This window comes from Arvicanthis niloticus, chromosome 7, assembly GCF_011762505.2.
Source record: "Arvicanthis niloticus isolate mArvNil1 chromosome 7, mArvNil1.pat.X, whole genome shotgun sequence".
NCBI lineage: Eukaryota > Metazoa > Chordata > Mammalia > Rodentia > Muridae > Arvicanthis > Arvicanthis niloticus.
Window position 1 is genome coordinate 21,534,840 of NC_047664.1, and position 144,179 is coordinate 21,679,018.

The 144,179-nt window shown below is 41.2% G+C and overlaps 1 protein-coding gene and 1 long non-coding RNA gene across 2 annotated transcripts; both read right to left on the reverse strand.

The window, feature by feature from the left end:
• Nucleotides 1-38,252: 38,252 nt before the first annotated feature.
• Nucleotides 38,253-89,025, reverse strand: Peli1 (pellino E3 ubiquitin protein ligase 1). The gene is made up of 7 exons (XM_034508950.2): nucleotides 88,884-89,025; nucleotides 49,676-49,815; nucleotides 46,275-46,404; nucleotides 43,194-43,295; nucleotides 41,385-41,582; nucleotides 41,108-41,296; nucleotides 38,253-40,616 (listed from the first exon to the last, which is right to left on the reverse strand). The coding sequence occupies exons 2-7, from the start codon at nucleotides 49,744-49,746 to the stop codon at nucleotides 40,050-40,052; spliced, it is 1,257 nt and encodes a 418-aa protein (XP_034364841.1). The 5' UTR covers nucleotides 49,747-49,815; nucleotides 88,884-89,025; the 3' UTR covers nucleotides 38,253-40,049.
• Nucleotides 89,026-94,043: 5,018 nt separating this feature from the next.
• On the reverse strand, nucleotides 94,044-98,858 carry LOC143443043 (uncharacterized). Its single transcript, XR_013111733.1, has 4 exons — nucleotides 98,735-98,858; nucleotides 97,620-97,708; nucleotides 94,483-94,512; nucleotides 94,044-94,218 (listed from the first exon to the last, which is right to left on the reverse strand). It is a non-coding gene; the product is annotated as an uncharacterized LOC143443043 (long non-coding RNA).
• Between the last annotated feature and the right edge of the window lie 45,321 nt (nucleotides 98,859-144,179).

A 144,179-nucleotide genomic window follows, 5' to 3' on the forward strand; every position in this document is an offset into this window, starting at 1 on the left:
TTGTGACTCGAGTATTTGAGTCCTCCATCTTAACTCAGAGTTTGAAAATGTTTAATTGTGAAATGATTCAGATAACAGTAAACTGCCGTGTATCTATCAAAAAGCTTCAAAATGACTGCCTACTTCCTGTTTCATCTCCTCCAACCCAGTTGTCTTCCTAAAGCTTTCAGAGGAAAATCTCATACATCATGGCACTTGGCTTATTAATATTTTAGTATGTTTTTCTAACAAATAAGGCAACAGATTTTTTATTGATAAATACATTAATTTTTTGAGCCCTTCTGAATTCAAAAAAAATTGAATGCATGAAAACTATCTGATCAACAAATAGGTAAAGGAATTGAATGGATAATTCTCAATTTTCTTTGAACAAATAGTATCTCAAATAAAAATACAAATAACCAGTACTTTTGTTTTTTAAATACTCAACATCCTTAGGGAAATGAAAACTCAAAAGACATTGAGAACGCATCTCACATCAGTCGGAATGGGTGTCATTAGAAAACAAGTAGAAATTTGCCTGGTAGTCCATGCCTTTGTGAGTTCTAGGTGAGACTACCCACATAGTGAGTTCTAGGCCAGCCAAGGCTACATAGTAAAACCCTGTCTTTCAAAAAGAGAGAGAGAGAAAGAAAGGAAGAAAGGAGGGAAAGAAGGAGGGAGGGAAGGAAGAAAGAGAAATACAAGTAGAAGAGGGTGGTCACATAGCTCAGTGGGTAAAAGCTCTCTGTGCCAAGATGTAATTCTGACATCTGAGTGTAATCCCTGGAACCTGGGAATCCTACAAGTTGTCCTCTGTCCTCAACACATACTGCAGTATGTGTGCCCCCCACACAATCACACAGTCATACATACAGTCCCACACTCACTCACACACACACATTCATACTCCCACATACACTCGTACACATTCATGCTCATTCACACATACACTCACATATACATACTGTCACACACTTATACACATACACACACACACACACACACACACACACACTCCAATGTTATAGATGAGGGATTGAGAAGGTGGCTCAGGGGATAAAACACTTGCTGTACAAGCATGAGGACTGGACTCTAGATCCCAGAAACCCATGTAATGCTCAGTGGGTGAGCTTGGTGGACAACCTGTAATTCCAGAGCTCAGAAGGCAGAAATGGGATCTCTAGAGCAAACCAACTAGCCAGTCTAGTCATCAGCAAGCTCTGGGTTCAATTGAGAGAGCCTGCCTCAAAGAATAAGGTAGAGAGTGACAGAGGCAGACTCTTGGTGTCTTTCCACACACACAGGTGTGTATTTGAATGCACACAGGCACACCAAGAAAGAAAACAAATGTTGGTGAGGAAGTGAACATAGAGAAACCTTATCTATGTGGGTGAGAATATAAACTAACGCAGTCACTATGGAAATCAATTTGGAGCTCCCTTAAAAATCTAAAAATAGAATCACCGCATGATCTAGTTTTACTATTCCTGGGGACCTACCTGACAGAATGTAAGTCAGCATATGGCAGATACAAACCTATTTATGTCTTCTATGTCCTTGTTCAAAATAACTACAATACATCTCCCTCCCCCTCGAAATGTCTTACTTTTAGTGATGGTTCTCAAACAGTTTAACCTCCCTTTTAGCCCACCACCCACCAGAGGTAGTGGAAAAGAAAGGATAGGGGAAAGTGGACCTGTTTAGAAAGGTTCTTTGGAGCAACTCCCATCTGTGTTGTCTGGAAATTGGCAGTTGGGCTCACAGGTCAGCAGCAGCAGGTCGATCCACTCACAAACACTTCACTGTACACCAGCAGTTCAGTTTGGTAGAGTTGAGATAGCAAACACGAATCAGCATCAGTGGCAACACCTAGCAGAGACAGCCGGGCCTCAGTCTCAGCACTCGTCAGCAGGAGGGACCACCAAGAACTCCAAGAGAAGTGCTTGGCTGTGCCTCTCTCCGGGAAGTGAAGATCATTGAAGACTCACAGGTGTTTCCCTGGAGGAAAAGCATCACTTTGACTATGATGGTCTATTCGATTTTGAACTAGAACAAGATTATAACGACTTCGTTCAAAAGGTGAACGAGATCTTGGAAATCACAACATACAATGAAGAACAATTAGCATCATTAGATGCCGAGATTAGGAAAGAAAGCATCACTCTGGATAGTACTCAGAGTGAAGCACATAACTTGGTTAGCCTATTGGGAGCCAACACCTTAATCAATAAAAATTGGAACAAGGAGATAACTAAATGTGGCTTGTAGGATACCATTGGCAGGTTAGCTTGCCTAACCTAGACTTTGTATGCACCCCGGTCTACTCATGGTGACACTGGGTTGAAGAAACATTTTGGTTCCTCATATCTCTGATCATTTTCCTTATGCTATTAAAATTATTTTTAGTATTAGTATTAAAATTAGTTTTAGAAGCAACTATGGAACATATGCCAAAAACAAGGCCCTCACTCCAGAGGTCAAGAGACAACAACTCCAGACGGAGACATGACCTCAGCAGTGTGGCGAAAGCTAATATATTCTTTAAAAAATATATATATTCTTTTCTAATGCATTATCATTTGTAATTTTGATTGATGGATTAACTAGAAATAAGCTATTTGAACTAGGAAATTGCAAATTTGGTTTAAGACCCTATGCTATATGCTTTTTGAGGCCAGATATGGATGATAAATTAATTTGTTTCACCATTGTTGTTATCATAACCCTGCATCCTGGAACATGCAATCATACCCCATCGGAGCAACCCAAAGCTTATTGAGTGGCCCCATAGCCTGCTGTATTAGCAAAGGGAGCCACTCTTTGTACCACACATGTTACAACATGGTGGAGCATGCACCCGACTCCATATACAAAATGTTAGAGGGAGATTGGTAATGGGAATGACCCCACACAATCACACAACCCAGAACTCCTACAGGCTTACTGCCTGAGAATGATATTGAAACCAATCTTAGAAGAGTGCATCTTCCAATGGGATGTATACCATACATGAGAACTTACCACAAAAATAGATTACGCACCGTATATGAACTCCGCTTTGCAAGCCTTGTAGAACTTTCAGGAATACCGTAGGAACTAAATGGAGATATTCAGGTCTCGGTTTGAACTTAGAATTCACTGCCGTGGGACGCATTCCTGGAGGAGTACATTCATTCCTTAGTCAGAGGACATTGCTGGATTAACATTCAGAAGAGGAAAGGAGAGGCTGATTAACATTCCTCAGACCACAGGGAAGGGAACCCACCTGCCAGTGGGGAAGGCCCAGAGCACAGAGACACATTGCAGGAGAGGGGCCCAGGATGGGAGGTGGCCAGGAAACTGAGCCCTTAATGTAATAAACCTGGGCAAATGGAAAACACTCATTGTCATAAAAATAATGTGTGAATCTGAGTCATCTATAGACTGGACCTGAGAAGGTCAGCCTTTGTGGTTGCCCTCGTGAGCTCTGTATAAAAGCTGCCTCCAGCTTTGGCTCGGGGTTCCTCTTGTCTGTGTTTAGGGGAACCCCAGTATACTGGCTAACATCTTATCATCAATAAAGCTCATGTTATTGCAGCAAATCCCGTCTGTGAGTGTCTCTGGGGAGAGCGTCCCCTGGTTTTGGATCACAGAGTCCAACAATACCCAGACCTGTAGCTCTGGTTTCTCCAAGTTTTCAGGGGATGGAATGTGAGGAACAAGATGTAAAACAATATCATGGATGAAAGTAACAATAGAAACCAAGCCTAGATGTGTGTGAGTGTGATAAAATTGAAGTGAAGTAAACGTCAATGAAGTAATGTGTGAACATCTTAATTATGATTGGCTAAGTGTAGCTTAAATACCCTGGTCTGGCCACCACAATTCACTCGCTCCTGCAGTCCCACAAAGATGCCATCATGCTGAGAGATCAAGTCCACCAACCCAGATGCCCTTCATCAAACGAGACAAGCTGGCACTACAGATGGAGCTACAACTGAACTCAAAAGCAGGACACATCTCAAACCTTACCTGCCGTGCTGCCGTCAAGCCAGGCTAAGACATCGGGCCAGACTGGAGGTTAGTAAAGTGTGTTTCTGTGAACGAATGCGATCCCGTTTTGCTGTTTATTGCTATTTATGAATAAATAAGTTGTTATAACCCAAACTCCAAGTCCAAGGCTCCCTTCTCACCTCTATCCTCAATCCAGATTTGCAACAATTACCCTCTCTCTCTACTCCTGTAGTGACTATTTACTTATTTCCCCTATTTTGCGATCAGTCATCAAAAGCAACTCAGATCCCTGACTCTCCTGATGAAGTGGAGGAGGTCCTAGACACTCTCAGTCATCTCCAACTGGCTGGCCTGGAGAGACCCGTCCACATGCAGTATCTAAAGAGACAGCCAGAGCCTGGTATACTCTGGGCTGGGTCTCACCCATGATGCAGCCACATTTTGTCTGGGGAGATTGCCCTTCTGTTTATAAAGACTTTGCATAGGGCTACCTGGCCTCTCGTGAGATCTAAAAGACTTGTTGCAGCCTTGATATTGCAGATCACAGCTTTAGTAGGTGGAATTTCTAGTTTCGCCTATCTGCTACATCCTTGGTTAAAGAGATTCACACAGCATAGATAGATCAGCTATCAAAACTGATAGATCAGTTATCAAAAAATGTGTCAATGATCCAGGAGAGTATTGACAGGGGATTCCAGGACAGGCTTAATGCTTTAAAGGAAACAGTTCTGTTTATGGGAAAGCAAATTCAAAATATTAAGATCAGGCTCTTAGTACAATGCTATTCACTGTTTTGTTGGGTCTGTGCAACCCCCTTGGAGAGTAATACTTTTGAACATAACTGGTCTAAAATTCAGTGTCATTTAAAGGAGCTTTGGAACAATTCTAATTTGGCTTTGGATATGGATTCCCTACATCATGATGTAGAGTGAAAAATTATAAAGGCCATTTTATGAAATATGTGTAGATTTTTTGCCTTAGACCTGAGCAGGAAAAGTGCAGATTCCAGAACTCGGAACTGAAAGTAAGATTTCAGGCCTTCACATTCCAGTGAAGGACATTGTCCCTGAATCAGAGGACACTTGCTGGATTACATTCCTCAAGCCTCAGGCAACGGGCCCACCTGTGTGTGTGTGGGGGGGGTGTCGAAGCAGGAAGACGCATTCCTGACCATAAAAAATACAAGCCGTCTAGGTGGGGCTGTGACTGGAGGAAGTGAGAAATATTTTGTAATGACGGTATAGGGGACAGTGACTTGGTAAGACTACATTTTTGAGAAAAATGATTGTACTGAGTAATTCCCATAGCTATTAACCTTTCAGGGTGGGTTTCTCTAGAATGTTTCGCTATTCTTATGTTATGTATCCTTGGCAACCCCTCATCCCCACCCCACTCCCCTGGTTTGTGGTTTTTCTCTTTAAAACGCTCCACAGACTGGATGTTGGGGTCGGACCTTACTCCTGCGAGAGTACGTGGTCAGACCACTGGCTGCCAGCTCTTTCCCTAATAAACCTCTGCTGATTGCATCCAGGTATGGTTTCTTGTGATTTTTGGGTGGTCGTGATTTCCGGAGACTTGAGGAAGGGTCTCCGGAGTTTGGAGCTCTTCAATGAGATCATGGATATTAGTGACTCTAGAGTGGGATCCATTTCTATTGAAGTGTCTGCAGCCTTTGCCTCTGCTGTGCATGAATTTGAAAGACCCCCAAAACCTGAGATCCCCACTCAAGACTCAGGATGGTGCGTACCCAAGGACTCACGAGAGACCAGCTTGATGCAAACACATGAGGCAGTTTAATATCAGAGCTATGGGTCAGCACATATCTCACATAGGAGACAGAGGAGCTGACCCCGAGGCTCAAAGGATTAGGGCTTTTATAGGCAAGGGGTGGGGGAAGTGGGAGATTTTCACGCGGGTACACATGATTGGTTGCTTTACATTTTTGAATATCAGTAGGCTGTGCAGGCCGAGCGAGCGGGCCCAAAAGGGGGAAGGGTGGAAGAACACCAGATGGCCCATTACTCATTTGGACATATTTCTGTTTTTTTAAGGATGTCCTTGCATACTTTTTATCTTTCATGGCCAGCCAGTTCCTTGGATGATTCAACAGGCCTTTGTCTTGTAACTCCACATCCTCTGTAACTAATTAACTGGGCCCAAACCTGCTGACAGGCATTTTTAACTATTTAGGTTAGGGAAAAGAAATCATAGGGCCCTGCTATTCTTATTAGTTTGGGTCTATTTCAAAATTTTTTTTCAAACTCACTTCTTCATCTTCCTGGGTGATATTGCTGTTAAATGGAAGAAATGCAGTTGGTTATTCTTATTAGTTTTATTTCTCCTTCCAGTCTATATCAAGCACTCAGTAACTGCACTCATAGTCAACATTTGAACTCTTGAGTTAAAACAGAAAGGGGAAGATGGCAAGGCCATGTAAGGATAGAGAGACTTGGTTCCCACCCTGAAACAGAGCCAGCAGGGTGTGGGCCTCCACAGTGTTAGTAAGACTTGTTTGTATAATAATGTACATATTTTCATGTTCCTCCTTCAAGGAATGTCCTCTCTCTGCCAAGGTTAATGACTCCATGATAATCTGAGACAGCTGGAGTCTGGGAGGTGAGTGTGTAGCTAATGTCTCGGCAAAATGGTACATGCTGGGACCTTCTGGGCAGCCCTTAAGACTATGTGAAAGAACTCAGAAAACTTGAGTTCAAAATATATAATTTTTCAACTATGCAAAAATATAAGGATGCAATATGAACTGTATAAGGAGCTTCCCAGATATAAAGGAACAGAGGCAGCTGCATTGTAAGCCAGCTTGTCAGAAAAATACAAAGGCAGGCAGATTTCTAAGTTCAAGGTGAGTCTGGCACAGAGCTAGCTTGGGCCCAGATGTGGTAGGAACCATAATTTTAGGGCAGGGTCCCACCCAGCTAGCTTATTGTGTGTGCTCAACAAAGGCAGGCATATCTCTGAATTATTTTGTAATGTTAAAAAAGTGTGCTTGCTGTCTCTTAAGAATCTAGGGGTTGAGTCTTGGAATGCTGATTCCTGGGATAATCAAAAGGAAACCTGGGATAATTACAGAATTGATATGTAAATAAAAGACTGGACTTTTGATCTGCAAGAGATAAGCTATGCAGAGAGTTTTTAGAATAGCAAGAGGAGTGAGCAGCCTGAAAAGGTGAATGTAGGCCGGCTGTCTGTCAGCTTGTAACCCACAAATTGACTTTGAGTCCTTTGTTTTGCTGCTCCCCAACACCCTTCCTCAGAACCCCTCTCCAAGCCAAGGCTGGTCCTTGGCACATGACAAACTCTAACCTAAGTTTCTTGCTGTCAGAGAAACCCGTTTCATAGAAGCTATTTCAGCTAGTGAAAGGAAGAATTTTAATAGTGTTGAAAACCATTTCTAGAGATTTTATAAATTAGAACTTTCATTTTAAAGACAGAGTCTCATGTCTCCAGGCTGGTCTCAAACCTGGTTTGTAACTGAGAATGGCTTTGAACTCTGATCCCCCTGCCTCCATCTCCTAAGGGTTGGGATTATAGGTGAGGCCACTATGCCTGGTTTCATGCAGTTGAGATGAGCCCTGAAGTTTGTGCATGCTGGGTAAGCACTCTACCAACTATATCCTCAAGCTGCTAGGAAAGTTAAAAAAAAGTCTGCTTGAAAACAGAGATAGCCCTGAGTTGCTATGAGACACTAAGCTTATATTTAAAACATTTCAAAAATGACTCTCTTAGAATCTAGGCTATACTACTGAGAATGTTTTTAATAGAGCAGAACAAATTAAAGTTATGGAAGGGTATTTGCTATCTTTACATCATTTATTATTGTTGTTGATGATTTGTGTGTGTGTACCATGGTGCATAAGGAAGTTAGAGGACAACGTTTAGGAGTCGGTGCTCTTCCTACCGTGGGGCTCTGGGGTCCGGGACTCAGGTCGTTAAGTATATGGCACTTTGATCAGCTGAGCCACCTTGCTGCCTTTGCTTACTATTTTATGTTAGTGCTTTAAATTTTTACACTGGGCTTCATTCCTGGCAATAGCAGTTTTGCTACCTACAGCATTGCTTTTCCAAGTCAATGTGCCCTAAAATTACCTGGAGCATTGATAATATGTAGATTCCGTTTCAGCCAGTCTGAGATGAAGCCCCCAATTCTTTAGGGAACTTCCAGTGAAGCTAGAAGTTCTAGGGACAACTGTTCTAGGGACACCTGAGGAGTTACCTCCTGTAGCATGTATGCTGTATGCTGTAACATGTATGTTCTTTGTCTCTAATTATTCTTACGCTGGAAGGAACTATGTCTTACTTCAGCACTTCAGCCTAAAACTGAAAAATCAAACCTTGGGTGGTTAACTGATCTCCTTATCTGCTCTTCCCTTAAATCTGAAAATTTAAACAGGAGTCAAGTATAGACTTTAAAAACAATCAGAAATGTGACCCACATTTTCCATAGTGACCCAGGCCTTTCATGATCTTTCATTTCAACAACCTTCTCACATCTTGAGCTCTTGTTAATTAGCAAGATTTTAAAATAATGTTATCACTGGAAAAGTTGTGTTATCTTTTGATAGTGCACATAAGTCTCCTTAGAAAGCTTATTTTAGTGATCTATACCAAGAGATATTCAACTTGCTTATACAGGAATTATTTTAATGTTTAACCTATAGCATCACTCTTGATAATTGATTATAAATAACTTGTTTTGTTTAATAGATATTTGTTGAAAGTAACCATGGGCTTTTCACTATAATAGAAAATAAATTACTGAGGGAGAAAGGTGCTTGCTTCAAATAAACAGCTAACAAACGCAGTCTTTAGCATCAGGGAAAGTTTTGACACAATAAAAACATAGCTTGAGGAATTAAAAATGCTGAGTAGATTATGACATTTTGAGTAAAAGAAATGCAGTGAAAAATCACAGGCAGAAAATGAAAGAAGATGTTATGTAATGTTTTGATAAATGAAATATTGATGACTACATATGGTGGTACATGTCTGCAATCCCAATGCCAAGGGGATAGAAGGCAGAGGAAATTTGGAGTTTGAGGTCAGCCTGGACTGTACAACCAGACTCTGTCTCAAAAACAAACAACTGAAATGCACACACACACACACACACTACATACACACACACACACCACACACACACACACACACACACCACACACACCACACACACCACACACACACACACACACACACCACACACACACACACCACACACACACACACACACACACACACACACACACCACACACACACACACACACACACCACACACACACACCACACACACACACCACACACACACACACCACACACACACACACACCACACACACACACACACCACACACACACACCACACACACACACCACACACACACCACACACACACACACCACACACACACACACCACACACACACACACCACACACACACACACACACACACCACACACACACACACACACCACACACACACACACACCACACACACCACACACACCACACACACACACACACACACCACACACACACACACACACCACACACACACACACCACACACACACACACACACACACACACACACACACACACACACACACGATATCCTATAGGGCCAGATCCTCATTTTCCTTCTTTGCTACTGATGCAACACATGAAAGCTTTCTTTACACCGCCCGCCCTTCTTGTCCTTGTCGCCTGTATGGCTAGCTTTACTTCCCGTCTCTGCACCTGCAAGTGGTAGACAGTGGGCAGCAATGTACAGCTGTTTTCAGAGAAGAAACTGACAGAGTTTCCTCCAGAGACTGCCAAATGCTATGCGTAATAAAAGCCATGTTGTTGCTCCAAACTCAGAAATATTAAAACCAGACAGCAGGGCATTTAAAAAAAACATTGTCCTTTTTGTTTTTTAAATTTTAATAATTTAATTATATCATTTGCCCCTTATATCTTTCCATATATATGTGCATATATGTATACATATATATATATATATGTATGTATATTCCCCTTTTTGTGTTCCTTATGCTTTTGTTTTTGTTTGTTTTATTTTGAGACAGGGTCTCACTATGTTGCCCTGGCTGTCCTGAAACTTGCTATGTAGATCAGGCTGGTCTTGAACTCACAATAATCCAACTGTCTCTGACTCCCAAGTGCTGAGATTAAAGGCATGAGCCACCACGCCCAGTTACATACTCTTAAATATAGCCTGCTCGGTCTGCATGTACTTGTTTGTATGTTTCAGGCCTGACCATTTGATTTGGAGAACTCCTCCCACTCTGAGGCTTTCTTTTTAGAGCTATGTTTGTTCTGAAGCTATTTGGTTTTGCTCCTAGTTTTTTTTTTTTTTTTTTTTTTTTTTTTTTTTTTTTTTTAATTGTAAAAATTTCTTAAAGTTTGGTATTTAGTTGTAAATACAAGTTCACTTATATTTAAGTCTACCCAACACTGAAATCACTAAGTAGTTCCTCAGTTTGCCAAGTTCCTAGAACTGCTGGTAAATGAAGAAGAGGCTGGAGTGGGAAATGGCCTGGACAAGACCATGGTGAAACGTTCCTGTTCTTTACATTTGTTGTGTGGCACAGGCCATGGTACCGACCCAGGATAGAGGTGAAGTGTGGAGAACAGACAGGACGCTGGAGTGGGAGCCATCACCCCAATTCTGGCCTTTGTGCGAGGGAGCCCTTTACCTATCTTCCAAGATTTTTTAAAAATGCCTTGCTACCTGGCTTTATTCTTCCTGAGTTTGGGTAACAGCATGGACAGTACTTTTGTCAAATAATCGTACAGTATTTGGAAGCCTCTAGAGGAAACCTGGTGGTTTTCTTCTCTGGAAATACCATATCTGAAGTATCTGATTGGAAGCAGAGTCGCAGGAGGAAAACCATTGCAGTGTATGTATGTTATGGCTGTCAGAGCAAAAGAAAGAGCCAGCAGCTGGCCAATGGAAGGAGACGAGAGAGCAGCAGATAGCCAATGGAAGGAGACGAGAGAGCAGCAGATAGCCAGTGGAAGGAGACAGAGAGCAGCAGATAGCCAGTGGAAGGACACAGAGAGCAGCAGATAGCCAGTGGAAGGAGACAGAGAGCAGCAGATAGCCAGTGGAAGGAGACAGAGAGCAGCAGATAGCCAATGGAAGGAGACAGAGAGCAGCAGATAGCCAATGGAAGGAGACAGAGAGCAGCAGATAGCCAGTGGAAGGACACAGAGAGCAGCAGATAGCCAGTGGAAGGAGACAGAGAGCAGCAGATAGCCAGTGGAAGAAGAGTTTATGCTCCTTCTGAAGATGGACAAGTTTATCTTCCTCCTGAAGATGGACAAGTTAGCAGGGAGTTAGCAGTCTGGTAGAGATGAGGAGACCCTTCCAACAGACGAGAAACTCCCAGGGAGGGACCTACTACCCCTGAGTTCTTTTTAGAAAACCTGTCTTTGGGCAATAAGAAAGTTCAGAAAGAGCCTTTCCCTGCGTTTGCTGATTTTTCAGATTTCACCTTAAGATCATCAACACATCCAAGCAGCAAATTTGGTGGTGCCATGTCCCCCAACTCCTTCACTTTGGTTTTTCTCAGCCATGCAGACTTGCTTCTTTTAGACGTACTGACTGCACCAAGCAGGCTAGCCACGAACAAACCAAATAAAGTATTGATGTGACAAAATAATTGCAGCGCTGGATTCCTGACTCCGGTAGGGAGTCAGAATCGGGCTTAGAGATGCTGTCCTCCGGCCTTCGTTCTCTTTCAGTCTTCTCATCTGTCAGAACCTTGCTAGGGCTGTGGAGAATAAGGATACACAGAACTAGAAAGGCTGAGGCAGTAGAAAGCCCATCAGTACTCGCCTAAGATTACAATGAGCTAATGTGAGCGTCTGCTGCTGAGTGGTGAAAGGCACCCTTGATTCTGGAGATGACAGTTCCTCGTGGGTAACCCTTCATATAGGTGACCTTCCTTTTAACTCTACTCAGTGCCTAGTAGTTTGCATTCCTGCTTCCGTTCCTGGCCCAGGGAATGAATGGCAGGCAGTGAGGTTGCCCACACATTCATTTTGAATGTAAGAAGTGAGTGAGTGAGCAATGACCTTGTTGAAAACCCCAATGCTAATGTGTTACAGCAGGTGGCAGCCTTTCCCTGAGAGAGGGGACGAACCAATGCAGAATTGGCTTTGGTTTCAATAGTTTTGTGTTTGTTGATTTGTTTTCCTCTGATACAAGCACCAGGACTTGAAATGATGGGTATATTACAGAAGGGAGGGGAACAGGATCCTGGACCCTGGCATGGTGATATGTGGGCATCTTCCAGAGATGGCCCCAGAGACACTGTCTCTATGGAGTTAGTTGGATGTCCTAGGAAAGTCTGGCCAAGTCAAGACACCACCAAGCATGGTGGGCACAGGTGTCAGCATGAGGCTCAGAAAGGGACTCTGAGCAGGACATAGGACAACACAGAACTTCCCTAGAGACTTGGAACATAAATCATGGGCTGTGTACTGGAAATGCATCTGATAGCAGAAGTACTCCTTTCATTCCAAATCTGCAAACAGCTAATCTGCTAAATTAGAAAGTACAGTGAGTTATTTGTCACAGATTTGCAAAGTTCTTAGTGAAAAGTCAGACTTGGTGGAGAATCTTGATTCTGGGAACCTGTCTGCTCTGCTTTCTTACTGGCAGGATTGCCGTTTGCGATGGTTACTATTGTCAACCACACAGGATCTAGAATCCCCTAGGAGATAAACTCCGCACATATCTGTGAGGGACTTTCTAGTTTGGGTTAACTTAAGTGGGAAGGCCAGCCAACCCTTTATGTGGTGGCGCCATTCCATGGGCTTGGACCCAATTTAGAATATAAAGGAGAAAGCAAGCCTGAATCCCAGCAATTCTCTCTCCCCTTACCAACCATGGATACAATGTGACTAGCTGCCTCAGACTTCTCTGCTTTGATGGACTGTGTCTTCCAACTGAGAGACAAAACAAACCCTCCCTCCCTCCCTTAGTTGCTTGCATCATGAATTTTGTTACAACAATAAGAAAAGTAATGAGTTTTCTATGTATCAAGAAAATGCTATGGGGCCAGAAAGATGGCTCAGCAGTTCAGAGTGCATAAGAATTTGGTTCTCATCAGCCATGCCAGTTGGCTCACAACTTCCTGTGATTCCAGGGTCCCTCTTCCAGCTTCCATGGCTAGTGCACTCATCTGCATATACCCCCATGCAGACACACACACACATATACCTAATTGAAAGAAAAAAAAATGCTATGTAGAAAAGGATGCTGTTTGAAACACTGTGAATGAGGAGACACATATAGGTGAATGTCCCTATAGATGTCTCTGTAGACCCTATAGATGAATCCACTGTGTCTTAAGGAAGTGTGGTGATTAGACCAGAAACGGGACAGAGCTGGGGACTAGGGCAGATTAGTGAAGTCAGTATGAATTCAAAAAAAGTAAAATTAAAACCTCAGTTCCTCAGTTATACCAGCCACATTTCAAAAGCTCAGTAGCCACATGTATCTGTCACACAACATAGATGACCACTTTTGTCATCACAGAAAATTCTATAGCAATGGCTTAGGATTGAAGACCGGCAAGCATTGCTAAGTCAGTTGTTTAGAATGGCTACTCCTCATTAATGCGGTAAATGCTCCTGAACTTGGCAGCCGATTGAAATAGAGCCTCTCATCAGCCAGCATCACAGTAACATCACAGACACTGCAAACCTTTCTGCCACAGGCCAGGCACTCAGACCTATTGCCACAGCTCACTGGTGTTTGCATGGAACCAACAAGAAGGTGGCAGAGAACGTTTTTGATAATATATCCATGGTTACTTGGTTTACAAGGAACAGCTAAAATACAAACCTACATTGTTCTGGGATATAATAGAAAGAAGGCCCAGCTTGCTTGACTTGTGAGAATTTAACTCTTTCCCTAAGGCAGGCCCGATTCTTGGCTTTTCAGACACACATGTTTCTTGCTGAAGGCTTTTGCCAACACTGTAGAGTAACACCATCTTCTCATAGCCAGGCTGTGAGCCACTTCCTGCCCCCAAGCCAACCGCTGTCTGCACTGCATAGGGGAAGCTGGTTTCTCAGAAGCTTACCTTTGAAGAAACAAGTCTATCGGGGTAAAAATTCAAAAGTAAAATATTCTTAAGAAAATGAAGACAATGTGTATGTGTGTATGCTTTTTCTCTAGGAAGTAAATTTATGAGAAACTTTGTTTGACTACTTTTATAAAAATTTTAAAAATTCAAAGCCATATATCATAAAAATTGTGAACTGGTGTCTGCCATTGGGCTTTTGACAGTACAACAAATGTTTTAACACTGATCTCAAAAATTGCTTTGGGCGCTAAACACGTTAGTCAGCTTTAAGGAGCTATAGAGCTTCATTATAAGACTTAAAGGGGACATTAATTAGAGCTGGGTAGACGGTGGCTAATGTGCACACTACACAAGTGTGAGGACCCTAGTTCTGATCCCCAGCACCTCCCACAAAAAATTCCAGTGTAGCAGTGTATATCTATGGCTCTCTGACCAGCCACTGTGGCCCAAGCAATGACCTCCAGGTCCAGTGAGCTCCCAGCTCAAAAATGAAGGTGGAAAAGCAACTGAGGAAGATATCCTGACATCAGTCCACACACACACACACACACACACACACACACACACACACACACACAGAGAGAGAGAGAGAGAGAGAGAGAGAGAGAGAGAGAGAGAGAGAGAGGAAGAGGGAGACAAAAAGAGACAGAAAGCCAGTGTCTACGAACTTTGGGTTTACCTGCAGATGAAAACTCTGTTTTGTGTCCATGGCCCTATGTCCTGTGTTATGTTGTACAGTTCAAAGATAAAAGATAAAAATCACACAATTGCTTTTATCATCATTAGCACGATGGAGTCTCTAAACACAAATAAACCTGGCATGAAGATAAAGAGGGGGCTGTCTTTGGAGCTATGACACGTGCCTATTCTTTTAAGATGAGAGTCCGTAAGCAGCCGCGCTGCTCTTGAGGGTGCCGGGCATGCGCACAACATGAAGCCTGTTCAGGAATTACATCATGTTTTCTCCTGTGAAATACTAAGATTCTGTGGTAATTTTTGATTAGTAATGGGTCTTCATATGCTTTAAGAAAGTTATGCATTTCAAAGTTTATATGTTTTTATTTTATATTTGAGACCAACTCTCCCAGTATAGCTCATTCTGGCTTTCAACTGTCCATCTTCCTCCTTCAACCTTAGAGTTCTGGGATTACAGGCATGCACGGCTATTCCTAGGTTGTTTTTTAAAGTTTATATACATTTAGTTAGTTTTTCATACTTAAATTTGGTGAACTTCTAAAAGGATGTCTTGATATTCTTTAGTTGAATCCTTCTGTGAGTTCACTATAGTCCAACACATTCTCCAATATCTAAGTACCCCCCAGTTTATAGGACTTTAATGAAAGTGATTTTAAAAGAAAGGGATTTTAAGTACAAAAGGCAGCTAAGAGGCACCAGAGGTAATAGAACTTCAAAGCACCAAGCTCCCCGCCCCCCAGCCCACCTCTTAGACTTCTGTTTAAAACCACCATTTCCTGTTTGGAGTCCTTGTCTCACAGCTGAGAAAAACAAAGGCCACGTGACTTCCGGCAGCATCTGTCCTGCAGATAGGCGGAGGTGAGAAAGACTGAGCAGCAACAGGGCAGGCCCTGGGAGGACTTAGGCCAAGCAGGCCTGAGAAACAAGACAGGCAGTTTTGCGCACGCCCTCCTTTGCTGCAAGAGGACAGTCCTGGCAGCCTCAGAAAGAAAGTTCTGGAACCACACCAGACCCTTGTGCTTGTTCAGCTGAGAACAACTTGAAACAAACCCTAAATCGGTCCACTTAAGAAAACAAGCCAATCTGGAGACCATACACACTGTGAGGCAGTCTCTGTTACCTGAGGGTACCCGCTAACATACCATTGCCAACTCCGCAGATGCCTTGGACCTACCTACGTGTCTTCCGTATTCTTTTTTTCTTCTTTTTTTCATAGTTACTATTATTTTAAGTAACTTGTCTCTTTGCTTGATCAAGAAGTAAGCAAGCTTGGTTTGCTGATGTGAAACAGCACAGCGCCCCCACCCTGTCCATCTGTCCCTGTGTCCTTCCTCCTCTCACTGCATTTCTAGTTTGTTACATATGACCTTTGGTTTACAAGAGTTATCCATTTGTCTTGTATTCCCACTCTGCATCCGTGGATGTGTGTTTTGCTCAAGCGTCTCTGAAACGTAGAAGGACTAGGCTTGGATGAGGCTTGGATCCCACTCTTAAACGTTTTGGTTGCCTCAAAACATAGGCCCCGCATCCCATCCATAGGATGTTAAGTAAATGCTAAGAGAGATAGACGGGGCTGGATCTCCAACTCTTTTAGACTGAGTACTAGATTTGACTTATTTGCTCCTTCTTGAGGATCGTGTCACGTGACATTTCTTGCCCCGGCCTTTTCCTATCTTATTTTGCTTTATCTTCGTCCTTTAGCAGAAGCAGTGTTATCGAACATCAAGGCTGACTCCACATCCAGCATTCTAAAGTATTGAAATATGCTTAAGTGCAGATGTTCCCCTGAATCTATGAGTGTTTATGTCTGTGTGTGCACATATATATGTAATATGCATGTGGAGGGCAGGGGACAACTTGAGGAGCCCTTCTTGTTTTGAGAATAGAGTCTCTCACCTGGGACCTGGTGCTCACCTGTTAGGCTAAGACCACTGTTACTGAGTCCCAGCCTGTAACAGGATACTCCCTCCTCCCCTACATTTTACAAGAAAGATCGGTAATTTGGGAGGAGCTAATGTGGGAGAAGCGAGGAGATGGAGGAGGGAGGAGAGAGATGGAGGAGCCATGGAGAACCATGCATGGGTCCAGAACAGTCCTCGGTAACGATTTATATCTTAAGGTTAGATATTGGGAAACAACTCTAATTGTGTGGGCAAATTGTTAATTGAGCATTTCTAAATATATAAAGCCTTTGGATAATAATTAAGCTTTAGAGCCTCATTTCTACAGGGTACTGTGTGGATGGCGGATATTGTCTGGGGTTCAGCCAAGCTTTGTGGAGACAGCGTGGTGGATTGCCTGATCTAGCATCTCCTGGGTGCCAGGGCCAATACTTCTGGCTGGTTTGAGCCGGGTCAAAGCCGAGCAACCCTGAGAGCGTGCTGCTCTTGGCCTCGGAAACATGACAGCCTCATAAGAACAAGCCAGATGGGGCCATGCCGTTATAAATATTATCCTCAACATCAGTCTACCTGTTGCTATTTCCCCAATATTGGAATTTTAAGTGTGTGTCCCCTTGCCCAGTTTTTAACAGATTCTGGGAATGAACGCAGGTCCTCACTCCTCAGGCTTGTGTACCAAGTGCTTTACTTACTGAACAATCACCCAAGTACTATCTCTGAACTTGTATTTTTTAACAAAATATATAATGTTGTCTTATGAGTATAGATATTAAAATCTACACTGTTCAATGGCTACCACTCTATTTATTATTTATGTATTATTTGTTTATTTGAGATAATGTCTTACTCTGAGGTCAGGCTGGCTTGCATCTAAGTAGTCCATGCTGTCCTCAAACTTATAGTGATCCCCCTGCCTCAGCCTCCTGAGTGCTGAGATTCTAAATATGAGCTACCACACTTGGCCCTGTTTTCTCTCTCTCTCTCTCTCTCTCTCTCTCTCTCTCTCTCTCTCTCTCTCTCTCTCTCTCTTTCTCTCTCCCCCTGTGTGTGCATGCGCACACAGTTTTAAAGTCCTTTCTGTGTTCTCTTATGCCTGTCTAGCTCCTGTCTTCCAGTACAGTTATCTCATTTCCAACTGATGCAGCCCAGACTGCCTCTAACTGCCTTGTACTGATGAAGCCCAGACTGCCTCTAACTGCCCTGTACCAACCACCGACAGCAGGCCTGTGCTAGACATGCTCCTGCCCTTCTCCTCATGGCCCTGTGAAGAGGGGACTTCTGAGTCACAGGTACACCCACACAAATATGCAGCCAGAAAACTCTCTAGAATAGCTGCACGTGTGTACACTCCTAACCCCAGTGAAATTGTTTTTCACATATTTTCTAAGACTATCATGCTTGTCTAGCTTCCCAGGTTTTACAAATCAAAGCAAATTAGGTGGTATCTAGGATTCTTTTAACTGCTTTTTTTGATTACTGAGACTCTGAACTTCTCTTGACTCTTAAGCATTTGTGTTACTGCTTCTGAGAACTGGCCACTTAGACCTTTGACATTTCTGTCTTGTGCCTTGTCTGATTTACCAGAGCTCCTTTGCAAGCTGGGTTTTAGCTCCTTGTTGGTTGTGGCATTACAAGTATCCCTTCCCAGCCGTCCTGCCCAAGCTTGTGACAGTATTCATACACAGATAATCTTATCACTGCTGCAACCAAGCTGGTCAAGCTTTTATTTTATGGCTTGTGCTTTTTTGAATACAGTTAACAAAGTTCCCACCTCAAAGTCCCAAATACATTCACATGTTTCTCTACTAGCTGTTTGATTTCAGACCCCAAGACCAGGGGCTGAGATGCATATTTTACATACAAAGCAGACCTGGCTCCCAGGTTCTCTGGGCATCCCTCAGTCTCTACCTGGCATACCCTGCCCCCAACCGTGAACTTTCTTCCCAAGAGCTGGACTGCCTTTCCCCAGAGGCTCTTCTCTCTATACTCCAGATATTTTGGTTTCCATGCTCTCTCCTCTCTCCTCTTTCCCCTCACCCCCTCCCCATGGTGACTTTTCTGTCTTTGGCCCTTGGGGGCCAGTGAATTTTCCCAAGAGCAAGTTCCCAATAAACCTGCATTTAACATAATCTAATCTGGCTTGAATTGGCTCATTTCACTGGCAGAGAAATAACTTATCACTAGTTTTATCATCTTATGGTTTTATGATAAATAAAATATAAGATTATTATCGCTCAGTGCTTTTAACATTAACACTGTGCTGGCCACATTCTAGGAACTTAGAAAGTAATAAAAAAAAAAAAGTCTCCTTCCATCTTTAGTCTTGCTTCTTTGGTAGTCAAATGAAGAACTTCTCTGCTGGAGGTGGAGGAGGCTCAAAAGGTTCCCTGGTCAAGGGACCAGCAAGAGAACAGCTTCTCTCTGTGCCCTGCTGAGGGACGAGGCAGTTTCCCTAGGCAGACTGACAGGACATGGCATGGCTATAAAGACGATTAACTTCCAAGATGGCTGCCTTCTTCACCCTCTTGACCTGGTACAAAAACCTGTCAGCTTAAAACGAAGGCCTGGTGGGCTTTTTTTCTTACAAGTAAGACTCCCCAATGGTGGATTGGTTTGGCCAGTTCAAAGCCAGACCAGGATGTGTCCAACCTAAGGACCTATCAACCTCCTTGTCTTTGTTCAAACTGGTCAATTCTAAACTGAGGAAAGACCCCTCACAGACCTTAAAAACTTCCGGCCCTCAAGGAGAGCCTCTGGAGTCCCCCATCTGTCCTGCAGAGTGTCTTTTTCTGTGTGCCTTGCTGTGTGAACATTTCCTCTACCAGCTGGTTCTTTTCCCCAAAGTCCCAGCTTCCCCTTACTGCGACCTGCTGTGCTTTGACTGTTTTCTAACTTCTAACTCTTCAACTGGCAGAGAAAACAAACTCTCAGTAGGACAGTAGGCCTACCACTGCCTTGCTCTAAAGCATCAGCTCACACTTCTGTAAGCAATCTCCTTTCTGGCTTTCTGGCTTGAATTCTTCATGTTTTCTTATCCATTCTTAGCCTTGCCAGAGTCATAGGGCTTACAACAGTACAGGCACCTAGAAAATTCCAAAAAGGAAAAAAAAAGTATTATTAAAGAGCAGCAGAGTTCTCTCTCTCTCTCTCTCTCTCTCTCTCTCTCTCTCTCTCTCTCTCTCTGTGTGTGTGTGTGTGTGTGTGTGTATGTGTTATGCATTGCATTGAATTGCACTAGACAAAGGCTGCTCAGAAACTCCTGTTCCAACCTTGGTTTTTAATGAGTCTTTGGAATTACTTGATTTAGATCAGCAACTCTGGCTGGTCATGCTGAACATGACAACCATCTGAGATGCAGGCAGCTGGAGATGGATTCCCACACACCCTATAAAGTGTCCTGGAATTTGTTTTTTTTTTTTTTTTTTTTTTTTTAATTGGCTCCCTGATTTTAACATAATTCCAGTCATTAGTTTTCTTCTTGTCACAGAAGTGTCCTGTACCTGTCCAGGTTGATCCAGAAGCTACGCAACAGAGACTTAGGGTACAGTTCTGAAGTAGAGCACTTGCTGAGACTTAGGGTACAGTTCCGTAGTAGAGCACTTGCTGAAACTTGGGGTACAGTTCTGTAGTAGAGCACTTGCTGAGACTTGGGGTAGAGTTCCGTAGTAGAGCACTTGCTGAGACTTGGGGTACAGTTCTGTAGTAGAGCACTTGTTTAACACAAAGCCCTGGATTTGAGTTTCAGCGTGATGACAAAACCAGACATTTGAACAGGAAAAGCTTCTTGTAGTTGATTTTGAGACGGGGTTTCACTATGCTACTTAGGTTGGCCTTGAACTCCTAGGTCACGTGATCTTCCTGCCTCAGCCTCCCAAGTAGCTTTGAATAGGACAAAGCATGGCAGAATGGGGAACAGCTAAGACATCTAGACCTGTATTCTTCATCTTTTTACAACCTTTGCTTCCTATGAGGACTTTTTAGATATTTCCCCCTTACCAACACCCATCACCCCTTCAACCTTAACTCTGTAGATAGAGACCCTGCGTATCTGTGTGTACTGGAGCCCTTGGTGGAATGACCTAAGAATCTTTCACATTCTTGCCACAACCACCAGTTTTAACCACCACATAGAATGGCCTGCCCTGGGTAGGGCCTCAGCACCCAGTAGATACTGAAAGCTTGCAGAAGCAAGTGTGTGTGTGTGTGGGGGGGGAGGGGGTCGGTGGCTTTCCCTGTCTTGTCAACTGAATGGGGACATCTGCATGCCACAGAACTTCCATTTGTTCTCCCAGATCTGCTTTCAACACTGTTCCACCTTCTTCCCTGCCCTGGGAGGCCAGTGTCTACAAAGGCACCTCTTTCTCTATGGCTCTCAGTTGAATTTAGCCAGTGGAACTCCTGGCTGAAGACCAGAGAAGGGGGAATAATGAGAGTATGGGGACCTTGTTTTTTCTTGCTAAACTGTGTATGTTTGAGTGAAGGCGCTGTTCCTCTCAAGGTGGCCGGCTCCACACGGCACCCTCCCCAGGCTATTCGGTATTACTCCTCTTAACACCATGACAAATGCCTTCCAGGAACAACTTAAACAAGGAAAGCTTTATTTGGGTTTGTTTGCAGACACAGCTGTAGTCCACCATGGCAGGGAGAGCATGGCAGAGCTCATGACTGTGAGTGTGGGAATCTGCCTCTTCATATCACAGTAAATCAGAAAACTGAGTGCAGGGCCTGGCATATCACACTGAAGGGCCAAAAGATCCCACAACCTCTTGGACCAGGGCCACCAGCTGGGAAACACAGGAGTCTGTGGGGACATTTCACATTCCCTTATCTCAGGGCCTAAGGGAATCAAGTGCCTGCTGCCTCTGAGAGCTAGTTCCTAGAGCAACCCCTGAACTTCCAATTCACCCCCGACTCACTCTAAGTAGTTCCTTTGAAAATAGCTTCTGGCCAGGCGGTGGTGGCGCATGCCTTTATTCCCAGCACTCGGGAGGCAGAGGCAGGCGGATTTCTGAGTTCGAGGCCAGCCTGGTCTACAGAGTGAGTTCCAGGACAGCCAGGGCTACACAGAGAAACCCTGTCTTGAAAAACAAACAAACAAAAAAATAATTTCTGTCTAGAGTCCATGGTACTGTGCAGGCACAGAGCTCTGGGTTTGCCAGATCTCTAGCCCAGAAGGAAAAAAAAAAAAAAAAAAAAAAAAAAGACAGGGAAGGAGTGAAGGAGGCAGCCAGGGAGGGAAGGGCTTTTTCTCAAACCACACCTACCTCTTTAGGAACTTAGCCTGAAGAAAAAAATCAATCAAAATTGATGTTACATAATAATACTTTTTGCACTTAAAAAGATTTTTATACTAAGTATTTGTCATCACAAATTCATCCATTAAGCATTCATCCCATGATTCCATCATCCCATGACTTCATCATCCCAATGCTGATCAGTAACTGCTGTACTCTGTTCAGAAAAACTCAGATTTGGTGTTTCTCACCAACCTAGTACTTATCTGCCTGGGCGCTATTACTGGGCATCTTTCCCACAGGGAGGAATAGAGATCTAATTAGCTTCAATGTCCTCTAAATCAGGGTAATCTATTGCCAGGAGTGTTCTCATTGGAAGGAGGACTTTAGGGTAAAGGGTGGAAACATGGGCACCGTGACAGTAGAGATGAAGGGTTTCAACTGTTCTCATTAAAAGCAACATCCAGTTGTTTCCGCCCCTTTGTTCAAAAATGTATCATCACAGAGAACAGTGTGATGGTATGAATGAGACTGGCCCTCAGAGGCTCATTCATAAATTTGCATGCTTAGTCTCCAGGTGATGAGTGTCAAGGAAGGATTAGGAGGTGTGGCCTTGTTGGAGAAGGTGTGTCACTGGGGACTGGCTTTGAGGTTTCAAAAGCCCACAGCAGAACCAGTCTGTCTCTCTTTGTCTTTGTCTCTGTCTGTGTCCCTATGTCTGTCTGTCTCTGTCTGTCTGTCTGTCTGTCTCTATCTCTCTCTCTCTCTCTGCCTGAGGATCAGGATGCAGCTCTCAGCTCCTTCCCCAGTGTTATGCATGTTTCCAAGTTCCTTACCATGATGATAATGGACCAAGCCTCTCAAACTTTAAGCCGGCCCCCAGTTAAATGCTTTTTTAAAATTAGAAGCGTCTTGGAAATAGTGTGTCTTTCACAGCAATAGAATAGTGACTAAGACAGCTGCCTCTCCTTGATACACACCTGTAATCTCAGTACTTGAGGGCAGGAAGATTTTGAGTTTTAGGCCAGCGTGGGTCACACAACGGGGCCCTGTTGCTCTAGACTGCTTCCTGTTGCTGTGATAAAACGGTGAGCAACAGTAACCTGGGGAGGAAAAGTCTTATGTGGCTTACGGGTTATGTCCATCATAGAGAGAAGCCAGGACAGACTTCCCCTGGTTCGCCCAGCTATCTTTTTTATACAGGTGGTCCACCCATATCAATTAACAATCAAGAAAATGCCCTGAAACATGACATGCCCATGGGCCAATCTCATGCAGGCCATTTTTCTGACATGGTTTCCTTTTCCCAAGTATGTCAAGTTGACAACTGTCTAGTTAGGGTTTGGGGAGGAAAGGATTTATTCAGCTTATACTTTCAGATCATAGTTCATCGTTGGAGGAAGTCAGGACAGGAACTCAAGCAGGGCTGGAGCTCATGCAGAGGCCACGGAGGGTGCTGGTAACTGGCTTGCTCATGGCTTGCTCATCCTGCTTTCTTATAGAACCCAGGACCACCAGCCCAGGGATGGCACCACCCACAATGGACTGGGCACCCCTTCACAGATTACTCATTGAGAAAATGCCTCACAGCTGGATCTCATGAAGGCATTTGCTCAACTGAGGATCCTCTCTCTGATAATTTTAGCTTGTGTCAAGTTAACACACAAAACCCACCAGTACAACAATGGAGATTGGCCATCATAGATCCTCTTTTGAAGTACATAAACAAACTGAAAGTCCTTGCTGTAGTCTTGTTGTCATTTGGGACTTTCCAGTGTCATTCAAAATGTTAAATAACATATCAAGGAGAGCTCAGACTTGGAAAAAAAAAAAAAAGAAATAACCAGTGATTGTTATGAGACACTTAAAAATCTCTACGGGTGCCTGTGTTTACTTCTTGCCTCCTCAGCTTTGCTCAGAATGAAAGAAGTGAAGGAATAAGTTTCAGCAATTAGGGAACCTTAAAACAGCAGATTGTCTATAGCAAAGCACACACAAACCATTCAGACTTTACTCCTGCGAAGACAGTTGATCACTGTGATGATCATGTCTACTTGATCTGACCTGGTTATTTTAAGAAGCTGCCTTATAGACAAGTAGTTGTCTCCCAGCCAAGTTCCTTGCCCAATGAGCATACTATCCCCACAATTGCTTTACACAGAGATTAGCGTGTCTGAACAAAGAAATAAAACGCTAGCCATTATTCTTATGGGGATCAAAAAAACCATTGTCTCCAGGTAGGGATAGAACTGGGAGGTGGAATTTTGGCATACACAAGGCACTGGGTTCAATTACCAGGAAAAAAAAAAAAAGCCATCTTTATCTGTTGTTTCCCTTCTATGCTTGAAATTAGTTCCAGTCCAGAGCACTTACTGATGTCCACTATGTGCCAGGCTAGGGATATGGTGTGGAAAAGGCCAAGCAAAGGTTCTAAGAAGGTCGCTTCCCATGCGGGGAAATGAGAGCTGACAAAGGCATCAACCATCAAGGAATGAAGCACCGCAGTTACAGTAACTAAGAGCTGCAGGGGAGATGGCATGGGACAATGGCAGACATCTGAGGAAGTGAGCGAGGGGCTGGCGGTAGAAATGAGCCTCATGTTTGATGACGGGAAGGGCAGTGTGGCTGCAGCAGAGTAATGGGGGGTGGGCTTGGAGGGTGACAGGGAGATGAGGAAATGAGGAGGGACAAGAGACAGAGCCACATCAAAGGAAGATGCAGGATGCAAAGTAGGGAAACTGCAGAGTGGCAGACAGATGCTGAGGAAAGGGGTGGGGCTGGGGGCGGGGCGGGCTACTTTGTATATGGTAGGTCAGACCCGGAAGTAGGAGTCAGGGAGAGCAACTGGGGCGGAGATCCAGGTGATAGATAGGCAGTGTGCCTAGGGTTGTAGTAGCAAGGTTAGTGTGGGCCACAGTGGCTTTGTGAAATCTGAAAGGGCCCTTTAGCAACACTGACAGCTGAGGGTTGGGATGTGAAGCCAAGAGGAACGTAGATGGGTGGAGAGAGGTGAATGGTGGCTACATTCTCATCAGGCTCACGTGGTGCCCACTGACGTTTGCACTCTCGGTGGGTGTGACTGTACCTGAAACCTAAGCGGCAGCTGGCAGTATTGTTGCTGGCTTCCCCTCTGCTGGCACTGGGAATGTGCTGATGCACGGAGATAACACGTGTGACATACTAGGCCAATGTGTTTGCCTTCCCATAAACTCCTGTCCCCATGGTTCCCCAACTCAGTGAGTACAGAGAAAGCCAGCCAAGTGATAAGTCATCACCTCGGTGAATTCCAAAGTAGGACCTTTTATTTTCTTTTAATTCAGGTGATTTTTAATTAAGGTGATTTTAATTCAGGTGATTTGAAATCAAGTGATTTTGATCAACAGAAACCAGCCTGTGGAAACAAAGTACATTCTTATGCTCCAGCAAGGCAGACCGTGAAGGATTTTCCCTGATCACAGAGCCAAGCCAAACACAAAAAGCAATGATGCCTGTACCAATTGCCCCGTGGCTGGAAAGGGACATGGAAATCTGAGTAACAAGCAGGAAGTTGGAAGATTAAAAATGAACACAGAGTTACCCCAGATTGTGGTGAGGGGCTTGATACAAAGAAGTGTGGCCCCTCACTCCCTGACTCCCACCCTCCAGTAGTAGGCAATACTGACTGGATCAGTGAAACTCTGAGAACTAGCAAGCAAAGCTTTGACCATGTTTACAGTTCCTGGGGCCTGTGCTTGTTCTGAGGCCCAGAGGGTGAATAATGGAACCAGGCAGGATACATGGGAGGAGAGCTACAGAAGGCTCACGCTCTACTGTGGAAGGTTGTAACTATGGCCAAAGCAGGAATTGGCTGAATCCATGTGGGTCAAAAGCACAGAGAGAAGCATTTTCTCAGCAAGGTCAGTGAGAGAGACATTTTGGAAATGGGGAATGATTTAAGAAAGGGATAAATAATTCACTAACTTCTTAAGAAAATTAAAAATGAATAATATATATATATATATGTATATATATATATATATATATATATATATATATCCCATTGCTCTCTTCAGACACACCGGAAGAGGGCATCAGACCCCAGTGCAGATGGTTGTGAGCCACCATGTCATTGCTGGGAATTGAACTCAGGACCGCTGGAAGAGCAGAGAGTGCTCTTAACCACTGAGCCATTTCTCCAGCCCAAGAAACTTATATCTTTAACTGGCAAGATCAAGCACTTCCAAGTGCACCAGGAATGGGGCTTTCCCAGAAGGATGGGTGTCTTATGACAATAAAGCCAGTCACTATCTATCCATCTATCTATCTATCCATCATCATCTATTATCTATTTATCATCTGTCTACCCACCTTCTGTCTTTGATCTTTTTAGTGGTATACTTTAATCCTGCTGTATCAGGAAGGCCTGCATTAATATCAAGTGAGGAGAATTCAGCCTGAAGTCCCTCTGCTGTAGCAGTGGGAGAGAAAAGGGTGAGAGAAGGCAGATTCTGTCCTAGCCATTGCCTGGAGAAGGGCAACCTGGGGCAGAGTATGCAGAAGGACACACTTGCCACTGTGCACTCACTGTGTCTTTTGTTCTACATGCATGCTCAAACTATCCAAAAAGCTAAAGACAGAAAAATAAATCTCTGCAATAAAAATAGATTCATGCATAGCAATTGGCATCTGCTGTTTGACAAGAACATGACATTCTTCTCTCTCTAGAATCTTTGTCACTTCTCCGCAGTGGGCCATGTGGTCACCCCTTTCCCCTGTGCTGACAAGGGTTCTGTAAGCTGCCTCTCCTCTGCAGCTAACCATGACCCACCCGTCCACACTTGCTATTCTAATACAACTTTCATACATCCTTCTCTAAGGGAAAACCATCCTGCTGGCCCTTGCCCGCTGCAGTGGAAGAAGGTGTGGGAGGGACTGAAAGGGGGGTGCTTGTTCCCACTCTGGTCATGCACACCCCTTTGATATCACAGAGTAGTGGGGAGGTAGAAGAAAGAACTTGGGCCTAGGAGCCCAAACTCAATAGGGTTGATGTCTGCCAACTACTCACTACAGGGCCTGAGTTTCAGGTTTCGTCCTTTGCACACTGGAGAAATATAAACTCCGCTGAGCTATCTTTGCACAATGATAGAGCTGTTCTGGTCAACCCAGTCCCCCAGTCCAAAAGAACAAAGACTGATTTTTGTGAACTCTTACATCTGGCTAGCTCAGCATCCTTCTTTCCCCTGGTCTTACCCAGGATGCAAGCCTCCTCTTGCAGGACTCAGAGCCTTTCTTTTTTTTTTTTTTTTTTTTTTTTTTTCCCTTTCCTGCAAGGATTTCACTCCTTTGGTCCAACTTTGCTTGTTGAACTGCTTTAAACATTAAAGTGACTTATTAAAGCTTGAGTAAGTGACCCCTTCTGTGGGAGTAGCCACTGGTGTCTCATGGACTCCCTTGGAAAGAGAGGTTAAAAAAACTTACCTGGAAACGTGGATGTCTGCAATAAAGACTGTATTTGCCAGCTTCCCCTGTAGCTAGCTAGTTATGCCACAGGACTAAACTATGGCCAGTGGATTCTAGAAATCACCAAGCCTCTTCTCTGACACTCCATTCTGCTTGCTAGGATGCAAGCAAAATGGATGGAGTCAGAATATCACACCGAACCATGAGGAAACCAAATCCTGAAAACAGCAAAGAAAGAGCAACATGGACTCCAGACACCATGATGCTCTGTCCTGGACTTACATTCCACATAGACCTTGACAGAAGAAAAAAAATCACTTCTCTTCATGTTTAAGCAACTGGTGTTTCCCAACCAGGGGTAGAGTTAAGGGTTGGGTGTGGGGTAGTGGTAGTGGTAGGGGTAAGGGGGGGTAGTTGTAAGTGTTAGGGTTAGGGTCAGTATAAGGATTAGGTTTAGGGTTAGTGTTCTTGTCATTCTTAGGCAAAAATAACTGATTAATCATATTAGACTAACATAATCCACCCCCATTGATGGTCAAAGCACATGATAAAACAGTACCAACACCCAGCTCTCTCTCCATCCCCAGTGGACCTCATTCCTACCAAAGCAGTACTCATCCTCCCGGCAGCTCTTCCTGCATTCTCTCTCAGTACCGTTAATTACAACAGCATCCTCACACCTGCAAGGTTACCACGTCATTGTCTCTCTGCTTCAGCTTTAGTGAACTTAGCCTGAGGTTAATCCCTTCTCTATCTCCTTGGTCCTAGTCATGGACTGTCCTGTGATCCCTGACTCCCCGGCTCCTTCCTTTCAGCCTTCAAATGTCCTATAATAGACCTAATAATGTAAAACACGAATGGCCAGCATCACCGCTCCCACCCTTTCTCCAGCCGCTCATCCCTCCTCTGTTTTCCCTCCGTCTTTTTACTCCCTGCCTCCTTCTTTTTACTCCACAATTTCTTGGTTTCCTGCGGCTCCTTTTCTTCTCTAAGGATCTTCTCAGAACCTCTGGAGACTGGCTTCTGCTTGCCAAGGTCACAGAACTCCATCTAATCCAGTGCACATTTCTCAGTGCTCAACTCTATCTGCTCCATAGTAGGTGGCAGTGGACCACACCTCCTTGTTTTGTTCTTGGCCTCCATACCGAAGATATCGTTTAGTTTTGGTTTTGACCCTTATCTTTTTCCTTCAGTATTTATCGGGGGGGCTCTTTTTTTTTTTTCCCCATACCATGTCACGAATGCCAATGTTCTCAGTCCAGCCATTAGAAAATGGCTCTTAGGAGGTTTTCATACTTGTGGGACCTTAGGCTAGTTGAACCCTTTTCCTAGAGTGTTTTAACTGTCATCCCGACACAGCCTGGAGTCACCCAAGAAAGTCGGGGGGCTGCTGAGATCAGCTTGGCCTGTGGGCTTGTCTATGGGGATTGCCTCATGAATGGATGCAGGAGGGCCCAACCACTGTGGGCAGGATGATTTCACATCAAGAGGCCCTGGATGTGCAAAGAAAGCTAAGCTAAGCATGGGCCCGTGAGCAAGACAGAACATACTGTTTCTTCATGGTCTTTATGCCAAGTTCATGCTTGAGTTCTGGACCTGCCCTGCCCTCAGTGCTGGACCTGGAAGTCTAAGCCAAGTAAACCTTTCCTCCCCTAATTTCTGTTTTGGTAACAGTTTTATCACAGCAACAGAAAGGAAACTAGAACACCCCCAAATCCATATTTCGAGGTGGGATCTCTTTTGGAGGAACTCCAGGCCTGTGTATCTAATAGAGTCACACTCATCCCCTGCTCTCTTCTGTAAACTTCCCGTCAGCTGCCCGAGCCAGCCTCTCCTCTTGCCATCCCCTTCTTTTCTTCTCTACATAACCACATTCAGTTTGTTTCCCAAGTGTGTGGGGTTACTGTGGCTCTAAGCCTCTGTGTGGCTGTGCTGGCGCCTCTCTGGGGTGTGCTCTTTGGTTCTCTTCTTTGCTACCTCTTCCTTCAGGTCCCTGACTCCTGCCATTTCTGTTTGTATCTGCTCTGACTTCCACAGTCTGGTCTAATGCCCAGGTATGCGCTCTGAAGGGTCTTTACCTCGGTCTGGCACTATGCTGTACTGTAACTGCTTATTGGTCCCTCCTACACTGTTAGCACACAGAGGAATTTTACTAATTCTCCTGTCTCCAGTGCCTTTCACTGGCTCAGTGTTATTTTTATTAAATAAATGAATCCAGTGTAGGTGTTCTGTGTTTGATGCATTTTCTCATGCTTCACTAGTCAGGCTATCCAGTGTAGCAACCACTTTCAGGTGAATGAAAGAAGACATCCTCTCTAGATTAGCAATATTTATAAGTTGCTAATTTTCATGGAGCACTATAAATTGTGATATTCATGAAGAGAGTGGACATGAACTCTTGCTTTCTGATTTAAGCTGACAATCTTTCTTGCTTGAGATGTGCCCGAGTCAAGGAGAATGATCTGTCCCAAGTGTTCATGGAGACTGCTTCCTACTTCCTTTTTTCAATTTCTCCTATCTTCTGATCTCAAGGTTGCTATGAAATTAAAAGTAGCTTAACGCATGAAGGATGAAAGGTCCAGTTCTTACCTGTTCAAATATTTGATGAATATTTAACTTCAGGTTGGTTATAAGCAGGACATGGTGGTTCCACTATCCCTTTGTATTCTCTCTCTCTCCTCGTGTGTGTGTGCGTGTGTGTGTTCATGTATGAGGGTGTGCATGTGTCATGGTGCTCTTGTGAAGGTCAGAGGTCAATTTTGGCTGTTAATACTTCCAATTTGAGACAGGTCTCTGTCACTACATATGTAGGGCTAGGGGCCTGTAGCTTTCTGGCGATTTCCCTATCGCTGCCTCCCCATCTGACCATAGGATCTCTGATTACAGCTGCATATTACTGCTCCTAAATTATCAGGGTTCTAGGGATGCAAACTCAGATCCTTGCCCTGTGTTAAGCCTGCTACCCAATGACCCATCACCTGTTTGTTACCCACTGGCCATCACCCTGCTTTATTTTCTTGCACAGACCTCTCCTCAAGAGACAGGCAAACTTTAACTCTCTTGCTAAAGGTTTACAAAGTACAATAAAATCTGACAGTTTCAGTTCTAGCCACACAGGACCAGATCCCATCCCTGAGATTCTAAAAGGGATTTTTCTCTGAGCTGTCACAGTTGTCTGATATCCACAGACACGCAGCAGCACACCATTCCCGACCTCTAGTCCGTCCATGTATCCGAGCCTCTCAAACATGCCTTTGAGAGTGTAGGTCATAGTCTGCTTTTTGCCCATAAAACAATAATTGGCCAAGAAACAAGATCATGTCATGACAGGCCGACTGAACGATTTTCAACTCTATTTGAAAGAGAACCGATCACCTAGAAGTCCATGAAAACATGAGATCATCTTACAAGCATTCAGGGTGAGTTGTTTGCTTAGATATAACACTTGAAAACAGAAAGTACTGGTGTTCAGAACCACCAAGTTAGCTGGAATAAAGGCACGTGAGCAGCCTATAGGAACTGACTTCCTCTCTGCAGCCAGGAAGCTGCTGCTGCTACCTTGTCAGAGCCCTTTAATTACACGTCTCTGTACTCTCTATTGCCAGTCCATAGAGAGAGAAGCTTTTATTTTATTTTGAGACAGGGTTTGGCTCTTATTGCTCAGACTGGTTTAGAACCCATGGCAATCCTCTGTAGGAGCCTCCTGTGTGCTGGGATCACAGGTGTGAGTCACCATGCTCAGCCTCAAAGAGAAATGAAATAGGCTTCTGGCTTGCAGCTGCCCTGCTGTCACTTAAGAGGTGGTAACATCTTGTCCATGTGTAAACCCTCCCTTGTGGGCATTAACTAGTTCAGACTGAGGAAAGTATGTGGGAATCCACGCTCACTGGAGGCTTCACGTGCTGCTTATGCTGAAGTATGACAATGACCAAAGTTGGCTTACTAGAATATTCTAAAGTGCAAATGTACATTCTGCATACTATATTTTAGTTTACTCATGACTTCCATTTCAAAGTATGTTTGCTTGGTACATAGGCTTAATTCAGCACAACAAAGCCATGTACAGAAAGGTAAGAACAATTTTGCTTAAGTGAATTATAAAACCACTTTTTAAAAACAGGAAAAAAAAAAAAAACCCTATTCAAGGACTGGATCCAAGCAACTGGAGATGGGTAGTTGACTTAGGTTTTGGGGTCACTGCTTTGGGCTCTGTCCCCAGCCCCAAACTCTTTTGTACTCTTTCAGAAGTGTTCTGGCTACAGACCATTTCAATTAACTTTTCTGTTATTACAGGATTAAAAGGTTCTATAGACTAAGGATACCATCATAACACTTTTAACATACTCTTTGTTGTATCAAAAAGATGACTGAGCTTCTCAAATAAAAGGCCATCTACTGCACAGTCTCATTCTACACAGATCAGCTCCCAAGACCCAGGAGACCAAGGTAAGACACAGTGAGCATCAGATTATGGCTACCAGAGGGGTGGCTTATTTTCCTACAGGATCAACCCAGGTAATGAGATTCACGTCCAATGACTTGAGGTCAAATGAAGGCTTGGCTTTGTGCCTTGTCTGAAGAATTCCTTGTGGCTGTAGAATCCCACCCAGATATTCTCAATGTTCTTTTTGTAGTTAAAGAGGTAATATAAAATGCTTTCATAAAGATATATTGCCATATCTGAAGTCAGGAGCAATCACAAAGCCATAGACGCTTCTTCAGACACACTCTTGTGAAGTCTGGAGAAGCCCTGAAGCCCTCTCAGCTCTCTGATGTCGTGCTACAAAAGGCCACATCTTTAAAGCACTATCCCTGACTTCCATCAGACAAGTCCTCTGTCATCATTTTATTATGCCACTCCTGCAAACAAAGACCAACTTTGCACAGCAGATTTGACTTAGTGATTCTTAGCAGTTTGGTAAAATCAAGGAAAAAAATATACATCAATATTTGCATTTACAAAGAATGACTAATCCAGAAATGACAATAATAAAACTTGTCAGATTTACACACTCAAATTAATAATTCTTTTTAACTAGACTTTTTTTTTTTTTTTTTTTTTTTTTTTTTTTGGAGACAGGGTTTCTCTGTGTAGCCCTGGCTGTCCTGGAACTCACTCTGTAGACCAGGCTGTCGAACTCAGAAATCCGCCTGCCTCTGCCTCCCAAGTGCTGGGATTAAAGGCGTGTGCCACCACTGCTCGGCCTAACTAGACATTTTAAGAAGCAACACCTAAAATTGGGAGCAGCTATCTGGAACACATACGAATGTGGGTCCTAACTGCGTATCAACACCCACCACGGAGAACTGCTCCCATGACTTTCTCAGCTGCCCTCTGAGCCCAATTTAGCTTTGCATTTTTCCTGGCTGTAGATCTGATAAACTTTCTCTCAACCCTGTATACCCACCTAATTCCTGCATCTCCTTCTCAAGATTTGTTCAGTATGAACTAAGAATCTAATATGAAATATGACCATTGAACCATGGCTATCAAAGCGGTGGGCTACTTTCCCAGTAGAACCCAGGTAATGAGTTTCAAGTCCACAGACAGAGAACTTTGGGCATGACTGCATAGGTCCCTTATCTTGACATTTTCTGACTCCCTTCACTGTGTCTAGTTTACTTAGTGAACAGCTGTCCATTAGTTGGTACTTGCACAGTATCAGCATCTGGCACTCAGATGACCAAGTGATAACTTTTTTACGGGAATTCAATAAAGCATCCAAGTGCAGTCGAGGAGTCTCTGAGTTCACTGCAGCTCTGCAGAAGTGGGATTTGCGAAGTAACTGTTCTAATTTCCTGAGTGGACCAAACAAAGATTGCCTTGCCCCTAGGTGCACACTCATTTACTCAATGACTTACAACTTACACAGAGTACCAATGTGAAACTGGTGAATTGCCCTCCACTCCCCAACTTTGGTGGTTGAGGGAGGGTCGCCCTATAGTTCCCAACCTGAGCACATGTGATCCTATCTCAGCCTACCACATTCCTGGAACCACAGGGTGTCACCAGATCAGGTGGAACCCTGTTTTTTTCTTTCACTTCCAAAACCAAGTAGTTTTTGTTGTTTGAAACAAGATCTTTCTATTCTGTAGCCCTGGCTGTCCTGGAACTCAGTATGTAGCTCAAACTGGCTTTAAACTCAGAGGTCCACCTGCTTGTCTCCAAGTGCTGGGATTAAGAGTGTGCCACCACCACACCCGGCCCCAAAACAGGCCGTTTAATGAAACTAAATCTTTTTTTTTTTTTCTTTTTTTTTCGAGACAGGGTTTCTCTGTGTAGTCCTGGCTGTCCTGGAACTCACTCTGTAGACCAGGCTGGCCTCGAACTCAGAAATCCGCCTGCCTCTGCTTCCCGAGTGCTGGGATTAAAGGCGTGTGCCACCACCACCAGGCATGAAACTAAATCTTATGCGCCCAATCTGTAAATGTGGGAACCTTTGTTCCCAAGTTATTTCCACTCTGTAGATACTCAGAATTTAGAAATAAAAGCTATTAAAGTTAACGTATGACCTACTGTCAACAATTAAAACACAGGACTATTACTAAATCTTAGTGACTCAAATGATAATCAAGTATATTAGGATAAGCTGGACATGGTGGGTCACAGCTCTAATTCCAGCACTCAGAAGGCTAAGGCAGCAGAGCTGCTGAAGTTCGAAGCCAGTCTAGGTTACAGCCTGGTTACACAGTGAGTTATAGGGCAGCGTATGGGCTACAGAGGAGGCCCGGTCTCAACAGATCACTGTTAGAACAGATATAATAGACTGAGGCCCAGTACCAGTATCAGGATGGGTGTTGTACCTGGACTTAGTTTTCTCATCTGCAACTTGATAGCCAGGATCCTTGAAGTTTATATCCAATTTGAAAACTCACTACCTGTACAGTGATGTAGTAAAAGTTCAGGGACATCTCAAATGACATAATCTTAATTTTTCCTACAAGGTCTTCTGTTTAGTCAAGGTAAACACATTTTCTGATGAGAGCCAACAGCTTCTGTAGCCTTTGTTCTTTTGGATATTTTTTTGTTAAGTGTTTCTTACTTACAAATGTGTGACTATAGCTTAATTGGTTTTCTGATGATTGAGAAATAGTTTTTGAACATTTACCTTGGTTGTGTCTTAAATATTCTGTGACCATAATTACTTATCAGCTTGCACTGACAAATAAGAATCTTTTGATGTGATCTTACTAAAATGGGGAAATACATTCACAAATTGAGACGAATACCTGGTGAGTCCTTTTGTCATAAACCATGTGAACCTTGGGTAAATTACATTGTGACAGGTTTCCAAATAATAGTTTCTACCTCATAGGGTGGACCTAAGTAACACTAATATTCTCAATACTGTGTTTGTAATAGGGATTGGCTACAGCAGAAACTCAGTGGCTTACCTCAGACTCATACAGCTGGCTGTACAATCTGACACAGAGACTGCCTTCCCCACCACAACATCTAGACCAGTATTCCCAGGTGCTATGTCAGTTGCTGGAAAAGCTTTTGATTTTACTTACTATGGAGAGTTACCAGAGCGAAAAAAAAAAAATTAAAAATCTAGATTTTAAATTCTAGATTAGTAAAACAAGCCTGAGAGCTCCGCTTTCCAAACATGTGATTTTTTTTTTTTTTTTTTTTTTTTTTTGGAATTAAGGAAAATAAAATGTACTATCATGTCAAAAAGATAAAACACTAATAATTCTTATTATCATCAAAGAAAACTGCATTTAAAAAAAATTTGAAAGTAAATTTTTAAAAGTATACTTGTGTTGGGGGTGTATATGCTACATGACACCCCTGTGGACATGCCTGTGGATCAGAGGACAACTTACAGGAGCTGGCTCTCTGTGTCTACCGTGTGGGTCAACTCAGGTTGGCAAGCTTGGCAGTATACACCTTTACCCAATGATTCCTCTTGCAGACCTCTGAGGACCATTTAAACAAAACAAAACAAAACAACCAAGTTAAAAAAAAAGTTTGAGTGGTAAGATAAATTCTCCAAAACGGGAAGCCATTACCATGTTTCCTCAGAGGGTAGCCAAAGCAGACACACCAAGAGCTGAGCCAACTCTACTTCAACAAAAGGAAGTCCACCATTCATCAAGGGAAATGCTTTTTCTTCTCAGTTTGCTTCTAAGCTAGCACAAGGTGTACCGACAGCACTGATTATAATGGTTGAGAACTTTGTTGGCAATTTAAAAAAAGTGAAAGCTGGGTGTGGCAGCAAGTGCCTGTTAATCCCAACATTCAGGAGAGGTGGGAGGATCATGAGTTCAAGACCAGCCTGGGGTACACAGTGAGCTCCTGATGAGAATACACAACTGGGAATCTAGCTCCACAGAAGAGTGCTTGTCTAGTATGGTCAAGGCTGCACATTCAATTCCCAGCACCATGAACAAAGTGGAAACATCCACCTCTGGCAGAAATCTTGTGTAGTCTTGAGCTAATGTCAATGATTATACTCTGTACTTACCATCAGTATGTCTCTCTTACTATCAGTATCTCTCTCTTACCATCAGTATGTCTCTCTTACTATCAGTATCTCTCTCTTACTATCAGTATGTCTCTGGAACTTAAACAGCAATTCCATTGCTCCAGGTGCTGAGGCCGACAGAAATGTGCAGCGTGCATGTGCTCACATGCATGTGCATGTGCTGGGGACTGAAGCCACCCTTCTACCGCTGAGCAGCTCCTCACTCTGCAGCACTCCTGTCTCCTTTCACTCATGTACACCTCATCTGTCAGCTGTGCCTTCAAAAACACATCCAAGATCCAATCACTTTCCAAGCCATCTTCACTACCACCATCTTGACCCAGACACTGATTTCTCTCTAGGATTATTCCAACCTCCCTGCTCTCCATTTCTATGTCTAGATGGTGTTTAAGGACCAGCATTTTTTTTACTTCTACACTCTTGCTCCTCTCATCCCACACAGAATTAAGAGACCATTCATGACTGAGTTCTAGCCTCCCCCCACCGACTGTCTTGTTTTCCTACCTACTATACTCCCCATGTCATACCATGTCGCCATATTGATCTTCATGAGTATAGAATACCCGAGGCATAGTTTCATTTCGGGGTCACTGATGGCTGGTTTTTTTCTGTTTCTTCTGCACAGTACCAATAGCCTTTAGCTCCTTCTAACCCCACCTTCCTACTCCGGCTTCCTCTGGTCCCAACCTGACATATAACATTCCCTTTTCAGCTTCTCTGTCCCATCGGTATGGCTTACCCTCCACACTGTTGTAGGTTTTACTTTTTCTTGCTCACTTCTATCTTTCCTACCAGATTTATAATCAAGGTAGAAATCCTTGCTACATCATTCAGTACATACGTAGAACACAGCTGGTACGCACCAGATTCAAGTATGTGCTCTAGAGGAATGAGTGTTCAAAGTGGAAAGGGAGGTATCAGAACACACTCAAGAGGAAATCTGACAGGAAGTGGGAGGTATAGAGAAGCATGTGGATATACAGAGCTTGCCTGATCTGGTTTGCTACAAGGTGACTGCTTCCTGTATTGAGACAAAGCAATGCAAAGGATCCAGTTGTCTCTAAAGTTGGCTATACAACACACACTGAGGTGAAGTGCCACAATTCTTTTTTCAAAAGTTGTTTATAAATTTAAAGGGAAACTGAACAGATACCTACTGGTGCTCTCTACCTGTATCAGAAAGGCATTAGCACCCATGGGTCCCAAGACATCCCAAGGGGGGGGGGATACTCAAATGTCAGATATAGTTATTTATTTGCATAATAATTTATTTACCCTGTCCCAGAAAAATTTTCTAGGAGCAAAGCAAGCAATTACAATGTTAGAGGAGTTGGTGAAATACAGCTGAGGAGCGCTTGCCAAGCATGCACCCCGATCTCCAATACCACCTGGTGGGGTGGGGTACAGCCTGGCAAAGATACTGTCTGGAGAGAGGACGGGGTGAAGAACTCTTGGGGGGGGGGGACCAGGAAGGGGGCAATATTTGAAATGTAAATAAAACAATTTATAAAACCAAAAAACCAAATAAATAAACAAAAAAGATACTGTCTGACTACCCTTCATGACCTATAACATGCTACATAAACAGAAACAGAATTCTTGTTAAATTAAGGATTTAAATTTAAATTAAATTGTTAAACAAAGATCACTTTGACATAAGCAGCCTTAAGGATTACCTCCTTGAGAGTTCATTTAGGAAAAGTACATACAACCTTGTTCCCCTGGGCCAAAATGTGGACATTTCTTCGCTTCTTTACATATTTATTTTATGTGCATGTGTGTGCAGGTGCAGGCACTCATAGAAGTCAGAAGAGAGCACTGGATTCCGGGGAGGCAGCCAAAAGTGGTGGAAGCCACAAGAATGGAGCAGAAAGACACTTGTATCATCCGAAAGAGCAGCAAGTGCTCTTAACCACTGAGCCATCTGTCCAGTCCCTGAATGTCTTTAATACAGATGGGTAAACACAGAACTGCCAAGTGCAGAAGCACTATTCAAAGTACTGAACAAGAGCACCCAACTTGTGATTTCTATTTCTCAAGGCTTAAAAACTTAAGTTTCATAGAAAATAAACCATCTTGTGTTTTCTTTTCTAAGCTGATAGGAGATAAAATTCAGGGCTTTTGGGAAGAACACAGAATCTTTATCATCACGAGTATAGCTCAGTAGCTCAGTCACGGATTCTCTAACAGGCCTAACCTCAAAAAGGTTCTATGCTGCTGCTGCTATGATGACTTCTAAGAGAAATGGATATTTACAGTGGTACATTAAAAGGAAACTCCTATACATTTCATAAGACTAAGTCAGAAGATGGGGCATCTCTTTAGTCTGGGGTAGACTTACCACTTCTGGCTTCCCATTCTCAACTGTGCAAAAAGCAACCCACACAGACAAATTCACATATCTATTTTGAAAAGTATTTACTTAGTTTGAATAAATTAATTGCAAATAAAAATTAAGCTACAATATAGAGCCTCAACAGAAATGACAAAACACAACACAGGACTCGGTTTCCTTGCATCAGTCACAAAGTTTGTGACCAGAGAACTTCAAAATCAATTAAATTTCCTTGAAAAAAAGGGTAATAACCAGCAGTTACTGATACATCACAGCTAACTTATAATACAAATCTTGACATGCATTTCCTGAGTGAACCCAAATGATAATTTTCAAAACAAGAAAATTTGACAATCAAATAAAATAAAATAGTTCATGGCTTCTAAGTGACCTTTTTTTTTTTTTTTGTTTTAAATTTTTTAAAAACCAAAATGTTGATGTAGTAAGATAAACTAAAGCTGTACTACTACATACAAAAATTTGACAATAGTCAATTATTATACAATTTTTCAAACTAAAGGAAAAGAAGTCAAAGGATTGGAAGATGATTCCGTCTAATCTACAGTGTACTGGTTTCTACAAGTGTTCAAAGGGTTTGGTGTAGTGCAACTGTCTGTACTTGTGGTGCATTTAAAAAGGCTAGGGTGAGAAGAAACTGTCCTGCACAGCACATATGGAGGAAGAGCACAGCAGCCCCTGCGGTGTGTCCTCGCCTTCATCCACTAAGCAAACATTTCCGTGAGTCACACTGAGGCCAGCTCCTCAGGAGTCGGGCCGCAGCTAAGGCTGGTCTGCGGGTTACACAGGGAGGCACCACTGCAGTCAACCCTTACAGCTCTAATGTCCTAATGCCTGGAATAATCCAAATGCAGAATAATTAACAAAACACTTTTTATTTAATCTTTCTAGAGCAAATCAAGTAATATTTTTGTTAATTTCTTGTTAATTTCTTCACTTTCTCATAGGATTTTTTTCTTTTTCTTCTTTTTTTTTTTTAGAAACAGTGAACAGATGAACCACAGTTTATATCCAAAAAATAAACTTGCCAAATGTTGCTGGCACTAAAAACAGATCAGTTATCATGGGAGAAAAATAGATCATCTAGATTAAATTGCATATTCAAAGGAGCGTATAAAACATTTCTTAGCACTAACTTTTGTTATAGTACTACACTCGAGAGAAACATTAAGGAAAAACCATTTTCTGGTTAACTTCAATGTGGTTAAAAACAAACACCTTTTAGACAATGGTAATTAATATGAATCTGGTTTTATGCAATATTCTAGTTCATCAAATCCCCTACTTATTTGGGGATTGGGGGAGCTCTCCTGTCTTTCTCCTTAACTTTGCAAATCCTTGAGCTACGTGCCCACTAACCTACCACTCACACCAAGTGTGTGACACCATCATTACCATGCTAGCCTATCACAACATTCTAAGGTATTTTCTATGATAAAGATAAATAGAAAAATTAATATACATGTTGCTGTATTTTACAATGTTTGCAACAAATTGTAAACAAACATAGTTTGAACCCACAGACCCTCAGTTCTACAGCACGACCTCTCAACATTGAGGGCAAGCGTGATTCAAGAACACTAAATGAAGGAAGGCATCAAATTATACTATGTCTTTTTCTCCTCAAAATAGATTTTCAAAACTCAGAATTCAGAAGTCTGGAACTTTCAAAAATTCCTTTGCTTGAGTTTCCCAGATTTTTCTCAGAAATTGCTATTATAAATATTTTAAAAAATTCTTCATCTTAATGCAAATGACCAGAGCAGAGAAACTTACACAGACAAGGGGTCAGCAAACCCAATCACTTAGCTTATAAACTTATAATGCAGTCCTGGAGGACAGCTGCTAGTCTAGAGGTCCTTGGAAAATAAGTCTGATATAGCCTTGTTCACCAGCCAACTGATGTGCACAGAAGGGACAGGCTGCGTGAAAAGTGTGCGTACCATGAGGAAGTGGGATCTGCGACCAGTAAGCCGTTGTCTTTTCTGAACACACGTGCCCACAGGGGCTAAAGGCATGGGTGGGTGGGCCAGCGTCCACATAAAATCCAGCTTCACATCCAAGCCACAGAGGGACATAGGGACCAACAGACCTACACATAGGACATTCACGATCTTTGCCGTCACGTTCTTCTTTGTTTCCCCAGTTATGATAACCATGAACATGGCCGCAGTTTAGATATACCCATGGTTGCTTTTCATCTACAACATCTTTCCTCTTCATACTGGGAAAGGCTAGTGTGTTGAACCCTACAGGGCACTGAGGTCGTGCTGCATTGATTTCCTGTCTCAAAGCTTCTAAGTGCTTCACAGTAGGAGTATGGGAAAGGCCTTCTGCAGTACGCCACAGCAAGGTTGCACCACAAAGGTCAATTAAGGAGCCATCTTGTAGCTGATTGGTTTCAATTTCCACCTGAAGGAGAAAAGAATCAAAACCAAAGTTACCACCATGTTCACACTACATCTCCAGTAAGTCCTAACAAGATAGGGTTCCTGCTAAACTCAAGACTTAAGTTTCTGTTTGTGTGTAATTTGGAGATAGAACTTTAAGTAGCAGTTATAAAATATTCTAAATTTGAAAATCAACAATAACATATTGAATAGTAACTTCTCTCTTTCTAGCCAAAAGACAACTTGTGATTTAATCATCTGGATAATTAGCAAACGTAGTTAATTTTAGTTAAGTACAGTCACAGACACAAAGAACAGAAGCTTGAACTTTCCTAACTGAAACAAAACACTACCCTCTAGAATTAGTATTTTGAAGTCTGTGTTTGATGGTCTCAGTTTTTCTGTCAGCAACATGTCTAACATGTCTAAGAGAGCAACATGCATGCACACTGTATTCAGTCCAACTCATCCTATGTTTACTGTAGTAAAAAGAAGCTACATGTAAGTATTTACCATCTTTCCTCTCTGCTGGGCTGATCTGGTTTCTCGCAGACTGAAGACGTTCCCACACACTGATATTTCTCTCCATATTCCAGGTTTGGAGTCTTCTGTGAACCCATTGCGTGGATGCATCACAAGAACTCCATTAGTGGTCAAGCCATCCATCTGCCCGTCAGATGTCTTCCATTTGGCAGCCTTCTCCTATAAAAAGAGTAGTGAGTTTCTATTTATGTATAATTTGGAAGTAGAAACTAGTATAAAGGAATGCATTAGGAAAAAAGCTTTTTACCCCAAGAAAGATGTTTTTTGATGAATCAAATCCTGCAGCATAAATTCGAGCTGTAAAAGGGGGATTGCGCTCACATATGATCCTGCAGGCAAACCTTGATATAGTGCTTTGTACTGACTGAGTGTCAGAATTAGTCTGACTTCCAGGAACTGTGTCAGTTACTACAAAATCAATAGGACTTTCAGTTGACCGACCAATCTAAAGGGGAAAAAAAAGAATATAATATAAACTTGATTTAACAAACACAGTGGAATCCATTAAGAAAGAGATAATATAAAAACATTAAGCCTCTGAAAATTCTAAAGCTCAAACTTAACAAGACTTAACTATGGGGACATCTACACCTTTGAAAACTAATCTCTCATACTCTCTGATACAGCAGTCACTTTGAACATAGAATTAAGTGGGAACATATGATGGAATTTCTAAAACCCTCAGGGAATAAAGAATCCAACGTGGCCAAGAAGCCTAGCCGGTTCTAGGCTTTAACCCTTTCAAGGCAGAACTGTATCATATTTCTACCTTTTACTACCCATTAATGGGACCCACTGTACAAGAGTAAATCTAGAGCTTCACACTGTGGAGAGCATTGAGCCCAAGCTAAAATGCTGCTGTGTGCAGGACTGTGTGCAGGGCTGTGTGCAGGACTGTGTGACCAGCTGTCAGTTCTTACTTTTGGTTGTGCTTGCTTTTAGCAACAAGCCTCTCCTCCAACCACTTAGGCTGATAAGGAAGGAGACATCAAATAACTAAACTTCAAAGAACAATGCCTCAAAGGTGCTTTGTTCCAAGGTTCCCCAAGGAAGCACAGAAAAGGAATTCTATGTCGGCTGTAGGATTTGTCACATACCCAGGTAGTTTTTCATTTCCGAGTAGTAAGGTTTCTGGCTGGGGCCCTGGGTGAGGCAGGTGTCAAGCTAAATCATTTTTAAAGTATTAGCCCATGAGTAAGTTACTTGCATCTTCAGAGTAGAAGGGGGAAAAAAAGGAAATGTATGGAACACCCGATAAAGGTGACATGTATAATGGAAGCATTTAGAAGTCATCAGTTCTTTAATGTATTACAACACAGTATTACACAACTTAATGATGGCACTTAGAAAATACCAACTCTCTACAAGCATGATACCTTTGAGTGTGTGTTTTCATGTTCTGAAAACCAAATCCCTACAACTGATGTCAATAAGTTAGAAATTACCTGTAATTTTTGTTGCTCAGAGAGGAAGGCAGGAGGTCGTGGACACACAGACACAGACACACACACACACACACACACACACACACAGACACACACACACACAGACACACACACAGGTTCGAGGGAAAGACTACCTTCTATACTCTGCAGAGGATGAGAACATGGAAGCACAGAGTAGCTAAGAAATGTTTACCAGGAATTTAGGTCCGAGGGTCCTTCCCTCTCTCTTCTTTTATATTTTATTTTTATTTTATGTGTATATATGAGTGTTGACATGCATATATATGCACCATGTTTGTACCTAGTGCCCTCGGAGGCCAGAAGAGCTATCAGATCCCCTAGAACTGGAGTCCTAGGCAGTTATGAGCCACCTAATGTAGGTGCTGGAAACCCAGGTCCTCTGCAAGAGCAGCAAGTGATTTTAACTCTCCAACTTCAGAGCCCACCTTTAAACCACACTATAATGACATTTAGATGAGGTTTTAAAAAATCAATACATATTTTAAACATACAGCATCAAAGCATAATATTTAATCTGATCATAGCAAAGTCACCAACAACAGATTTTAACTTTTTTACTTTTAAAGAAAAAAAAAATCATGTTATAATACCTGAAACATATCAGTGTTGCTGTCATGAGTATATTCAACCACCACTGTCTGGGCTCGAGATAAAGTATATGATATGCTATGCTGGTCCTTGTTGCTTATTGCCTACGAATGAAAGGGTTAACAGCAAATATTAGCAGTCAACAAGATCAGAAAAATCTCTTTGTTAAAGGAAGGTAAAATATTTGTCACACAAACACACACACACTGGAATTTAGAGAATAGGCAAGAAACTATATAACTTCACTTGTGGCTTCCTCAGGTTGAGGGGTTACAGAATACTTTTTAATAGTCATGGAACAAAACATAAATTTAAAATTCTTAAGAATCTGTGTTTCTCTTGAAGGCACTTTAAATTCTAAGGGAATTAATATCAAATACCACATGGAAACTAAAGCCAACACCCAATATTTCTCTGATAAAAAAAAACAATTCAAAATCTCGCAAGAATTTTTTTTTAAAGTGACATTAGCTAATCTGTAATAGGTAAGGCCTTTTGAAGTTATAATATTAAAAAAGTTATTTTTCAAATATCTAAAGGCAATAAATACCTAAGTGCCAACTACATGGTTTTAACAAGGCTTTAAAATGCAAGTGTACCATCTCACTTCTTTGTGGACTGTTTTGAGACAGGATCTTTGTATATAGCCCTGGTTGGCCCTGCTAATGTAGATGAAGCTAGCCTTGAATTTACAGACTCTTGCCTCTGCCTCCTAAGAACTGGGATTGAAAGTATAAGCCGCCATACTGGGCTTCTGCATTTTTATTTGTTTGTTTTGAGAGTGAGTCTGGCTATATAACTCAGGCTGGCCTTAAACTTGAGATCTTCTGTCTCAGTTTCTATAGAGTGTTGAGATTACAGGCACATGCCACCACATCTGGCTCTCGTTTCATCTATTTGGTTTGTTGAATTGTCTTGTGTACTTCAGGATGACCTATTCCTCACTGTGCAGTGCAGACTAGCTTTGAACTCTGGATGGTCCTATCTTAGTTTTCCACATGCTGGAATTATATAGGTGTGGGCAATCAAACAGACTCATGTTTTTTAGAGTTACATTTATTTATTTGTGATTGTGTGTGTGTACACATGCGTGGCACATGTACAGGTGAGAATCAGTACAGCTTGTGGGAGTTAGTTCTCTCCTTTTGTCATATGGGCTCCAAGGATCCAACTCAGGTAGTCAGGTTTACTGAGAAGTACGTTAACACACTGAGCCATCTTGCTGGCCTTCAAGAATGTAGTATAGATAGTTTACATGCATGGTGTTAATGTTTTACTACATATTTACGTATTTGTAAGTATTTATAATTGTTCCACATTTTAAAATCTACACAATTCTGCATTAAGAGAATAAATTTTCAAATGATTGCTACCTTCTGGACCTTTTCTTAGGGAGCAAGGGCAGGGTCTCTAGGTGTTGCCCATGATGATCTAGAACTCTCCATTCTTTCACCCCCGAAGCACTGAGATTACAGATGTATGCCAAATGCCAAGGCTGAGAGTTAGCTTGTTCTTGTTGGATTGGGATCAAACACACAGGACATCACACAGGCTAGGAAATAAATAACCCTACCATGGAGTTATATCTTTAGTTCTGAAAGTTAATTTTTAATTTCTAAAGAGTTCGTGGGTGTTGAGGTTGTAACTGTTTTTGTTGTTGTTGTTATTGATTGTTTGTTTTTAAGTGGTTATACCTTTTCTTAGATCAGGAAAAAGAACCACATCGGGGTAAGTCTGAGTCTCATTGAAAGTCAGGGTTTTAATCCATCCTAGATAATTGCTGGACATTTATAAAGAAATTTTCTTCATGATATATAAAAAAATTTAAATTGACACTCATTAATGTTTCAGTCCTTGTTTTTTGGGGGGAGGCTTGGTAACATAAAAGAGCAAACAATGAAAATATGAAGGACACGGTACTACAAGAAACTGAGGAAGTAGGGCTGGAAACATCTCAGTGCTAAGGATGCAGAGACAGAAGGAACCTGGAGCTCACTGGGCAGCCACTGCACTGTGATCAAACCCCTCCAGGTTCAGTGAGACCCTGACTCAAATAAGATGAAGAATGAATGAGGAAGACAACAGGTGTTGACCTCTGACCTTCACAGGCCATACACAAGCACTCACTGCATACACATGCAAGCATGCGTACACACAAACTGAGAAAGTATTTTAGAGGGAGATGATTAACATCTCCCTTGACAGTGGTCCTCAACCAGAGACCAGATTATACAACTGAGAGGCATCTGAAAATATTTAAATGCTTTTGGCTGTAACAATAATGTTAGTGATTAACTTTTAGCACATGGGAATCCAAGAATTTCAGTATCTTGTAACACCTGGGACAGTTCTGCACAATGAAGCTGTGGTACACTCCAGATGCAAAGAACACTTCCATGGGCAAATACTACAGAGGAGCCCAGACTGAGCCACACTATCTACTGACCATACTACTTCTCTACAAAGGAATGGGAGGAAACACCTTAGAAAGAACAGCCCTTCCACACACTCTTTGGCTCTCAAATAGTAATCAAGGAGCAGCCAAATCAAGGCTTGATATCTAATTAACTTCAAGGACTAAGCATCTAAAACAAGTAACATATACCAATTTCAATCATGTATTTAACCTAACAAGGACCTAACATAGATGCTGTAGTGTTTGTGTACACCTAGGGTTACTTAGCTATTGGTAACCTCTAGAAGTCAAGGAACTCTGTAATTGTTCTTATCTGGACACCACCATACTGAATTAATTCAGTTTGTGCTATAAACTGGAAAGAGAAATTTCAAGGCAAAATGAAGATTCCTCTACTTTCACAGTGCCTTAAAGGTCTAGACTCTAAAACTTTGTGAGGAAATAAAACAGGGCTTGGAGAACTGACAAGACCTAGAGGGTGAGAAGCTACGGCTGTAGGTACTGCTGAAACTGCACTCCACTGTACACCTACCTGCTTTGGTCTGTCATTAAAAAGGATGGGGGGAATTCCATATGGCAGCTTTTCAAATACCATCAATACAAACAAACGGAAAATTTGAAACAGAAATGTGAAGCACTAGAGAATAAAGACCACACTTTTTCTCACCTTGGCAGCCTGAGGAGTACATGCAATGTGCACGGTGCTAGGCTTCACCCCATTTGCCTTAGGTCTTTTAAACAAAGCAAACCTACTTTTCCTTCTTCCTCTATCGCCGTTTGGGAGAGACCCATTATACCTGATAGGAAAGGAAAAAAAGTTTAGTTGATCTCTTGTAAGGATCACACCATTATAAAACAAAGCTATAGTTTACCTACGTGTACATTGAATTCTCAGTTAATTACCTTAGATTCCTTCTGGCAACTGCTGATCTCCAGACCAGCTGCTTGGGTCTGAATCAAAATGAGATTCTTTCTGGCTATGTTTTGAGCCACAGAGAAGTATTATACACACCTTTAAGTTATCTATATAAGAACTGAGTAACAGAATTAACGGATTCCTTATGACTATATATTTTAAGGTATATTTAAAGCAGCAGCAGTAATTGAAACAGAATCTCCTTTAATTGTGAACCCAACACCTTTAAAGCTGGACTTTTGAAAAAAGCAATGTCTGGACTTGTTGAGTCCTAGCTACCTGAACAGAACACTGATGTGTTGTCAGCTCCTGTCCAACTGAGTTCCATCCCAACCAGAGTTACGCCTACGCCTGCTGTTTCAATCTTCCAATAATTTCTCTAGAACATATGTAAATCCCAATGGCAAGCAAGTAAGAAATGTAACTAAAACAACTGGGGAAAGTGAAAACCAACCTAAACATCTGGGTATGTACCACAACCAGGAAGCACTGAAGTCTACATCAATTAATCCTCCACTTAAAAGCAAAACCAAACAAAACCTGCTAGATTAAATAGGCATAGAGCAATTAGTTTTCTCAAGTCCTAGAATGACACTGGAAAACCAGAATATGAACCCACGTATGACTGCTACATATGACATAAACTGAGTCACCTGGGAGGAGGGAGCCTCTGGGAAGAACTGCCTCCATCAGACTGACCTGGGGACATTTCTTGATTACTGATACAAGCTTGTCTAGAGGCATTTGAGGGAAATGAAGTATAGTTAGTTGTGGATATTCAGAGGACAGTATGGAGGCACTGATGATTGATTATTGATACAGGAGGGTTCAGCCCAATGCAGATGGTACCACCCCTGGGCAAGTGGTCCTAGGCTAGGCAAGCCAAACAAGCCAGTAAGCAATATTCCTTCACAGTCTCTGCTCCAGTTCCTGCTTTGAGTTCCTGCCCTGGCTTCCTGTGATAATGGACTATAAAGTATAAGCTGGAACAAACCCTTTCTGCCACAAGTTAGTTTTGGCCAGTGTGTGACACAGCAACAGAAAATGAACTACAACACCACGCATGCCCTTGGGGGATGTATGTGTGCCATTCCTTACTGCTTCAGTGAGATATAAGTAGCAATTCAACAATAATATTCCTTGTTCACTGTGTCTTCACCCTAACAAAAAATTTGCCCTCTCAAACATAGCTGCTCAATCTGAGCAGAACTGAAGCAGAAGATAGGGAAGGATTTGAGGATAAGGGGGATGATTACAAAATGGCCTGAAATAGTAATTAACAAGGAAAAGCAATCCTATTTCAGAGCCGAGGAGTTCAGTGACTGCCGCATGTAAAAACTGCACACATTTGAGCACTGCTCACCATGTGCCAGGCTAAGTCAGATCCCTAGCACCACAAATACAGGGAGAGGGAGGGAGACAGAGAGGATGACTTCTGTACTCAGATAGAGTCTCACTGTAAGATTCTGTAAGGGAGGATCTCAGGGCTAACACACTATTCTAGGTCATACACTGTCACCAGCCCTACTGTGAGTTCTTACTGACCCTCATACTGTCCTCTGCAGGGCCACAACTAATTCGCCTCTAGAAAACCTTGTCCAGTTTCACTTCTAGAATCAGATTTGCATTTTAAGCTACCAAGTACTAAATACAAAGGTAATTACTATTGCTAAAGCTTAGTTGATAAATTTCTAAATTAAAGGACAGCTTAAAACCGTATTTTAAATCACACTTTTTAATAGTTAACAAGTTTTTTAACAAAATAATTTAACCCATAATAGATTCGCTGTTTATCATTTAACATGATTAAAAATCTATGTGGCCATATATTTACACACACACACACACACACACACACACACACACACACACACAAATATAAAGTTTTATAAAGTGTATGCTGGGGTTACAGATATGTGCCATCATATCCAACGTAAGTTTAGTTGAGTTTGGCCAGTATGGCTGACTTGTTCACAGGAATAGCACTAGTACTGCAGGAGAAACAATGGCGCCCAGGAGCTATGGCCCCCAGACAAGAGTCAGACATAGGAGTTGGTGAGGTGGTTTAGCAGCTGAGAACACTTGTTACTCTTTCAGAGAGCCCAGGTTCTTCCCATCACTCACATGGTGGCTCACAAACATCTGTAATTCCAGTCCCTGGGGATCTAAAGCTGCCTTCTGGCCTCTGTGGGCATCAGGTACACATGCAGGCAAGACACCCATACACATTAAGTTAAATAAAAAAAAAAAATATCATAAGTAAACAAGAAGCTATAACAGTCTGATTCTTAAAAGCATAACAAAGTCTAGAAAGCCAGACATTTAGGCAAAAAATAAGTACCAAGTGGGAGAGTCCATAATTTTCAGTTTCTAGACTTCGTAGTGAACAGACTGTATCTACATTTTACAGTTATTCCAGGTTTAGATTAAAATAACTGAAATAATGGAATCTCCTCTCCTTCTGTCTGCAGATTGCTTTTCTGGGAGTTTAAATAAACGAGGTGACTGTTGGAGCAACAGATACCTATGCATTGTGCTTGAGGGTCAGTTTACTGCTCCCTTAGGCCTATACAAGTCTGTTTACCAAGAAGTATAAGCAAAGCTGGCCCTTATGCACAAATTAACACCACCCCAGAAGGCAAAAGGACACATATACACTAAGGCACGCAAAATTACCTGAAGCAGGAAAGTGTCTTTTGATAGTTGGCCAAGGAGCTAAAGAAAAAATTTTCAAAAGAACGGGACAAAAAATGCAAACTCTTTTTCTAGGGTGAGGACAAGGTAAGGCTTATTCAGTGCTTTTAAAATAGATTTTTATGTGTGTGGTTGCTTGTAGGCCAGAAGAGGGTGACAACATCTTTTAGATCTGGAGTTACAGGCCACTGTGAGCTTCCTGATGTGGGTGTTGGAAACTGAACTCAGGTCCACTGGGAGTTAAGGGCAGTGAGTGCCATTACTGTTAGCCTCCGAGCATTTCTCCAGCCCTTATGCACTATTTCAATGATTACAAGAATGGCATAAATATGGTCACTAGATTCTTCTGGACATAGTAAAGTACAAATTCTTAAAAACAAAATAACAACAATTCTAACCCAAAGACCAAAATGACCACATCATACTCAGTTCTATGTTTCATCGTACAGAAATCTTACCCTAAGACAATGAGTTCACCATATTTTACTGGGGCCTTGGAAGGATGATTTTCTTGATCAGGAGAAAACATGAGCTTGGCTGTCTTTCTCAAATCTTTGTTCACTGGTCAGGAGCCTTGAGACACCTTTTGCATTATTTCCTAGAGAGGAAAAAGGTTTTGTTAATAACATGCACAATGATCCCGGTTTAAATAAAGAGTATTTTCCAAGTCTTCATGAATACATCAGGAAAATCGCATGAAATACACAGCATGTGATGTTCCCCGACAATGGTTCTGTATTTGGCACAAACAGATTAATGTACATCTGTCTGCCTGCCACTTTACAGAACAAAGTTGTCCATTTCCCTATCATTTCTACAAAGTATAATTAAAGACCCTAGATAAAACAATGTAAGCATATACAGAAAGTTTTTTCTCAATCTATTAAGGGAGGGGCTGGCAGGATGGCTCAGTTGGTGAAGGTGCTTACCAGCAAGTCTCAATGACTGAGTTTGATCTCGGACTCCACGTGGTGAAGGGAAAGAACCAATTGTTGCAAACTATCCTTTGGCCTCAATATGCATACCATGGTACTTGTAGGCATATAATAAACAAGGAAAAAATATATAAGATGATATAAAAAGCTGAGAGAGGCAGAACAGTAGGGCCTTCGGGATCTAAGGAACAACAAGACAGTGAATTCTCTGTGCTCTCTTTGGCTAATATATGCCAGATATGGAACCGAGGAAGCCAGCAACCTGGAAATATGAACTAGTACAAACAAAACAAAAACACATTTGCTTTTGTTTAAAGGAACAATAAAGTGTCAGCTTGGTAGATAGAAAGTTATGACTATGGCTATTTTACTGTAGCCAAATACTAGAGAAACTGCTCCATTCTCACCAGCTAGAGCTGAGTGTGGAGCCTTGACAACCACTGTAACCACAAAAGAGAGACTGAAAATCACAGTAGGATGGTGTCAATGCAGGCTTGGGGAAGAGCCAAGACACTTACTTAGGTGATGCACAAGCAAGCACACTTAGGTAGTCAGTCCCAGTGACAGCACTGGAGACTACAAGGATGAATCTCATTTCCACATGCACTCAGCAGTAGTAAGAAGGATACTTCGTCCAACCTGCCCACAAAGGTTGAGTAGGGAACCTACATTTTATCTGCTGTCAGTAACAGAAGACATCCACTACACTGACAAAGCAGCGTCAGGAAACGGCAGCGCAAAGAGAAGGTTTAGAGAATATACAGTCTCAAAACAGAATTTGAAAACACCCAAGGTTCAACATAACATCCCAAAATACCAAGAACTAAAGAGATTTAAAGCAGAAGAGGTAACAACAGGTGACAAGACTGAGTTGAGGAATCTAAGACTGCCCAACAGAGTTAGATGCAGCCATGATAAAATGGCCCAAGAAATAGTTCCATCTGGGACAGTGGGGCTAGAGTACGAAGTCTCGGCAAGCAAACAGAGGACAAAGTGGAGAACTCCAAACTAAGACAGATATTAAATTACAACAAAGAACTTCTTAGGTAGGCTGGGCGACAGAGTAGGCAGAGCCTTCTTTCTGGTCTGCAGGACTACAGCAAGAGAGCTAACTGTGCACCACTGGAACCTCAGCCTCGGGAAGGGAACGTGCAGAGCTGAGACAGGACTCACAGAAATCAAGCTTGAAAACACAACAAATCTGAGATGAGAAATAAAACTACAGATGCACGAAACTTAACAATTCTGTCTCTAGATAACCCAAAGATCTCAGCATCAAAATAAAAGTTCTAAAAATGGAAATCAAACGAACAACAATAAAATATACAAAAATAAACAATATTTTATCTACAGGGAAGAAGCTACTAAGATGACAGCATATATCTCACAAGAAACCACAAGGTCCATACAATAGTGGCTTAATATACTTAAATTCTTTATTCATTTTTTGGAATTAAAATATAACACATCATTTCCCCCCTTCCCTTTCTTCCCTCCAGTTCTTCCCACACACCCTCTTGCAGCTATTGAACTCATGGCCTCTCTTTCTCTAATTCTTGACACATACACATATGAATACAACCTGTTCAGTCTATTTAGTATTGTTTGTGTGTATAGTAAGAACTGTCAACAGAAGAATCTGTATCCAATAAAACCAGAGGGAAGGAATTAAGAGATCTTCAGGTAGAGAAAAATGTAAAGAAAAACATGCCAGTGGTATATCATAAAGGAATGACTAAAGGGGATTCTCTCAACAGAAAGAACAGCTAACAGGGTAGCAAAAATATGGGTAAATATAAAAAACCTCTCTCCTTATGTATTTTCTTCAAATTATAGCATTAGCAAAGCATGGCTACTCCTAAGGTCTGAGTGTTACATGGATGCCATCTTGACTGACAGGCTATCACAGGTACAGTGTTAGCCTGTGTTCTAGCTGTAGCTCTTTACCAAAGCCATCTGTTTTCTCTGTCTCTAAAAATAAAGGGACTAAAGTAGAATGAAGGAGATTTTGGAGCTGGGAAAAATATAAGTAGGTATCTGGCCCTGCCTGAGAACTTACTAGTAAAATGTGCATTGCTATAGTATTCAGGATAGGTGACTGCAGTGGTTCTCAGCCTTCCCAGCGCTGTGATCCTTGACTACAGTGCCTCATGTTATGATGACCCCTAACTGGAAAATTATGTCACTGCTACTTTACAACTATAATTTTGCTACTGTTGTGACTGGAAATTTTTTTATCAGTAACACTAAAGCTGCAGTCACGGGAACAAGCTCAACTTCTACTCTTACCTAATATTCTAAAAGAATCATATCCTTATCCAAGAATAACAAGATTAAGTTTTCTTTTCTTTTTTTCCCATCTCTCTCCTCTCCTGTCCCCTCTTCTTCCTCCCTCCCACCCCCCAGGATTTTTCTGTGTAGCCCTGGCTGTCTTGGAACTCACTGTATAGACCAGGCTGGCTTTGAACTCAGAGATCCACCTGCCTCTGCTCCTGAGTGCTGGGATCAGAGGGGTGCGGTACCACCACCTGGCTGGGATTAAGTTTTCTTAAATACAATCAACCAACATTGAATTAGCATTATTAAACTGCAAATAAAATGTGCCACAACTGCCATTTCTCTTTCAGTGCAACTATTGCACATATTGATGGCTGTAACAGAAATTACTAGAATCTTTACATGAAGGACATTGTCTATATAATAGTTCCGCATTTCTAACATAAATTCAGTTGCTAGATAGTGCTTTTGTATCCATTTCCTTCAAATATTCTCTATGAATTCTTAAATCTGAGTAAGATACATAATTCTTCAAAATAAATTCCTGAATCATTCGAGTATTTGGTATGGATGGATACACACACACACACACACACACACACACACACACACACACAGAATGTCCTAAAGCCTCAACCACAAGTTCTGCTTGTTGTCATTACGTTAGCTGGGCTCACGCCCTGCATGTAGTCCTAGCCCAATGTGATAGCACTAAGAATCTGAAACACCACCATTAATTCTACCATGACATGAAAAAAAAATGTTAAGAGAAAAATCTTGCTGAGATAATCGGACTGTTTACCGCAGCAGCCACTGCGCTGGAACTCAGCTTAGTCGTTGAAAACTATACACGCTGCCTTCAATGGGAAGAACTAACCTTCCCATGAAAAAGAGTTTCCCCTCAAAAAACAAGCTCCAGAACAGCACCATTTGGGGGTGGGGAGGGAGAAAATGAATAGAAAGCCATAAAATATCTTAACTTTTAGTTTGACTGCTAAAAGTCTGTGGCCATTTGCTCTATACAACGTAGTCAAGGATAACTGTTTCCGTACTAAGTCTTCCCAAAGACAGACTGTGTGTAATACAGACTGTTGGGTACCTATCTCCTAAGCAAGGGAAACTGAAGGCCAACGTTGTTCTTTTACAGGGTAGGTTCTCTCACTGTTGGCGCTGCTCACCATCCTTTGCTTGTTACCTACTGCACAGCTACAGGTTCCTGCTCTGAAAGAGAAGACAAGTGGGACACACACTGAGCCAGGAACAAACAAGTGCAGTGTTTGCAGTCTTCTGGTCATTTCTATTTCAGCAGCAAATGGGTAGGCATGAAAGTGGAGCTGAGACAAAGAAAATGCTTTAAACGTGAAAACATCATATTCTTTATAATGAAAAATTGCAGGTTGAATACATTCTCTCTGGTGGGGCAGATTTCTACTCTACACTAGAGTTCACCTGTGCATGATGCTAACGGGAGAAGCAGACAGAACTGCTTAGGTGTATGTGTGGTGGAGTGGCCTAATGGAAACAATGCAGCTAATGACCAAGGGGGTGGGGGTGGGGTGCAGTCACCTTTGTTCTTTTATAATTAGTAGGATGAACAAGCAGGAGGACGAACAAGAGACCAGTGGGGTCAGAGGTGAAGTTGGAAGTTAGCACTTCTGTGTTTTCACTGTCCTTCAGCAGTAAGGCAAGGAAAGTCCATAGGCTCCTTCCCAAAATAAGTAAGGGGGGGCATCACCGTGTACACTTCTACCTACCCCCTTCTAGATTAGCCAAATGGCATCCTGAGAGTCTTATTCACAAGTATAGCTTATTTCATCCTGACGAGAAAGCAATTGATATTTTTCCCAAAGATATAATTTGTTTCTCTCAACTAGGGTTTTTCAGCCTGGGTATCACCAACATTTTGGTATTGTATGTATGTACAGGTATTGACATCGACTGTACATTTTAGAAATTTAAGAAGCATCCCTGGCCTCTACATTCCCTAGAAGCCAGTAACACACATAACTGTGATAATCAAAAATATCTCGTGGTACTGGGCATGGTAGTGCAGGCCAAACCATCTCAGTACCTGAGAGCTAAGGGCAGGGAGGCACCAAGCCAGTCAGGGTGTCTCAAAAAAACATAACCACCCACCCACACAAAAATGTCACTACACCATTTAATCATGTGAGCAACCACCTCTTTAAGCTTGAATTGAAATAAGAGAATCTGTTTTAACAAAGGAAATTCCTCTATTTTAATGTAATCTTTAGAATAGAGAAAAGTACTCAAAAATATTTGCTTATTAGCGTGGAGTTAACTATCGTCTATAGATTTTATATTAAGCCTTGTACTAACAAAGGGCTGGTTTGAAGGTAGCTGCAGTCCCACTGTTTTACTAACATGTGACTGACTGAGAACAGAAGTCCCTCTTGTCTTGACGCAAGTTAACAACCATTTCTATGCATTTAAATGTTTGACAGTGTCTCTTCAAATGTTTAAAGCAAAGGCACTGGAGTTGGGGTGGCCACAAACTGAGTTCAAGGCCAGTGCTACAGGCAGATAAGGACAGATCCTCTGAGCCTCTACTCACATTTGTAAAAATTAGAAGCAAGCTTTGCTAAAAATGAGAAAATCCTTTTAAGCAAAAAGGAATGTCAGTTTGAACCAGCTCATGGTTAAGGCCTATCCTGCACTTGTACAGAATACTAATCAACAAAATTCTTTAACATAACATTAGTTTATTTGACTCTTAAAACAGTTAATTGATTTGAATATGAAAATCTTCTAATTTCCATTTCCTAGACAAAGGAACCAAGTAGGTGAGGGACTAAAATCTATGTTAACCCAAGAAGCACCAACCTATCTAATCTCCATCATAACTACATGACTACAGTCATTTTCATTTATAAAAGAAGAAAGTAAGGCTCCCAGAAGGGAAGCAGTGTCAAGTTTTCAAATACCACTGTTGACACAGAGATAAGGCTGAATGGGTTAGTTCCCTCATAAGAACCAAGATACCCTATTATGGTGTCATTTAGAAAACTAGAAAACATACTGTATAAAACAAACCCCAAACAATTACAATATACTGTAAACTAGTAACGGAAATATAACCATGACTAGTGATTTTTGAGATCATTTGAGCCTTTGTCACTTCCTCAATGTTCAGTGTATCTGTCAACCCTAAGTCCTGGCAGTGACCACAAATAAAATCTTCAATAAATGTATACTTATTTTAAAAATGGAGGTACGAAGGAACCCAAGGAGGAAAACATTCTTGGTACAATTGGAAAGAAAATATCTATTAGAAAAGTGAGTCCTGACAGCCCAGGAAGAGAAGTTCCATACTTCTTGAATGTGAGTCAAGAAGAAGCTGCAGGAAGTCTTCGTGATTGGGGAAGTGGGGTTTGCTTCATTCCAACCCCAAGTCATTGTATTCACTGTGTTACTGGAAAATGTATTTTTAAACCAGAAACTCAAATATGCTTGTTGTCCTCTGTCCATTTCTAGCCTGTATTCGGCAATTTTAGATTACTTAAATTGCTGAAGTGGTTTTTTATATTTATGAAAAAGTAAGACAGAAATTCCCCTATCAACTATTAAAGTAACAACATTTTTACAGAGGTAAAGTTTGGTGGGACTTAGCAGCTATTCAGAATACAAGCATAGGAAAAGTACAGGGAATTCTAGCTCCTAAATCAACATACCAACCCATACCATTTGCCCTCCACCCCGCCCTTTATAATAGCTAATGGTGGGTTGTCTCCGTGCCAAGTACTATTCTAAGCATTTGACATGTGCGATTTAAACCTCACAACAATCGTAAGAGATAGTAGCTACTGTAATGCTTGATTAATAGGAAAGAACACTGAAGTGACAGCTCATACTCTACCACTGTAAACTGCTGAAATATTATGCATTAAAGGACATGAGGGGAATTACACTTGGAAAATAAGTTAACTAATAACCCAAACCATCTCAACTCTGCACACTGAAGCACAGCCTGTATAACTGGTTCTATTGTCTACCAGGCACAATCTTATCTTTAATGTAATAGGGATAAAATTTAAGCTTGGGAAAATGAATAAAATGGACTTCCTCCAACTATTTCATTATCAATTTAAGAAATTTAAAAGTTAGAACACCAAGTAACATATTATATTATATTGCCATTGTTATATTCTTTAGGCATAAGAAATGATACTTTTCAAATAGGCCATGAAAGAAAGTAGCACTAAAAGTTAAATTACTCTTAGAACTAAGTTACAAACATTTGCTTAGAAAAGCAACAACAGCCACAGTCTGCGAGTCGCAGAGAAATAAGGAAACATTGGCACAATGTAGCTTTACTCAGCTATAATGTAGAATAAAATGATGTCACCTACAGGAAAATGGAGCACTGGAGGCCATGCTACACGAGATAAGCCACCCTCTTCCTCATATGTGGAACTTAGATTAAAAAGATACAAATATTGTTATAAATATTTTCAAGACATAAAAGCAGAAGGGGTAATATTTGGGGAAAGATGGAAAATAGGTTATAGGAAAGGGTAACTATGAGTAAAGTATATGATTATACATGTATGAAATGCCACAACAAAAATCATTATTTTGTATGAAGAAGATATGGTAATAATAAACAAATTATAGTTGGTAAGATGGATCAGCAGATAAAGGTGCTTGCTGCACAAGCCTGGTGACCTTCGTTCAATTTTTGGAACCCACTTAAAGATGTAAGGAGAGAACTGACTTCACAAAGTTGGTATCTGAACTACACACACACACACACACACACACACACACACACACACACACACGGCAACAGCAGTGTCAAAATATTTCCCCGAGGGTGTTTACTAATTACCCAGGGGAAAATACTAAATACACAGTGGGAGAAATGAAATAGTTCCTAATGTTAACCAACTGATCAAGTTTAATATGGCCTGTAAAAAGACACACCATCACTTTTCTTTGGTGATGCAATGAGGTATGTTGTAAAGAACCTCGATCCAACTACAACTATGAAAAATTATTAAAGGTTTCCCAGATACAAAAGGAAAGAAACAGAATTGTCAGGGACTGAAGATGACTAAGATGCAACAAATACATGCAACATGAGAACATGAAGTGGGTCCTGTGCCAGAAGAGACACACACTGGGGGAAAGGCTGGCGAAACCATATGGTTAAGCAATTGGTACTGCACCAACATCATCTAGTTCCTGGGGTTGACAAAATCGTCTGGTTGTAGGGGCTGCCTACAAGATAGACTGGTGCAGTAATGTTTCGGGAGTAACCAATCACTTTTTGATTGGATTTAAGACCCACTCCTGAGATGGACTCCATGTCCAATTGTAGTGACAATTTTGGAATTTTGGTTTCTTAAAAAACAAGAAAAAAAAAACCCACAGAAATATAAGAATATGTTTCATTTTACTCCCAGGTGTGGGATATGGGGCTGCTTTCAGACTGTCCATAGCAGATGACCATGATTTGTTGTAGCAGGGTTGTGACGTTTGAAATTCTAGGGATTTTCCAGAGGATATATGGGGCAGGGTTGGTTGTTGTTGGGCGTTCAGTGTGGATTGTAGGTTGGTATTGATGGTCATTCAGTGTGGATTGTGGGTTAGTTGTTGTTGGCCATGGTTTGTTAAATAGTTGTTCGCCAAGAAGTAATTAGATATCCTGAAGGTGAAGATAAAATTTGCCCTAAGGAACTCCCTGATCCGCAGGAAGCAGTCGAACAATAACACTGCCCCCTCTACTACTGCTGACTTTATGCAGGGATCTCTTTCCTTTCCTCTCTACTCTTTTTTCTCTCCTATCTAATGTTAGGGGTTGAAAGGGTGGAAGAAAAGGGGCGAAGCAGAGTAGAGGAAAGAAGAACCCATAGAGTAGCCAACACTATACCCAGTACTACTGCATAGCCAAGAGCCTGAGACCAGGTCACCAGCCACGCAGAAAACCTACTACTATTATTCTGTTAAAGGAACACAGCAATAAAAATGACTCCTAGTGACATACTGCTATACCTTTAGATCAGTGCCTTGTTCAACCCTTACCAGAGAAGCAGCTTCTTGAAATAGATGGGAAATAACTCAGACACCCATAACTAGACAATGTGCAGAGAGTGGGAGACTTTAGATGTCTTTATTAAACCCTCCCCTCAAAGTTCTATGCAAAGGAGGCAGAAAGACTGTTAGAGCCAGAGCCATGGGTGATTTCACAGAAACAGTGTTTTCCAGACACAATGGGGTTGATGAAAAAAATGAATTCACACAGACTGGTGGCACACACAACATCTGTAGAGGTTTGACTCAGACAGGGTCCCAGCAGTGAGAGGGCAAAGTAGACATGGGGACCCAACCTAACTAAGAAGCTATTTGCAGCTGGTACCTACTGACTGACAAAGGGAAAATGAGTTTTCTCCAATGGAGTGGCACTGGGTGGATGCATAATACTAAAGGACGGGCCCCACTGCCAGGAGTAGCTGGTCAATAAACTTGGTGGGTTTTTTTTTTTGTCTATCTATTCGCTTTTGGCATACTTCTTCTTTTGGCTTGTGTTGATTTTTGTTTTTGTGGTATTTATTTTAATTAAACAGTGCACACACATAAAGTTGAATGAGTAGGGAGGTGAAAGAAATATGGGAAGACTTAGATAAGAGGAAAACATGATCAAAATGTATTCTATGAAAAATGTTTTTCAACTGTAAGAGTTAAAACACTGATTTCCAATGATAATGTAATATTTAAAAAATCAAGTACTTATTAAATGCTTGCTAAGTATTTAATTAAGAATACAAAGTAGGGAATAATAAACACTTTGTTGTCATGGTGGTGTTGCCCCATCACTTAAGACTTAACCATTTCTCAGATTTAACTGTGTTTCTTGGGAACTATGCTAATATTTATCTCATTAGTGCTAATAGCTAAGATATAATTTTTAAAAAATCTCATAATCTACTACAATTAGTTTTAACATCAAATGTTTATATATATATATACATATATGTGCAAAATTTTATTTATTTATTTATTTATTTATTTATTATTTTTTAAAGAGGAAAATCAGATGAGTTTGGACATGTTTTTATTACTCTTATAGAAGTTAACTTTTTAGGTATTTCTTTTCAAAATATCTTAATAAACTTCATTTAAAAAGAACAAGAAGAAAATTTTAGTTGAATTTCTAAGTACAAATGAAGTAACTTTTTTTCAGAGAAGGTAGCTTTCAAAACAGAGAAGCCATCATTAAAAGATGACAATTACTGCCACTCTCAGCAAATGATGACAGTTTAATCCTGTAGTTTCATTTACTTCTTGGTCCTTGCAAAGTTCTGAGAAATCGCAGGTGATCTTTCTCTGAACAAATCATACTGTGTTCTCCAGAACTTTATAACAGTAATTTAGAGTCACTGTGTGTGAAAGGTTAAGAACATTTTTGTTTTTAAAACAAAACACCCTTCATTAGGAAAATAAATGCATATATCTGGGCTGTTCCTACAAATTTCCTTTTTCTTCCATCTTCTTATTGTTACATTATCACATTACAAATATCCCAAATAACTAAATTATGATCAATTTTCTAATTTCTGTCTTACATATCTTTTAATGTACAAGAAATTATTCTTCACAGATGAGAAAACTGGGGAAAAATGATCATATATACCAATATCTAGATCAGATCTAGTTTCTTTTCAATTTCCTACAAAAACATTTTTTTTCAGATATATTTTCTCTTTTGGAGAAAACAGAACCCTACTGGGAAATGATGATTGTTACATTTTGGTGGAAAGATTCCCTGTGGTTAATAATTGATTAGATGTAACACTATTCAATCTCTACCATAATCGTAAGAACAATTAGGATATTCAGGTGGAAACACTACTTAAACCCCTGTAAAGCAGAGCTGATCAATACACAATGACAGTGGCACTGTTCTAGTTACTAAATAAACTTCTTCAGAGAACACCACAATTCTCCAACTTGGAAGGAAGAATGAAGATTAATAACAACAGGTTCTACAACATATAAAACCTAAGTACTGTAGGCTAGTCTTCAACATTAAAATGAGAGCAGCTTTCCATTTCCTACCGGTGTTTAATCAACAGGCCATAATACCTGTAGTTAGTATATTTCTCAGGCTTTTTTTCACTGCTAATAGGAGTCTAACAGTTAAATTTAAGAACACAGAAACTTTGGAATTGAGATTTATCCAACCTTTGTCCTAAGACAGAAGGAAACTTAATCATATACAAGACAATTCTAGAGCTAAGTATAAAAAAAGTGACAATTAAAAGCAGTCTGATTATGCTTCAGCTAATTTCATTTTGCACGTTTACCTTTACCCTAAACCTCAGAATGAACCTTAAAATCAAGCCCAGAGCACCCACCTTTTACGTAATTCTGTCGTTACCACCACACGTTAAACCACCTTCATGTCAGAGGATAAAATCGAGATAGTATAAGGCATCTGCCGACTGCACTGGGAACCACACACTGCACAGAGCCGTCTGTTCAGTGTTCTTTCACTCAAACACCTCAGAATGTGTGTGGGTGGGCCTGTGTTACGCAAAGTAGGTAAACACTATCGGAGTTGAGCTTCTATTGGCTGAAGCAAGAATTTGCTTCTCCTATGTGGCCCAAAAGGGAAGAAACGGAAGTAGAGGACGCAGAGGATGATTCTGAACACAGGCTTAGTAGCAAATTATAGAATAAAGCACTTCAAAGGAAGAATATCCTACTTCTTAAAAAGCCATTCAGATCAACTATGTACCTGCTCTGTAAATACTGAAAATATAATTAAGATGGTGAATTATTAGCTCATGATAGTAATTAAAACAGCCTGCTTTTATGTAAAAAACGGATGTGGTATAATAAATAATTAGTTAAACATTCCATTTAAGAAACCAAAATCAATAAAATTCACATGTGTGAAATATCTATTTAATACTATGAAATGAACTTTATCTTTGCTCCTGATCTGGTCACAAAATATATTATCAAGGACATAAAATCAGGTGTTAATTTCCAGCTTTATATTTTAAAATAAATCAATGCATGGTGTAGTCCTGCTGGTGGAATGCTTGCCTAGTACACACAGGTTTAATTTTCAGGAAAGTAAGAACAATAGATACAATAAACAGATAAATAAATAAACTAGATTTGTTTGTGGTCATGGAGAAATCACAGCACTACTTAGAAGTAAACTGGGACTGAGCTTTATATAGTCCCTACTGAAGGCATCCTATGTACTACATTTGTTGATCTCAGATCACCGCATTTGCAATTCCTTCTCCACTCCTCTTTTAGAAAAGCCCTTTATTTACTAGAAATAAGACTATACTGAGCAAGTCTACTTCTCTATATAGCCAAACATGATTAATTATATTTGTTTTTCTGTTTTAATTTGGTAAAATTAAATCAAGAAGAATGCTGATTTATACTTGCTCACTAGGCCGCACAAGCAAATCATTTACACATCCTACCCATTAAACTAAAATTCCACTGAACCCACATACTGATATTCTCTTACTGAAGTTCTCTAGTCAGGGCTACAGAGATAGTTCAGGTTGAGAGTGCTGGATGTTCTTCCAGAGGACCTGGGTTTGATTCTCAACACTTAAAACTGTAAACTGTAACTGCAATTCCAGTGGATCCGATGCCCTCTTCTGACCACAGAGGGGACCAGGCATGCATGGGGTGCAAACTTCAACGCAGAAAACAAAAACAAAACCTACATACATAAAAGAATAATAATAAAGTTCTTTAGCGGTATGCAACTGTCCAGTCCTAGTAAACATTGTGCCTGCCCCAAAATTGAAGCTGGTACTCATGGTTAATGGCCATTATGGAAATGGCTCTCTAATGTGACAATCTAAGATTTAATTAAATTATGCTATACTGAGTAGTACCATTACCAGTGGCTCTCGATTCCAAAGTCAGTAAGTGCGCATATTGATCTTGATTAGAATCAAAAGTCTTGTCTAGAAATAGTTTATCTTAAAAACAATTTAGCTGGCCCTAAATTTATCTGAGAAGACTTCTCTCACAATGCACCCACAGGCCAACAGCTCTGATTCATAGCAGGTCTATAACATTTAAGACAAAATTGCCACAATCACCAGTGCCTTGGCACAAAATGAGCCGCCCTTAAGAGCTGACAAGTTTCTATTCCTCCCAGCATTCCTTAACTGTGTCAACATGTCCCAAACTGTCCTTGAGGGAGTCTTCACAGCATTGTTTCTGATCCTTCTGCTGGCAGCAGGACCACTTGAAACAGTGAAATAAATATGCTGAGGTATCCTGTTTATGTCCAGTGTAGATACACCCAGACCCTAAAACTCTTTAGACAGTGTGAATACATACTGGGATATTTCTGTCTGAAGACGCTTCCATGTTATTCTAGGCTGAGGATTGCTCAAGAAACCGGACATGACAGGTTCCATACTCATACTAAACAAAATGTAGTTGCAGCTGTGATGCCTAATGCCATAACAAAACCCAAGGACCTGCCTGAAGTCTTTGAATTAACATATCAACTCTGTCCGTTTGGAAGTGTATTTCTTGCCCATTCCTAGGGGAACCAACTTATCAAACAGCCCATCCTTTCTTATTCCAGGCTATGCATTCTAGGCAATACATTTTTCTTATAAAACTCTGAGAAGATACTAAAAACAAAACTTCCCTGTGTTCTTAGTGATTATGATGAGCTGCTTTCAGAATGGGCTAAAGACATAGCCATAACACAGAATGGTTACAATTAAATTTCCAGGTTATTCTTCCATAGTCAATTTCTGATTACTTAACATTTTTTTTTTTTCAATTTCTGGCATTTGCTTTTATTTATAATGATGTGTGATTAATAACATCAGAAAAGACAGCCAATTGTAAAAACATAACCAAACCTTTAGGTAGCTTTCTTGGCTGAATCCCAGCAACCTTTCTTCTGTTCCAAACACCTCGCTTGGACTATGAGAGCCCCACCTCCTCGCCTCACACACTTCAGTTGAACTCAAGGACCAGTGGATACACTTGTCGTCTAAGACCTTTAAAACCATGATCCTTCACAGTTAACCAAGACAAGGTACACTCACCTTCCAGTTTCTAGGTCAGTTTCAGGTGTTTTTTCCTTAATTGTCCTCTTTTTTTCATATGTGCTGTGGCCGCAGCTGTCCTTTGAGAACTTGCTTCTCTAATGAGCTATGCATACTTGCAAGGCTGCAGTCAAAGACTCATTGCTTACAGTCCCTGTGCCTCTAGCCACACCCTAAGTAGGTGTGTAAATTATTTCTTCCTTTAGTTCCACCTTCCTGGTGGTGATGCTTTGGTCACGTTCAACTAGCCACAGTACAATTCACTTAGATGGCATCTGCTATTCTACAGTAAGTTGCTGTTGTTTGTTTTTAATAGGCTCTATGGATATGCCCAGTTTTTAACTTGCCAAATCAATGTAACTCCAACCTCTGAGAAATTGTTTAAGTTCAAGTTTTGTTAACCAAGCATAATTCTTCCTCGTTAGGAGCAATAAGAAGAGAAAAGTCACTAGTGAAACTGTATTTTGAAGCTGAAAAGAACTTCAATGACTATACTGTTCAATTTGTTCCTTTCAAGTCTGCTCCTTTATAGATGAGAAAAGTCTGTATGTATGTGTATAAGGTCAAGTAACTGGATGAAAGTTGGCGTGCTAAGCACTGAATGTAACCAATGAAACACTTGATTCCCATGTCAGAACTTATTTGTAGGAAACATCCCAAACACTAGAGAACAAAGAGAACAAAGCCGACAGCCAAGGAGCAACTACAATGCACCGTAGTACTAAACAGGATAGTAAAATATTTAGTACTACTCTTTACTACATTTGTTATAAGTCTTTAAAGATTTACTTTTTACTTTTGTGGTTGCCTGCACTTATGTATGTATGTATGTGTACTATGTGCATGTGTGGTGCCTAAGGAAGCCAGACGAGGGTGTCAGATCCCCAGGAGTTGGAGTAACAGACCACTGTGAGCCACCACATGGGTGCTGGGAACCAAACACAGTCCTCTGCAATAGCAGCAGGTACTCTTAGCTAACAAGTTACCTTTCCAGCCTACTTTTTAAAAGTTATATCATAAAAAGAAAATGGAAAATTAGACAAAAACTTGATGACAGGCACCACAGAGACATGTTTTTTTTTCTTTCTATGTACATGTGAGGGATGGAGGGTGAGGTGTATGTGCCCACAGAAAACAACATCAGACATCTTCCTCTATCGCTCCCCACCTTATGTTTTGAGACAGGGTCTCTCACTGACCTGCAGCTAGCTGTTTCTTCTAGATTGGGTTGCCAGCAAGTCCTCAGGATCTGCTTCTTTTCCACCCAACCTCCCCAGAGCTTGTTACAACTATGTACTGTTATGCCTAGCTTTGATGTGCATTCGAGGAATCCAAAATCAGATCACACGTTTGCACAGAAAATACTTTATAAATCCTCTAAGCTATCCCTCTAGTCCTGAGACTTTGTTTGTTTGTTTGCACCCCATACATGGCATAAACTAGCTATTCAGACAACTACTTTGTGGACTCTGCTCACTTCAAAGTCTCCTAGAGATCTAGGTATGGAAAGCACTGCCATAGCTAATACACAGAATGGGAAAAAGTATTTTTTCAATCATGTATCTGATAAAAGGCTTGCAATCTGAATATATAAAGAAGTGTTAAAGCTGAATAATGCAATAACCCAGATTAAAAATGGTAGCGTGCAAACATTTGTTTCTTCAAAGAACATATACAGAATGATGCTTAGTATCATATCAGAAATAGAAACCAAAACTACAAGATGTCATTTTCCTTATATAGTATACGGCAGCAATAATCATAGTAATAATAATAACATTAAAAGCCAGGTAAGGCCAGGCAGTGGTCGCACACACCTTTAATCCCAGCACTTGGGAGGCAGAGGCAGGTGGATCTCTGAGTTCGAGGCTAGCCTGGTCTACAGAGTGAGTTCCAGGACAGCCAGGACTACACAGAGAAACCCTGTCTTGAAAAACAAAAACAAACAAACAAACAAACAAACAAACAAAAAGCCAGGTAAGGCTACTGAAAAATAAAAACCTTTAACAGCTGTTAGTGGGAAAAGAAGTGAGACAGTCACACTGGAAAATACTTTCATAAATGTAAAGTTATCATATGATGAAACAATTTAATCCCTAGGCATAAACACAAGAGAAATGAAAACCTAAGTCTACACAAAACTGCATCAATGTTTATTTTACAGCATTGTCCCAAATTGGAAATATTCATAATTGCCCCACAGTGGAAACAGACCAAGTGTCTATCAACTTATAAATCAGTAAAATGTGTACACCTATATAAGGAAGCATTACACTAGTGGCCCATGAAAACAGTCCCGGGTATGCGGCATCATGGGTGGACTTTGAAAACAATTGGCTAAGTGAAAGCAGTCAGTCACGAGAAGCACAGACTCTCTATGACTATACTTACAGGAAATGTCCAGACAAGCAGAGACAGAGTGGGTTGGTAAGTGGACTGATTCATTCATATTCATTCTCTCTCTCTCTCTCTCTCTCTCTCTCTCTCTCTCTCTCTCTCTCTCTCCCTCTCCCTCTCCCTCTCCCTCTCCCTCTTCCCCCTCCTTCCCTTTCTTTTTGTGTGTAATGCAAATAGAAGATGAGAGTGACAGCCAAAGGACACTTATTTTATATGATATAAGTGTTCTAAAATTTCAATGATGCTTTACACCAATCTATAAAACCATATAAGACTACACTCCAAGTAGGCAAATTGAAAGGTATGCAAATTAGACCTCCATATAGCTGTGAGAATAACAGGTCAACAAATAAATAAAGCACTAGATAAACAATTAACAGGATATCGAGATAAACAATGAACTGCATAATAATTAAACCGGTCAACAAATAAATAAAGCCATAAGCTAAAGGGCTCAGTCTCATAGTAAGATCCCCAATTGTGTCATCTAGACATGGTGCAAACTGTAATCCCATCACAGGAGGAAGCTGGGGCACCGGGATTATAAGCTATACAGAGAGACTGTCAAACACAAGCAACAGAAGTCCCAGACAACCTGTAGTTCTGACCTACTGGATATAAACTGAGGGGCTACTTTATCCCTTCCTTGGGTTCCATAATCTATTAGTACAGTTTACAAAACAAAAGAATGTTTCCTAAAGAAGACAAGTCTGGGAGCCTGAAGCAGGAAGATCACTTGAACCCAGGATCCTATTTTAAAAAAAAAAAAAAAAGAGCAAGCAAGCAAACAGTAACATGTACAGACAGTCAAATGGAAGGGCAAGGCATTGAAAGTGACAGTATGCAGAGGAGCTTGCATGCCCTGTCCAGGCATGCCACTCCCAGGGCCCAAATGTGTTTACTGATCCAAACCCAATCTTTGCACTTTCTAGTCACCTGGTCTTTCTGGTGACCAGTCCCACCCTAAGGCTAATTAGGGATTCCATTCTATGTCAGTCAAGTACAAGACTTCAAGGTTGATTAGAAGGAACTCTTATTATGAATAACAAAGGTTAGTTTTAGCTCTATGCCAGGAAGCCTGCATGGCATTAAGCATTCAACATACTTGTAGTATTCTATAGCCATAGTATCAAATTAGGTTGAATAGTCAATTAAATAGCTCAATATAAACCCATGGTCAATATTATGTGACTTAATTCCCATACCCGCTTTAAAGTAGAACAAATGTAGGTTTATTAAGGGAAACTGAGGCAAACTCCTGGGTGTGAAAAGGTGCCAAGGGATAGGACCAATATGACTTAAAACAAAGATATTATGTCAAACCATGAATCTGGTATTAAATCCAAAGCATAAACAACAGACCCATGAACTATGTGCCCACCTATCTACTTTAGTGATATTCTCATTTGGCCAGATCACTAAAAAATCAAAGTCCTCTGATAATTAGTATTTCTACATTACTAGTTGACTGTCCTCTACCACTGGAAGATATAAACCTGCCTCCTTCTAAGATTCTAGGTTAGCACTTTCCAATAAAGACTTACTATGACTTCTATTAACAGGTCTGGATTATCCCTCCACTTTTATTAGCCTGGCTATTGGAGTAATGTCTAAATTATTGAATGTGGCATCTCTACTTGTAATCTTTTCCACCTAGAGTTTTCATTAATGTAATCACTAACTCAACAAATACTATTTACTATACAACCAGAAGCTGCAAGGATATTTAAACTAAAGCAAAAAAGTTAACATGGTTATGAAAAAAGGTATGTCTCAAGTAGCCCAAACCAAATCAGCACAGACATACAATACTTAAATTATTTATTGTATGGAAGAGGCACTTGTGTCACGGAGCATGTGTGGAGGTCAGAGGACCATTTGGAAGAGTTAATTCTTTCCTTCCAACATGTGAGTCCTGGGGATAGAACTCAAAGCACCTTTCCTCACTGAGTCATCTGCCCCAACCCCAGATACACTATCAATGTTTCTTAATATTAAATACTATATGATCTCAAAGAAAAATGGTTCCAGGGAAAGCTTCATTTTAAGAGGGGTTCTTCAGTTGGACCCTGAAAGACAGTGAGGAAAGCACTTGTAAGTAGAAGAAACAACTGCCATCAAGACAGAAAAATCACAGAAAGAAAAACCATTTTTGTGTGTTAGGCAAGGGTAAGTAAGTCATAGGTTTCCTGGAGTATAGACTTGACTAAAAGATCAATAAAAACCAAGCAGAAATTAGGGGCCACGTTTTTCATGCTCGAAGACTATTGGAAAGCACACACACAGATGTATAAGTGAATGAGGTGCACCTGGAGGGTGAGACGTGCCTGGTATTGTGCATCTAAGAATCAGAACAGAAATTGAATGTTACCCAATCTTTAAGATTTCAGAAAGAAAGCAAACATATATAGCAGGCATTAAAAAGTCCAGATATCTTAAAATTACTCTTTACAACTGTTCATGACAGACAGAAATTAGACTAATACGTTGTTTGGGTTAATTTAATGTAGAAAGTAGTTGGTAAAAGTTGAGGACTGGATTTAAGCATATGCTGTTAACTTTCTACTCTGCACAAATAAACTAACAACAAACTTATTAAACTATCAAGACCAAAAATGATATAAAATAACAATGTCTCAGACAAAACATAACATTAATGGAAACTTTTAGTCTGTATGTTACTGACTGTGGCAAGTTGGTTTTGTTTTTTGCCAGTTTTGCCAGTAACCACCTGAGAGATCAAAAAGGCTCAATGATTACAACATGGAGAGAAGAGCATGCTATACGTGCATTTAGACAGAATGCATGACAGAAGCTAAAAGTCACAAAAGGTAGTTTATAATCATATGTACTAAGAACCAGGAGAAATTGGTCAAGCATGAGCTTAGTTACAGAGATGGAGAAAACGAAGAAATTTGGAACAAAATTAATTATTCATCAACAGTTAATCAATTTTAAAATATGCAAAATAAAATATGAAACTATATTTGATAGATATCAAGACCTGAAAAATATATACCCTTAAAAGTATATTAATTCTTGAAAGACTAATTTAGTACATAATGAAAGGGGCCATGAGGAAAAGGTACCAAATCCATCAAATTTTATACCCAAAATTTACTGTCAGTGAATCACAGCAGTGTTTATAACCAATTATGACTCAGGTTTTTAATACAAATGAATGTGACTTAAAATGAACTATCATCTAGAAAATATTGTTACATTAAAAATTATATCCATAAACCTGGCATGATAGCACATGCCTTTAATCCAGCACTTGCAAGGTGCAGAGGGAGAGGTAGGTGATCCCTCGAGTTTAAGGACAACCTGTCCTACAAAGTAAGTTCCAGGACAGCAAGAGCTACACAGAGAAACCCGGTTTCACCCTCCCTTCCCCAAATATAAATATAAATATAAATATAAATATAAATATAAATATAAATATAAATATAAATATAAATATAAATAAATATTATTTTTTCCACTGAATGATATTTTCACTACCCCTCCCCACATTTCCCAGCACTGTTGACTATGTCACTGTATTTTTACTCAGAATGGATCTTTTCCTTGTTGTAAAAGATTACTGTACTCAAAAATGTCATTAACTTAGGATAGGAGACCTAGACTTGCTTCAGGTAACATTTGAAAGATGGTACTTAGCTTTCCTTTAACTGTACTGGTAGGAATATATATTTCTTGTTTTCAAACCAGCTTTCCACCTTATTTTATAATTCAGGCATTAAGTACATGAATTTCATTCATAAAGTTTAGAGTCACAATTTTATAGTTTAGATATTCAAAAAGAATAAAATCTAAATTAAGTTCCCTCTTAGTAATTTTTGCTGGGACCAAGATTTGGTAAATAAATAATACCAACCAGCTTTCTTCAATCTCAAATCAGAGAATATATTTATATCAAAATTGAGATACAAGGAGATGGGCAGTGCTATTAAAAGCCCAGAAAAAGCATGCTACCTTAAGAGTCAGGTTAGCTCAGTAAATATTTGCAGAGTGCCTACTATGGTTCCAGTACTTTTGACAGATTAATGTGAAGTGCTCTTATCTTGTATGAGCTACTAAAACTAGGTAAAATAGTTTTCCTTTTAGAATTTCTCTGTGATTTCCTATTTTTAGCCATCTAATAATGACCTTAAAAGGGACCAGTCTTTAAGCGTTCAGATCTGAGGACATGCTTTAAAAGTATGATGATTGTCTACAGTCTAATTGCTTGTTCCTTGACTATTTGCATCTATTGTATTGCTAGTTCCTCAACCTAGAACTGACCTTAGTACTTGCATGAAATTAAAATGGTATAAAAGCTAAAAGGAGGAGGAAGGATAGGATGGGGGATTATGGGGGGGGGGGGGGGAAATGGGATGACATCTAAAATGTAAATAAATAATAAAATATCCAATAAAAAAAAGTATGATGGCTTAGCTGCCCACCAGTAGTTGTTTCTTCTCATTCTGGCACCAAAGGCAGTTTTGTTTTGTTTTTCCTTACTGGCTCTCAAATTCTTTCCTAAAATATTATATTTTAACCTGAGTTAGTAATCTGAGTTAAAGACTTAGCTGCATACTGTGACACCTGTAATGACTTCTTAGATGTATACTATGATCTGTGTTTATCTACTTTTTTGCATTAATTATGACTTCTTGGCCCTTTTAATAGAGTTTTACTGTAGAATATATAATGGAATATTTAAACTTTAAATTTTAAAATATGTTTAATTATTTAAATTTCATGGACCTCACAATCCTCAGCAAGAATCTCTTGATATTTTCACATTTTAAAACTCATCAAAACATCAAGTTTAAATAAGTTTACATGATTATTTTTATAACAGAATAACAAGATCCTAATTACCATATTGCCCTTCTTCTCTGAAGGAAAGAAACATGGATATAAAATTGCATGAGACTGATGAATTTGCATTTATTACTTTTCATCACAGATTAATTGGTCTCTCACTATTGTATAATTACTGAGCCAAGTATCTACAAGGACAAACAGCAAAGCTTCCTATTCATTCCAGTAAAATCAATTAGGTTATTCACACATTTAGTGAACACTTGCCAAAGCCTTTCCTTTTTTGGTTTCAATAAAAAGCAGTCATAATTTTTAAAGTTAGTTTGTTTTGAAAAAAATAAAAAATAAAAGCCAGGTTTCTTAAATTCAGTGTCACTTCGAAACTCTTGCTGCACTTGTGTGGGTGGAGGAAACCAAGACATCCAGAACAAAATGTGAAGTCAAGGGAAATTTTTAGACATCAGTAAATTGTAAAAGTCATTAACTTGCAGTCAGAACAATCTTCTGCAAAGAAACATAAATGGAAGAACTTTTACCTGGAAATGCAAAACTACTAGGTCCAGAATGCCATAAATGTGGAGATCTTAACTGTTTATATCAATTTGGCTCTTTTCTTACTCAATAAGCTACAATTAAAACATAAAAAGTTTTTGTCTACTGTTCTTAATGACTATGAAAATGATTGTATTTGAAGATGTGAATTTTTAAGACTTTATGAAATATATTTTTTATGGTAGTAAAAGTGCTCTTCATCAAATATCTATAAAATTTCTAACACTAAGCACTTCAACCCACTTTAAACAAAGCATCCACATTTTGTAAAAACACAAGACCTATACAAACACTAAGACACACTGCTGATCCCTAAGATCAGGCTTTAAATCCAAACAGAAAGTTGTTGGTTGCTCTCACACCACCAGGCCACTACTACATCAGTGCATCTATCTTGCCAGGTCAGTTACTCAGTTACTTACCTGCTAGGTCAGCTGTAGCTCACACAAGACTTTTCTCCCTTGATAGCATGCACAGAAACCTGCTAGCATCACTCGAAAGCTAGCCAGTGGGGATGAAGCCTCTAAGTTGTGACACTAGCTTGTTTTCTGCATATCCTGTCTTCAGCAATAGGATCTTACCATCAACTTCTAGAGAGTAACAGAGCAACAGTAATAGCCTGTCATGTCTAAGGGCAGGATCTGGGGCCCCACTGGGTTTTTTGACAGCCTATAATGTTTGCAGAGGCTGCTTCTTCTTCTCCTTCTCTGAGTAGATAGCAATTAACCACGAAGCCCACGACCAGTTACTACATAAAGGATAAGGAACTATGGAGTGCTCAGTTCTATATAGGACATCAATATCACACCTTCTCCTGCCAAGGTTCATGGAAAAGGGAAAGACTGTAAGAGTCACATCTGTAGGAAACAGTATTTGCCAGACATGACAGATCATTGTAAACATGAACTTACAGTGCTTATGACTCACACATAAGACCTCTGCAAGATCCAGCCAGCCAAAATCCCACACAGACTGAGAGAGGCTCATAAATTCTTGCCCCTGTCTGAGGAGCTATTGGCAATGAATGGTTGCTGAGGAAGGGAGAGTCAGTTTTCTTCAGGGATTCAGCATGCTTCTGTGAACGGTCTCACACCCTTGCCTATGCATGCAGCATTAAACAGATTCAGTGAGTATTTTTATTAAGAGAGACAGAGAACATGTGAAGTTGGTAGGAAAAAGTAGAAGAGGGGGTAAGGCATATAGTTGATTCAAACTCATGATATAAAACTTTCAATGAATAGAAACAGTGTTGGGAACATTATTTGAGCTCCAGGTGAAACTCCAATTTAGACAAATCAATACATTCCCGTTCCACTTAATTCTGTTATAATGTTATATGTTTTTTTTTATTACAATAATGTTAACTAATACAAAAACTATTTCAAGTATGTTTGTTTTCCTTAGAGTAAATATATTAGATCATGGAATTCAGTTCCAAGAAAAGGTGAAAACATTTTCCTCACAGATGGTTCTGGGTTTTCTATGTCTGCCCTCTTTTCTCAAGACCATGGAGCTTTGTATTTTCTGTCTCATATTATTAATAAACAGAATTCCTGCAAACAAATAAATTGGCAATAAAAAAGTAACAATAGGAGTAACAAAAATCACTTAAAAGATAAGTGATTAAACTATTTAGCTATGTTGTAAACAGGTATGCTTTTACTTATAGTAAACAAGTAAATTCAACGATAATACAAAGCATCAAAGTACTAACATCCAAGTTCCAATGTAAAGCAGCTAGATCATGAGAGCAGGTAAGCCGGCCCTGCCCCTCACCAGCTGCAAAGTGGGCCCTGCACCTTGCCTGCACCTGAGATAGCCCTGGTGGAGGAGGTGCAGGTGAGCCAGCCCAGAGGGCAAGAGTGAGGAAAAGCTGACCCCACGACTCATCTGCCATGAGGTGTTGTGGGTGCAGAGGACAATGCTCTCCCCCTCACTCCTCACCACCTATGGTAGTTTCGAGAGTTGGCCCCCTAAGTCACGAGAGCAGTGAGAACAGGTCCTGTGCCACACCTGGGCAACACAGTGGAGTTGGCACTGATGGCAAAGGTGCAGATAAGCTAGCCCTGAGATTGTTAGAATGGGAGAGCTGGCCCAATCCCTTGCCAGCTGCAGCACCGGGGAGAGTGGGCCTTGAGCCTTGACTGAGCAGCACAGTGGAGCTGGCTCTGGAGGTGTGGGTGCAGATGTGCCAACCCGAGTACATGAGAGCTGGATAGATGACCCTGCCTCCAGCAAGGGGGAGGCATTAAGTAGCCTAGCTGGATCATCCCAAAATTTGTATCATCTTCAAATGGTTGGGATGTCTGAAAGGGACAGTCCTGTTGTTCCAAAGCTGCAGATCTCCATTGGAGATTGGTTCTAATGCTTTGATTCAATCGGGAATCTGCATGTCCGACTGCTAAAGGTTCTTGTCCCCAATTGGTTTTTGATCGATCAATAAAGATGCCGGCGGCCAATGGCTTCGCAAAGGGAGATGGGGTGGGACCTTTAGAGTTCCTCAGGCTAGGATGCAGGGGAGAAAAGAGGGAGATCGCCATGGAGTCCAGGAAGAAGGATGGGACACAGGAACTGCAGGAGACAAAGCCAACCAGCCAGATGAGAATTTGAGTGGGTGGCCATTGGCCACTTCCTCGACTGGGCCTGGGGTAGCAGGGGAAGGTTTAGAAGTGCCCAGTCATTAAGTTAGCCAAGGCATTTCAAAAATAAGCTAATGTGTGTGTGCCTTTCATTCAGGAATCCAAAGAGTTCCTGGGCAGGTAGGTGGCTGGAAGCACTCAAGCCACTGGGAGCACAAAGCAGTATAGCAAAAACTCCACGATACATTCTATGACACAGGGCAACAACAGGCTATCTGAGAGGACTTTCCAATACTGACAGTGTCACAGAAGTCAGAGGCCTTGAAGCAGATTGAACTCATTGCAATGATACATGCAAGTGAAGATGGGTGTATAAAGTGATATATTGTGGGACACACTGTGACACACTACCTCCCCATGAGATGTTTTCTATGCTTTGTTTTGTTTATTTTTGGTTGTGTTTTATTTTGGGTGGGAAGGTTGCAAGGGTGGAGGGGAGGGGGAGATGAGTGGGACTGGGGTGAAGAATCAATGAAAAGTTTAAAAAAAAACCTGGGATTTACAAAAAACTTCAAAAATTAAAATGTCTTAGACTAAAATGTAAACAACAAACCCTAACAACCAGGCAAATCATTACATAATTTCAAGAGAAAACTGTTAATCGTAAAATAGAAATCCTTGATTTTATACACACTGAGATCATGACATGTTACCAAGTGCCCAAGACGTCCTGAAAATGGTTAGCAAAGGCTCAACAAAGTAAATCAGAACTGAAGCCACTATAATAATACTGTGAAACTATAGCAGTTACACTTTCTCAAGTTTTGGCAATATAAACTTAAAAGAGAGAAAAGCAAGCAATGCACTCAGAATAAGAAGGAACTATGGTGTACATTGTGCTTCCCAGCTCACACAAAATGAGATGCTACATGTATATTTAAAGTGTCTGCATCTTCGGGCACCAGGTGTGCATGGTGTGCATCCCTGAATGAATCACAACACTCTTCTCATCACAGGGAGGCCATTAATACAGTGTGTGTGCATGCAGATGAGAGACGTTATCACGAGATGAAATAAGGTAAGGTGACATTAAAGAGTCCAGGACCCATACTGTCTTATGTCTGACCACTGACAATGACATTTAGTTCTGTACGACTTGGACTAGCTTCCACTGAGGATCAATTTCCTTCTTGTAAACTTGAGATAATAATAATAACTGGCATATTCTAGCCTGTATCATAAATGCCAAGTATCAGAATTTTACATGTTAATTCTTTCACTCTTAATAATGTTCTTAGCCAGTAAATAATAAAAAGTAGTATTATCTGTTATTTTGTAGATGAAGAAATCAAGACCCAAATCAGCTCGCTTAATTACCTGAGGTTACAAAACTAAAAAAGTGTGACACTTAAGAGAGTTGGAGAGATGCTTCAGTGATTAAGAGCACAGGCTGCTCTGCCAGAGGGCACAGTTCTACTCCTGGTAGCTATGTGGTGGCTTACAACTGTCTAGAATTCCATCTCCTGAAGACCTGATTCCCTCTTCTGACTTCTGTAGGTAACACATGTACATGGTACACAGACATACATGCAGGAAAACCATTTATATACATACAGTAAGACAAAGGCTAGACCATGAGAAATTTGGCTGAGAACCTATATATGCAACCATTACTTAATTTCAAAGTATTTTTACAAGATATTAAACATCTAGAATATAGTAGTAGTATGACAGCTTCATCATTAGTGTTCTTTTGGAAAAGTTTCTATTTACTAGAATCCTTATACTACCATTACTTTAAAATAATTAATATAGAAAGTATTTTCTGCTGAAAAGAATTACTTGAAGAGGGAGAAATGCTGAAAATTCTTATAGGTCCTAAGCATGGGAATTTAAGATACTTTTCAAATACCCATGAGGAAGAGTTAAAAACAAATGCATATGTAACTCGGGAGCCTGGAGGAGAGATATGTGCTAGAATATAAACCTAAAAATGTTTACAATACAGATAGAATTACCTTACCTAGAGAAAGAGTATACAGAGGACAGGAGAGAAAGGGGAAGGGCCTAAAACTATGGTGGCTGAAGTCCTAAGACAATGAAATGACGATAACATGAAGGTGAAGTCAGCGATCTTCACAGCTTTCCAAAGGATTGCTGAGGTCAGTATTATTAGTGTCATTTTATAGCTTACAAACAAGATTAGAAAGCCGGTTTTAAGAAACTAGAGTAAAGGCTCAGTGGGAAAGAGAGCTTGTGGCTCTTGCAGAGGACCTGGGTTCACATCTTACCACTTAAAGAGACTCACAATTACCTATGGCTTTTCAGTTCCAGAGAATCCAACACCCTCTTCTGGCTTCTACAGGCAGTAGGCGTGTATGTGGTGCCCACACGTACAAGCAGACAAAACACTCATACATGCTGTATTGGCTAGTTTTGTGTGTCAACTTGACACAAGGTAGAGTCATCAAAAAGAAAGGAGCCTGAGTTGAGGAAATGTCTCCATGAGATCTAGCTGTAAGGCATTTTCTCAATTAGCAGCGAGGGAGGGCCTAGCCACTGTAGAAGGTGCTATCTCTAGGCTAGTGGTTCCGAGTTCTATAAGAAAGCAGATAAATAAGCCATGTGAAGCAAGCCAGTAAGTCATACCCCTCCATGGCCTCTGCATCAGCTCCTGTCTCCAGGATCCTAGACTAAGTTCCTGTCTTGACTTCCTTTGGTAATGACTAGAAATGTGGACACGCAAGCAGAAATCCTTTCCTCTCCAACTTGCTTTTTGGTCATGGTGTTTTGTTGGAGCAATAGAAGCCCTAACTAAGACACATATGAGAAAGGTTAATATAGCTTGTAAACATCTGAGACACACTGATATTACATTCAAACTTTGTCCGTCTGCTAGCCACCAATACTACTATATACTAAGGATATTGTGGGTAAGCATTCAACAATGAAACTATGATCTAATAATGAAAATTTTCCTAACTGCAAGCCAAGCATTTATGTGTTTATAATTCTGTAATTCTAGAACTCAGGGGGCTGAGGCGTGCAGACTGCAAATTTCAGGCCAATCTGAGTTAAATAGTAAGATGCCCATCACACACACACACACACACACACACACACACACACACACAAATAAAACAAGAAAACAAAACAAAAAAAACCCTGCAAACTGTTGTATTAGGCACCAAGGAAACAAAACTAAGACCTGATCTCATCCTTACAAAGCTATAATCTGGTAAAATAGTGCCTGGGCCTCATGGGAGCAAAGGACATTCATCCACGCTTAGTGTAGAGGTTTAGGTTTGACTGGCATAATAATAATAATAATAATAATAATAATAATAATAATAATAATAACAACAACAACAACAACAACAACACCCATGCACTGGATTTTCTGAGTTCTTCCCTGAATCTGTAGGCCCTAGGAACAAAACACAATAAATTTAGGTCTCTATACACACAGCTCATGCCCTCTAAAGTGAATCCAGATGAGTTAAAAGAGAATCCCAGGGCTGGGGTGTAGCTCAGCTGCCGAGTGCTTTTAGTCTTCATTAAGTCCTGAGTTGGCACTGCTGCCTGTAGTTGTAGCACTTGGGAAGTAGAAGAAGAAGATCAGAAGTTCAAGATCATCCTAGAGGCCAGCCTGGGCTACAAAAGATGAAGAGGAGGGGAAGAGAAGGAAGGAGAGAGGGAGGAGAGGAGGATGAAAGGGAAGGGTATTTTACATAAGCACAAAGACATTAACCAAACAGTAGAGAGGCCTGAGACCCTAAACTTGAAAAAGATTCTGTGTATAATATATCAAATGCCCAACTAATGGAAAAGCTCAGGCAAAGAAAGGCATTTATTTCAAACAAAGGGACAAACCTATGCAGAGGTTCAAAACTGCTTAGGCAAAGAGTAAGAATTTCTTTATGATTTAAGCACTGTGGTGGTTTCAATGAGACATGTTCCTCATAGGCTAAATATTTTAACACCTGGACTCCAGTTGATGGCACTGTTTGAGAAGTTTAGGCAATCTTTAGGAGACAGAGCTTTGCTGGAGGAAGTAGGTCACTGGGGGCAGATTTTGAGGATTTATAGCTTCACTGTACTTCCTGTTCTCTCTGCTTCCTGTGTGCTGATACAATGTGACCAGCCAGATTCCTGCTCCTGCTGACATGACATGCTGTCCCCACCATGATGGACTCTATTCCTCTGAAACAATAAGCCAAAATAAACCCTTTCTTCTTTAAGTTGCTGAGTTAAAGTCAGTGTTTTATCATGGCAACAGAAAAGAAACTAATTCAGGCATGAAGATGAGGGGAGACACAAAGCTAGCAAGTCAGGTTAGAGTAGTAGGCCTTAAGTCAGGTTAGGGCAGGCCATAGAGACTCTGTAAGCCAAGGCAATGCACTTGGGCAGACACACCAGGAAATAGGAACACAGTGCAGAGGACTGACAGACCTAGGTTTTATTTGGTCAAATTCTCAACTGATAAGCTCAAGGGGTCATCCCCAGGCTCCACCTGGCCCACTGCAGAGCATTCAGCTCAGTAAATGGCACCAATGCCAAAACTAACTCAGTTATGGCTCATATCAGAAAATTGGTGTCCTCAGTACTTCCTTCTCTATAATCCTTAGGATCCCACCCTACCACTATGCCACTGTTTGACTTCTGAAGCAGTTTCAGCACACATTACCAGGTCTTTGCTCATGCCATACTCTAAGCCTGAACAATACTGCTCTAGCTCAAAGTAACTAGTGCCTTCTTGTTCCTGACAGCTTACAGATGAAATTCCTCAGAAAGCTCTCTCTTATTATCTAACACAGGTCCCTGTGGCAGGAATTTCCTGCCCAGTGTATTTGCAGCAAAAGCCCTGTCACTGAACCGGGAAGAGGGAGGTGGAGCTAGGAGTTGGGAGGAGAGAAAAACGCAAGGAGGAGAGGAGGGGAGGAGATGATGGCAGATGTACATGTCTCTAGCAGTCTCAAGTAGTTATTCATATCAAAAGGTTAGATAATTGGGATAATAATTCTAACTGTGTGGGCATCTTGTATATTGAATATTTGCTAATATATAAATCCATTGGTTAACTTCAAAAATCTAGAGTTTTGATTTACTGGGTTACTGGAAGGTTGATCCACTAGCAACCAGGTGGTTTGGCTGTAAAGGAACTATCGGTACCAGAAACAAGTGAACCAGAGCTGGAAGCATAGCAACTGGTCGCTATGGGGCCAGGTTAGAGGGAGCAGCCCAGTGGAACCAGCTTGGGTGCTCTGGCCCTGCTAGAGAGCGTGCGGAGACAAAACTGGCTTAGATGGGGACCATGACAGCCAGGCTGGGCGCTAGTGGAAGCCCTTTTTCAAATACCTCCTGCTGCAGGCCCTCTGCTGCTCTCTCATTGCACCTTGCTCTGTACTGCTCTGTACTGCTCTGTACTGCTCTGTACTGCTCTGTGCTGCTCTGTGCTGCTCTGTACTGCTCTGTACTGCTCTGTACTGCTCTGTACTGCTCTGTGCTGCTCTGTACTGCTCTGTACTGCTCTGTGCTGATCTGTACACGCAATTGCTTTTATTGTCTCCCTCCCTATTCTGTGATTTTCATTCAGAAAGAAATGCCTCACTCTGTTCTTTCACTGTACACCCGATGCTTGCACAGCACTTTCTTGATTCACAGGAAGATAACTGACAACAATATGGAAGATGCATGAGAAGCACATGGCTACTAGAACCAGTGACATCAGACAAAAATAATCAGAGCAGGATGCTGATAAGAGTAATAAAAATTGTTTCTCATTTCTGAACATCTACTTTATGTTTGCTCTGTGCTGTGGACTGAAAAAAGTGTTTTTATCCCTTTCCATGCTGGTAGAAAGGTGTTTAGATCCTTGAGGATTAAGTAAAACAAGACAACTGCCCAGGCAACAGGACAGAGCTGTTAGTCCTGTGAAGAAGGGATCTAGATTCAGTTTTCCTCTAATCAAAGCTTCTTTCCACAGTGACTATTATCCAGACTGGGACAAAGACCAAAATGAAAGGAACCAGCAGACTGAAAAATGGGGAGTGAGTCCAGAAATGACTTCCAAACACAGTTTAGTGGTGACAGAAGAAAAACAGAATGTCTTTGAGAGCTCCCATCAAATCCAAATAGCCTTGGAATCACTACTTGCTTTATTAAGTAAAATGTGATACAAGGCTCACTGTAGCAGCACACCTATAATCTCAACACGTGGGAAGTTTGAGATAGGAGGAAGATGAGTTCAAAGCCAACTTGTGATAGTATATAATAAGAACATGTTTCAAAAATCCTAAGTAAACAAGAACTTCAGCTCTACCCAGACATTTACCGAGCATGATCCCTGGTATTTATATAATACCTGAGAAGTAACGGTATGGTTCCAATAAAAGATAAAAGACAAGCACGTCAAAAGCCAGTCCACAGAGCTGGAAAGCAAGCTTTTAACCTCTGGTTTCATGGTTTGTCTCCAAGCATCATTCTGAACTTCATTTACGTGAGATTTACATTAGAGAGTCTTTAGAACTTGACATGAATTTAAATCATGTTAATAATAAGTATTTTAATTTGTTTCCATCCTTTTGGAATTTGAAGTATCTTGTAAATTTTCTTCAATCTTTTAATATACTTTTATAAAACATTAAAATGCTATCCCTGAATATAACTAATTCTTAAGTTCACATAATGTTAAGGGTGAATCATCAATGCAAAGAGACAATAGTGTAGACTGTCTCTATAGAAGCAAGTCAGTATAGAAGAGACACATCCTATAGGCAAACTATTTGAAGTCAAGGAATCTTGAAGCTGGAAGATGACAAATAGACTTCATCTAAAATGTCCACGCTATATTAAATGTATCAAGAAAGGAGTCTGTGTGAGCACTGCTGTGAACATCTGTAATGCCAACACAGCACGCAGGAGTTAAGGCAGGACGATCATGAAGCCAGCCCAGGTAACACAGGAAAAATTCAGACTCAAAAAGCCAAAAGTCTTCTGAAGATGTCTTGTGATCAACAATTAGTTGTAGCTTTCATGAGGGGTTCCATGGAGGACAATAACTACTACAGAGCATGTGACTCTGTAAAGATAGGAAACTAAGGTTAAGATGAGTTAAATGAAATACAACACAGCCAAAAAATAAACAAACAAATTAGAATTCTTATGCCTTTCAATTTTAGGGATTGAGATTTTAACCCAGCAATATAATGTCTCTCCTCCCTAATGGATTTATACATTAAAATGTTCTTATGTAACAGATGATAAAAACCAAACTAATTAAAATTTAAAGGGAGGGAATACACACCTTTGAAGGTTTTATTAGATCATTACAGTTTGCAATCCTATAATAAAGACATGTTCATGTAAGTACATTCAAAGATTTAAATGACGCTCACAATCTTTAGGTTCTATCACTGTGATCAATGAATCTCTGACTCAAACTGTTTCCTGACAAGGTCACTTCACATGGTGAGTTTTTCCATATGACAGTTCTTCTTTAGAGTTTAGCCGTTATGACTCAGGGCACTTCGATGCTATGAAGGAGCTTTCAATAAAGGGTGGGAGGAGAATGAGGGGGCTACTGAATCATTAAGAGCCTAAGTAGTTATGAAACCCAGCAAATCCTTTTTGGAAACCATTTTCAAGGCAGCTTTACAAGGCAAATTCTTTAAAAGGTAATCTATATATCAGAAAATCAACCTCTTATTTATTTAAAGACATACAACTGGGAAACTTCAGCAGAAACGTTTGCTTTTTGAATGTCAGTGATATATTTTTTGATTTTCAGATCACTGAAGTCAGTGTGTGCCCTATACTCAACGGTTTAAGAGCCTCCTCAACATCTGTCATAGCTCCCAGTTAAACCGTGAGAACTAGTTCAGAGACTGAATCATCCTACTTTATGTGAGAATTGCAGTACAGGAGTAAGTACATGTAAAAACTGTTCTGATGGTTTAGTCTACATATAGACAAGGTTGTGATTTCTAATTAAAAACAGCTACTACCTTACAAAGGCACAAATCTTAACACATTTTCTCATGAGTAATAAACTTAATTAGATTTGTAATTTGAATGTTCTTGTCTTTTTATGGTAAATATACAGAATGGTAATGAAAACAATCTGAAGAAAATTCACCATGTTAACCAGAGCCTGAAATGAGGAGAATCAACTTCCAGTAGTCACAATTCATTAAATCTGGGATAATCCCACAGGAACTGAAGCACTAAGGTTAGGATCTGCTAGGAATCAGGGATGCAGCATTAAGGTTTTGAAGAACCAACCAAGTATCTTTTAATGTTTCCACTTATGTGAAAAAATAAAACTGAACTTAATTGAGCCTTCAAAAAAGCAATCCCAGTGATATGCTGAAAACTACAGTAAACAAGCAGGAAAAAATCAAGGCCAATCACTTCATATTTTATTCTCGTGGAAGGAAGGTATACACCTGTCATCACCTCACCATCTTTTCCTGTCTTCCTGTGCTTGAAAATGGGAAACAAGCTCAATGAAATCCAGACATTTCTCCCCTAAGGTCATGTGCAATTATGTTATCATAGTGCTGATTAAGTCTCCAATTGTACAATTTTGGAAAAGAGTACCAATACCAAGAGTTGAAAATAACCTTCTTAAATAACTGCCTGGACTCTAAGACATGTATTATTATTGTGATTGTGTATGTGCAGGGTGCATTGGGAGAGGGTACATGAGTGGAGGCCAGAGGACAACTTTCATCTCTAGACTGAATTTTCAAATGTTCTTAATTACTACTAATCATTATTTCCAAAATTAAGTACAGGTTTTACTATGGTTACAGGGTTAAAGTGATATACTTTTTGCATAGCAATTGTTCTTTTTTAATGGATTGTTTACTTAGTTTATAAATTTGTATCTTAGTTCTCTAGGTCATAGGCACTTAGATAGTACCCAGGTACAAAGGCTTTTCCTGGCATGTTGTCTTGTTGTAATAACCATTCTTTTTTCTTTCTTGCCCTCTCTAGCAATTCTATTTCTTCTGTATATTATTTATTCCACAAATATGAGAATGAAGATTTATAATCCTCTTGCCAAATCAACAAACAAAACACTCTTTCTTTTTAAAAAAGGGGGGCATTTCTAAGCACGTTTGATTATAAGACTTTTTTTTTAAAAGTACCATTATTTTACAGGTGAATCAAAGACAGCTTTAAAAACTTTCAGAATTAATAAAAAGCCCAAGAATTAAACATAGGCTGTTTTACATTTCATACTAGCAAAATAGTATTTAGAATACATTAAGTAATACAGTTTAGTTCCTACATCCCGATAGTATGTTTGCATAAGGACTGAGCCTGGGTGTGTACACACACACACACACACACACACACACACACACAAACACACACACACCCCTACCTCTAACATTTTACAGAAAATATTTTAAGACAGAGCTTTGCTAAAGCATTCTTAATACAGCTGGGCATAGTGGTACATGCCTTTAACTCCAGCATTCCAGAGGCAGAAGCAGGCAGACCTCAGGCAGACAGGGTTAAGAGTGCCTCGTATGAACTATCCCTGTGTAGTAGTTCACCTATATAACCTAAAATTGGTTGGTTACTGCTCTAATATTTATGCCACTATTTTAACAGTAGACACATCTTGCCTGGCAGATTAGAACTGTAGATCATATGCTTCACAGTTGCTTTAAGACCATAGATAAACTTTTCTTCACTAGAAACCTACATAGCTCCTTCTAACATTGTGAAAGTTGGTCAGCAGGGGAAACTTTGAGCTCAGTTCCAGCATGATTCCCCTATGTCCTGCAACCAAGGTGAAAGGTGATTTCAATAATAGGGTTCTATTGAGTTCTGGTGGGTAACCAAGAGCAACTGGCTGTACACTGTATTCTTTAGGGCTCCTCTGGGACCTCCATGACCAACTCATAATGTGGTATCCCACACCTGGCACTGGAACTTTTATTTAATAATGTAAGTCTTCCGAGAGAAGCATTATCCACCTATGCAGAATAGGTCCTTAAATGGTCTTTCCTGATGACCCTTTACCTTCCTCTACTACTTCCTTCATGTAGTTCCATATGTGCATAACATTTTTAAGTATTACACAAAAGTACAAAGAATTATGAAGTTTTTTTGTATCTATTTGTGTGACATCTATCCCGACCATTTTCAATCTAGGCCAACTGCATATCATCAGTGTTTCCCCCTTTTCAAATAACTTAAAACCAAAACCTTCTAGACATCCTATTGGGTGTGTGCATGTCTATATAGGTGTGTGCATCTATCGCAGGAGGCCAGAGGTTAACATACATTAGATGCCTTCCTCAAAGGCTCTCGACCTCAATCTTTTTGTTTGCTTGGTTTGTTTGGTTGGTTGGTTGGTTTGGGTTTTGGTTCCACCTAATCTTTTTAGATAGGCTCTTTGATTCACTAGACTGGCTGGCTAGCAAGCTGTAGGAATCATCCTGTTTATACCTACCCAGTCCCGGAATGATAGGCAGGTGACACCATGCCAGGCTTTTTATATGAATGCAAGAATCAAACTCATAATTTTGCAAGAAGCACCCTACTGCCTATGCCATCTCCACAGCCCCTAAAAATTCTATTTTATTAACTATCTCTACAAAGTAAAGATTTATATTATCATGCCTTAAAAGAAAAACTGACAGTTCCTCTTCATGAAACATCCAGAGTTTAAACTGTCATTATTTTACACAGATACCCTTTCACAGTTAACTTGCTCAAAGCTCCATTCAATTCAAGTCCGTATATTTGGTTGCTATTCCTCTTAAGGCAATTTTAAATCTTAACAGTTTCTTATTACTCTCTTACTTTTTGCAGTATATGATTGAAATAAGCCTGGTTATTTCTTCTTGAAATATGAAATACTTTTAAACTTTTAATTTTGGTGGTGCTGGGGTTTGAACTCAGGGCCTCATAGATGTTAGCAATTGCTAAGCACCACCCTCAGTGTGCTCACTCATTTTATTGTTTGAGTCTTGTGATTAGAATGTGAGGTAACCGTGAACACTTAGTGTGATGTGTCAACTAAACCCTTCCCTGAACCCAATATTTACTGAAGAAATAGTTTGGCTTTCTTACCAAATTCTAGTAGTAATAAATGAACCTAGAGCCCCAGTTTTCTAAACACAGTACAACAAGCAGCCACTACTAAGCAATCAGAATTTAGAACATAACATGGTGTTTATTTGATGTTGCTTGCTTTAATGCCCTCAGAAGTATACTTCTACTTCCAAAACAGAGCTGACCATACTTTGTATGTTGAAATTCAGCTGGCATTTAGTTTAATAAATAAGAGTGTTTAAGTGTCTTTAAATATTTCTTTGCTTATTCTAGAAAGTTAGGATGGGATAAAGCAAATTGTTGCCAAAAAAAAAAAAAAAAAAAAAAAAGTAGAAAACCATGGGAAACTAAGAAAACTACATATTTTTACAGTTAGTACCATCCCAAGAGGTTCATTATAAAATAAAAGCAACAACAAATGCTTTGAAAAGGAAGTAAATTCCATGTGTGCTGAATCAGAATTTTCACATTTATAAGCATCAGTAACATTCTATTTTTCTGTAAATGGCATTTTGAAGTGTAATATTACAAGATGCAAGAGTAAAGGTACATGACGCCTCAGCCAAGCCTGATGTTCTGAATTCACTCTCCATACCCATGCAGTAGAATAAAAAAACCAACTCCCATAGCTGTTCTCTGAAATCTACCTGTAAGAAAAAGCTTCTGTAGGTGGGTAACAAACATGCATCTTGCTCACACACAAAAATAAGTAAAACACAAAACTGTCTGAAGTGGCAATTACTAAGGCAAAATCACCACTATCATCATCATCATCACCACCATCATCATCTTTGATGACCTCCATCATCTAAAATATCCCATATAACATTCTTGGGGAAAAAATGTTGTGAGAATCATGTGCAGCTCGTTACTCTTAAGTCACCCAATGGAGCTCTTTTTCTCTAAACCATCTCTGAAAGTAGCTACCTTTTCATCAAAAGAGTCCAATCTTCCAGGTATGGAGCATCAGTGGGGAGGTTAGGGAGGAGGATCTTCAGGTCAAGGCTAGGATGGGAAATACTACAAGGCAAAATCTGATGTGAAAAAACAAACAAACAAACAAACAAACAAAAACAACAACAACAACAACAAAACCAACTCTCAAACAAAACCAAACCTGTAAATTCCCTGAGGAAATCTCATGCTTCTCTTTAGCACACAATCATTTCACCAGAACAAAAATGACTTAGACTTTGTTAAGTAGAGCATATCAGCCAGTATTTCCAACCACTGATCTATGAAAACAGCATAGAAAAGGCTAATGGATAACTTGAAATCATATCCAGATCTTTGTGTGACCTGTATTTCTTGTTTTAAGGACCTACAAATTAGTGTAAGGTGAGGTGAACTTTCTCTAGCAGAGATCAGACTCTAACAATGACCGGTAAAAACTCTACCACAGAGTGTAGTAAGAAACTCTAGAAAAACCAGAGCCATTTGAAAGAGTATCTTATATAGACTTTTCTATGCTATATGAAGAAGGGCTCTGAGGAAGATGGCCACAAATCTATAAACTGAAATACTGTGCTATGTATAATTTATTGTCTGGGACTTCAACTAGAATTTTGTTCCTTATTTATAAATGTTCCCAGGAGTATTTAATACTATACTTCCTAAAATCTTTGTCAGTTGCCTTATCTATTAATTTTGGTTCTATCAATGGGTTTTTCAATCTGCTTTACATTTCTCTGTGAACAGAAAAATTGTTCACGGAGCAGAACTCTATAGCCTTTACACCTATCTACTGGGCAACCACAGTGGAGCACATTCTAAATCAAGGGATTTGAAATACAACTGACATTTTGACAAGTGAAACAGAAGCAAAAACTAAGGCAAAGAGAAACACTTTGAGGCTTCCCCCTGAAAACTGCCTCGGTAGCTCCATTTCCTGTCCTGTAATGTTCAGTCATTTGTTTTAAAGGGTCCCAAAAAACTCAGGAACACAGCAAAGCCACCAGACTTCACTAACTTCTGCCTCTGGACTCTTGGAATCGGACAGGGCAAAGGCACTGTTAGTGGTTTCCTTAAAAGTATAAATGGCCCTGGTAAAGCTGGGTGGTAAGTACTATGGAAAAAGTTCAATATAAGGTTACTTAAATACCAATTTTAAGGAACACATAAATCTGCAACTAAGGCAATTTCTGGTTTACTGTTTTCAAGTCAATAAACTGCACTACACTGTATTACACTAAAAACCTAGGTGGGACGTTTCCTTAAATTTATTATATTAGACACTACAACCATATAAGCAATCTTCCATACACTTAATTGTTCCATTTTCACATTGCTAAACAGATCTCTTAACAAACTTCAGAAAGGGGATAGGTTGGGGAACAGAGGGAAAATACCTAAAGTCTCACTTTCGTTTTTTTGACACACCTACTAGATTTAAAATCTGGGGGCATTACAAAATAAAAATTAAGTGTGTAAATGAAAATAATGCTATTACAGTTCTAGATATCAAACAACTTAGGAAAAGAACTTGTAGAAATAACACTTGATTTAAAATTTTCACACTTTCCATTTGGTACCAAAAGTGTTTAAAAGAGATTAATTGCCCTCAGAGTATTTACTACAGATGTTAACTGTGAAAAACAAAACAAAACAAAAAAACCCCTCAAGATGAAAAAAAAAACCCAAGAATTTATATGCTGTATTTAGACAATGAGGAGAATGTTTCAAGTATGTGTATTTGAGTACTCTGAGAAAATATGTTGTTACCTGTGAAAACGTATCATAAACTGAAACAGAAGAAACTGAGAAACTGCACCCTTTCCACAATTCAAAAACTTTAAATTCACACTACTAGGCAAACTCGGTTAATGTGGAGAAAAGACATTGTCCTATCTGACACAAAAGATTACCTGCTAGGAAGACAAAGTAACATTATACTACCAGAAAGTAAAGAGCCTTTGAAATCAAAACAGACAACCTTTGAAATACAAAAGCTTCAGTTCTCGGTATAAACAAGCATCCTGTGGATGAGACTCAGTATTTGTTGATGAGAAGAGTGCTGGGCTTCAAACCAACGCGCATATTGTGTGTAGTGACTAAACATGTTAAATGTAGGTTAAAAAAAAAAAAAAACTATCCCCTCCCCTCATCATTGCTGTCTTGACTTCGTAAGAGACTTGCACATATAAAAATAATATATGGCGAAGTGAGTTTATGACTTACAGTATCTTCACCACTCGGAACATTTTTCAGAAAGTCTTTTGAGGTTTTAAGATCCAAACACTATTTAAAAAGAATTATTGTTTCAACTACCTAACAATTACCTAGACTTCTTCCAGACTTCATTTAACCTGTAAGTAAAATGAGCATCTTTAACTTTTCCACGGGGCATTTGGAGAATGAGTTATTACTCATAAACGCTTTTGGAGCCTCAGACACCAGGCGCGGTACATCAAGCGTATCCATCAATTTGAGGGCTTTCTGGACCTCAGTTTACCCACTTACGGAAACGGGCTTGGCAAGGGCTGGGAGGTGAAATTAATTAGTGTTTTTAAAATGCTCTGAGATCCCAAGATGAAAGGAAACGTAGAGGCACGCAGAGATGATGACAATAATCATAACAATAAAAAGAATGACTAACTTGTAAGTCTGCGTTATGTAAGGAAGCAGAGAAGTTATCAGATTCACACAAACAAAAGAAAAGCCCACCGCCTCTTTGTTCCCCTTCCACTTCGCCGGCTTGCAGCCGGGCCGCGGGAGCCAGAACCAGGCCGGGGCTCCCCTCCGCGGCGCGGCCGCTCCAGCCGTGGGGGAGGGCGTTCCGGGCAGCTCCTCACAAAGGCGCTTCCTCCCACCGCGCGGGATGCGGCGCTGCAAACTCTGCTCCCCGCCGCCTCCCCGCGAGCGGGCGGCGGGCGGGCGCGACGCCACCGCCAGAGGCTCGGAGGAAGTTCCGCGCCGCCGGCCCTCGCGCCCCCGTTCCCCGTCCGCTCCACTCACCGGACGACTGCTGGTGGCCGGAACGCCAGCTCGGCCCGCCGCGCGGCCACCCGGGGCGCGGGGCGGCGCGAGCACCGGTTGAACGCAGGCACCGGCGGAGCCCGCCGCCTTCCCGCTAGCCGCCGAGACCCGCGAGGCCGAGTGGAACGCGGACGAGAGAGAGGCTCGGGCCCGCTTTGTGGTGATATCCCCGGGCTGCAGGCAGATCCAGTGGCGCCGCACGGCCGCTGCTGCTGTTGTCGCTGCCGCCGCTGCTGCTTCTGCTGCTGCTGCTGGCTGCTGCTGCTGCTGCTGCTGCTGCTGCTGGAGAAGGCGGCGGCAGCGCCCCCGACCGTCCCTCCACCTCGAACCGCCTTTGGGTCACTGACACACACTGGGAGGGAGGGACCAGGACTAGCAGGAGGGCGGGGCATGAGGGTAAGGGGCAGGGCCACATCGGGAGGCGGTGTCGAGAGGGCTCTTGGGAACTGTAGTTCCATGACTGAGAAAAAAAAGCATCTGTTGTGGAGGAGCCTACTGCTGGCTCTACGTTGTGCATGCGCAAGGGGGTTGGGGCGGGGACTGTTGCCATAGTCGCCCATTTACTAAGCCTGAAGGTTCAGGACTGTAGTTGACTAAACAAGGCTGGTCTTGTGTTTTTGGTGCCATTGGGTTCCTGCCCACAGCCAGTCTCTCCTGCTTCACCCCACCCCCAACCACTTTCAAGTGCCCTGTGAAATCTCACTTCCTCCCGACATGGCAGTCTGCTTGGTTGTTTAGATTTCTTCTGCAAATCATAAATACGCCATTCCTTTGCCTCCTTCAAGCGAATTACCCAAGATACTAAAAAATCTACTTGTTCTTAGTGTTTAACAATTAGGTTATAAAACTGCAGGGAACATGACCATTAACAAAATCCCATAATTTCTTTGTTCTGTTAGTTACATTTAACTTCAATCCAAGTTCAGCATTAATAACAATGTTGGATCATTCTACTGCAATTTGTTCATCTGAAAATCTATAATTCTTCAGTCATCCAGATTCCATAAATATAAATTCAAAAGAGAAGTGGAAAGAGTTCAGAATTTTCAATGTATGTATTAGCCAATTTTAATTTGATAATGAGAGACCCGAACCAAGGTATGGGTATGTTTTTGGGGTGCTCAGCTAGGTCTACCCCCATTCTAAATACCCAGGTAAGCATCTATGGTGGTGTGAGAAGTATAGAGAAAACGCAGTACTGATTTTCCAGAAGGCTTAGATGTAACAGGCCTCAATTTTTCTTAATAGACTACCTAGAACTCTACATTCTGGAAGACAAAACATTAATGCCAAGGAATCAGACATATATTTCAAGATGGGAAATTAAGGATTTTCAAATAATCTTAGGATCAGAAAGTCTGGATGCCCACAGACCACATAATTATTTGCTCATTTAAGAAATAAATAATTTAAGAAACAAGTACACAGGAGCCGGAGAGTGGCTCAGCAACACTCAGCAGTTAAGAGCACTGATCACTCATCCAAAGGACCTGGGTTTGATTCCCAGCACTGATGTGGACACTCACAACCTCCTATAACTTCAGGGAATCCAAAACCATTTTCTGGCCTCATTGGCCCATAGACATATATGCAGGCAAAACACCTCCATTTAAAATATTTAAAGTAAATATTTAAATAAGATACAAAAAAAAAGGATATTTACTATGTGCCAGGTACTTTATAGGGCCACAAAAATAGAGCTGTAAAGATATAAAAGAGACATACTTTGTATTCAGTGTCCCCTCTCTCTGCCAAGGAAGAGACAGATAATGGACTCAGTGTGATCTGTGCTGTCATAGGAAAATTCAGACTACCTCAGATCAGGCACGGTCAGGATATGCTTCAAAGGTCATTTGAATGTGGGACTCACGGTTTTCATGTTTGTGTTTTTTATTGGCATAGATGGAAGAGAGAAGTGAAGGAGGGCAGGGGACTCGAGGATGCAAAGGCTAATGGCCACGATTGCTGGCAGTGACAGAATGGCACTGGGGAGAGAGGCAAGAGGAAACGTCAAGAAACTGAAGGAGACAGCTAAGCCCATGAAGGGCTTGGGTAATATACTAAGGATGCCATCTTTTCTTCCCTCTGGAAGCAGTATTGAAACATGACTTTTTGATAAAGTGTATTTGAGAAGTTTAATGAACCCTCACCAGGGTCACTGCACACACACATATAAAAACCCCGCAGGACTTTTGAGATGGGTCAGTGGGGTTGAGTGCTCACTCTTAAGCCTAGCAGCCTGAATGCCAAAAAGTGTAAATATGTATGATCCTCCTTCATCAAAAACATTTTAAAGATAATTTAAAGCAAAGACAATAATGTTTAGGTTTGGTCTTGCTGTCTATTGTAATGCTAAGTGCAGGCCCCCAAGTCTTGGAGTCTGCACATAGACCTGTGACCTGCCTTCAAGTTATTTCTGATTGGTAAATAAAAATACCAACAGCCAATAGCTAGGCAGAAGAGATATAGGTGGGTTTTAGGTTTCTCGGGCTTAGGGTCCAAGGAGAATGGGGGGGGGGGGGGGGGATAAAGGAGGGGAGGAAGGAGAAGCCACCATGGGTTAGGTGAGCCATAAAAATGTGGCCTTGAGGGCTGACCAGTGGGAGTTAAGATCATCCCAGATAAAGCATAGTAAATATTAAGTAATAATTTGGGGTTATCTATAGGAAAGTAGATTCTAATAACATAGAAGGTATCTGCCCAGTTCTTGTGCTGCTTAAGGCTTATTATAAATATAAATGTAAGGGGTCACTCTGATGCGCTGATAGAGAATCTGTGTATGAACCCTGAAGGTCCTGTTCCCCAATTGGCTCTTGATCAATCAATAAAGATACTAGTGGTCAATGCGCTGGGCAGATTGGCCGGACATGCAGTTTCCCCCCAGGCAGGCTAGCAGACACAAGGAGGAGAAAAACATTGCCATGCTTCAGAGGGAGAAGGAGCCATCAGCCATGTGAGATCTCAGGCAGAGTGGCCATCAGCTGCTTCCCTGACTGGGCCTGGATTAGCAGGCAGGATATTAGAAACATGATTAAGCTGAGGGCAGATTTAGGGTGCTGAACAAGGAGAAGGTAACTGAGCAACAAGTAATGGGAAAAATTAGAGGTGTTGAGGTGTGAATGAAGAGAAGGGCACCATAGCCGAGGAAGGCTTAGAAGAGCCCGGCCACTGAGATAAAGCATATTAAAATAAGTGTGTGTGTGTGTGTGTGTGTGTGTGTGTGTATGTGTTTCATATGAGAACTAAATAATAAATTTGGGGTATAAACACCGGGTTGGGATTGATGTCTTCTACAACAAAACAACACTGTATGATAAGACCATAACTTGTAAAATGTTTTATAATAAATAACTCAAAGGATTGAAGTAGGAAATGAAATCATATTGTTTAGAGTGAATTGTGGTAAGTTAGAAGAGCGGGTTCTGAAACATGGAATAGCTGTCAGAAGTAAAACAAACATGGACACACAATAGTGAAGATAAAATGAAAGTCTAACCCTAAAACAAGCAAACCCTGAATGGAGAAACAGAAACACAGAGTGATCATGGGGCTGACTTCCTGCTCTGGACTCTGCCTCCTGGTTTAAGATTCCAAGAAAAACAAATTTGCATCCTGTTTAAAGGCGGTTCCAGCTACACACAGCTCAGTCTAAGCAGAGTAGCTATGAGCCTAGAGCAGTTTCATGAAATAGAATATGTTCCTTCGATCTGGGTGTAATATTGCACTGAATCTGGCCACCTCGCCAGCAACTTCATCCTCACTCTGAGGCTCATACACTTAGTGATGAGTTCATCTCTTAGATAAACATCACTATTTCTGTGTTTTCCTTTTCCTTTCTTTCTTCCTTACTGTTATTCTGTATGTGCATATGCATGGATACTAAAGGACACCTTTGTGAAATTGAGTCCCACCTTCTACCTTCCCACCAGTTCTGGGAGTCACATACAGTCAGAGCTAGCTCCTGTCCTTGCTGAGCTGTTCCTCTGGCTCCTCTTTCATTTTTTGTTTTGTTTTGACACAGTGTCTTTACATGTGTCTTACACTTGTCTCAGAAACACTGTATATCCCAGGTTGGCCTCAAACTTGATATCCTCTTGCTTCTGCCTGAATACTGTCTTGCAGGCCTGTGCCATAAATGCCCAACTTTGGTTTCTCTTGAAGGATAAAATACATGCCAATGCTTAGTATAGTTCTTAGGATATAGGTATAGTAAATAGCACTTTACAATACTTTGGTCTGAGTCACAATAATAAAATAGATACAACACAATTTGGATAATAGCTGTACTGTTAGCATTCTGTCTAATCTCTACCTCCACAGTTACCTGGCAACAGCCAGGTAGGCCTGGTCCACTATAAAAGGGGCTGCTTGCCCCCTCCTCACTCTCTTGCTCTTAATCTCTCTCTTATCCTCTTACCCTCTTGCCTCTAGCTTCTCTGTCCCCCCACCCCCCTGCTTCCCTTCCTCTCTCTCCACGTGGTCATGGCCAGCCTCTACTTTTCTTCCTCTCTTCTTCTTCCATCTTTTTCCCCCCACCTTTGCCCTATCTCCTGAATAAACCTCCTCCCACCCCAGAACTGTGTGGTCTGGAGTGGTCTGTTTGCTGCGGTCGGATGTCTGAGCTAACAACTAACATGTACAATAAACACATATTAAGTAGAAACCACTTAATATGATATGAGTGATATGTATATCAGTCAAGATCTGTGAAGTCTTGAAACTATGTCTTTTCCTTCACAATATAATTGTATACAGCTTTCCAAAATTGGCAAGCCTTGAGCTGGGCTTGGTGGTGCACACCTTTAATCTTAGTACTCAGGAGGCAGAGGCAGGCAAATCTTTGTGAGTTCATGGCTAGTAGTCTGTTCTACAGATCAAATTGTAGAACAGCCAAGGCTACACCAAGAACCCCTGTCAAAAAAAAAAAAAAAAAAAAAAAAAAAAAAAAAAAAGCAAGCCTTTGAATTCAGGACAGTTCTGTCATAGAAACTGAGTACATTCCCAAACCCTGTCTATTTACTCTCCAGATGTAATCTCATATACATGTTTCCATAGCCAAAACAGCTCTGCTTTTGTTGTGCTGTCAGACTATGTAAGAATCAACTAAATGTCTGTCTTTAATCTGTCCTCAAACGAACACACAAACAATGTTTAGACTATGAGCAGACAGTTTTTAATGTGGACACAGTGCCACTCAGCTTTCCATCAAGGACATCAAATGCCTGGGATAGACTTCTGGAAAGAGAAAGGGTTCATTTGGCCCATCCTTTTGGTGGTTTCAGTCTGTGATCCATTGGCCTGGTTGCTTCTCAGCCTGTGTGAAGCCATACATTATGATGCACAGCAAAGCTACTCACTTGAACCCTGGAAAGTGCTGCTGGTCCCACTTCTTAGAGTCACAGTGCCTCCCCCACAGCATTCTGGGAAGCAAGCATTTGCCACATGGGCCTTGAGGAGACACTAAAAATTCAAATCACTCTAAAACAACATTCCCTGAATAGAATTTTCTGGTAAGCGATTTAGGGTTAACTGGGCATACCAATCTTTTCTTGCAACTTGAAGAAATAATTGCACTTACGTTTCTCCTTTCATGGCAATGCTTCATCTGCTGCAAAGGAACATATCTTTGTTATCTTCTTAAGTTTACAATTAAAAAAAAACCCAAGTAGACTTCTTCCTTTTAGGGCCAGGAAGATGGAGACCACATCTAAGTGACGATTTTGTATGCTTGTGTTCACGTTGATGTTCAAATTACAAGTAGTTTATCTCCAACCTTTCAACATTGCTTCCTCAAATAAAATTATTTTCTCTTAATAGCCACAGTTTCCAAATAGCTCGTGGTCAGCGTGGAGCACGCTCCTATTTTAAACTTGTGAGTGGCACATGATTTGAAGGCTTGGGCTTCTGTTCAAAAGATTTGTAGGCCCCAAATTCTGGCTTTGACATTTTAGATATATTTGGAAAATGTCAAAGAGAAGCTCGCTAAGATTTTAAGGTTTTAAAGGAAAATTCTCGTACAGCAAGGAATACAGCCTGGATAGTCTCAGTACTAGAAAAAAAATCATGTGATCAGTTGTTTTAGAATGTTAAAAGATAGTGTGAAGCTGAGCCTGACACCCATGTTCCCAGTGCTTGGGAAGCAAAGCCAAGGGGATGGTGAACCAGGGGCCAGACTGACTATGTAGCTAGACCTGTCTCAAGAAACAAAAGCACAATTCCAGCTATCAGAAAGTTTAGACAGATGAAAGAGCTGGGCCATTAGACTATGGATGGTGACCCAGAAATCTAGGTGCACAGCACAGAAGTCCTGTGTATCATCTTATCTCAAGAAGTCTGGCATTAGGATCTGTGGAAAAAAATTCTAACAGAGATACCAAATCACATCTGTGTTTGAATAGAGTGACTAAGAATATGCAACAGAAACGGCTTGTGGTGGTACATGCCTTTAATCCTAGCACTTGGGAAGCAGAGACACGTGGATCTCTATGAGTTTGAGGTCAGGACAGTTTCAGGACAGCCAGGACTACATAAAGAAAACCTGTCTCAAAAAAAATGAACAAACAAACAAATAGTAATTGTTTCTGTTTCTAAAGCACAATGGTATATTCTGGTCTGGTTATATATGGTAGAAAGAACCCATCAAGATAATTGATTTCTTGTTATAGTTAGGCATGGGATGTCTCCCAGAGGCTCATAGTCCCTAGTTCAAGGCTTAGTCCCCCAGTGCAGCAACATTAGGAGGCAGGGCCTTGAGGAAGTGATTGTATTCTGAGGATTCAGTGGATTAGTCCATTGAGAGAAGTTTAGCAGATGGGATCTCGTTGGAGGTAGTACAGTACAGGTGAGAGACACACACTCATGGTAGCCAAACTCCAGCTACATACTACCTTACTAAGATTTGATGAGTTGAAGGAATAGAAGTCTGATTCTGTTTGATCCTCCAGCTAAGTGGAGATCCAAATAACCTGATTCTTCCTGTTAATTTCCACTAGTTCTCCGATCCTTTAGTAATTCAAGCAGTAAGCTATTCCTTGAATGCCTTAGTTATTTCTTTTTAATCTCACCATAGACCTGAGGAGCGACCTCTGCAGGTTGAAGATCTCTGAAGCTTCCTTGAACTCCAGCTTTGCAGTTTCCTCCAGGGAGTCTCCCTTACAGTTTCACTTCCTGCCTTACTCACTGCCTCTCTTACAAGTGCTGCCTCCAGTTACCTGAGATAAGTTGCCTCACTACTCCCTCCACCCACTGAGCCACGGAGAAAACTCCATCCTTCCCACCGGCCTGAGTCACCACACGCCCCCTTCTGCTGTTACCAGCCAGGGCTCCCGTCATAGGCCCTGTCTCTATTTCTGATAAAATCGATATCTCAGATTAGCACACAGGCAGTTCTATTTGCTAGACTTAGCCAACCTGAGCTTTAACAATGGGGGTGTTTTCTTTAAAAGCAAACAAAACCAAAGTGTTCTTCTAAGACCTTTTCATTATTGAAAATGTCAACATATATGGTAAGAGCAAGCGTAGCCCAGCGGCCCACAGGTATCCCTCACTGCCATCAACAGTTCTGCGGAGTACTCAGTTCATGTTATTTCTGCCTCTGCCACACCCGCTGGTTTTTAAAAGCAAACTCCAAATGCTGTGTAAGTTCTTTTACTTCTGTACATGCCACTCTGAAAAAGGAAACAGCCCTTTGAAAGTATAATATCATTATCACATCTAAAAATAAAAAACCCAAGTAATTCCCTAATATTCTCAAATATTCAGATTTTTAATTTTAAGTAAGAGTACATAAGATACATACATATGTATATACATACACACATGCATATATACATATCTTATATTACATTTTTCTTGAAAACAAATAAACCTAGTGGTACAGGCCTATAATCCTACTTAGGAGGCTGAGGCAGGAAGGTTACAAATTCAATGTTCTCCCAATGGGGACAGCTCAGGGTGAGTTCAAGGCCAACTTGGATAACTTGTTGAGCCTTTGTCTCACAATAAAAGCTAAAAAGAGGGTAAGGATGTGGCCGAGTGCTTGCCTGGCATGTATATGGCTCTAGGTTTAACCCTCGATGCCTAAAACACACACACACACACACACACACACACACACACACGCAGGAAAAATTCCAGTATAATAAAAACGATATATAGCATAAAGGCCATGTTCTCCATGCATCTGTGGAACAATTATTTTTGCCAGCTTCTAACTCCCATTGCTATTTCTTTGTGTGTGTGTGTGTGTGTGTGTGTGTGTGTGTGTGTGTGTGTGTGTGATTCTTATAAAATGTTACTATCAAAGAAAGTATCTGGCTGGATTTAACCCACAGGCTGTAGTTTACTTGACTTTAATATTTTTATTTAAAAGTTATGTTTTAGTTATTTCTGTGTTCACATATGTGTGCTCTCCCTTCTTACCATGATACACGTGTAGAAGAGGACAATTTACTGGACTCCATAGTTTTCTTCTTCTCTATGGACCTTGGGGCTTGAACTCGGGACATCAAACTTGGTAGCAGATTCTCTTATATACTGAGCCATGTTGCCAGGCCTATTTATTGTTATTATTACTAAAAGTAAAAACTAATATCTGATGATATAGCCTAGTTGGTAAAGTGCTTATTTTGCAAACACAAGGACTTGAATTTGATCCCCAGAACCCATGGTTTTGGAAAAAAAAGAAAAAAGCCAGTTGTGGTAGCCCAGACTTACAATCTCAGTACTGAAGAGACAGGCAGATTCTGGGACTGCCTGTCCAGCCAGTCTAGCCTAATTGGCAGGTTCCAGGTCAGCGAGAACCCCTGTCACAAAAAGAAAAATGGCTGATGCCTGACCAAGTTGTCCACTGACGTAACATGCATACACACAATCAGAACATAATATTCATATGTATTCATTGGTTATGGAGCAATACTTTGAATATTATGCAATGCACTATGATGAAGTCAGAACACTTAGCATTTTCATCTCCTCCCACGTGTATCATCTCTCTGAATTAGAGCTATTATTATTTTGGCTACAGCAAATGTATCAATAGACTTTTGTTTCACTTTCACCCTTAAGCTTTCCTTCTACTCAGATAACCACCCTAAAATCCTTGTTGGACTGAAAACATCTTAGCAGACACTTACAGTCTTTACCAGAAGCCTGGGAGACTCCACAAGATTTCGCTCCTACAGCACTGACCTTGTCTTGACAACCTCAGCAGCACACCCTAAGCAATAGCCTGGGTCTCCCCCTTTTCCCTGGAGATCTTTCACTGTGTGGCTTTGTTGTTTGTTTGTTTGTTTGTTTTTCTTTATGTAAGAATTCCAAAGGCTATGTAGAGACATAATTGATAAACAGATGGGAGACGTGCTGAAATCAAACTCTCCTAAAGAAAACCACTTATCCTAGATGACCATGGTAAAATAGATGCCCATGTTGTTACTTCTGACTGACTATATTTAACAATATTTAAGAAAGTTGTGACAGAACTTTATTAATGCAGTTTCTGCGTTTCATTGTTGTAACTGAGTTAAGCACAGCTTTTGAGATGATTTTCTGGCTGTTGCAAACAATCTGTGCTGTTCAGTTTTCAACCACAACTATCTCCTTACTCTCTTATTCTTCAGTTCCAGATTCTAATAGATTATTCGACTGTGGGATTAGTCTGGGCTAAGAGTTACAAACAAATAGACAGTGCTTAAAAAGTCTAATGAGAACATTCTAGTCATTCTGGAGACAGATTCTGTGTATGGCTTCAAGAGTAACAAAGGGCTAGACAAGTAAGATTATGTGTAATGTTAAATTTAAGATCAGATCTGAGACTTGGAAATGGTTCTTACCTGGTACTCACTGTTGCCTCTCACCCCTTGGGAAAAAAAAATGTCTGCTGTGTTGTAATCACTGAGCAAATGCCAAATGCCTTCTGGGATGTTCTGATTTTGCCAAGAATACCCTCTTCCCCAAGCTCTTATCTACTCTGTGGGAAAGCTTTTGAATTTCCAAGTCTCTAGCAGGCCACACCTAAATCCTGGCCATCCAACCCTAACAAGAGACTGTGCCTCCAACAGCCTCGTAGGTAGTTTGGGGGACATGCCCGAGGGAAGGAGATAATTAGAGGAGGTGATATGTGCACCTATTTCTTATATGTGACACAGAAACACTACTGTTAGAATTCTGTTGGTGTCAGAATCAGTAGGCATAGTAGGTCTCAGTAAGCCGAGCAATACAGTGAGAACCTTGTCCTGTGGCGATTGAGCAATGAGACCGATACACACAAAGTAAGCTCTTTCGTAACTTGTAGCTCGGCCAAACTTCTGTTTATGCAATTTCTAGATTTAATTGTTCAGCACAGCCACAAATGCATCCCATTTCATGAGATCATTGCGCCGTCTCAAGCAATTTGTTGAGACGCGTAACAACTATTCACCCTCACTTTTTCTTCTCCAGTTCTAAATTCTAATAAGTTATTCAACTGGAGGATTAGATTTGTGCTAATGGCTGAAGACAAATAAATGATATTTGGACACAAAGAAATGGAATGCACAACACAAATACTTTACAATACCGAGGAAGGTGTTAAGCTTTATAAACATAACCACTGGGAGCTTTTACAGATAACAGGGCGAGTTTTAGACTGGGCTATTGACATATTGGCCACTTGTGAGTAAAAGGCAAACATTTGTACATGATAATGATGACAAGCTGCTTGGCTGAGAGAAAAACCTTTAAACCTGTCTTTGTAAATGAAACAGAGAAAATGGAGCCAAATCACATAACAAGAAAAACAAAGAGGAAAAGAGAGGTTGTTTCCAGTTCTATAAGGTAAAAATATTAAATGTCTTGAGACCATCTACCCAGCAGTCAAATAGGACCCCATAAAGTCAGAGTAAATTAGAGCTGTTAATAATGAATAGGAAGAAAGAGGAAAGGAAGGAGGAAGAAGAAAGAGGGAGGGGAAGGGGAGGGCAAGCAGCAGCAGTGATATGGCTAACGGTCAAAAAAATGTACTAGTAGAAAATTTCAACGTACTTAAGTACATATGATTCTGTCATCCCCCAGATCAGAAGGCTAGACGCAATGGAAATGCTTTCCCAGACTTATAGATCCTAACATTTGTGTTAGCAGTGTATGAGGGGTGGTTATGTGAATCGGTAACTTAAAATCTCTGAGGTAGGCAATATGTTCACTTCATTTTCTAGATGAGAAAACTGAGATAGAGAAATTGAATAATTTGTCCAAGGCCACACAGTAAAAGGTGGTAGAGTCTGATTTCAAATATAAATTTTACCAGCACCCAGACTTTTAGGGAAGATTAGCATACCACAAGTACAGCACGCTTGGAGGGGGATGGTGGAATGGGGTCCATGCCCTCAGCAGTTGTTACACAGTTGACTAACTCTCCATGAATGCATGATTGGTAAACACCGACTCTGGAGAAGGACTCCAAGTCTGTCTGACACCCAGGCTTAATTTCTTTCTCCTGCATCTCAGTAACAGCCCCAACAAACATGGTCACTTAGAAAGCATTCTCCTCCGTACAGAAGACATCAGTTCTGAAAACACCACAACAGAACTCACTGGGCTTTTGTGTTTGGATGCAGGGAAAGAAAGCAGGGCGATGGTGAATGTTTGAATCATCAAGAAGTTGCCATGTTTTGTTGACTCTTTTTTTTTAAAAAAAGCATGGGACATTGTAAGCATATTTTTAAAAGCTGAAAAAGCATTTAAAGCCAATGTAGCTTTAAAGGATTGAGCTTAAAGTTATAGAATATTTTCCAGTGTGGAATCCCTCTCTTCTAAAGTATTAGATAAAGATTTCTATGCTAGAAAGTCATAGATACACTAATTACAAGGTGACATTATTTTGTGTCACAGAAACCAACAGGAATAGCTCTCACACTTTATTAACAGCTTGGATTATGTGTTAGTTCTGAATAAAACAACATTTTAAATGACTTGAAATTGTTTAAAATGTCTTATGAATTAAACTGTTAGAAAATTTAAGTAATTGTATTTCACTTGATTATAATTTTGTGACAAATAACAAATATTCAAACCCCTGTGAACTGAAAATTTATACAGTTACACTAAGAGATTTCTGAAAGGAGTGACGAGTTTAGTATGTCTTTCTTATTTAGTATGTCTTTCTTGGTTGGTTGGTTGGTTTTCAGATGGTCTTACTATGTAGCTCTGTGTGTCTAGAAACTCGTTATGTAGAGCAGGCTAGCCTCAAATTCACAGAGGTTTGCCTGCCTCTGCTTCCCAAGTGCTGGTATTAAAGGAGTACACCACCTTGGATGAGTCTTAAATGCATGTTCTATTTTGGGTAGTTTTTCTTCTATGATGGCCAGTCTCACAGTGGTAATCATGATTCATAATCTGAGCTATGAAAAGGGAAAAAGATAAACTATATTCTGTGTAACTCGAAAGTGATGTTTTTTATTTCTATCATTTAAAATCAATCAACAATGCTTAGTAACTTTCAGATAACATTACTATATAAATTAGAAAATAATATTCTTCAACTTATGTGAACTTTTGAAGAAATCCTTGACTATACAAGACAACCATATTTTAGTCCATTGTACATTACTTTTATAAATGTTCTTTTAAAGCCCCTGACTATGAATAGAAATTTGACAAATTTTTGATAATTTAAAAACAACAATAATTTTTCAAGTGGTTAGATGATGATAGACAGACAACAGTCAAATAGATAAATAAATCAACATTTTTACTTACATTAAAAGAGCTTTGTGGGGGTGGTAATTAATTTGGACCCACAGACATGTTCTCTGAGAATGATAATAACTAGGCACAAACCTCGGAAAAGGGTTTTGGTAAACGCATTTTAGTATCTGTAGAAATTGTTAAAACATTCAATATTGTCAAGGTAACAGGCACTTAAGAACTCAGCACTCAGGGGACTGAAAGTTTGTTAGGATTATGGGTTCAAGGCCAACCTGGGGTACACAATGGGACCCCCCTTTTTAAACAAACAAAAAAGAAAACACAAAGCCAAAGGAACCAAGAAGCACATATAGTTTAAGAGAAAAAAAAAAAAAAAAAAAAAAAAAAACAAAGGAAAACAAAACACACTCTTTTCTTCCCAGACATTTATACCATGGATGGTGTAAGGCTTTCAACTATCTTTTTCAGATTTTCCAAGAGAGTTCTAGTTTTATTTATGTGTATGTGTGTGCCTGCATGAATTTATGTGCACCATGTATGTGAGGGTGAGGCCAAAAGAGGGCATGGGCTCCCTGGAACTGGAGTTACAGGTGGTTAGTCATGAGCCACCATGTGTGTGCTGGGAATAGAAACCAGGTCCTCTAGAAGAGCAGAAAACCTTTCAACCACTGAGCCATCTCTCCAGCTCCAGTAGTTCTGTGTTTAGTATTTCATTTAAAACCACATTAAACCATTAATTTGATATTAATATTTTAAAATGACATCACAGTGTAAGAACTTGACTTTTTAGGAAAATCTTACTTTTTCTTTGATTCTAAGTGGCTTTAGCATTATCAGAGAATTTCCAAAAGTGAGTTCCATACTCATTGAAAGCCTAGAGTAGTGGTGGGGGAGACATCTCAATAAAATACACAAGCGTGAGAACCCAAGTTTGATCCCTAATGCCACAGAAAAAGCCAAGGATGGTGGTATACACTTTTAATCTGGTTCTGAGACCGTGAAAAAACTGGCAGGTGATTTGATTTCATTTGCTTTCCATCTTCTCAAAAAAGGGTCAATCTTTTAGTTTCCTTCCTTCTCCTCTTTACAATTTTTATTGGTTCATGTAATTCAGAAACAATGTAATTCAGGAAACAATGCAATCCTTCTCTTCCTAGGACTTATCTTCAATACTACAATACCTATGTCATTCTATAACCCTGATATTTATAACAATGAGCTCTGTCTTAGTTACTGTTCTATTGCTCCAAAGAGACACCATGATCAAGGCTACTTATCAAAGGAGACATATATTAGGGGGTTGCTTACAGTTTCAGAGAGTGAGTCCATGACAATCTTGGGACATGGGACAGGAAGATTTGGTATTGGAGCAGTAGCTGAGGGCTTACATCTGACCCACAAGCAGGAGACAGGGGGAGACAGGATGTGGAAAAAGGACTGAACCTGGCATGGGCTTTTGAAACCTCGGAGCCTACCCACCAGTGACACACCTTCTCCAAACTCCAAATCTGTTATAGACAGTTCCACCATTGGGAACCAAACATTCAAATATGAGAGCTCCTGAGGACCATCTTCATTCAGACAACTACAAGATCACACACACATACCCAGCATCTATATGTATGTATAGATTGTATTTTGTTCTGGTGTAGTTTTTGTTGCTGTATTAAACACGATAACCAACCTGGGAAACAGTTTATTTCATCTTACAGGTTACAGTCTGTCTTTGGAGGAAATTGGGGAGGAACTCAAAGCTGGAAGCTGGAGGCAAGAACCGTAAAAAGATGATGCTTACTGGCTTGCTCTCTGGCTCATATTCAGCTATTTTTTTTATACAGCCTAGGTTCACCTGCCTAGGTATGGTACCGCCCACAGTGGACTAGGTCCTCCTACATCAGTTAGCAATCAAGAAAATATGCCATAAATATGTCCATAGGCCAATATGATAGAGGCAATTTTTCAATTGAGATTCCCTCTTTCCAAGTATATGAAATTGACAACCAAGATTAGCAGTCACTGATTTAAAGCTTGTCCTAGGAAGCTCCACATGCAACTCATGTCAATGTCCCAGAACGTGCTGTTTGTGTTTATGTCCTGTACTTTTATAAAACTAAGAAATGATACAAATTCATGTAATCAGGTCCAACAGCCAAAGCTTCCTCAAGGACTAACAAGTGTACACCTCGTACGCTTCTATTCATAAGTCTGTGTATCACGGATTCCTATCTTTGTAGTTCATAAACTTTTATGTCTAGACAGAAACAATTCCGTGTAGTGTTGGATCATTACTTGTAAGTGATGATAACTTGCAGTGATCATTTGAGTAGACCTAGATACATAAACTAGATACAGTATTTCTAGGCGAAATCACTCCTCCCCCAACTTTTTTCTGCTTAAAAAAAATAGTTAACTCTTTATTACTTAACTATTTTTTCCCTATGACTCAAAGGAGTCTATAACCTGAATACATTTTTATCAGGTCTTTTCAACAACATCATAAAATTACAGGTAGTAAACTTAAATTTAATTAGAGAAATGCTTAAGAATACAAATTTTAGACAATATTCTTTTCTTGAAACTCGATGGTGATCTTCAAAAGTTCACAAATATTAAAAAAAAAAAAAGATTACTTCTTTGAGAACTTCATGCACTGTTTTGATCATGTGATCATGTCACTCCCTGCCAATCCTTCCCAGATCCGTCTCCTCCCTATTTTATTTTATTTATTTTATTTTGTTTTTGTTCTTTAATAACTCACTTAAGTGAGTCCAATTTGTTCTACCCATATACACCTGGATACAGGGCCATCCACTGCAGTGCAGTTGATCATACCATACCCTGAAAAGAAGAACAAAAACTGAGTGCCTCTCCTCCAGCAGTCATCAACTGTCATGGCCCCTCAGTTAGGGGTGAGCATGTGTGAGCCCCTCCCCCTCCACACTAAAATGTTGACTGGCTTGATCTTCACAAATGAATTCCCTCCCTTACATAAACACTATCTAACAGTTGGAAGATTAAAAATTTACACATCAAAATAGTATCATTGCATCTATTCAATGTGCGTGTTGTCCTGTTTTTTGAATGATTGACTAATTAAATCTGTAGTCAACTGTGTGGACCATGATGATCTGTTCTAAGTTATCTCAGTGAACTAGAGCCAGGCAGAGCCAGACCTTTTGCCATCCATGTGGTTACCATCCTTGCTTCTATCCCATCAGCCTGCCTCCCTCAGTGTTCCCGGCAAAGCGGTCAGTGACCACTAACAACCATTTTGTAGTGTTCAGCTAACAGCATCACTTTGCTATGACAGTGATCTGCCCTTCCACTGGCTCTCCTAAAATCACATTCTGCATGCAGCTTCTTTCTTCGACTATTACTTTACTCTCCCTTCCCATTTGAGCTTCTTGAGGGAGGGCTACATGGTCCTTTCGTTTTCATACCTCTCTTTATTCCCGTTCTCCTCTCTATTCAGTAAAATATATACTATAAGTGTTTATTACACAAAACTTGCTGTTTAAATCGACTTTGAGTGTTCAACTTTGTAGCCTTAAGCACATTCACACTCTTGTGCAACAGTCACTTCCATCCCATCGGCAGAACATTTTCATCTCCCCAAATGGAAATGCATTCATGAAATACAAATTCTCTCCCCGTGAGCATTGGCAACTATCACTTCATGTTCTGTCTCCATGAATCTGACAACCCTCGATTCCTTACATAGCAGAATCACACAAGATTTGTCCTTGCTGATAGCTTACTTGAAGACATCTTCAGAGCTCATTTCTATTTTCTCTTTATTCTGACACAATCTTCATGACATTATTGCTTGCAGATACCATCCACTCCTTTGCCATCACCCTTCTACCCCTGGGTTGACTCCAACCCAGATTTATTTTCTGAGCTGTGGGGACAGTATCTAGAGATCTATATGTGAATGTTGGAAAGACCATAGATAAAAACAACATTTATCTGAAGTGGAAACTTCTAGTTTCTTTGGAAAGTTAGTTATGCCAAATGATGTTTTGCTGGGGCACACAGCTGAAAGGATGTCTTGCTAAAGCAGATGCTTGATGAGTGAGTATAAATATGACGCCACAGACAGTGGGAGACGAGCACTGAGCATTGGTTCGATTTGCTCCACCTCACTATTCTTCACTAGCAACATGAATGTGTCAGTTTGCCTTACACAGTGTTGTTGAACTCAACTTGAGATAACTCCAACATTGAGAAAAACTCACCAAAGAATTGCTGGTGAGGTTTCTGTGGCAGCTTGCCTCTCCTCCAGCCTCACCTCAGTCCAGTTGGCGAGCCTGACAGTTCCTTCAGGACTGAACAACAGTTGCTGGTTCCTGCCTGGTGTCTGCCTGCCAAGAGTATTGGACTGTACCTGCCAGTTCATGTATGGCGTCTGCCTGCCTAGAGGACTAGTCTGTAGCTGCTGACTTGTATTTGGTGTTTGCTATGGGACTGAACTGCTGAGAAGGAAGATGGAGCTCGCCCACAAAGTACTATTGCTCCTCCACATCCTACTAACTTTTTTCTTTCGCTACCTCTGTTGGGTGGTGGCTAGAGGAGAGGTCGAGTCCTTATTAAAAGTAGGTTGCAAAACATTTATGCCTACACTTACCTCCTGCCCCTCCAGAGTTGCCATGCTCATGACCATTGCTTTTCTTTAGTGTGCTCAGTTTTTCTACTTAGTACGCCTAGTGCTATTGGTCAGTTTGAGTATTGGACGGATTCCGATCCCATTCCAGCATCACTATTCCTTTCTCCCACCGCGTCTGCTTCTCGTTCTTCACATTCATCCTCATCTGCTAATCCCTACCTGCTGCCCCCTTTCCCTTAACTGCTGAGAATGTTGGCACCTAACTTTAGCTGCATTTCATTCTGGCAGGTGCTTTTGTTGAGGAGAGTTGACGGTCGTGATTGCTCAAGGTCATACTTTCTCTAGGAGCAGCCCTATGCAGTGACCAGCTGTTAAAGAGCCTGATCTTGTTAGCCCAACCATGATAGGTCCGCAGACCATCCTAGCTCTATAATTCTCCCAGGAAGGCATGGGATGCATGTTGTAAGTGGTTATAACCCAACTTGTCCTTCTGAACCATTTAGGTTCAGCTTCTTTCTTTTACCCAACAGGTGCTGATCCTGAAAGCAAGCCTCATGCACAGACTTCCATCTGAATCTGTATTCCCAGACACCGGATGGTAACACCACGCGGGTAGCGCTTGCTTTCAACATCACTTGCTTATTTCTATCATGTGTCTATGCTGCTATCCCATAATTACCTGTTTACTTAAGCATCTATGACTAAATACAGTCAGCAACTCCAGAAGAGGGATTTCGGTCTTATCTTTTTATCTTCGTTTGCTTTTTTATCCTAATTAAATTCTTCTAAATAAATGAGAGTGTAAATGAAAGCAAGAGAGATCGCCATCTTTGTAAGCCACGGGGGGGGGGGGGCATTCCTAAAATCAGTTCAGTCCTTCCCGAACCATATTTCTTTTTGAAATAGCCCCATAAAATCTGGGTTATCTTTTCTTGGTTACATTTTAGGTTTGCTGCTTTTCATGTTTCATGAAATTGAAAGAAATATGGATTTGAAGGTCTGGACTTGGAAGCCTGGATTAAATATATATATATATATATATATATATATATATATATATATATCGAGATTTTATATATATATATATATATATATATGAGAAAGGCAGGTATATAATATATATATTATATATAATATATCTCGATATATATATATATATATATATATATATATATATATATATACAAAATATTAATACACATAAATACACTAGTTGTGTGATTTTGGAAAATGCTGTAACTCTTCATATCTCAGTTTACTAGGATAGCTTATAGGTATTGCCAGGTAGTTAATAATGAGATGATACTGTATAAAGTGATGATAGATACTTAGTAAATTTTCTCCCTCTCCCTTCTGTCTTTCCTTAGATTGAATTCACCCTTCCTTAAGAATTTGCAAGGAGTAAATGGCAGTAGCTTGCTCATGCCCAGTAGAGCCTGTCAGCTCCCGTTACCTGCCTTTCTCCTCACATGCCCAGCTCCATCCTTCCCAGCCACTGGGCTTATTTTAGAAGGGAAAACAAGTGACTAAAGGCATATCTACTCTACCATGCAAGCCCTTGCTTGCTACGGCGTTGTTATTCATTTGTGAGACATCAAATATGCCAGTGGCAAGGGGTGAGCTTAGGCGTGTCTGAGAGTGAAGCAAAGGTGAGCCTGTGACATAAATGTAATATTGCCTGAAGGGTTTCAGTGAAGCGGGGGAGGGGCTGAAACGATGAACATGGCCCCAGTGAAAGGTTAAAGTGTTGATAGCAAGATACTTCACATTTGGGTACCAATTCACCCATAGCTCCACTTTTATTTCTCTCAGTATTTGAAGGGGAAAAAAACTTCTCCTTCTCTGTTTTTTTGCTTTTTTGGATTTTTTGTTTGTTTTTTGAGACAGGTTCTTTCTGTGTGGCCTTGGATGTCCTGGAAGCCACTTTGTAGCTCATGCTGGCCTTGAACTCATAGAGACCCACCTGCCTCTGCCTTCCAAATGCTGGGATAGACGGTGTGCTCCATCACCACCTTGCAATATTTTTTAAAAGATTTATTTATTTTTATGTGTATGGATATTTTGCCTGCGTGTATGCACCACATGCATGCAGTGCCCTTGGATGCCAGAGAGGGCATCATATCCTTTGGAACTGGTGTTACAGACCATTGTGGGCTGCCACATGGATGCTGGAAATTGAATCTGGGTCCACTGCAAGAATAGCAAGTGCTTTTAACTACGGAGTCTTCTCTCTAGCCGACATTACTCTCTTGAAGTTAAGCGGGCCATGCTATAAGTTCTGACCAATTGCCTTGGAATAGGAGTGTTACAAGTCGGGGGAAGATTTAAAAGCCAGAGATAAGATCTTAGATAGAAGCAGTCTGAAATGCCTCACACATCTCCCAGGCCTAGAACAGATCAAGAGAGGAGAGAGGGAGAGGGAGAAAGACCAGTGTGTGGACCAGAAGAAACAAGAAAGGATAGAAGGAAAAGAAAAGGAAACCTTTTGTTGTGTTATACTGTAAATGTTAGTCTTTTCTGCCTAGTAACATTGTAGCCGAGGAAAACTCAAGTCCAAGTAAATAAGAGTTTCCAGCAAAGCAGGTGTGACAGTTGGCCATCTGAGAAAGTAGAGCTGGAATGTTCTTAGATTCCTTGTCCTGGGGCAGTGGTGGCGCATGCCTTTAATCCCAGCATTTGGGAGGCAGAGGCAGGCAGATTTCTGAGTTCGAGGCCAGCCTGGTCTACAGAGTGAGTTCCAGGACAGCCAGGACTACACAGAGAAACCCTGTCTCTAAAAACCAAAAAAAAAAAAAAAAAAAAAAAAAAAAAAAAAAAAAAAAAAAAAAAAAAATTCCTTGTCCATTGGTCTATCTCCTGCTCCATGGCTGGAGTACCTTAGCTCTTCTCTCCCAATCTCCTCGGGTGGGTCTGCCTACACCAGCTCCCACCAGCTCCCATCAGCTTTCCAGTTGCTAGGTGACTTTGACTGCAATCCTGTACCATTATAGCTTTGCATCCTTGTAAAGAGGTGGAACCTAATTAGCCCATTTTGACATCACTAAAAGTGCTCTCAACCTAGATTACTTCGAAGACTTAAAGGAACTTAAATTTTGCTTGTCTTTTTAGGCTGGGGATACCCTTTACACAGACCTATTTAACAGTAACCACGGGGCTAGAGCATGAAATGTAAAACATGACCACTGATGCTTAAGAATATTGGGGGGCCTCTTCCACCTGGCCAGAGATGTAGGCGGGAGTCCAGTGAGACAGGGTATGTCCAGGTAGTATGCACCATGTTGGCTTGTCCACTAAACTAAGATGCAAACTCTCTAGATCAGTAACAGACAATCATCCCTCTGTAACTGGCTGAGCATAAAATTAGTTAAGCAGGTATCTTGGTCTCAATCAGAAATTGAAAAAAATCAGAATTGATCAGTGGCTTCTGAGTTGAGCCAAATAAGACAGGAAAACTGAATACAATGACCCATGCTCAAAATCATAGTCTGTTGGATGCAGGTTTAGCAAGAGTCACTCAACTTCCAGAGTGCTTTGAGTGGGTAATATTCACAGAAGGCAGGGTTGGAGAGATGGCTCAGAAGTTAAGAGCACTGACTGCTCTTCCAGAGACCCTGAGTTCAATTCCCAGGTCACAACCATCTATAATAGGATCTAACGCCCTCTATGGCACACAGGTGTACATGCAGATAGAGCACTCATATACATAACATGAATAAACAAATCTTTAAAACATTCCCGGAAGGCAATGATTGCTTTGCAGCAGTGGAATAATCAGTAAGTTTCGGTTGTTTTGATGTTAAAGCATAAATTGCAAACCAATTCCCTCCCCCAGGCATTAGTTACCTATCCACACGTGCAGTCAGAGCTTCCTTTGGCTTTTAGGACCACCTTTCTATGAATGATCATCTGTTTAGAGTATATTAATTTACCTTTGTCCTAAAATATTTTCATTTTAAACTCTTCTCTGTAACATTGTGCCTCTTTGATTTGCCTTTCTCAGGGACATCTTTTAATTTTTCTCCAAAATACCCCACTGCCCTCTCAAATGGCTTCAATCCCTTAATTGTTGAACTACCAGTTAAAACCTCAACTTTGTCTCTTTGTTACCCCAGTTTGGGGTTACAAAAAATAATCTAATTAAATTACTATAAATTATGCTAGCAATCAAAATCATCTAGAGAAAAATAATAGATTTCTGAAAATGGTGTATTTTCATGCTGGTCTTTAAGTGTCTTACACTGTCTAAGCCTCTGGCATTGTCAGTGTAGTGGCAGGCTCTGCACCTGCTGCTGATCAGAGCAATGAGACAGACAGGGACAGTGGCCCTAGCATTTGAGAGGGCCATTACCAAATGTCATGTAACTTCAGATTCTGTCATTTGTAAAAATTCATTCCCATTTCAGGGGACATTAAAAATGGTGGGTCACAGGTCCTCCTGAAACACAGCACGTCCCTGGGGGTGGGCCATGCAGGAGGAGTGGAATGGGGGTTGAGTTCTGACACCAAACTTGGCTTCTGCTGCTGGAGCTCAGGGTTGACATGTGGTGCTGAGAGATGGCAGGCTCTGTTGAGAGTTGGCAAGTCTTTGAGGGTATGGCGTCTGAAGGGATTCATGTCATCCTTTTGTGTGAAGATGTGTGGCTGTGAGGTGCGGCCTCCATTCTCAGCCCTCTCCCTCGCTCAGTTGTTTGCTTTCTTGCATCTCTAACGTGTGATGACTTTGACCCAAAGGGGACTTCACCAGAACATAAAAAGATAATCTTGGACTTTTATCTTCCAAAACAGCAAGCTAATTTTACCTTATAAAGGACCCAACCTCAAGTATTTTGTCATAGCAAAATGCTCAGCACTCAGGAGACTGAGATTCAGGAGGATCATGAATTTGAGGCCAACCTGGGCCATGTATTGAAAACTTGTCACCAACCACCGAACTACACACATAAAAAACAAACCAGAAATATCTGGATTGGACCAGCCTTGGTCCTCCTTCCCACTGCCACTGATGAGACAATTTGCCTTTGTTTCCCCTTAAGTTCTTTTTCTGAATTATTGTATTGTTAGTCCTAAGCTTTTTGTCAGGCGCTGGCAATGAAGAATTAAAAATGGCATGGCAGCATTCATGGATTGCAGCTACAATGTGAGAAAAGAAAAAAGGTGGATTCCCGATGTCTTCTATAATTTGTAAAGTGCCATGAAAGAGTGAGTAACTTAAAATAATTGCATCTTAAATAAAATCTCCCCTTTTAACGTTTCCTTCCTGTTCAGGTTAATCTTGACTTGGCATCAAGACACATTTTGTCTTTCTTCTGTTCTTGCTCTCTGCATCTGCTTCTTCCTCTGTTAAGCACACAGAGACAGTGACTCCTTAAGCAAGAAACCATAAGCACACATGTAGCATCAGAGTCAAAATTAGTAGGCGTGATTTTAGATCTGCCTGCTTTCATGCTGCCCTGGCCTGTGAGATACTTACCTGTCTGTAGAAGGCTCCGTTCCTTGTGTGAAGCAGCGTGACATAGTGGGGGAAACCACAGCCTGAGAGATCAGAATAAACTTAAATTTTGGCCTTACTAGTTTCCTGAGCAAGTACTTAACCAAACTTGAGTTTACAGTAATGACAAGATCAATGAATATATGTAGCTATGTGTGGTAAGCCTTTGATAAGTTATTAATTTTCAAACCTAACTCAACTCTTGGATAACTGTACAAATGCCTTACTATAAGGTAAGCATATATTAGGGGTAAAGCTGACCTGGTTGTATTAAGCACGACAATAGTTATTACAATTAGCTTGGCCCGGGACAGCTATTGAATAAAAGTAACTCTAAGCTGTTCAGACAGCACAGTCTGCTCTGAAAACCAAGATGGGTACTGTTTGAACCCCATGAGTATTCACCACGTGGAAGTGGGTTTGACATTCTTTGGGAGCTAGTATTGATTCCCAAAGTAGAAGATTTCATATCTGATTAGAATGACTTAATAGTCTGATTTTAGGATCAATGCCTAAGCCTCTTTTGGTTTTTGGGAAACTCCATTAATTGATGGGTGTAGGACCCACCTCCTACCATGAAATGCAAAGCCACTTTCCATATTCCTAGAAGTAAGGGAGTGTCCACGCAATCTAGAAGCAAGGCCAAGAAGCAATCTATTGTGATACAAGAGACATGGCTGCACACTCAGGCTACTGACTTCAGTGTCTGGTTCCCGAAGTAGTGTACACATCCTTTGCACTACAGAAAATAGTAGCCACAGTGAACCAGAAAACCTAGGCATGTTTGGCTGTGCCAACCTGCTGGCCTTCCTTGGCTTGGGTTCATTTCTTTATTTTTCTTTTCCTTGCTCTCTTCTCCTTCCTTCCTGTGTTCATTTCCTTCTTCCTTCCTCACACTCCCATCCCTGCCTTTTATTTCTCCCCACTTCCCCCATTTGTGTTTTTAGATAGGGTTTTACTCTGCAGCTTCAGACTCTCAGTTCTCCTGTCTGCCTTCCAAGTGATAGGATTGTAGTTGTGCATCTCAGTTCTCTGGATCATTTCTTTCTTTTAGTTTTTATTTTTTAATCATTTATTTTAATTATCATTGTATGTGTGTGAGTAGTTTGCCTTCATGTATATCTATCTGTGTGCCATGTGCATGCCTAGTGCCAGGGAGTCCGGAAGAAGGTACTGTATCTCTTGGGACTGGAGTAACAGATGGCTGTGAGATGCCTTGTGGATACTGGAAAGCAAACCCAGGCTACCTGCAAGAACAACAGGTAAGTACCACTGAGTCAACTCTGGACGCCCCACCCCCACCCCCGGCTCAATTTTTTGAACCTGGTTCTTTGGATTTCTCTTCAACCCTAGAAACTGTCTATTAGTGTACCAGTATACACACCTGTTGTCTGTTGGAGAGAAAGTCTGTTTTAACCATTTGTTTCTAACTCTTAACTACTCTAGGACAAATGAAAGAATCCATGTTTGGGCAAAGTGGAGACCAAAGCTTCCACTTTATCGGGAAGTAAAGGAAGAGAGGTCAGTACCAATGTGGATGGTCCAAATGGAAATGGATAACAGTTATAGGAGCTACATTCCCTAGCCCAAGCTTCTCACAAGAACCAAGACTCAGTTGATAAGGAGAAGGTAGGCTCCATTAAGGGATGCTTCCTAGGGAGTCATCCAGGGCAGCAAAAAATGTCCAGACTCCTGATAAGGGTGCAGAACTGAACCAACACAATGCAGCTCATTCTCACCCCCGATCCCCTCCATGGGCAGAGTCAGCAAGAGAAGCAGCGAGTGGTGCCATGGCTCATGCCTCCCACAGGTGTTTCTGGGATTCATCACAGCGTGAGCCGCCTTCACTGTGGGGTAGTAGAGAGCAGTCTTAATTGGGTCCATGAGGAGTCTTAACTGACCTCAGCCATCACTAATAAGACCCTGCTCTCCAGAAGAGGACAGTGGGATTCCAGCTCTGGACTTAGTAACCATGTCCTGGCTGAGGTTATAGGCAGGTTAATACACCAGGAGCCAGACTTTGGGAGGACGGAAGACATGCAGGAAAAGGCATATGAGAAGTGGCCTGCAAAGGTATGAGACAAAGGCCCGACGCTTGCTTACATGTGCTTCTTCACATGTAGCATATGCTCACCGCATGTACTCAGTCACATGTGCTCAGCTGTTTTACGCCTTTACTTATATGTGCTCATTGCAGGTACTCACTTCATGTGCTGATCACATGCGCTCAGTCATTACATGTGTTCATTGCCTGTGCTCAGTTACATGTGGTGATGGCTGCAGTGGGAGGGGCTTCATCCAAAGCCTCCAAAGTCTCCAGAACCTAATACCATCTCTTCTTATTCACAGCAATAATAAATAAGTACCAATTATTTCTTATAAACATAGTATGATTAGTAACTATGTGTATTATTTATAATAATAATAATAATAATAATAATAATAATAATAATAAATCCAGTTTTTGCCTTCTGATCTCATGCTGACCATGTTGCTAGCCTTTGGGGGGCAAAAGTCACTGCAATCTATGAGAAGTAACCTTTCCGAACAACCATATGTAAATCAATGTCCTGAACAAGTGTTCTTCTCAGCTCCATCTTGAGGCAGAAAGAAGGTGACCACCTTGTAAAAGCAAGTGGGATACCCTGACATCTGGACAAGGAACTGTAGAAGCAGAGCTTAAAGGGGTCCAGGCCTTCAGGAGGCCGAGGCGATTAGGGGCTCAGTGATCACGTCTGTGGATATCTTCTCACCAAACCCGTTCTCCTGGCATGCTTGCCAAAAGCGTGCTGACCAGCTCTTAAAAGTGAGTCGAGAGCTGTGCAAGGGCAGTCGTGTGGGATGCTGGTGTGGGTGAGACACTTTGTCCTGAGAGTCCTTCAGCCTCCACGCACACTAGAACATTTGAAGAGCACTTTCTGTACCCTGAACGGGATATTTTTAGAGCCTTAGCTGCCTCAAAGTAGAAAATAAAACTCAACAGGATTTTTAGCTTGTTTTTAATTTCTATGTTTCCTTGGCAGCCGTAATATTATACATAGTAAATATCTAGGGTAAACCAAATAGCCGCGTGGAAAAAAAATGATATTTCACACCTCTATTTTGGAATTATGTGCAAATTTTTGCCACATCCCTCATGTTGAATATCACATAGTTAAATTGCTAATCAGTCCGGCGAACTGCAATTAAACCATTAGTCATTGTCCTAGTGTGTAGAAAGGGTTGATTGCTCAACTCAGATGAAATCTGTAGTAAAGGCTGCTGCTTTACCCGCGGTTGATGGCTGACTTATGTGAGGCTGTGGAAACCAGATTAACGATGGCTTCAGAGAATAACTAGAGAAATTAGATCCTCTGTCAGAGGCAACAGGACAAACATGAAAATTAAGCTTCTATCAGAAGAACAAAACTAGAAGTCTCCAGCCTCTCGGTAACTGGGCACTAGAATCCTGGGGCCTGTGCCATAGACTAGTCATGCTGAAATGACCCCCTTGGGGCTACAAAGGCAAAGCTGACTGGTGGTGGGACAGACACCCCGGCTGCCTTTGGCTTTGGCTCCTCCTCCTTTCTTTCCTCTCTGTTGTGGACTACCTTGTTCCCTCGCTCCCTCCCTGCTTCATTTCCACCCGCCCTCTGCCCTTTGTCTGTGTCTGCCATCTTTTGTTGCAGTCTTCCAGCCTTTCGCTCCTTTCTTTCCTGCCCACCTCTTTCTCCTCATGTCTCTCACGGCAAAACCGCACGGCGGTTATTAACAGCATAGGATCTGAAAGTAGATTAAGGCCTCCAGTTCTGTCTTCCCGTTTGCTAGCTAGATTGACCTTGGGAAAGCTACTTAACTTTATCCAATGCCATTACTGTGTATTCAGATCAAGGTTCAGATGGAAACAGATCACTCCCTATGGGAGACCCTGGGAAATGGAGGTCTACAGAGGGCACTGGGTGATCAGGGCAGGCACCCATTAGTTCTTTGAGAAGGCAGACGTGTCCGGCTGGTGGAATGGCATTGCAAATAGGGAACTGGTGGAGAATCAGTGGAGGGTTTCACATTCAAGCATTAGGTGATGCTGGTTTTGATCAATGGGGCCTGAGGTCTCAAAAGCGTGTCCAGATGTGGAACAAGGGAAGCAGACAGTCAGAACCTGCTGGCCCCTCTATCTGCCCTGTATTTAACCAGATGACTTTCAGAAAACAATGATTGAGCTTTCCCTCTGCTTTTCGTATTTCAAGCAAATTCCGCTTTAGGATAAATCACACCCAGAATCATACAAGAAAGAGTCTGGAGGCCTTAAAGTCTAGCTCAATTAATTAAATTGGTGGAGTAAAAAAAAAAATCATCATATGAGTAGTTTTCAAAATTTGTAAATACACTTATTAGTATTTCATAAATGTGGAAAATTAAATGACTTTAATGCATATGAAGAAAGCACTTTTCACGGTGACACACAATGAGCACCCAGCGGTGTCATTCATGAGTCCCCCTCTGTCTCAGCCCCTTCCTGTGTTCTCTCTCACAGAGCACCATCACCAAGTTTCTCAACATCATTGCTGTGTGGCCAGAGTGCAGGATGGGGGGGGGAGTATAACAGAGGCATTACATATTCTATTCTAGGTGACAACATACACTGTATCTCTTCAGACATCAAGGGCGTGATGCTTTTAACAATCTATGGATGAGGTAGCATCACCATTCACATTAAAAGATGATAAATTGAAGCAGAAGGAGTACACGTCCACTTGCCCAAATCACACAGGACCTTCATACTGTACCAATTCACACATAGCAGTAGAAACTCAACCATTTCAAAAATTGTGTGTGTGTGTGGTTTGTGTGGTCTGTGTGTGTATGGTGGTAGTGGTAGTAGTGTGTGTGTATGTATGGTGGTGGTGGTGGTAGAGGTGTGTATGTGTCTGTGGTATGTGGTCTCTGTGTGTATGGTGTATATGGTGTGTGTGGTCTGTGTGTGTATGGTGGTGGTACAGGTGGGTATATGTGTCTGTGGCGTATGGTGTGTGTGTGTGTGTGTGTGTGTGTGTGTGTGTGTGTGTGTGTTTCACAGGTGGAGGTTGGAGAGTAGCTTCTGAATGGCAGTCAGTTCTTTGCTTCCACTGTGGGTCCCAAGGACTTCCATTGTCTGCTCTTACCTGCTGAGTCCTCTCATGGGTCCTAAATCCAAGCGTTTTAAATACTGTTTACATTATGAGTGGGCATACCACAGCTTGTTCAAAGGGAACAAAGGTTCAAGAGTCTCAAGAGTTCCTCTTCCATTGTTACTGTATCACATGAAACCTGGACAAGTCACAGATGCCCTTCATAGTTTGGGATAATTCTAATGATGAGAAAGAATTTGGTATGGGGCAGGTTAGACAAAACCTTGATCAAGCCAAGAGAAAGCCAAAATAATTAGTAAAGAGGATGAAAAAAGGTCAACATCAGTTCATAATTGAAATATTATTGTAACCAAATTGTAAAATTTACAACCTGAACCATGAAAAACTGCTGTAAGGAAACCCCCATTACACCCTTGAAAGCCTTATGATTCTCCCTTAAGTTATTCTAGCCAACAAATCACTTGCCCTAAGTTTAAACCCCAAATCAACTACAAAGACCGTGTTCAATGAAGCTTCTCAGTTTGATGCTTTTTCAATGTGTTTTCACGTGGTGACTACACATGTCCACCGGCCTTTCCCTGGGACCCTGCTCTCAGCTCTCGAAGTTCCTTGTTACCCACCTCATTCTGGAAGGCTGGTGGATGTCTAGCCCCTGGTCTCTAGGAGGACAGATTAAAGGGAGGAGAGCTGGTCCTGACTGCCACATGAAAGTCAGTGGACAAGGAGTATGGACTTCAGTCTCTCATGCTTTCACTTACCCCAAATCTTTTATAGATAAATTCGATCTGTCCTCTGTGAAGCAAGACCTGAAGTGTGCAAAAGGCCAAGTGAGCAAACGAACTACACAGTCTTTCTCAGGTGTGACACATTTTTTAAGTGGAAAATTCTGAGACATAAAAACTGATTGCACACAGAAAAATCAGAGACTTGCCCCTGCGGAGGTCCAGGGCGATCCCTGCAGATGCACTTTAAATGGGCTAACTGTGCTTTTCACTCGGTAGAGATCAAGGTTGTAACGTGTGCTGTTGGGGAAGCGATTACTTTCCTGTAGTTTGGAAGGTGCATGATATGAAGGCTTGGGGACACCCTTAGATGATTAGATATGGTGTCCTGATATGGTGATAGCCACACTTTGCACATGGAGGTTATTTCTCACCTGAGCGGGGAGAGCTGGGTGTGGCACTTTATTGCAGTCCCAGCCCCAGAGGCCAGGACATGATGGGGAGGGAATACAGGGCCACCTGAGGTGCCAGAGCAACGTTTATCTCAATGTAAATAATTAATTCAAAATAGTGCTGTGTTCAATGTTCAACTTAACCGAAACCAGAAAGTGCAATAAAATGACTCATACAAAAGCTGGATTTGGTATTTTATAATAAAACTGGCAAAATTTGCAGCATATCATTTAAAATATGGGTTAAAGTCACCATAAATATACTTGATAGAATAGTCCTTTTTCTGTGGTGCTATGGAGATATCCGGGATTAGATTCATGCCTGCTGAAAACAGACACGGAGGGCGGGACTGGCACCTGCAGGGGCTCCTGGCGTGCTGCTCCCTGGATTGTGTGCTGGAATCTGGACCTAGAGCACGTTCCTTATGCCCTCACTCTTCCCTTATGCTTCTCGGAAGAGTGTCAGCACTAAGGCATTTTGCCAGGGATTAGGAAATAGCTTGATACTCAAGCATGTGGCTAGCTTGCATCAGGCCCCAGGTTGGATCCCCAGCACATGGGCAAAGTGGCTGGTGTTGGAGGGAGAGAAAGATTTTTGCTTACTTGGTATGTAAATGATTACCTTTAAGTATAAATCTACAATTTTATTTTCTTAACCTTTGGAAACTGTTCTCAACAAACCAAAATATCTGTTTATAATTTGAAGAATAAATTTAACTAAAATCCTTGGTTTTTTTTGCAATATATATATATATATATATATATATATATATATATATATATATATATGGAGTGCACATGCCACTGTGTGTGAAGTCAGAGGACAACTCTCTGTGGACTTGTGTTTTGCAGGACCATTCTTTGAGCCAAATCCCATCCTCCTGGGGCTTCCTCTGTACCCATGTGCAAAAGAGCAGATACACTAAGTGTTGATTGATGAGACCCTCACTGAGTATCCAGCCCCTCCCTATCACCTGTTGTACAAGGCTCTGTCCTGACTGATCATATCTTGGAGGAGGGGCTAGAGTATATTGGCCCTGGAAGACTAGGGGAGGGGGTGCTTTCAGTTTTAAGAATTCTTCTGAATGCTTAGGTAATTATACAGAATATTGGGCCCTTAGACCTGTATAAAGCAAAGTAGCCAAATTAGTTATTGGACATTTTGAAGAAATAAGAAGTGTTTGGACTAAGTTCAGTCAATGAGTAGCAAATAGTCTTTTTTTTTTTTTTTTTTTTTTTTTTGAAAATATCTTATGTCACACAGTATTTAAAATGACAGCAATAGTAATGTTCTGGCTGATCATGTAAAAACAATATCCTCTTGGGGTAGAACTTTAGAATGACATGAACTGTGCTGGCCAATAGACCTGTCTACAATGCTAGGAATATTCTCTAACCTGTGCTATCACGCATGGCTAGGCCACATGTGATTAAGCATCTGAACTTAGGCGTTACAACTGAAGAGCTAAATTCTACTTCTAGTTAGCTCAAGGCTAAGTCTCAACAGCCACCTGAGTTGTAGTAAGCAGTAGCTGCTGTATTAAGCAGTTTAGTCCCACAGTGTTACTGCTGAAACCGCTTGAAGAAATTCCTTTAAATTACTTATTTCTTCATGCATGTAAATATTCACCTCAATGTACAATTTTTGCAAATATTTGCTGGATGTTTTCTTTTTCCAGGCACTGGGACTATAGAAATAAAGAACAGCCTGAAGCCCTATCTTCACAGAAGTTGTATAGTCTTCTGGACTAGAAAAATGCCAATCAAATAATCACACAGCTGGTGGGAATTAGAAGCTCTCAATGTAGTGTGATTAGCTTTTATGGCTGGTTTCTTTGAGGGAAAACAGGCTTTACAACCTCTTTAATGTCTTTTGATTTATCCCATGGAAATGACCTGTGACCTAGGATCTGAAAGATGTTTGACCCTATGAAAGAATGGATTTTATCAGCTGACACTTCAGAGCTTAAACGGGGTCAGCAGACATAAAGCTGGATATTTTTCATACTACGTATATAAACAAAACCACAAGTTCTCCTTAGAATGAAAGTGATTAGAAGCTGTACAGCTGTCAAAACTGAAAGCAGAACAGCAAGCCCCAGGGTATTGAGGAAGTCTCCAAGTCATTCTGTCTCACTGTACAAAGCAGAGGCCTCTTTAAGAGCCTCTTGTTATTAAGTAGAGAAAATACACACACACACACACACACACACACACACATTTGTGTGTTATAATCAAGAGGTCAGAAGTTGGGTGAATTACAGTTCTTTTAAGAAATACTTCTGAGGTGTTCTTGGAAAAAAAACCATCCCTACTGAATACTAACCAGGGTGTGGATATAGACAAATTGTGTCTCTTGAGAACAGGGCATGTAAAAATGACACTAATCTCTTGCATTTAAATTTTCCACTTCCCTAAGAAGATGATCTGGGAAACAGTTGATCCTGGGGTCCAGGGAACAACAGTATCTGGGAGGCTAACAAGTATGAATTAAAATCTTGTTTACGTGGAGAATTCCAATCTCCCTGGAAGTTTTAATTCATAATCAAGCTTAACTGGGAGATGATATATGATAATTTGAAAATAATTATGCAGTCTTCAATGAGACACCACTGAAGTAAGGCAGCTCTGAATTAAGGTAGCATGTGGCATTCCAGTCTTAGCTGCTGTGACTTCAGTTTGGTTTTATCTCAGGATAGAACCATCTCCTCAAAACATCCCAAGCTGATAAAACATCCAGACAGAATTTTGTCCTCCTTCAAAGTGTAGGTAGCCGGCCACTGGGCAATGGCTTATGGCTCTACCCAGACTTAGGCAATGTTGCCAGTTGCCTGAGCATTTTTCTTTCACTGAAGCATTTCAGAAGATCTGAGTTAAACGGCTCACATAAATACATCAAAATAATATTGTATTTAAGTAACAGATCACTGTATAGTATGCTATAGAATATTTTGTGGGAGGGGTTACTACAGAAAGCCTTTGAGAATTCTTGGGCCAATATATCTTTGAAGGTTTTGTTTCAGCCACAAATGTTGACCCCATGTTTCTCCCTCTGTAAGGGGGGGGGGGTTGGGGGGAGAGGACCCTCCCTCCATAATCAAGTACACATCTCCTAGGCCATGAAACTTTACTGATTGCATTGAGTTCAGCTTTCTGTCAAACCCACAGGGATGCTCTCAGACCTCCCCAAAGCTGGCACTGCTACTGGGGGAATTCTCCCTATCGACATGCTTTCAAGCTTCTTGTTGAGTAGGTGTCTGAATGGAGAAGCAGAGAGAAGAATTTCAGTTCATCTCCTGACTGGGCATTGACAACCTCTCTGCCTACTTACCTTATGGGATGCTTGCTATATCTTACATGTAGTTTAACATTGTCTGGTTGACCATTTTAAACATTTATAATGTTAAATCTTAAAGAGGACCTGAAGTAGGTCAGTGTCCTAAAGTCCTATGGACGTCCTCCTCTTGGTTTCCGTGGGACCCACTCACAGCTGGAACTTTCATTTGTTCTCCAGCCTCCTGGACCCTTTGTGTATTGTTACTTTTGAGAAAGTAAGTGAGTAAGTTGCACCTGAGTGGAGAGCAGCAGGAAGAGGCCACATGCCCCCCCCCCCCATACCTCTCTCCCGTAAGAATTGACTGCTGTTCCTGGTACTCCCTAGATTTGTATCTACTTTTCTTCTAGCATCTGCCATTTCTTGGACTTTTTGTGTATTTCTCTTTACATTAAATCTTTGAAGGTATGATTCATGAGTAGTGTACCCAGAATTCAATAAATATTTGTTAAATGAATTAAAGGATATATAAAGATACATTATAACAACTAAAACAAAATCAAATTTAGATAAAATAGATCCACACCTAAATTCCAAATACTGGGAATTAAAGAATGTCTCTCACTCTCTGCCTCTGTCTCTCTCTCTCACACACACATACCAATGGGCACATATAATAAGAGTCTCATGATGCATGTAGCCCTGACTGGCCTGGAACTCACTGTGTGCCCAAGATAGCCTTGAACTAACAATCCTCTTATATCAGCCTCCAGAGTGATGACAGAACTACAGACACGCACCGCCATGCCAGGCCCCACATAGCTTTTTACTCTGTGATTTTATCTAGCTTCTGTTTGTAGATCTAAAGCACAGACCTTAGTTTCTTCCAAATGCCAAGAAAAGCTTTAGGCAAAATAGATTTGTCTTGAGCAGACCGATAAATTGTATTAGCCACTTTGTGTCACTGTGACCAAAATACTTGACCAAAACAAATTAAGAGGAGATATTTGTCTGGGGTCATGGTTAAGAGGGTTCAGTTCATTGTGGAGAGGAGAAGAGGAGAGCATGGTAGAGAAGAAGCTGACATCAGGGCCGGGCTGAGAGCTGAGTAAGCAGACTGTCCATGTTCTGTTGGCTTACACACACACACACACACACACACACACACAGAGAGCGAGAGAGAGAGAGAGAGAGAGAGAGAGAGAGAGGGAGAGAGAGACAGACAGAGAGAGAGAGACAGAGAGAGAAAGAGAGAGGGAGAGAGACAGACAGAGAGACAGAGAGACAGAGAGAGAGAGAGACAGAGAGACAGAGAGAGAAAGAGAGAGAGACAGAGAGAGACAGAGAGAGATTGAGACTTCATTAATCTCCTGATTCTAAATCTAGTCCAAGCTGAAAATGCTTGGTTTACATGGTTGTGGAGGAGAGAGTCAGAGAGCATGTGTGAGGTCTCCTACCTGTCATGTGATCAGCACTCCCACGCATTGGTAATACTGTAGCCACTGACTGAGAGCTTACTATATGTTGGCACCGGACTAAATAGGATAGATGCTGTGGGTATCCTTCTTTTCCTCCTCTCATCCCCAGCTGTGATATCCAGCAAAATGTCCACAACTAAGGAAAGGGACTTCATTTGGGCTCTTGGTTCTGGAAGTCCAACTACATGATTCTGGCCACATTCTGCATTGTAATACAGGGGGAAAGCAGTAAGGCAAATGGGGATTTATAGAAGAGAGGTCAGGTGGTCAACCTCCTCCATAACTATCCCGCTTCTATGAGAAAGCCCATCACCTCTGAACTCGCTTACCTTGGGGACCACACCTCAACATGAGGTTTGTAAGTGATGAACTTTACTCATACCATGCCACAACATTATTTTAATTAATCCTCTTTGTTATTGAAAGTGATCTAGAAAATCAGATAATATATTCAAGGTCACAAAGACACTAAGAGTTGGAGTTGATATTTGAAGATTTGACCCTGGAACCTACTGAGAAATATGTTGTCTTGAATAGCAAGGCATTTTTCAGGGCAAGAGAGTTAATAGGAAGAGACTAAAAGATGAGAACCATATTTGTCTTTATCTTGAATTATACAGTGATATAATACACTGATAGAAAATTAGTATTTTTAGGGGATGCAAAATGTATTGTTTCTGTAACAATAATTTCAGTAAAGTGAGAAAATAGTTCTAAATTCACAATTTTCATAAGGCACCCACAGAAATAGTAGAATAAAAAGATAAAAAATTTAAGGCAGGCATTTAACTCCTATAATCTCCTTATTTGGGGTGGGAGATGTAGAATGATGAGCAAGAGAACAAGTTCAAGACCAACCTGGAGTATATCAGTAACTTCAAGGCTGTCCCAGGCCCTAATTCAAAAAATAATATAAATTTATAAATTATTTTGAAGAAATTTTTGAGAAGGCCAATATCAGAAAAGTATTCAGGACAGTGTCCATCATGTACTAAGCATAAAATGGGTACTTGCTGGGAAACAAAGGCTGAAGTATAAAATATTTGACCTGTGAAGTCACTTGGGAGGACAGTATTTAACATTTGTTTGAGCTTTAGAAAAACACCCTAGCCAAAACCCCTAAAAGAATATGTTTTTTGGTTTTTTTTTTTTTTCTTCCGTATTAGGAGTTCTGGCATTTTCTAAATCTATTAGTCACTACTGGAAAACACCCACTAAAACACTCAAGTTGACTATTGAAGTTGGTAGTGTTCTCTTCAAATAAAAATGTTTAGATTTGTTCAAGAAAATGCAACAGAGCCTGGCAAGCAGCCTTAAAGTTGGGCTAGCATGGCTAGTCCCTGTACGCTTCCATGTTTCAGATACAGATTTACTGTAGTAAAGTAACATCTGAACCAAGTGTCTGAAGAACATGGTGTGATTTAGCAACATTGCCAGTTATATTACAGCATGTTTGGAGAAGTTGCCCCCGGACCAGCTGTCACGGTTATTTCTTAAGAGTCTCCCAATATAAGCTTTTTCGAGGTCTCATGAGGACAGGATCTTTATCTAGGGCTCTCACCTCTGCAGGCTCAGGATAGGCACACTATACATCTTTACTGACTTCAGAAAGATGAGAAATGGTTCATGCTATAGTTTGGTCTTTCTAGGAGTCCACCTTTGTGATTATTATTACGGTTAAAGTCGACCCCTGGATGTTACATGGAAACATTTTTCAAATAAGTTATGACTAACAACCTTGATGATTATTATTCAAGTTGAATATGGTGACTAAAAGCTACTCCAGTATTGTACCAAACTAAATCCCCATGGTTATGTCCTCTGGCAGAGATAAAGCAGACTCCAAGTGGACAAACGTGGGACAGAACAACTGTTCGCTCCAGTTGCTTCTGACACAAATGTTTGTTTGGGTGGAGAGGACAGTGTGTTTGCTGCTGGTGGACAGGCTCTCTTCTCTTTATATTCTGTAGACTTTCTCACTAAGCTAATGTTACTGATTACTTGTGTGGCGTCCCACACGGCTGAACATGTGGCCTCCTAGACTTCCAAATAATCTCTGGTCAGAGGACGGAGGAATGAGCAGTAGCCACCTACCTCTGATAGGATCGCTGCTTGGTGTATTCTGATGAGCTTTCCCTGTCTGTTCTGGTTTGGATGCAGGGTGGGCATACTTTCCCAGGAATCCTCAGAGGGAAGAACAGTAAGACAGATAAGCTGTCAAGTAGAAGCACAGCTCTAAGTCTGACCTCTTTAAATGCAAGCAGCCAAAGAATGAAATTGCTTCTTCAGTGTTTAAAGCATCTCAGTTTCCCAAAGGTTAGCCAGAGGCTGAGAGCATACTTATATCTTGGGGTCATACCTGTAACAGGAAATCATGTTGTTGCATGCATCCCTGTGCACAGTGTGAAACTGTCCCAAGTAAGAAGAGGCATGACCAACGAGCTTCTGATGTTCTGGCCTTTGTGTGATGGCAGCCAGACTGTGGGACTGAGCTGGGACTATGAGTAGCCAAAAGACAGATGGTGCTCAGGAAAAGGGGGACTGAAGGCACCCTGAAGGGTTACCCACCTAATCAACTCTGTGAGTAAAATGCATGGGGCACAACAGGAATGGGACACAGTGGGTGTCACAAATGAGGGCGAGATCTTATGCCATATCAGAGCTCCAGTTCACTGGCCCAGTCACTCAGCAGCAGAGTGATGTTGGGCAAGTTATTCGCTTTTCTGGACCTCACTTTCCCCATTTGCAAAGTGTAAACAATGAGATTACCTATGCCCCCAAATTGTCATCAAGTCCAAATGATACATACATGTGAAACACAGGTGTTGACCTGACCAAGAGTAAGAACTCAGTAAGCATTAGGCCTTGCCATGTGCAGCCCATGCTTGCACTCATGATGTATTGGGACTGGCTTGTCTGCAGCCCTTCTTACTAAGGTCTGCTTTAGAGCCTGAATTTCTACTGAAGAACACATCATAGAAATGCCCACATGTGTAGGGAAAGCTTGGGGCTCTTTCAGAAATGTCCTGAAGAAGGGTCATATCTGTCACTAAATGTGACTTATTTGACAAAATTAGTATCACTAATAACAAAAATAATTAATTTTTCTTATATCTGACCTTACTTGGCAATAAACCTTTAATATCTCCCACCATTACTTATTCATAATATGAGGGAATTTAAAAACACACAGTAGTGCATTAAAAAAAACCAAAACCCAACCTAAAGCAACCCAAAAAACCTTAGGTCATCTGAAGAGCAGCTCCTTTTTTACATAAGAATATCTTGTCTTTCCATATCAGGTTAGTCTGTATCAGGGGTTGGCAGATCTCTGAGTTCGAGGACAGCCTGGTCTACAGAGTGAGTTCCAGGACAGCCAGAGATACACAGAGAAACCCTGTCTGGAAACAACAACAACAACAAAAATAGTTACCTAGGAATAACAGGACACATGTTTTCTATTTTCAGCACATAAATCAAAGCCAACAATTTTTTTCTAGAGAGCTGGCTGGTCTGGATTCATTGCTGTATTTTCACAGACTCTAGATTTATGTTTTAACCAAGGACTCCACCCCGACCCTCACCGGAAAAAAAAAAAAAAAAAAAAAAAAAAAAAAGCAAAAGTTCCTGGAAGCCGTTGCAACAGTGTTTCTTTTGTAATTGGTCTATGATATGGAAAATCTACACTCATCCTTTCAGGGGATGTAGGTGTAAGGAATTAGAGTCTCACTACGTAGCTCAGGCTAGCCTCTGTGTCCTGAGTGCTAGGATTCAAGGTATCTGTACCACACCTATCTGGAAAGATGAGTCCTTAATCTAGGGTTTGGTCAGACACTTGGAGATAGTTCAAACTAAAGTGAGATTTTTACCTCACTGCTTGCTTCCAATCTGATTTCTTCCTACTTGAAAAAGAAAATGTTTTAAGGCAAATCATTGTTCATAGGTAGAACAAATAAGTTCTGAGTCAAAATACCATAGTTCATCAGAAATAAAAAGATTAAAAGAGAAAAAAATCAAATGATCACTGGAAAGAAGCTTGGATTTTGGGCCTTGCCTTTCCGCAGGCCACAGTGGCATCCTCAGTGTAACTTACTTTCTCAGATAGGGACTTGAGAATATCTAGTCTCTTAGATATGATAGGACAACCTTAAGGGCATTTCTCCTGTGACTGTCAGGCACAGAATGAAGTGATTGCCAGTTGTCTGGAACAGTTGAGGTGAGACAGTACCATCGGCCAATCGCCAGCCTGGTTTTCCTTGACTTGCCGTCCCTTTGTTTTCATGGCCTTAACTAACCAGCTCAGTGCACGCTTCCCTTTTCTTTGTGCCCAGTGTATTTGACTCTTTTCTTCCCCTGTGAAATCAAGCAACGTAGAGAGTACTCAGATCTAAAAGAAAATGTTAAAGATGTTTTAAAACTAGAGGGTAGACACTCTATGTCCTGAGGCTCCACCCCCTATATCCACCCCGAAGTCTGGCTTCCTGTCCCCATGGGTCATCTGCCTCTTAACCAGTGGCTCCAAAACCCAGAATTCTTTCTGCCTACCAGATACCTGTATCTCACTGTCTATTCTATATTCTTCCCTTTCCTAGAGGGCATAGGTTTTTTTAATTGACAGGTGATGCATCTATACACAAGATATTCTCTATATATCAAATTCACTCCTGCCTATGGAATTTAAACACCACAGATGGATTGTGTTTGTTAATTTATCATGGCCTTTTGGAGAGTCATGAGACATTATAATATCTTTATTCCTCCAACTACCAAATACTAATTTTTTTTTTATCTCTTTGAGGTTGATATTAGGCCCATCGAAGAGTTCATACAGTAGGGCCATTAAGACAATTTAAACTGAGTGTGGATTCCCTGTGGTCACCCTTTTAACCTTGTGCCAGTGTTTCCAAACTGTCCTGTTCTCACTGAGAGGGCCTTCTATATCAGTGCTTGTGTGGTGTTCTTCAGCCTCTCTCTCTCTCTCTCTCTCTCTCTCTCTCTCTCTCTCTCTCTCTCTCTCTCCTTCCCTTCATTCTTCCTTCCTTTCTTCTTTGTCTCCTGTATTAGCCCCTGCACACCATCATCCAAGACTTGGGCTTACCCTTTTGTGTAGAGGACAGGAGAGGGAGATGGGAAGATTAGTTCATCTGGAAGATTCAGGCTCTCTGCTCTCCTTCCTTCCTCACCGGAGGGAACTTCTACCATGCTCAGCATTCAATCCTTCCTTTTGCAGACTGCAATGACTAATGACGCCACAACTCTATTTGCCAAGTCTGAATTATCCCAGAAAGAATAGTCCTTGGTGACTTTAGTGGGTCAGTCAGTAGCAAGCTCCAGGCCTCTGGGAAAAATTCCTTTCCAATTTTCTTCCCTGACTATCTGTATAGAAGCTTATAGTTGTCTCTGCAGATTTTGGTTGGGTGAATATGAGGGCATGTTTCTTTCACCTCCCACCACCACTCCTTCACACACACACACACACACACACACACACACACACACACACACACAGAGCGAGAGAGAGAGAGAGAGAGAGAGAGAGAGAGAGAGAGAGAGAGCAATTCTCAGAGACCAATAATCTAAAGGTGCAGCCCCCCTTCTTAGCTGCACATATCTGCTCATATGCTGTACCCACAGGGAGCTAGGCGTTTCCATTGTGTGTGCAGAGCGCTTTTGAGGCCTCTCTCCTCCCGCTCCTACTGTGATGACCACAGTAGAACAGCTCGGCAAACAGCAGAACCCTCCACCTCACCAGAGCTGAGGACTTAAAGCTTTCTTTCTGTGGGAACTTTATTTCCTTCACTGAACTCAAAGTGGAAGAGTGGAGACTGAGGCATAGTGTCCTCCCATCCAGGGAATCCCTAGGGAGACATGGCAGGCAACGGTTCCGGGAAAGAGTTGTTCAGCTCATCATATATTTTTCAAAATGTGGAACTCTGATTTATTAGGACAGGGTATGTATTTTTCTGATTTTTTTTCTAAATATAAAAATATAAATTTCAGTTAATAACCATGGAATAAGGTTTTATATCAAGCTCAGGTCAGTAGCCAGGACTCAAGAAGGCAGATACCTATGTTGAAACCTGCACTCTGACTACAGGTAGAGGCTCCACACAGATGCTCTCTGCTTCCAGGTCTAAGAGAGACAGTAGAGTCAGCCTAACCTAACATCATCATCCTGTACCGAGGAGTGTGGTTCAGACGCATCTTAGCTTGTCCAAGGTCAGCCAGATAAAAGGAAGAGAGCAGAGCTCATTCCTAGGAGCTCACCCCCAAGAGCTCACCCCCAAGTCCCATTGAGTCTAACAGCATGAGGTTTCCCTTGATTCTTTTCTCATTCTTTATCGTCAAGCTGAGATTCTGCCTTTCATATCTGCTACTAAGATGTGTCAAATCTAACAGCAGAGAAACCTGAAAGGTCTGTCTGGGTTTAGGCTCTAACTTTCCAACTAAAAAGGTCAGGATGCATTTGCGGGGGTGGGGGGTGGGCGTCATGAATGTGAGTGAGAACAAGGAGAGGCAGTAGAGGAGGCCTAACTACTCCCCAGATCTTTCATACACTTCCTGGAGCCTCCAAGTAAGAACGCTAAGGCATCTTCCTAGGGCTGCCACATGACCAAAATGGAAACTAAGAAAGGAAAAAAGGAAGCCAAGGGTGAAGGTTTCCCTTTCCATCTCGAGTTCCTCTTCTAGCACAGGAAGCAGAAGAAACAAGACTGAATGACATCAGTGTCTCTGGTTAAAAGGGAGACAGAAATGGAGGGCGTATGGGATGGAAAGTAGCTGGATGTGCTTGGTGCAGCAGATACAAACGGCACCCTGCCTGATAGCCAAGGAAAGCACTGTACGAATGTGGCCTCACTTGCAGAGTTGGACCTCAGATTCATCTGCAACTTGACTTAATTCAATTACAACCAATGTTATAAGCCAGATAAGTGCTGTGGGAATAGATAATGCCGTGCATACCTTATTTCCAAGTGTCTTACATACCAGGGGAAGATGCTTAATGGTCTACAGACTACTAAGGCAGAATGTGACTGTGCTGCTGAAGATTTCTCTGGGAGACCCAGGGCTCTGACTACAGATGAGCTCTTGACCAGCATTGGAGCTACCGCAGAAGGTTTAGAGAAGACAGAAGTGAACGGTGTGTCTTAGGGAATGGGTGGGACTTGGGAATAGGAGTGACGTTGGGTGAGAAAGAGGTTACAAAGGACCGTGGAAGCAGCTACTTCTAACTATTTGTGATTCCTGAGGTCACTATTTAATTTTGGTCTACGTAGTGTACTCCTAGTTTCCATGGGACTTTCCTTCTACTCTCAGACCCATATTTAAAGATAACAAGTGTTTTTTATTTTTTCTTAGTTGGGTCGTAGAACAAAACAAAACAAAACAAAAAACCAAAACCAGTCAAACAAACAAAGAACTAGATTGGATGTACAAGTTCAAGGTTTTGAAGACAAATGTTAAGTGTAAATGGTTGCATAACCCCAAACTGAAGATGGGAGGCTAACAGGCAGCTGTGGAACTAATCTGTTCCTTTTGAACTACCAAGAATTAAAATTGTATGTGTGGTCTCTGGAACATGATAACGGTGGCAATTTCCTAAGTAGCCGATACCTTGATATGAGTCCCTAGAATCTCTAAGAAAAACAACACAGAAAACATCAACAAAACTTAAACCATGGGCTCCTGAATTTTTGTGTTATCCTATTATTTCCTGAGAAGTGGGCCTAGAAATAGTTCCTAAACACCTTCCAAGAGGATTTTATATGGAAGACACAGGTAATAGATCATTAGAATCTATTTTCTTCCATTATGGAGCTGCAGCTGAGAGGTAGCTTCCAAGTCAGAGGCCACAGAGGCAGGGCATACCTCTTCAGCCCCTGTAGCCGAGTGACCATGTGTAAATGTGACAGGAGGAATATGCATTTCTTTGAGGTTCAGACTTCTAAGATGAGACTGGGGAGTCTTCATTTTCTCTTCCCCATCTGCTGACTAGCTGCAGGTGGCAGAACCACTCAGTGGAAATATCGTAGATCTTCAAACAGGCATAAGGAGAAAGGCCACTTACCCACCAGAAGCAATGGCAGAGAACTGTGTGTGAGAAGCACGTTTACATGGCTGGGTGGATCTCACTCTTCTCAGCCACCTGCTCCCTGAGCAGTTACAGGGCTCTGCCGTAGTGAGCCTCCCTGAGGGAAGAGTACACTCCTATCCACGGATACAACTCGGCCATATGACTTGCTTGGCTACTGGACTGTGAACTTCTGTTGTAGAGATGGATTCAGAAAACCTCGAGGGTGATTACACATGCCACCTTTGTTCTTTTCCTTGTTCTGAAGGCAGCCAGTTTAGCACCGGTGTTCTTCTTCAGCCTAGAGCCCAGATGAGGAAGAAGAGGTGTAGTTTACCCCTAGGACAACGTAGATGGCGAGGAAAAAGAAGCATTGCTATGTATGGAGGAACAGTAACAGCAGCTGACACACTGTGCTAACCCACTGACATGCTTTCTCTTTTAGACAAGTGCTCACCATAAGTCCACGCTAGTCTTTAACTTGCTGTGTAGTCCAGGATGGCCTAGGGCTTGATGCCCCAGCCTCAGCTTCTCAAGTGCTGGGATTACAGCCATGCATTATCACACCTAGACTTGACATTTTGATCGTTATCTAGGATACTTATGCTTTACCCTGTCTATGACACTCTGAAATCGGAAGAACTAAGCGTGTGGCAAACTGCAGAGTGGGAAACAGTGAATCTGAGATCATAAGATGATTTTTTTTAAAACTAGAATTAAACACAAATTGATGAAATTAAGTCTTATTAATATAAATTAAGAGTCATAACCTGAAGTTGTAAACTAATAAATTAGATAATAATCATTAAGTTAACGGGCTACCCTCTGCCTCCACTGACATATTCGATTCCTTCTGCCAATTGAGAATTCCTGGTAGATACGAGAGAGGGTAACTAAGCCTGGAGATGGAGCATATTTCATAACAATTTTTGCATTTACTTCTCTTATTTTGGCTGATGATTTGAGGGGATATATCGTGGTGGGGCAGCTCCATGGAAACGTTAATATGCATACTTGTTCACAAATCCCTGAACCAGGAGGCAGAGGGAGACTCTCACCTTTGACCCTGTGGTCCAGCTAGCCCTGATGTTCTATCCCCAACCTCCAGCAGCACCAACAGCTGGAGACCAATGAATCTGCATGAGTCTGTGGTGGACATTTTGCACCCAAACCACAGCAATCCCTATGTCCCTACAACCCAGGAGCAGTCTACCTTGCCTACTCCTTCCTGCTCCTGGAATGTCAGGAGAGCAGGTTACCAAAAGGATGTACCTATGCCAAATACAAAAGTAGATAATGAAACTTCTTCTTTTTGCATGAGGCTAAATGCTGTGTAGCCTTTGAAGGAAGGGATGAAGACATTTGAAGTCTATGGCCCTTGGAGATGGCTTGTCTGGATGGGAGCCTGGGGAAAGGTGGTGGGCTGGGGTAGAAAGGAAAATTTGCAAGGATTTCCCCAAGACTGTAACCAGCTAGTACCGGGACATTGCATATCCTTCTTGCCTAATGAGTATTATAATGAGTAAGGGATGAGAAATTGCAAAATATAAAATGTCATAAGAAAAAAATTAAACATCTACTCTAGTACATTAGAAACAAGTCCTCATATTTTTCTTTACCTCATTACAATGAGGGAATTTATGTCTATAAACAATGACTTTATGGGGAAATGTTATTTAGTTAATTGTTCATACACTAGAGAATAAAAGGTTCTTGGTGACATCTGACTGTGTTACAGAAGACGTTAGGTTGCATTTGTTCTGTCATTCCCAAGCTCTCTACTACAGGGATGGAGGTTCTTGCATTTGGTACCACATGCTGTTCATCTTTAAATAATAGTGACAGCTGTTGGCTCTATCACAGTATACTTCTGCTGCGGTCTCCATTGGGTGATGGTGACTGTGCATGCAACATACTCCATTCAGCAGATACCCCGTCCCATTTTTTTTCTATTGTAGTAGTCTATTTTACTTTTTAAGATTTCAGTTAACTCATGGTCAGTTGTGTCCTGAAAATATTAAGCTTCTAAAATGGAAGCTTCTAGATAATAGAAAATTATAAGTTTCATTCTCCATGCTATTCCAAAGTTTGTCATGGAACCTTTAGTCAATGACACTCTGTCTTTTCTAGAATGGGAATCATCTCACCATGATATAGCATATCCATGCTGTATAGGCTACCCTTCCATGAATCACTTAGTAGCTGACTTGTTTATTTGATTGGGATATATTGAGGTATCACAGTGTTTGTGGGCCATCGCAGGCAGTTTTGAGCATCTGTTGTAGGTCTGTGCGCATGTGCCTCTCAGATAAGGGAACATTACTGTACTTTAACTTGGCAGCTTCTTGTGATCCGAATGGATACTTTCTAAGCAGGAAAGGTGGGGGTGATAAGTGTATGGCTCAGGTCTTCACCACATGCTGCCTTACATCGCATTAGCTGATAACAGGCAGCATCTCTGAACAACAGGAGTTATTCACAATACACACTGTCTGGTGAGCAGCTTAACAGATAGTGGTCCAGTAGTCTCAACACCTGCATTTAATTAAGAAATTAAATATGTGACAACTAGGAAGTTGGTATATGGTGTGATATACTATAACCTTGGCAACAGTATAGAAAACAGTATGCCCTTGGCAATGGTCAAAGCCAAGAATCATCCTGTGTGAAGCTTAGTGCTGTAATGTCAAGACATACCACAGGAAGGACGATCATTAGGCAATACTTGCTGCCTCTTCCATTCACCCAAAAAGGTGGTTGACAAAGTCACCTGGTTAGTAGCAAAAATGTATGAAAATGTTTTAAAATACAACAGTGAACTTTGTTTTCTATAATATGGTACAGGTACCAGGACTCAAACTTTACATTTGTTGAAAATGTTTTATATTTGTATAACTATTAGTCTTAGTTAAGTCTTTTATTTTCCCTGAAGAACAAACTGGAATGGCTGATGGGGAAAGTGGCTGAGCAGGGGGCCCCAAAAGTGACAAAATGCCCAGTAGAGAGACGGGAAACTAAATACTGCTCTTTGTTCTCTCCAAGAGATTCTTGTGTTTCTAAGATATTATGGCTATGTTGCAAGGGCTCCTCTGACCTGCCGCTCAGCTGTGGTCCCTCTCAGCACAGAAAGAACATTGAATCTGGGATTCAGTGGACAACAAAGGAGTTTTCCAAGGTAAGTCTTTATTGTGAGAACATCCCTCTTCCTGTGTTATGTGAGATCTACAAAGCATGTAGCACTCTGAGGTAACACAGGAAACTGGCTTCAAAGAAATGACACAACTTAGATGCTTATCCATGAAGATACCATTGCTCGGAGTGTTGCACAGCTCTGTCTTGAGAAGCTTTCAGAACTGGGTCTGCGAGCCACTTAGGACTAAATTCTTAGAGTTTTGCTTCAATTTTTAGCCATGACACAGGTTGATTCCTTCTCCTCCCCTTTGAAACAAATTCCAAAGAAATGAAGATATTTAAAAACATCAAATCTCATTTCTTCATTCATCCATTTACTGGTTTGTTGTTTGCTTAATAGATACTTCCCGAGTGACCCTGTACGCCAGGGATTGTGTTAGAAGCTGCGGATTCAGAGACAGACAGACAACAGCTCCTGCTCCCATGGAGTTAATGTTATAATCAGAAAGCCTGACCCAGCCCACTCCTAGATGTCATGCTGAGAAACAAATTAATCAAATACTTGCCAGATGGTCTAAGCAGTCGGAAGTAAACAGAGAAAGGACTGAGCCAGAGAAGGAACAAGAAGCAGCAAGATTGTTAGGTGGGCAAAGAGACATTTAAACACACATTCAGCCTTAAAGGATGTACCCTGTCACCACTGGGAGCATTGAGATGAACAGGCCTCGGTTGGAGGGCAGTTTTGGAGCCAGAGTCAACTGGACAGAGCTTACTTTTCCCACAGCAAAATTATTTTCTGTAGGACATGGGGTTGTGACCTAACTAGCTTGGTAGCCACACAAATATTTTAAAGTCAAAACATGGAATCTGTTGTTGGATTGCCGGTGACAGCAAAATGTTCTCTCTCATTTGGCAACGCTGACTAGTTGATAACCAACCTGCTCTGCTTGTTTTGTCTGCTTGTTTGGCTTTTTACCTCAACACCACACACACACACACACACACCATGAAAATACATACATACACACACACACCATGAAAATACACACACACACACACACACACCATGAAAATACATACACACAAACACACACACACACACACACACACACACACACACGCACGCACACAGGTGTATTTTCAGAACAAACATCTAAACTGCTGTAAGGCGCTACTACTTTCAGTATTTCCTCTACCAAGACCTCAGTACTACTTGAGAAAAGTCCACAGGGCCCTTCCTGAGGAAGGCATGTCATTTGGAGCCCTGCCTCACTTTGTTGGACATCGACAGCACCATGTTATCTTCTCACACTCTTCTGCAGGACAATGCTATCGGTCTTGAGAAGGAGTCTGAGGCTGTGCCCTGGCTTAATGGGGGCTATTGGAGATACCTGCTATGGACATGGGATGGAGTCCTGAACTGTCATCTTAGTATGGATATTAGGTTAAGGAGGAGCTACCAGATTTCTCCATTGTATTAATATAGCACTCCCCCCGTAATTATGAAATACTCTGGGGATGATATTTTGAGACCACATGTTTTTCTTGTTTTCCAACATTTTGCTGCCATAGGAACAACTTAGCCTGGTGAGATTCCACCTCCATGCCGGTGCCATCCATCAGCACATGACATTTCAGGAGGCGTTTGAAGAGCTCAAGGTTCTGCGAAAATATAGGTATTATCCAGGCATTATAGCTGATTAACTGCACTCAATAACAAAGCTTTCATTAAAAACTGTTATCTTGTGGGAAATAGACTTTCCTTGACATGGGCAAAGAGTAAATAGTGCTAACTAAGCCAGTTACTGCTGTTATTATTCAGGAGGGATGGGTAGCTGTTAGGGTCGGCTTCTTGCCTCCCAAATAATAACTAAATGTTGTCCCCGCTTCCTCTGTCTTTCATCTTTCAGTGCCAAGGAAGAATTACTAACGGAAGACTGTGGGAGGTATGGGTGATCACATCTTCCTTAGAACTATCAACTATCACTCAGATAGGGCAGATTAATGTTGGATTTTATTTTTAAAAGCCACAGTATGGTAGCTTTTCTATGAATGTAATCCCTGCTATTGAGTCTAACCACAGGACCTGTCCTGTAGACTTCCTGCTGTGATAGAGCCCGTGGGATAATTGAATTAGGGTAATAGGGTTGAAACATTTTGTAATTTAATGAGTTTGTGGATTTCTTATTCCCAAATTATAAAAGAACCTCTGTGAATGTCAAATTCAGTAATTATCACACTGAACAGAATTTGGCTCTATTTAACCAACTGGCAGACTCTGTAGATAACAACATGATTTGATATTTATAAAAAGCCTACCCCACACCCCCACTCTTAGAAACAGAAATTCATTAAGTTTAAAGGTTCTCACAATTTTGTGAAGAAATTCACTTTTCTGAAACTTTCTAAAAATCTCTAAATTAGACATTAAAAAATAGAGGCCATTTTTGAAATATAATCCTTCAACTTTCCCTGAATTACAGTGGCTGGTTATAGCCCAAGACACTAACTGGCTTGCATTTGATGAAAAATAATGGATGATGATGATGATGATGATGATGATGATGATGATGATAAAATGCAAAGTCTCTTTGGTGTTAAGAGTAACAAACAGTTGAATTCAGGGGAGGGAGATGAAATCAGGATGTGGCAAAGCTAAGGGGTTATATTCTGGCATTAGGCACACATGTGGGTGGATTTTGAGTAGAAACACAGAAGCATGGTTTTTGCCATTCCTTGCACCTTTCCCTAATAGTACTGTTGTCAAATGTGCAAAGAAACAGCAATAGCTACCTTTATATATCTGGTACTTATGAAGACATTTCAGCCTGACCAGCAGCTCCAGAGTGGGACAACTATTATTTTCCCTCATTGAAAGATGAAGATCCTTGGGACCAGAGAGTTTAGGCAACATTCTATAGAATAACCTGGCTGGAGCACAAATAAACAGCACGGCCTTAGGATCTAAGACCATACAGTCGGGGACCTGGCTTCCTAAACTGTGCTGCCTCTTCACACAGGAGGGCCAGGAGAGTTAGAGCCCTCCTCGTGGGAAGACTGATGAATGCTTCATTTGAACACCACCAAGTCTACAATCCTCTGTATAGCTTTTGAGTCAAGACAGAGGCTTATTATATGGAAAACGACTCATGTAAGGCAGCCCCTGTGCTATGGCAGATCCAGGCAGAACATGAAGATCCTCTCATCCCGAATTCTGGGATCTAGCCAATGAGTGCCGCTCTTCTCAACAACACAAAAAGCAAATAGCATCCGTTCTTGTCAGAGGAAACTCACTCAACCCTTGTTCTGCCTTTCTCCCTCCGGGCCAACATTCCTGGCAAAGACAATGAAGGCAGGATAATAACCATCACAGACGTTATGAAATGGCTTCTTATCTGAATCCATAGCCTCGCCCCCTTTATTGCCTCCGCAAATCACTCCAGACTGACAGGATTATCTTCGCTATGGCTAATGGGCATGTTTCTCTTTCCCATTTGAGTCTGAGTCCCCTTTGCTTTCTGAGATTAGATGAGGAGATTCAGCCTGTAGTGCCAGGTGCGGTGTTACTCAAACTCAGCATGGAGACTGGAGACCCGACGGAAACGTAGCTGCTCAGCTGTTGTACCTCAGAAGCAAGTTCCATAAAAACACAGCCCAACTACAAAGCTTACTTATCTAAGCAACTATCGTTTTCTTTTGAGGTGAGAAGCACCACAGTAAAAGAAGATACTAAAAGAAGCCACTCATTGTCTCTTACTCTTTTATACAGTGTGTGGCTGTTCCTCTGGGCCAGCCTGGGACAGTCTTGGTTTATAGCTGCTTTCCCAGTATAATCATAACTAGCACCCCACTTCATCCTCAACAGTATCGCCATTCTGCATGATAAATACATACCCAAGCAATAATACTTCTCATGAGATGATGCTTTTTAATACTGTAATTCTTGGATACAAATAAAAAGCACAAATAGTGAAGGTCCAGAAACACAGACTGGCATTCCGTCTTTTTTTTTTTTTTTTTTTAAATCACTATTCCTGTCACTCCATTATCAATTTAAGTAAGTAAAGGTAACATTTAGTTTTATATTGTTTTTGTTTAAAAGAACAACTCTCTGTAGGGAAGATATCTAAATGGGCAAGGTGATTTAAGAAACCCAGAGACTGTTGTAGCTAACGGAGATTACTGTGTAGATTGGGAACTTATATCCAATTTTAGAGAGGAGCAAAAGGCAAAATAGGACACCGGGAACCTTCTGAGCAAGGCAAGTGTCAAGCAGCACAGCCAAAGCAATGGCTGGAGGCCTTGATGTCCCAAACCTCGAGGATCAGGAGTGTCTCACAGTGGTACAGCATTTGCCCTAGGTGTGTGTGATATGTGTGTGATGTCCTAGGTCTCACAGTGGTACAGCATTTGCCCTAGGTGTGTATGATATGTGTGTGATGTCCTAGGTCTCACAGTGGTACAGCATTTGCCCTAGGTGTGTGTGATGTGTGTGTGTGATGCCCTAGGTCTCACAGTGGTACAGTGTTTGCCCTAGGTGTGTGTGATGTGTGTGTGATGCCCTAGGTTCAAATCCAGTGCTTCTAGAAAGCGGGGAAGTGGAAAGAGAAGGACACTATGACTTGAGGTTGCCTGGACAATTCTATTTGGACATCATAGACAGTACAGGGACTCAGGAGGCCCCACCCCTATCTGGAGACTCTTGGCAGTCAATGGTTGTTTTGGGAAAGGGGAGCCATTTCTTTATTGCCACAGTCACTGGTAAGATGCCCATATCTCAGTAAGTAAAACCCAGTCTCTGCTCATGCAGGCAACCCTAACTCAGTGGATCCCAGAACTAGACATGAGTTGGGCACAGTGGTGTATGACTATAATCCCAGTACTCTGTGAAGCAAGGCAGGTGGATCTTTCTAAGTTTCAGGCCAGCCTGGTCTATATATCAAGTTCCAGGACAGCACAGATCCTGTCTCAAGTAAATATAGACATGAATATAGCAAGGAGACATGCTGTAAAGAAAGGTTTTAGCAGGAGAGGAGGGGAGGGAGAGAGAGCGTAATGGATGGGTGAAAAACATAACCAAAACCTATCAGGCACGTGTATTAAATTATCAAAGAATAACAAGTAGTGTAGAAGGGGAAATAGAGCCTCTAATCCTAACTTCTAGGCAGGTTCCACCTTTTTCTCTTTGATCCCCTGGTCTCTTCCTGATTCTTTTGTTTTGCTTTGTTTTGAGACTGGTCTGGCTGGCCTGGAACTCCGTGGCCACATCCAGTTTTCAGTGGTTCAGGAGTTAGAACCTAAGACTTTGTGCCTGCTATGCAAGCCCTCGAAAAGCTACGCCTCCGGCCTCCCTTTGCTTTCTTTAAATTAAATTTCTATTATTGTTTTTTTTAGTTGTGTGTGTATGGCTATGTGTGGGTTTGTATGTGTGAATGTAGATGCCTTGGGAAGTTAAAGGTTGTGGGAACTCCTGGAGTGTCAGGTGGTTGTGAGCCGAACTCAGGTCCTCTAGAAGAACAGTCTGTACTCTTAACTTCCAAGCCACCTTTCTAGACTCTGGGGTTTTATTATGTTGGACGAGTATCACTTTGTAAGCCCTGATGGTTTTAAACTCACAACAATCTACCTGCCACTGTTTCTCAGAGGCTGTGATCTGGGAAGGAACTACCATACCCCACTCTCTACCCTGTTTCTAAAAGAACTAATTGTTTTCTTTTGAAAACTTATTGTAGTGAGACGTTTATTGTTTTTACCAAATCTGTCCAACTCCTCTCATGGCCCAAAGCACTTTTCCTTTCTCATGTCCTGCACTCTTTCTTGACCGAGTCTCCATAGTGGCAGTGTGTGCAGGGACATGGGCACTGGGACACGGGCAGCCTATCAAGGGCTGCACTTGAAGAAAACTGACTTTTCCTCCTCCCCTGTCAGCAGCCATCACTTGTCAACAGCTCCTCAGTAGGCTGGGATGAAGACTCCTTGGTTTTGGGGTATTTGTTTGTTTGTTTGTTTGTTTGTTTGTTAAAGCTAACTGTGGCATGCTTTGTGAAAGGCTCCTATCTGCAGGACTTCTAATAACATCATTTTGTGTACGCTGCTGAATATGTATATGTGCATATCTTGATATTGAAGGCAAGCTATTTTTAGTTTCCTTTTTGGTATGTTTGGAGAAACTCCTGACTGTTGCTATGCTGCTATGGGAACAGTATCCATGTACACTGACATGTTTACAATTGTTTAAAACACTATAAACTTCCCGGAGCAAAGGCGAACAGCTCACTCCCTTCAAGGCTGCCCGTGCTTTTCTTTTATTATTAGCTTATTACCCCCGGATCCATGTTGGAGTCTGCTTAAGCCCAATCCATTTCACATCTGTGTCTACACCAAAGCCCTCCCCCATATACATAATTATTTAATTAATTTTACATCTAGTACTGTAGAAAACAAATTTTAAAGTGTCCCCCCGAAATCAGAACTATTATGTGTTCTTGTTAGGAGTTGAAAATTGAAGACCTCAGAGGTTTCCAGGTAAGAAATAGAACTGGCACTCCTTGAGGATATATTGACTTTCTACAGTGTTTAGGAGTAGGGGTCTGAATGGGAGGTTATGCCTGACCATCATAATTCTTGGACATACCAGCTGAATTTAAAGACTATTCTAATCACCAGGAAGATGCAGACTAGAAACTTGCAGTCTTTTCTAATCAGGGGCAATTAGGTATCTGAGAATCTTTTCAATCTTCAGAAAAACAATTCTAACAGAAACTCAGAAATTAGCCGGGCAATAGTGATGCACACTTTTAATCCCAGCACTCAGGAGGCAGAGGTACATGGATCTCTGAGTTTGAGGCCAGAGACCAGCTCTGGTCTACAGAGAGAGTTCCAGGACAGAAACAAACAAACAAACTTAGGTGAACAAAGAATAAGAACAATGTCTGAAGACATCACAATAGTGGAATGGTCTTCCCAGGGTGTCTTAGAGGCATGTGAAACTGAAAATAGAATCCCTCACCACCAGTTACAGAGTGGTTAGGTGTAGTCACACGGAAGGCTGCGCGTGCGCTTTCTTACCATTCTCCTATAAGACATTCTTTCCTAATTTAAGATCTATTTACGTAAGAATTTAGTAAGAGAAGTTTAAATTGCCCTAAGGAAGTCTGTTTTTATTTCTCTTGTACCAAGATCTCATTTTTGTCATCTTGCTGAAACAGCCATTTAAGTCACACAGAAAAAGAAAAGCCCAGTTTTGGTGACATTCAGTTGTAATTCCAGCACCTAGGAGCCTGAGGTGGGAAGCCTGACAAGAGGCGGAGGCCAGCCTGGGTTCCGTAGTGAGTTTGAGGCCAGCCTGGGATATGTAGCAAGACCCTGTCTCTAACAATCAAAACAAAAGCAAACAAACCACTTCTCCCAACCTCCACCTCCCACCCCTACCCCAACTCTCATTCTTCACATACAACAAAACGTCAAAAAGAAGCATGGTTTATGCTCCAAAATGAGCATAATTTATGAGCCCCAGCGGCCGTCTTAGATCGGGGGTTGAAGAGGCATTTCTGGCTAGGACCCTTCCCCAAAGCATTTTTGCAGTTTCTCTGCACCAACTCATCTGTGGACCTATCATTCTAAATCCTCTATAATTGTAGATCTGCGGGTTTTTTGTTTGTTTGTTTGTTTTGTTTTGTTTTGTTTTTCTTCTTCCCTGTGGAAAGGATTCCTCTCTTCCCTTTGGAGCGTAACTGCAGTTAAAAATGTGACCACAAGGTCACATTTAGATTAGAACCCAGTAAGACCAGATGAGCTTGCTAAGCAGGACAGTGGGGGAAACTCACAGGTCCGACTGTGACTGCTTTCCACTGGAATGGGTGTGGGCGGGGTCACGGGAGTGCCTAACAGGAAGTGAATCTGGCTCAGGCCAGAGGCCAGGAGACCCAGGCATCAATTCCCCAGGGTAACCGGGAGGATGGGTATGTGAGGGGTTGGCTGCACTGGAGCATCCCACCCCCCACCTCACCCCCCACCCCCGCCCCGGAAGCTGCTTATTGGCTTTCTCATCCAGAATCTCTTCACAACAGCTTTCCATCTCCACTCTGCCTCTGAGGGAATTTCCCAAACTAACCTTCTCTAAGCTTTCTTGAGGGACTGTTTGTGAGGGCAGGTGGAGGAATTTCCCGCCTTCTGACCACAGTGTAGCCTGGAGAGATTTACTGCTGATCTCCATTTGGGGAGTTTTCTCTTTGGCTCACCAAGACTTTCCGACTTTCCGTTTCCCAGCGGTCTCTGCTGTCTGGGAACTAGAGAGTCCTCAAAGGAACAGGCAACTTTCAGCAGAGGGAAAGTGAATGTGTTTATAATACAGTGATGGCCGCCTCCTTCCTACCCCTAGTTCTGAGCCACTGTGACATTGAATTTGTAAACCAGGCCTAGGAACCTTGCTGAGAGATTTAGGTGGCTAACACTGAAAATGACAGAAGTATTTGGAATATACATTGTTATTTGTGAGCCACAGATTTGTCGCTCCTGATTTAGGATAGATAGAAATGCCTCTGTTAAAAGAAACCACTAGGAGCTGGAGAGATGGCTGAGAGAGGGTGCCCTTACAGAGGATTGGAGTTTGGGTCCCATAATTTGCATAGGGCATCCACTCACACCCAGTTGAAACTCTAGCTTCGGAGGCAAATGAAGCCCCTGGCCTTCACAACCTGTACATATGTGCACATAGCCACATACACGTAATTAAAAATAAAATAAAAAGTTCTGGGGATGGAACTCAGATCGTCACAAAGGCTTGGCAAGCACCGCGCCGCTGATGCACATGCCACGCCCATGCACGCGCTGCGCCTATGCAGTGCCGTGCCCATGATGCCTCTTTCACTTAATGACCCTGTTCTGCCACTCACCGAGTACCCCAGTACCCCGGTGTGACAAGCAGGGTGTCAGGGAGTTTGCATTCACTTCTCATTTGATCCTGGGAAAAGTCAGGAGAAGTAGGCCTTATTAGACCTAATTAGCCGTCGAGGGTCTAGCTGACAGCGAATGTTTCCCTGGCTGTTTTTAAACAGCGCCCCAGTGCGTGGAATGCCCAAAGTACGTGTTCATATTCATTCAGCTGTGAGTTTGTATCAAAGTTTGGGTCCTTTTTACAGGTCTTTGAAGGAGTACTACCAACAAAGTGTTGGGAAAGACCTTGATAAGGAGCAGAGCCTCAAAACCAAAAATATTTTTTTGAAGCAGTATGGGTGGTCTTTATTGATGGTCATTGTACTTGGAGGGTCCTCTTTACTGCATCCCGGGAAAGAGCTGCTGACCGGGAAGGTGCTGAAAATAAATGTATACTAGTTACATCAGTTAAACCACCTAACTAGTTAGTTCTTTCTCCTAGAGAGCTTTTCCATTTAACCCAACTTGCTACCCTAGCTTTGTTCCTTTTATCAAGGTCTTTAGAATTAATTCCCTGGGGGCAGGTCCCAGCCTTTCTCTGGCTCTGCACCGAGGAGGTTTTACTAAATGACCTACTTGCCTGACTCTTAATTGCCTTTAAACCAGCCAGATTAATGTCTGTGCCTGCATGAATGTGTGTGTGTGTGTGTGTGTGTGTGTGTGTGTACACTCTCACATGTACGTGTGTGCTCTCGTGGTGCTAGAGGCCATCCCGGGAGTGAAGAGCATGGTCTGGGGAAGTCCCAAAGGCTGCAGAAGCTGCAAAAAGGTGCCCTTTACCTACTGTGCACTTTGCTCTGATTGCTGAGAAGTTGCCCAGTGATACACCTGCATTACTTAGTCTAAGGGATAGGGTTCAAATATTACTCTAATTTCTAGTTGTGGAACTTGGAGTGAGTAAATCTTTCATTTCATTGCCATTCTAGGGATCAAGTCCAGGTCTCACCTTTGCTTGGCAAATGCTCTACACTGTATATTCAAGCCCAAGCCTTATTTTATTGTATCAAGACAGGGTAGGAGGCAGCCTAGGCTGGCCTTGAACTTGCTATGTAGTCAAAGATGACCTTAAATTCCTGAATCTCCTACCTCCTAAAAAAAAAATACTAGAATCACAAGTTTTTGCTATCATGTCTGGCTCTGCCCCTTATTTTTTAAAACACCAGGAAACATACACCAACCTTTAAGCTGTGGATATACCTGTTAAGTTATCATTTCAAGTACTCAGGTGGCAAAAATAGGGCAAGCACTATCTGCTTGATGCCCTGTACCCAGGAAGGACAAGCAGGGCCTAGAGGTAGTGGGCAATGCCTTCCATGGTCGAAGGGGCAC

What these genes read in the sequence shown, in the direction of transcription:
- Peli1 (XM_034508950.2), bottom strand. Translation starts at nt 49,746, where the DNA reads ATGTTTTCTCCTGATCAAGAAAATCATCCTTCCAAGGCCCCAGTAAAA. An exon ending in GTACTCCTCAGGCTGCCAAG is followed by an intron (nt 43,296 to 46,274) that starts GTGAGAAAAAGT and finishes TTTCATTCGTAG; the next exon opens with GCAATAAGCAACAAGGACCA. An exon ending in CAAAAAACATCTTTCTTGGG is followed by an intron (nt 41,297 to 41,384) that starts GTAAAAAGCTTT and finishes CTCTTTTTATAG; the next exon opens with GAGAAGGCTGCCAAATGGAA.